Source organism: Populus nigra, chromosome 9, assembly GCF_951802175.1.
Source record: "Populus nigra chromosome 9, ddPopNigr1.1, whole genome shotgun sequence".
Taxonomy (NCBI): Eukaryota; Viridiplantae; Streptophyta; class Magnoliopsida; order Malpighiales; family Salicaceae; genus Populus; species Populus nigra.
Window position 1 is genome coordinate 1,113,699 of NC_084860.1, and position 114,650 is coordinate 1,228,348.

General features: G+C 34.9%; 5 protein-coding genes and 1 pseudogene across 8 annotated transcripts; 2 read left to right on the forward strand and 4 right to left on the reverse strand.

Annotated features, from left to right (window-relative positions):
* The first annotated feature begins 4,828 nt into the window (after positions 1-4,828).
* LOC133703707 (disease resistance protein RPV1-like) lies at positions 4,829-9,424 on the forward strand. Of its 3 annotated transcripts, none has more exons than XM_062128321.1 (6): positions 4,829-4,908; positions 5,251-5,781; positions 6,090-7,164; positions 7,271-7,678; positions 7,753-8,514; positions 8,604-9,424. In XM_062128321.1, the coding sequence occupies exons 2-6, from the start codon at positions 5,285-5,287 to the stop codon at positions 9,294-9,296; spliced, it is 3,435 nt and encodes a 1,144-aa protein (XP_061984305.1). In that variant the 5' UTR covers positions 4,829-4,908; positions 5,251-5,284; the 3' UTR covers positions 9,297-9,424. The 3 variants fall into 3 exon arrangements, with proteins under 3 accessions (XP_061984305.1, XP_061984306.1, XP_061984304.1); XM_062128322.1 differs by having other exon boundaries at positions 4,881-4,908; positions 5,278-5,781; XM_062128320.1 differs by lacking the exon at positions 4,829-4,908 and adding an exon at positions 4,928-5,155.
* A 16,204-nt stretch (positions 9,425-25,628) lies between these two features.
* LOC133703587 (disease resistance protein RPV1-like) lies at positions 25,629-57,773 on the forward strand (annotated as a pseudogene).
* Positions 57,774-58,599: 826 nt separating this feature from the next.
* Positions 58,600-59,990, reverse strand: LOC133702880 (uncharacterized). Its single transcript, XM_062127206.1, has one exon. The coding sequence runs from the start codon at positions 59,813-59,815 to the stop codon at positions 58,745-58,747; it is 1,071 nt and encodes a 356-aa protein (XP_061983190.1). The 5' UTR covers positions 59,816-59,990; the 3' UTR covers positions 58,600-58,744.
* A 12,569-nt stretch (positions 59,991-72,559) lies between these two features.
* Positions 72,560-84,060, reverse strand: LOC133703588 (pyrophosphate--fructose 6-phosphate 1-phosphotransferase subunit beta-like). The gene is made up of 13 exons (XM_062128203.1): positions 84,057-84,060; positions 82,040-82,161; positions 81,673-81,768; positions 75,945-76,008; positions 75,455-75,543; positions 74,926-75,057; positions 74,520-74,690; positions 74,316-74,431; positions 74,035-74,146; positions 73,803-73,887; positions 73,507-73,551; positions 73,211-73,279; positions 72,560-73,059 (listed from the first exon to the last, which is right to left on the reverse strand). Exons 1-13 carry the CDS (start codon positions 84,058-84,060, stop codon positions 72,983-72,985), a joined length of 1,182 nt encoding a protein of 393 aa, XP_061984187.1. The 3' UTR covers positions 72,560-72,982.
* A 1,633-nt stretch (positions 84,061-85,693) lies between these two features.
* LOC133703355 (ankyrin repeat-containing protein At5g02620-like) lies at positions 85,694-88,735 on the reverse strand. 2 transcript variants are annotated; one of them, XM_062127830.1, is made up of 4 exons: positions 88,143-88,735; positions 87,880-88,017; positions 86,957-87,651; positions 85,694-86,803 (listed from the first exon to the last, which is right to left on the reverse strand). In XM_062127830.1, the coding sequence occupies exons 1-4, from the start codon at positions 88,678-88,680 to the stop codon at positions 86,135-86,137; spliced, it is 2,040 nt and encodes a 679-aa protein (XP_061983814.1). In that variant the 5' UTR covers positions 88,681-88,735; the 3' UTR covers positions 85,694-86,134. The 2 variants fall into 2 exon arrangements, with proteins under 2 accessions (XP_061983814.1, XP_061983815.1); XM_062127831.1 differs by having other exon boundaries at positions 87,098-87,651; positions 88,143-88,734.
* A 1,330-nt stretch (positions 88,736-90,065) lies between these two features.
* Positions 90,066-93,029, reverse strand: LOC133703193 (ankyrin repeat-containing protein At5g02620-like). The gene is made up of 4 exons (XM_062127651.1): positions 92,266-93,029; positions 91,971-92,108; positions 91,089-91,633; positions 90,066-90,858 (listed from the first exon to the last, which is right to left on the reverse strand). The coding sequence occupies exons 1-4, from the start codon at positions 92,807-92,809 to the stop codon at positions 90,175-90,177; spliced, it is 1,911 nt and encodes a 636-aa protein (XP_061983635.1). The 5' UTR covers positions 92,810-93,029; the 3' UTR covers positions 90,066-90,174.
* Positions 93,030-114,650: the final 21,621 nt, after the last annotated feature.

Genomic DNA, 114,650 nt, shown 5'->3' on the forward strand with positions numbered 1-114,650 from the left:
AACGCACAGTTAAGAGGTTTAGATTGATTTTTTTTTTTTAAGTTGGTGCTGCTTCTTGCTTATCTTGAAGTACGACATCTATTTTTTAAGTATGTCACAATCAACATGGTCGAACTCTAGATTTTTTGTTTTTTTTTTAAAATCAAAATAATATATATATATATATATATATATATATATATATTATTTTTCATGGATGGATAAAACCGAGTTTAATAAATTTTCTTTTTATGAGATGAAATTAAGTTCATTTAGACTATTTGCATCAATTTTAAGAAATTAAGAAAAATCATAGCGTGATTGAGGTTAAGTTATAGTTTTAATGATAAAATTATTCCATTACTATAGTTTTCATATACCGATATTAATTCTTTCTTCAATCCGATCTTCAACAAACCATTTATATACATATATAGATTGATGTATATCATGTTTATTTACAAGATCAATTTTTGAAAGTTTCTTTCATGAAAGTTTTGAATTATTCCAATACTATAGCTCATGAAGTGGAAGACTACCTTGTTCTCCCTTTTTACTTGCTTGTCCTCGAATTATCCGTCGGTGATTCCACGAAAAAAATGGTTACCTTCGGTGCTCATGATCGCTCTGCTTGTTGACACACATTTGTAATATCTCTTCTAGACATGCTGAATACAGCAAGAGCAAACATGAGTGCCGAGGAAAAGGAAAGAACAAATGAAGACGCAACTTAACATAACGATCTCCTCGTATGGGCCAAAATCAGTTCAAATTAAAGAGACAGTACTACTGAGAGGATAATGGTGCTCATGGTAAGAGAAGCCAAAATCACCCAACTGATTAACAAATCAAGACGGTCATGAAATAATTTGCATTATTTCTCTGTTACTGTCTCCTGGTGGCATGATGCAGTCCCCTTAAAAAACTTTTTTTATTGGCTTAGCCATACAATTTACATGTTTTTAGAGATTCACATGACATTAACAAATGATACAAGTTTTGGATAAGAATCTACAACACGCTAAAACATCCTTGTTGACGATTCTTTACTCCGAAATCATCTAGGATTCCTCTAGCAATGAGATATTAAATCCTTAACTCTTTCCCCTCATTTTGTTAGGTGCTTAGCATACTGGGTAGCTATTTCCTGGTGATTCCTCCGATCAGGTAGGCAAAAAGCAATCATTGAAATGATCAACATGATACAGAGAACTTTCAACTGATATACCTGATTGTAGCAGGATCGAGGTCTTGTTTTCTACTTCAGTCTGCAATGACTGCCACTTTCTTATCCAGTTCAAATCCGTCATTCTGAATAACGAGAAAGCCCATTTTAAGGAGACCATACATTTGGTCAATACCACCCATAAAAGCTCAAGCCAGTTAGCTCAACATGTATGTCTTTTCTGTATTGACTCATGCAGAAATAAATTCTGAGTGATTTTTTTTCCACCGTTGGTAATCAATCAAATATATATTCTATGCAACTTTCCTCATCCAAAAGCGAGTAATACTTAAGCGGGTGATCTTATATATACATGTTCTGTAAACTCAACGTACAGTTGTTTGACTGGTCTTTGTGGCTCTATCAAGACATGCAATAGCGACTGAACTGCATGGCCTTTACTGGTTATTTGGCCTAAACCATGACCAAGAAGTTAGGCCATACAGATGACTGCATGACCCATTAATCAAGAATCTTTTATGTGGAAGGTAAGAGAAGCCAATTCTTGATTGGGAGTACCAATAGGAGGCAAGCATTGGCATGAAATCTCAAAAAAATTGTATCTCAAATAAAACAATCAGGAATCTGTATGGAGCCCAACATCAAGCCTCGGTCATTGAAAGAACAATTCACAGGAAAAAAAATATCCAGTGCATGTTTGAATGTCTTTACGTAAGCAATTTCATTGAAAGAACAATTTTGGCTTGAAACCTACTAATTGCGCTGTGTTTTTGTTATAGTTTCTTGACCACCTCTCGTTTACCTCCTCATCTAAAGAAAAAATCTCATTTTGTTATAGTTTCTTTAAAATCAGTTAAAATTAAAGGGACAGTACTACTGAGAGGACATTAGCCATACACTTAAAAAACTTTACATGTTTTTAGCGATTCACATGACATTAACAAATTATACAAGTTTTGGATAAGAATCTACAACACGCTAAAACATCCTTCTTGACGATCCTTTATTCCGACATCATCTAGGATTCCTCGAACAATGAGATAGTAAATCGTTAACTCTTTCCCCTCATTTTGTTAGGTGCTTAGCATACTGGGTAGCTATTTCCTGGTGATTCCTCCGATCAGGTAGGCAAAAAGTAATCATTGAATTAATCAAACAGACTAAGAACACATATAAAACGAGTTAGAAAACAATCCAATAGGCTCAGGCAATGATCAACATGATACAGAGAACTTTCAACTGATATACCTGGTTGCAGCAGGATCATGGTCTTGTTTTCTACTTGTGTCTGCAATGACTACCACTTTCTTATCCAGTTCATATCCATCATTCTGAATAATGAGAAAGCCCATTTTATCAGGACACCACACATTCGGTAAATACCACCCATAAAAGCTCATGCCAGTTAGCTCACGAATATGCAACAAGGATGTCTTTTCAGTATTGATTCATGCAGAAATAAATTCTGAGTGATTTTTTTTCCACCGTTGGTAATCAATCAAATCTATATTCTATGAAACTTTCCTCATCCAGAAGCGAGTAATCTTATACATGTTCTGTAAACTCATCGTACAGTTGATTGACTGATTTTTGTGGCTCTAGAACAAGATTTGCACCAAGTCTCAATTTTCTCACCAAGTCATACTCATCCATTCAGGATGATTTTGAAGCTATTGGGTTTATACCGAGCCAGACAAGATTTACACTTAGTACAATTTACATATTTCACCATTGTATAATATGTAAAAGTTTGGGTACATCAATTTTTTTAGTATCTTAAACCAAGATATTTTATTATGAATTTTGGAATATGTAAGTTCTTTTTAGGTAACGTATTTTTAGTCTTTTCAATAATACTATTATATTTTTAGGCACTAAAATTTTCCATGCATGATGCTGAAAAATTATGTGGCCTTACCCTGTATATGCATGAATCAGTACAGAAGTTGTCTGTACTGATTCAATGGTTCGCTTGCAACCGCTGCAGGCTTAACTTCTTTCAACAATGTCTTCTTCCTACATTCCTCTCTTAATAGTGGCTTTCTCAGTTTTTCTTGGGGGAACAAGTACAAATTGACCAAACAAGTTTGTTTCTTGTCCTCAGCACGGATGTGTTTAGAAAGATGCAAAATGTAAAATTTCTCCAGCTAAATTACACAAGTTCTACGGAAGTTATGACCACTTTCCCAAGAATTTGATGTAGTTATGTTGGCATGGATTCCCTTTGAGATCCAAACCAAAGCAGTTTTGCTTGGAGAAGCTTGTGGCTCCTTATCTAATCCAGAACTAGTCTAATTGTTGCTTGGAAAGGCAAACTGGTATGTATCTAGTCTCTCTATACAGCTATCTCTCTTATTTTCAATGGACAACAACTGATTTCAAGTGTTTTCACAGTCTCTTCCAAAATTTAAAATTCTTGATCTCCGTTGCTCATTTTATAAGTTCTGCTTTATTTCAACTCTTCATTTTTGTTCTAGAAAATCATCCCTTTGCTCATTTTATAAATTCTGCTTTGATGGAACAGATAGAACTTTAGGGCAACAGATTCAATGCTGTCCTTGAATATGATGAAAATGAGATGTTAAGGTGGTTTCACGAGGAGGAAGAACAGGAGCAGCTACTTTAGAAAGAGTATGTAGAGTACTTGTCATTCAAAATATCCTCACCAGCTGCGCACCGGATATGTGGCTTTGATCTATTCACATGGTTTTCTGCCATGCCAGTATGCAATCCTTATCGTCTTGTAGAGTCTGGGTTTCTTACCCCTTAATTTTTCGATAGAATTTTTGGCCGAAATGATGTCAATAGCCATCAACTTCTCTTCTTTTTCTAACTTGATTCTTACTTCAGGATGTCACCACTAGCCATCAACTTGTGGAATTTATTTTCTAACTTTTTTCTTACTTCACCAGGTCAATAGCCGTCAACTCCCGGCACCAAAACTTTCCATGCATAACTGGTCAAGCCTAGACATTCCGACTTTCTGCTTCCGGCATTAATTAGCCATGGAAAATTCCTCACGCGGAAACGTTCCATACCATAGAGAGAGTGGACTTGAAGGGATGACTTGTCTTAAAATTACAATCCACCCTTTCTCTCTCAATTTTAAAACCATTCGCCCATGTATTGGGCCCAGTTGTAGACTTGTTCTGATTACATAAGGGTGTGTTTAGTATTATGTTTTGAAAATGTTATTAAATTAGTATATCAAAAATAATTTCAGGTAATTGTGTTATTCAATTAACTTAAATATTTATTTGAAAATGTGTTTGTGGTTATTTTTTAAAGTATTCTTTACTTGAAAATATTTTAAAATAATTTTTTTTATTTTTAAAAAATTATTTTTGATATCAGCGCATCAAAATGATTTGAAAACACTAAAAAAAATTAATTTAAAATAAAAAAAATAAAAAAATTTAAATTTTTTTAGAAATGTTTTGGAAACACAGAAACAAATATAATCTAAGTCAATTATTTTATAAAAATAAATTATTTTATAAGAACCGTGTGAGTTGATGGGAGAGATTATGTGTTGTGTGTGTGTCTCATGTCCCTTTTGGTAATTATAGCAAGAATTACAGGCCCTAGTAAACGCGTGATAAATGATTTGAGCAAATTAAATAAAAAAAAGGGTCCTCACGCGGGAAATGGCCCATACCACAACGACTTGTAAGGCTCAGTTGAAAGCATAAAATTGATGACCTGATAAGAGAACATCAGCGAAGGGAAAGTGAAGATTTCAGGTACTCTCTCTCTCTCTCTCTCTCTCTCTCTTATCTCTTTTAGTATTATGTTATATTGTGGAATGCAACTCTGCTGTAACTGAGAATCACTTAGATTAATTCACTGTTAGAAACTAATTATTTATTATCTCATCAACCGATTTTGTTGGTTCAGCATAGAGATTTATCATGTATACAAATATTTTTCTGAAAGGGCATGGAGGAGTTGATTGCTGGGAAATAACTTGAAAATTGTTTTAAAGAAAAAGTAAGATAATAATATATGAATGCTTCAGCTTATTGGTGTGCTATCGATCTTGAACTATCGACTTGAATCCCGCAACTCCTTTTTTTTTTGTTCAGATCTTTGAAAAGTCTTATCTTTGCTAGACTCGAAATGGCTGCTGGGAAATATCAAGAATCCTACTCTTCACGGTTTTCTTATTGTAAATATCAAGTGTTCTTGAGTTTTAGAGGTGAAGACACCCGCAAGAACTTTACCGATCACCTCTACAAGGCCCTGGTTGATGCAGGGATTCACACATTTAGAGATGATGATGAAATTCGGAGAGGAAAGAATATAGAGCTGGAGCTCCAGGAGGCAATACAACAATCAAAAATAGCGATAATCGTGTTCTCCAAAAACTATGCTTGGTCGAGATGGTGCCTCGATGAACTCGTAAAGATCATGGAATGTAAGAGGAATGGTGACTGCATAGTTTTCCCAGTATTCTATCATGTGGATCCATCTGAAGTCAGAAATCAAACTGGGAGCTTCGCTGCAGCATTTGTGGAACATGAAAAGCACTACAAGGAGGAGATGGAGTGGGTGAATGGGTGGAGGATTGCTTTGAAGGAAGTTGCAAATTTAGCTGGAATGGATTTAGGAGATGGGTAAGTTATATCTGTTGATGAAACTATACGTAGCATAAGACAAAAAATGCTGGTCGTAAACTCTTAATTTCTTTCAGTTAAGTGTACTGATAAGAAAACATCCAAGAAAAAAAAAACTTATGATTTCTTCTTCTTCTTCTTTTTCGATCATGATTTGGTTTTAATAGGTGGTGATAACGCACCTACAAATTTAACTATCAATCATGGACACGCAACCCGATTTAATTTCTTAGCTAAATGTTGTTTAGTTCTATCCTTTATAGAGAGGCTACTAATTATCCCACGTTGTATTTTACTTTTTGATGTAGGTACGAGGCACAGTTTGTCCAATCTATTGTGGAGAATGTCTCAAAGAATTTGGATCCAAAAATATTTCATGTCCCCCTTCATTTCATTGGAAGAGGTCCTCTGGTACAATATATCAACTCATGGTTGCAAGATGGAACCCATGGTGCTGCCATTGCTTTACTCTATGGAATTGGTGGAGTTGGAAAGACAGCCATAGCTAAGAGTGTTTTTAACCATAACTATTATAAATTTGAAGGAAAGAGCTTTCTATCAAATTTTAGGTCAAAGGATATAGTTTGCCTACAGAGGCAACTTCTTTTCGACATCCTAAACAAGACTGTTGAGATAAATGATCCTGATGAAGGAATTCTGAAGATTAAGGATGCATTATGTTGCAGAAGAACTCTTATTGTTCTAGATGATGTGGACAAAAGGGATGAATTCAATAAAATCATTGTCATGCAAAATTGGCTTTGTAAAGGAAGTAAAATCATTGTAACAACCAGAAATAAGGGTCTGTTTTCAGCTAATGATATTCAGTGGATCCGGTACAAAGTTGAACTGCTAGATGATGAAAAATCACTTGAGCTTTTCAGTTGGAATGCCTTTGGACAAGCTAACCCTGTTGATGGTTTTGTGGAAGACTCTTGGAGAATAGTACATTATTGTAATGGACTTCCATTAGCTCTTGGAGTTATTGGCTCTTCATTGTCCGGAAAAGGAAGAGAAATATGGGAAAGCGCATTAAAACAAATGGAAATGATTCCTAATTTTAATGTTCAAAAGGTTCTTCAAATAAGTTACGACTTTCTTGATGGTGATTATCCGAAGAACTTATTCCTTGATGTCGCATGTTTCTTCAATGGAATGGATGTGGATGATGCAGTTAGGATACTGGATGGGCTCGATAAAGGTGCAAGATTTGGGATTGACAATCTCAACGATAGATGTCTTGTTGAAATCAACAGTGATCAAAGGTTGTGGATGCATCAACTAGTAAGAGATATGGGTAGGGAAATTGCTCGTCAAGAATCACCCAATTGTCAAAGAATATGGCATCATGGGGATGCTTTTACAGTATTGGAAGGAACTACTGTAAGTAGCTGAATTTTTTTAAATATCTACTTAAATGGTTTGTGGTGCCTTGACATATTCATTCATCTACTTTCCTTTCTCAAGTACTTTTAATATTATTATGCAGGATGCTGAAAAATTGCGTGGCCTTACCATTGATATGCATACATTAATGGAAGATCATTATGCAGAAGTTGTCTGTACTGATTCAATGGTTTGTCGCAAGCGCCGCAGGCTTAACTTCTTTCAACAATGGCTTTCCGATTTTTCTGATGGGGGAAAATTACAAACTGGCCAAACAAGTGTGTTTCCCATCCTCAGCACGGATGCTTTTAGAAAGATGCCAAATGTAAAATTTCTCCAACTAAACTACACTAATTTTCATGGAAGTTTTGAGCACTTTCCCAAGAATTTGATATGGTTATGTTGGCATGGATTGTCTTGGAGCTCCATACCAAATCACATATGCTTGGAGAAGCTGGTGGTTCTTGATCTATCCAGAAGTTGTCTAGTTGATGCTTGGAAAGGCAAACCGGTATGTATCAAGTCTCTCTATAGCTATCTCTCTCGTTTTCAATTGATAACAACTAAATTCATGTATTTTCACAGTTTCTTCCAAAGTTGAAAATTCTTGATTTCCGTCACTCTCGTGATCTCATTAGAACCCCAGACTTCTCGGGTCTCCGAGGCCTTGAAAAGCTAATACTTGAAGACTGCATCCGTTTGGTTCAAATTCACGAATCTATTGGTGATTTACAAAGATTGTTGATCTTAAATCTAAGAAATTGTACAAGTCTTATGGAGCTTCCAAAAAAAATGAGTAGATTGAATTCACTTCAAGAGCTGGTTTTAGATGGTTGCTCAAATCTTAACAGCCTGAATATGGAGTTAGAGCATCATCAGGGGCGCAAGTTGCTTCAAAGTGAAGGAATTGTTGCAAGTACATCATTCATTTCATCTCTTCCATTGAAGCTATTGTTTACCTCTAGGTTTTCAACGCGGAAAATGTTGAGATTTACCTTGTTTTCACTGCCACGCTTCTTGGAGAGTCTAGATTTAAGTGGAACTCCAATTCGTTTTCTTCCAGAAAGCATCAAGGATCTTGGTCTACTCAGACATCTATATTTAAGAAATTGCAAAATGCTTCAGGCACTCCCAAGGTTTCCATCCCATTTGGATTCGTTAGATGTGTCTTTTTGCTATTCACTGCCAAGATATAAAAATCTAAGCAGTTGGACTGAAAGAGATGGTTGTGCTCACTTAGTCGAGTTCCAAGATGGGATAAAGCAAGAATTAATCCAAAAGTTTGACTCTCACGTGTTCAGAATAATGGAAACGATTAGTGCTCAAATACAGACATCGAGTTTTCAGGTCCTCCCTCACCCATTTTATTGTTTTGGAAATCTACATTTGAATATTTTTCTTTTGCTCATTTTATAGACATTGTTTTGGTGGTACAGATAACATTTATGGATGGCATATTCAACGTTGCCGTATCTCTATTTGATGAAGATGAGATGTTAAGGAGGTTTTGTGCGGAGGAAGAAGAGGATAAATGGCTAATTCAGAATGAGTTTGTTGATAACTTTTCATTCAAAATATCCTCATCACCTCCTGCGCACCGGATATGTGGCTTTAATCTGTTCATAAGTTGTGTGACGTCAGCATACCGTGGCTTTAGTAATGTTTATATTGAAATCAGAAACAATACCAGTGGCCAGTCCTTGCGTCGTCAAGTCCTTGTCTTAGATATGCGTTTCGATGATGAGGTTCGTGCAAGCCAATCGCTAAGCCACTGGAAATTAGGGAGCGATGATCCTGCATTTGATAGTGGTGATGACGTGACAATTTCAATGGTTGTCACGTCAGCTAGTCAAATAAGGACCGTTGGTGTACAATGGTTGCATGGAGAGGAAGGAAAGGATGAAGTTATCAATGCCCACAACAGTAGCGATGATGATGATGATGCAGCACACGCAGCCAAAGTAGAAATAGCTTCTCGTATTTTTAGAAATTATTATTGTGGTTTCCATGGTAATAGAAATTATTATTGTGGTTTCCATGGTTACCATTTTAAATACAGTTCTCGCAATTTCACTTATTGGAATTTTGCAAAAAATTATTTCAACCGTAAGGGGGTTTTGTATCTCTAGTAATCTTCCTCCTTTCTTTCTCTAGCATGAGATATTTTATTTATAAATATTTGTAAGGGCTTTCATATTCAAAAATGTAATATGATATTATTTTATTAATTTGTATTTATAATAAGACACATTAAATATCTTATTTTATATGTTAACCTTTTATTGACCAAAATATATGTAAATGTTTATTTTTTTTCATGTTATTTTATCTATTTTATTTCATCTTTTTATGTAAAAAATAAAATAAAAATAACACATAATAAAATTTAATTAGAATTTTTTTTTGTTTCTATATATACCCTCTCGTAACACGTTTACTTGTAATAAAAAATAAATAAGCATGTTTGACTAAGAGGATTTTATAATTTAAATATATTTTATTTTAATTAAAAATTGAATTGATTTTATTGAATTTTCACAATAAATTAATATAGATATTTTTATTGTAAAAATAAAATATAATAATTGTTGCTACCTAATTTTTGACCTATATTTTTGATAAATTTTCAGAAAAAATCAAAAAAGGCAAAAAACAATGAAAAGCCCAAAATTTTGATTTTTGATATATTTGCATCATTTTTAGCATTTTCGAAGTCATCTCAGAAAAATTTAAATTTTCAAAGGTATTTGAAACGCGTTCAACTGTTAACGCGTCAATTTTACAATCACTGATTTTTTTTATTGAGTCGACTTTGATATTGCTCGTTTAAAAAAAAGTACAAAAAATATCAAAAATTGAAATTTACAAAAGGAAAAAGAAAGAAAGAAAAAGGAAAAGTTGAGGGACTAGTTTGAAAACCTAACAAACTTTATCCTATAAATACTAAGCTACAGTGAAAAACTGAGGGGAAGAAAATGGGTGGGGGAGAGACGGAGAAAATAAACTAGGGGGGGAAACAATAAAAAGCTATCACTCTTCTCTATTTTGGACAAAAAGCCGCCGCCCCCTCCCTTGATCAAAAACCAGAGAAAACCCTCGGGGGGGGGGGGGGGGGGGTCTTTTTGATTTTTTTGGTTTCTTCTCCTTTCAGCCGGGGAAGTCTTCTCTCCCTTCAAAAAAAAATGGAAACAAACCAAAGCCCCCATTTTTTTCCTCTTTCCCTGTTGAATCGGCTGGCCCCTCTCCCTTTGAAACCAAAAACTTGAGCCGCTCACACACAGAGCCTTCCCTTGACAAAGAGCAAAGGAGCCATTCCCCTCTCTTGGAGCAAAAACAGAGAGAACCAGGGGCGGCCGCAAGCCTCCCTGTCTCTGTTCACAAAGGCCAAACCGGGGCAGGCGCCCCCTCCTTCATCAAAATTTTTCTCTTATTCTCGCCAGCCAGGAGCAAGGCTCCCTCTTCCCCACAGACCGGTCCTTCCTTTTCCAGCAGCCGATCTTCCCTCTCCCTCCATTCCCCCCCGTTTCAGCCGATTGAAACCTCCCAGCTGGGAATGCCATCTATTCCCTCATCAACAGACTTTCAGACCCTCTCTCGGCCAACCACCATCAACCAGCCAACAGCAGCATCGTCCCTTCTCCAGCAGCTCATTACAGAGACAGCGAGGAAATGAGAAGGGAGGCCAGAGGATAGTGAAGAAGGGGCAGAAAACCGAAGCTTGGATGGGCGCCGATCTCACAACCATGGCAGCGGTGGACAACACCGCCGTGGCAGAAATGAAATGGGAGGAGGGAAGTTGCCGATCCAGCCATCCACACGCCTGGTCTGTTGGCGGCGCGTGCAACGCCCGGCTCCAGATTTGGCAGATCTGAAGGAAGAGAAGCCGGACTTAAAACAAAGAAAGAAAAGCTGCAACAGACTTGCTTGCTGTGTTTTTGTTGTTTTGCAGGTAACGGCGTTGTCACCGCCGGCAAGGAAAGTGAAGAGGGGAGGAAGCCGTTTTGGATCTCCCATGTAGCCGGTCTTTTCGCGGCGGCGCGTGGAAGTGTGTGTTTGTATTTTTTATTTATTTATGTTATTGAATTATAAAAATAAAAAAGGATAAAAATAATTAATTGTTTAATTTGAATATGATTAAATATCTCAAGGATAAATAAAATCATGTTATATTTTCCATGAAAATGTAAGAACATGTTTTTACATATATTCTGGGATTTAATGACTGATTTATTAAAATCTTAGAATTTGATTAATATTTCAAATTTTCAAATCACATCAAATCGCAAAGCAGCTTACCTCAGGTAGGGTGTGCTAGGGGTGCTAATACCTTTCCTAGCCACAATCAGTCCCTAACTTTTGAATCTTTGACAACGACCAGTAAATCCGGGTTTCCTAGTAACCCTCAATGAAATACTAGGTGGTGACTCCCAAAGAACCACTCAAGCAAACATAACGAAAAATCACTGAATCGCTGCGCGGGGGACGTGCGACATAATGGCGACTCCACTGGGGAAAGGTAATGTTTTCAACATTATTGGACTAAGCTTTGTGTTTTTGATGTGTTTAAATTCTTTTGCCTTTTGTCTTATTTTATTTCTGTTTTATTCATGCATTGTATAGAATTCTCTTATGCATCACAAGCTTTAATTTTTAAAAGCACACACAAGCTTTAGGTTAGGTGGGGGACTAACAGCTTACCTTACGACTATTAGTCAAGGTTTAAGTTTGTGTAAACCCCAACTCTTCGTTGAGTGCTTAAACTGTTAGTGATTGGTATATGTGTCATCCCATTATCTGCTGAGCCCCCATATTGCCTTCACGAGGGTGATCACTGGGACAACAAGAGACCCTTTTTAGAGACCAAGTAGTAAACCTACCTTTTGTCTCACATAAAAAGATTAGAACCTGCCTTTAGGATGTATGCTCCGTTTTGCATCTAAGCAAGCTCTTCTTGAAGCATCTTGAATTCAGGACTTATGGGGGATATAATGGTCATCACTCAAGAAATTTCTATTGTAGAGTTTGAGCAAGAATAAAAATTCTTGTCTCATCATGCAAGAGTTATGACTATATGTCACCCGTCGAGGGGCAAGCTCATCATATAGATTACATGTCATGCATTTGCACCAGGATGAAAATAGGTCCCCCAAATAAGCTTTGCTACCCCTGATTGAAAAACGATGATGACAAATGAAGAAAGGGGTCAGAGAGAGGGTCATTGTCAAAAGAAAGTTGAGAGCATCAAAGGTGCAGTGGCTAGACTCAAATCTGCTTGAACAAGTGTTGAGCATCAAATGGAAAGGGAATGTCTGCACAGTCTTCTGTGGGAACACTGCTTGTCCACATCCAATTGAAGTTGCTCCTCTCTTTTCAGTAATGAACAATAGCAGCAATGCCTCCAGTCATAAGCTAATGACAACCTTGGTTCTTGCATCGGATGTTGACCTGAAAAAATGGAAGCAGACATTGAACTTTAACGTGGCAGAGCTCTCTCTACAGAAATCTGTTTGTGGCTCTGCAAGTGGGGAATGCAAGAGGGGATATAGTAGTTTCAGACGATATGAAAATTTACCCCACCAGTTTCAGCATCGAAAAACTGTAGTAGGCAGAAAAGCCAGACCTGAGCTAGAAAACAAGAGCAAATATAGAACTTCACCGTGGTAGAGCTCTCTCTGCAGAAATCTATTTGTGGCTCTACAAGTGGAGAATCCAAGAAGGGATGCAGTAGTTTCAGATCATCTATAATTTTCTCCCATCAGTGTTAGCTTGAAAACACAAAAGTAGGGAAAAGAGACAGACTTGGAATGAAAAAACAGGAAGAAGACTAAAACTTCAATAGAGCAGAACTCCCTCTACAGGTGGTTGTTTCCTGCACCGTCAGTGGTGAATCAAAGAGGAAATAGAGGAATTTCAGACTCATCAGTTTCTCCTCCAATAAAGACAATGCGTCAATTCACACATCGGTAGTGGCAGTGCTGTATTTTTTGGGCGCTTCCAAGATTACCAAGCTGTTGAAAGGTTTCCAACAACCCTCAACCAACCACAACAACATTGGAATATTTACATGAAGTTGTGGATTGCCAAAAGAATTGAGCTAGCTATCAAGATGGGAAAGATTGAAGGCTCTACCGTGGATTCCAGAACTGTAAAGAGAGTTGAATCAGAAGATGACTCTCAATTGAGAAACCTCAGTCATTTTGCCTAGCCAAGTCTCGCTGTATCATCAGCCACTCCAATGTCTTTGCCAAAGATTGACATACCTCTGTCACTCAAGTTTGCCTAACAGCATCTGCCAGGTTCCAAACATGTTGCCCCGACTTCGACAAATAGCATGCAACCACCATGGTATAATTCAGACGAGATGTGAATACCTCGGTGGGTTCCTGGACCGTTTCAATTGAACAGATGCAAGAGTTTCAAGAATTGAGCCGAGGTTGTGAAAGACGATGTCATCGATCATATTGTCGCCAGCACATCCTCAGAATGACGAGTGATCGAAATTGCTTGGCAAAACATAGATATTGCCAGAGTAGCTGATCCAAGAAGGGGTTAAACTGTCAAGCATCTTTGTCATGGATTTTTGCCATTTTGCATTTTTGTTTTGGGATCACATCTCATCCTTCAACGAAACATGTTGTTTATTTGTCTTGTTGTTGTTTTGAAATCAAGAGATGCTTCTTTCAAAGTGTATTTTGATAAAATATTTTTGATCAAACTCCAACATGCAAAGTTTGATCCTGAAGACTAAAAGTGTTTTGATTACAGAAATGACTCGATGCTTAAAAATGATATGAGGTGACCAAACAATTTTGAACTCATACCTCCTAAAACTGAACCACACATTATATAGCTAAGTTTTAGCAGTATGCATAATGACATGTAGTGGATTCGGTAGCTATGGACTCGTGAATCATTGACTCTTACAAGTCCCAATCATTACACTGGATGAGATCAAAATTTATCGATTCTAACCGACCTTACTTGAAATGAGAAAAGGTCATCTTTGTTATCCTTTCACATTTCTTGAAATATTTTCCCTTGCAGTCCCATTTTGAGTCTGGTAAAATATTTTCTTTCAAAAAGAAACCCTGACTAGGATCACACCCTACACTGGGGGCAAATGAGAGATATTTTGAAGACACTGATAGGATTAATGGATAAAAGAAAGGCTTAGAACAAAAGTCCAATGATTAAGAAAGGGCTAGAAGAAAAAAGCCATAGATTGAGGGCCATCCAAGAAAACTTTGAGGAAGGCTATGTAAAAGCAACAAAAAAAAAGAGTGGAATGGAAAGAGAATGCCTATCAATTCTAAGAAGGGCAAAAGAGGTTTCAATTGAAGAAAGACACAGCAAATACCAAAAGTCAAAAAAAAAAATTCAAGCTTCATGTCTTTTGGTGTGTCTATGGTAAAGCCTCTAATGTCTTCAAAAAGATTAGATTGATTATTCATCAAAGAAAAAGTGGATTTGCATTATACCTTATGTTAAGAGAATTCTGATCTTTGAGATTAACAATGTCATATGTCACTTTCTCTACTATGACAACAAGAGAAAGAGAGTTGATGAATAGTTGATGTTGATCCTAGGTCTTTGAAACCCTCAAACACCTTTTGAGCCTGTAAATTTCCTTTTTTTCATAAGCCATGAACTATAGCCTGCATTACGTGCTTTAAAAAGCCCTTTTTAATCAAGTAAGCAATTTGAACCGATATATGGCGATCTCAAAACTTGAAGAGCTTTTCCATAAGAGTCGTGGCTTCATGAATTAAGCTACTGGTTATTATGCATGCTGATAAAATTGGTGCTAAAGAGAAAACAATCTTTCTTGATGAATCCTCAAGTTTTGACTTGAGCCTTTTGTTTTCCTTGAAATTCACAGAAGGTCACCTCATCAAAGACCACCAAAAGATATACCCATGATCAAAGTTTAAAATTGACACAAAGAACCATGAAAAAAGTCATTTTAATCTTAGAACGAGTCAATTTCTGTTTTCAAAATACAAGACAATCAAATGATTGCATATTTTGAATAGCGTGTGTTGGATCTTTGACCAAACAAGCTTGATTTCCAAAAACACTTTTCAAAATTGACATCTTTCTGATTTCATTTCAACAACTAGACTTGAATAGACATGATCTTTGAAATATGAGATTTGATTCCAGAACAAGAAAGATTGTCAAACAAAAACATCGATTGAGTTTGCAAAATCCCTGACAGAAATGACATCAACACTTCTCGAGACCCCTTGAAAAGTTGACCACTTGGGGGCAATACAGTGGACCCTGAGAAGAAAAACAAACAGTATTCAGATCAGCTGGGGGCAAAGAAAGAATCGAACGATGAGTTGGCAAGGTCCATCAAAGTCATTCCTGGTGATTACAAAAGCCATTTGGTTATAGACAGAAGAACAAGCATGTTCAGATCAACTTGAGGGCAATGGTGTTCAAAGAAAGATAATCAGATGAACAAGCAAACTCAAATCATATTAGGGGCAATGTTGGTCAAAGACAATCCCAGCAGCAATTGATGAGCAGCGTTGCACTTAAAGGATATCTTCATATCTTCATCTTGGTTTATCATCTCCAACATGGCTACGAATTTTGAACGATGTTATCGCATAGTCGCATTTGAATGAAGTTGGAAGGATGCACCCACTAAAACTGACCGTGGGATCATTTGTTTTGAAGCTCAAATGCGCACTTCATCGCATGAATATGGGTGATGAACATCATTGATGATGCCAATGCATTTCTTTTCATGATCTGATTTGACAAGCTGAGAGGAATCCATGGAGAAGAACATTGAGCTTACAACGATGAGCCTTTTACTGTAAGTTATGAGATGCATGTCTGGATGATTTGGCAGTCCCATGAAGGCTGATGATAACATACTTGAAGGGTATGTTTCAACTGGAGGCAGGTTCATGACTGGTTGACCACCTTGATGGGTGTTGGCATGATGCACACAATTAATCAGAGGATAATTCTCAGAAGAATCCAGGAGAGAAAATTCTTCATGATGAATCAAGCAGCACCACACTCGGGGGCATAGTCAAGCTTGATAAACAGCGAGAGCAGTAATTGTCGTGGACAGCCTAGGATGGACACTGCACTTACATCTGAGTGATGGCTATCACATGAATGAGCCAATGCATCGAAAGAACAAAGAAAGCTTTGGAATGCAAATAAAGACACCCTAGAACGATGAATCATCAAAGAGGGGGGGTCTTATTCACGGGGAGAAATTTTACAAGGGGAAAAGGGCAGCCAACAAAAGAAAAACCAAAAAACCTAAAAAAGATTTACCCCCTGCAGCCGCCTAAAAAAAAACGAGAGAAAAAGAGAACCGAGGCTTTCATCTTCCCCAAGGCAACCGCCACCCTCTGAAACCAAGAGGGTCGCCCCTCCCTTTGAAAAAACCAGCAAAAGCTCCTTTTCTCCTTAGCCGGCCACACTCCCAGCCAGCAAAAAGGCCGCTCATTTTCTCTTCTGAGCTCTGACCGAAACACAGAGGGAGCCCTGTTTGCTCTTGAACCACCGCCTAACCTTTCCTTCTCCTTTCAGCCCTTCCACTGACAGTAACAGTGAAGCAACACTGACAGACTGGACTACCCCGCCTAAAGACAGCCATCTGCCCTTCTTTTTGGCAAAGAAGAGAACCAGAGAGCAAAGGGGCGTCGCTGGAGTCTTCACTGTCATCGACCATTCCTTTCCCATTTCCAGCCTCAGCCTCCCTACCTCTGCCAAAAACAAAGCCGTTGTCCAGCAGCGACGCCCCCTGCTCCATTTCCCTCACAAACCAGCCACACCTAGAACCGGAGAGCCAAAGGGAGGCCGCCGCTCCTATTTATTTCGCTGTCTTCATCTCCACCAGCGACCGAAACAGGTTCCCCCCCCCCGTCATTCGGCCTCCAATAGCAGCGGCAAACAACAGCATCCAACAAGCCACGACCCTCCACCTCTCTGTAACGGACCTTGGCCTAGCATAGCAGCTTCAGCCCTCACCCTAGAGCCATCAGCCACCAGAAGAAGGAAGAAAGAAAGAAAAACAGATTCGAAAGAACCAGATCTTAAAAAGGAAGGAGGGAGAAGCAGATCTGAAAAAAAGAGAACCGGAAACTTTGGTTGTGTTTTTCTTGTTTTGCAGGTCACACCGGCGAGGACGGGGAGAGAGGAGGAAGCCGTTTCGGACATCCCTGTCGCCGGTCTTTTCTGCGGTGGTGCGTGAGCAGACGCGCCGCCAGTGACGGCCGCGCATGGAGGAGACGCGCCGCCACTGCTCCACAGTTCCTGAGGGCCTCCTCTACGGTTCCTGGACTCTTTAGGGACCTTTTTGTAATTTTCACATGCTTGAATATGTATTTAAATTTCTGTTAAATGTTTTTAGCTTATGTTATGTTGTAAAAATTGTAACAGAAAAACATAGTAAAAAAGTGATGTGGAAGTGTGTGTTTGTATTTTTATTTATTTATGTTATTGAATTATAAAAATAAAAAAAGGCAAAAAAGAATTAAGTATTTAATTTGAATATGGTTAAATATCTAAGGACAAATAAAATCATGTTATATTTTTCATGAAGATGTAAGAACATGTTTCTGTATATATTCTGGGATTTAATAACTAATTTATTAAAATCTTAGAATTTAATTAATATTTTAATTTTTAAATCACATCAAATCGTAAAGCAGCTTACCTCAGGTAGGGTGTGCTAGGGGTGCTAATATTTTCCCTAGCCACAACCAGTCCCTTGATTTTGAATCTATGACAATGACCAGAAAATCAGGGTTTCCTAGTAACCCTCAATGAAATACTAGGTGGCGACTTCAAAGAATCAATCCAGCAAAACATAACGAAAAATCGCTGAATCGCTGCGCGGGTGACGTGCGACAGAATGACGACTCCACTGAGGACCAATCAAGCAAACATAACGAAAAATCGCCGCGCGGGGGACGTGAGACAATAATCATGAAAATTAGAAATTTAAAAATTAATTTTGATTGAAAATTATCAAATTAAAAAAGAGAATTAAAATTCAATAACAAAAGTGGAAATCGTAAAATTTTCTATGAGACTCTTTCTTTTCATAAAAAAACAGTTACTTTGAGATCTTGGTTTGAAAGTCTTGTTATCCTGAATCAAAAGACGCAATCTGTTCATGATTTCGATTAATGATCGATGCAATTGAATCAGTTTTCATACACCAGCACTGCACTGTCACCTATGACCTCAAACATTATGACCCTTTTTTATCAACATTATGAGGATCTTGGAATGTGTTATCATTTCCCTGGTTTTTGACAGCAACAGTTGTTCTAGGAGGCGCGAGAGCCACAAAGTTCTAACCACTTGGACTTTTTAATGGTTGGCTGTTATAGCTATATCATGGCATGCTCTGTTGATTTTCCCAACCCATTCTCCTGATGCAAGATCAAGTGCTAAAATTATTCCAGGTTTAAATCTTCAAGAAATTGCCGAGTATGTCTGAGGAGAAATAGACCGCAACCTCATCTTGTAGAGCATGACCAACGCCACAGAGCTGTGGTTTTGTGTAGACCCTCACAAACCCATCTTTGCTTCTTTTTTAAGAACTGAGTGGAGGAGGCGGTGGGAGTGGCCCGATGGCAGTGATGGAGGTATTAAAAGCTCGACCTGTGTTGTTGCACATACACAACGTTACCTTCTGTAGAATTTCAAACTTCTGCAATAACAGTCCCATAAGCTCTTTATTATCTGGGTAACCGCATGGCATTCTCTTGCTATAGGGAGGGTTTTTTTGTACAAAAAAAGAATAAGGAGGAATGATGAGAAACGGAAGAGCAAGAAGGGACGAAGATAAAAACAGAGAACATGGGGGAACGAAGGAGAAGACTAAAAAATACAGGGGGTGAGAAGAAACGAATGATGAGAAACAGAACCAGGTAAGGCAAACGAGCCTAACACAGAGACGAAAACGAGAAACACAGAGGAGGGAGCTTCCATTCAACCAGCAGCACCTCACGCCTTCATCACCATCGTCTTCATCCTGAGCAGAAAAACCAGAGAGAAAGCATAAGGAAAGAAACAGTCAGAGTAAAGAAAGCGAAAGGAGGAACAGAGGAAGTGTTACATAAAGCATCAAAAAGTACAAAGTCAACAGATGTTCTGCAAGATGACACTACCTCAAGACTGTTAAGATATCAAAGGCTCTGCTGCTGCCACCTGTCAAGAGAATAGAGAATACAATGGTTAGAAAGCTTATTAATATTGTTAGACAGTTAACAAAGTTTATTACTGTTGATTATATTACATAAACAAGCTTCTCACTTTTAGTTCATATAAAATAAATGAATGTAACAATGCTGGCAAACATAATAATAAATGAATGTAACAATGCTGGCAAACATAATAAGTGAATATACACAGAAACATTTTCTTCTTCCTTTGCATTGCAGTATCTCCCTCTAATTCTATCCACTTCTCTGTTCATGTCTGTGATAATTCTTGCTAGCTTATCATGATATCAGAGCTGTAACTGGTCCGATGGGATGTCTTCTGATTGTCAAGAATTATACTGGCGATCGTCTAAATTTTGGTTTGGCTGCTGAGTAGGCAAAATCTGAAGGTTATAAAGTAGAGACTGTAATTGTTGGAGATGATTGTGCTTTACCTCCACCTCAAGGCATAGCTAGACGAAGAAGGTTGACGGGACTATTCTTGTTCATAAGATTGCTGGAGCTGCAGCTACTGCTGGCCTTTCTCTTGATGAAGTTGCTGCAGAAGCGAAACGTACTTCTGAAATGGTTCTAATATCTTCCTAATCTCTGTTTCTGGCATTATTATCTTCTTATCCAAACAATTCTTTCATAATAATCGATATGTCTATTATTTGTTTGATATATTGTCAAACTGAAAAAAAAAATTCTTCTTCAATTCTTCAACTTTCTGCAAGATTCTTCCTTCTCAATCGTCGATTCTCTTCTTTTCTATCTCTTGCACTCTAAAAATGGTGACTACTTCTCAACTTCAAAGCTTCTAATATCTTGCTAATCTCTGTTTCTGGCATTATTATCATCTTATTAAACCAATTCTTTCATAATAATCAATCTGCCTATCATCTGTTTGATATATTGTTAAACTGAAAAAATTCTTCTTCAACTCTCTTCTCAAATCTATGATTCTCTTCATCTCTGTCTCTTGAACTCTAAAAATGGTGACTACTTCTCAACTTCAAATTGTTCAATCTCCTATTACCTGTTTACTTCCTACGGTTTCAATAGTTGTAACAGTCAAGCTGGATGACACAAATTATCTCATATGGAATTTTCAAATGCAAATTCTACTGGAGAGTCATGGTATTTTAGGATTTGTTGATGGATCAAGAAAGTGTTCAAATCAGTTTGATGCAGATTCTAACCTTGAAGGTGTTGAAACTGATGATCATTAGAAGATCAAAGATGCTCGAGACCATCTTTCTGCAGCAGGGGTTTACTTTGAAGATGATGATATTGTAACTAAAGGTCTTTTCACTCCTTTATTTCGGCGTTTCACTATTCCAATCTTATGCTTGGTTCCTCCAAGCCTGCGATTGAGGAGGAATGTCAAGATATCAAAGGCTCTGCTGTTGCCACTTGTTAAGAGAATAGAGAATACAATGGTTAGAAAGTTTGTTAATATTGTTAGACAATTAACAAAGTCTATTACTGTTGATTAGATTACGTAAACAAGCTTCTCACCTTTAATTCATATAAAATGAATGTAACAGTGATGGCAAACATAATAAGTGAATATACATAGAAACATTTTCTTCTTCCTCTGCATTGCAGTATCTCCCTCTAATTCCATTCACTTCTCTCTGCATTGCAGTATCTCCCTCTAATTTTATTCACTTCTTTGTTCATCTCTGTGACGATTCTTGCTAGCTTATCAAAGACAACTAAAGTAACATCCAGAATCGGAGCTCTGAAAATTAATGAAAATTATCAATGACGACATTACCATCCTCATTTGCTGTTCTCTCCAGCTGATCATCATCCCCTTGTTGATGCTCACCATTTTCCAAGACTGTGAACTCCGCAAACCTATTTGCTGCTTTCTCTTAAACAACTAAAAAACGCTCGAGTTCTCTTCCAATTTTCCGATGAACCAAGTCAACGGGAAACCTCACATACTCTTTTGACAACAGAATCCTATTACTATAACACCATGGAACCTCCATTCTTATAGAACCCCCACTCAACAAACCTCTTGTCATCAGCACATGTAAGACACCAAACATTGTGTGTTATTGAATAACCATGGCTAAAAGAGATTGCAGAACAAGACGTAGTTGTGTAGGAGGGGATGATAAGGTTTCCCTTAGAAAAAATACATTAAGGAATTAATGTGATGTTTCTATATACTTTAGTTGTTGTTATTGGAAATCCTAGTGGTAGGATCAATGATGGGGTAACCCAAATAAAAGTTGTGTTCAAGATTTAGAAAGAGATAACTAAGATAAAAGTATTGTGTTACACAAAGGATATTCATGGAGGATGATTGTTGACTGAGGTTTGAACACAAAGATAAGTTTTTGCAACCCTGAAAGACTGATGCCTAAAAGGCTTTCAATTAAAGACTTCATAAAAATAAATACAAGGACTAGAACATTTTTTCTAAAACATCAGGGACCAAAATATACACCAAATGAAATATTATGTTATAGAAGCATATTGATTTTTAAAAGCTCTGATGAAGCTAGCCAATTAAAGGATGTGGTGACTACAAAGATGCAATATACATGGATGATATTAAAATAAAAATAGTAGAAATTCTTTTAAATACAAAACAACGATTAGATGAATGTTGAGAAACAGTAAACCCTAGCTAGACTGACTATTGTATTTATAATATTTTATTGCGGTCTCCATGGCTAGGATTATTTAGATTTTGAATAATAATAATAATAATAATAATACAAGGCACAAATCCACTTAAACTAAGTCTCATTGCTTCATCTTACAAGCATCGATCGATAGCACTTGATTGTGATTGAAGCAGCTCAATATTCGTTGAAAAAAAGGGTGAGAGAAGCATCTAATAATCAAAATCAAAGTAGAATTCATGTATTTTGTCATGCAATTGATCAAAGCAACCAACGAGCCAATAATTGTGTATTTTCTTAAGTTTTTTCATATCATATTTTCTTACTTGACATTACTAAATTATGATTATACATGACTTCTTATGTAAGCACTAATTAATAAAGCCAATGTTTCCACCTAAACTGGATTTTATACCGACCAAAGTGACTATAACTAGAAGTATTTTTTTTGTTTTAAATTAATATTTTTTGATAATTTTATTAGATCATTTTAATGAATTGATATCAAAAATAATTTTTAAAAAATAAAAAAATATATTATTTTAATACATTTCTGAGTGAAAGCACTTTGAAAAGCAATTGCAATCATATTTCCAAATAGGTTAATCTGAGTTATTTAAAAAAATAATATTTTATAGTAAAAAATTATTTTTCTTAAAAAATCAATATGCTAAGAGTCTGATTTTATTCCAGATAACAAGACTATGGGCAGATCTAGATTTTTTAGCAAGTTATTTATTACATTTTTCTTTGGCCTGGAGCTGTCCAAATCCTTAGTCTACTATATTAATACATCAAATCCGTCTGAATTTATAACCAATTGTAGAACTGGTCCCTAATTTTTTGAAAGGGAATGAAATTAAATGAGAAAAGAATTGTATCATCAAAATTAGAAATTTAAAAATTAATTTTTATTGAAAATTATCAAATTAAAAAATAGAATTAAAATTCAATAACAAAAGTGGAAATCGTAAAATTTTCTATGAGACTCTTTCTTTTCATAAAAAAACAGTTACTTTGAGATCTTGGTTTGAAAGTCTCGTTATCCTGAATCAAAAGACGCAATATGTTCATGATTTTGATTGATGATCGATGCAATTGAATCAGTTTTCATATACCAGCACTCCACTCCACTGTACTTTGAAAAACTATTACAATTATATTTCTAAATAGATTAATCTGAGTTATTTAAAAAAATAATATTTTATAGTAAAAAATTATTTTTCTTAAAAAATCAATATGCTAAGAGTCTGATTTTATTCCAGATAACAAGACTATGGGCAGATCTAGATTTTTTAGCAAGTTATTTATTACATTTTTCTTTGGCCTGGAGCTGTCCAAATCCTTAGTCTACTATATTAATACATCAAATCCGTCTGAATTTATAACTAATTGTAGAACTGGTCCCTAATTTTTTGAAAGGGAATGAAATTAAATGAGAAAAGAATTGTATCATCAAAATTAGAAATTTAAAAATTAATTTTTATTGAAAATTATCAAATTAAAAAATAGAATTAAAATTCAATAACAAAAGTGGAAATCGTAAAATTTTCTATGAGACTCTTTCTTTTCATAAAAAAACAGTTACTTTGAGATCTTGGTTTGAAAGTCTCGTTATCCTGAATCAAAAGACGCAATATGTTCATGATTTTGATTAATGATCGATGCAATTGAATCAGTTTTCATATACCAGCACTGCACTGTCACCCATGACCTCAAACATTATGACCCTTTTTTTATCAACATTATGAGGATCTTGGAATGTGTTTTCATTTCCCTGGTTTTTGACAGCAACAGTTGTTCTAGGAGACGTGAAAGCCACAAAGTTCTAACCACTTGGACTTTATAATGGTTGGCTGTTGGAGCTAAATCATGGCATGCTCTGTTGATTTTCCCAACCCATTCTCCTGATGCAAGATCAAGTGCTAAAAGTATTACAGGTTTAAATCTTCAAGAAATTGCCGAGTATGTCTGAGGAGAAATAGACCGCAACCTCATCTTGTAGAGCATGACCAACGCCACAGTGCTGTGGTTTTGTGTAGACCCTCACAAACCCCATCTTTGCTTCTTTTTTAAGAACTGAGTGGAGGAGGCGGTGGGAGTGGCCCGATGGCAGTGATGGAGGTATTAAAAGCTCGACCTGTGTTGTTGCACATACACAACGTTACCTTCTGTAGAATTTCAAACTTCTGCAATAACAGTCCCATAAGCTCTTTATAATCTGGGTAACCGCATGGCATTCTCTTGCTATAGGGAGGGTGGTTTTTTTTTTTAAAAAAAAAAAGAACAAAGCAAACACAGTACATGAAGGGAAGAAAGGCAGAAGGGACGAAGATAAAAACAGAGAACAGGGAAGAACGAAGAGAAAAAAAAAAAGAAACAGAGAACAGGGGGGAACGAAGGAGAAGACTAAAAAATACAGGGGGTGAGAAGGAACGAATGATGAGAAACAGAACCAGGGAAGTCAAACGAGCCTAACACAGAGACGAAAACGATAAAGCACAGCGGAGGGAGCTTCCATTCAACCAGCAGCATCTCACGCCTTCATCACCAACGTCTTCATCCTGAGCAGAAAAACCAGAGAGAAAGCAAAAGGAAAGAAGCAGTCAGAGTAAAGAAAGCGGAAGGAGGAACAGAGGAAGTATTACATAAAGCATCAAAAAGTACAAAGTCAACAGATGTTCTGCAAGATGACACTACCTCAGGACAACTAAAGTAACATCCAGAATCAGAGCTCTGCAAATTAATGAAAATTATCAATGAGGACATTACCATCCCCATTTGCTGTTCTCTCCAGCTAATCATCATCCCCTTGTTGCTGCTCACCATTTTCCTAGACTGTGAACTCCACAAACCCATTTGCTGTTTTCTCTTATTGGTGGAATATTATTGGTCAGAAATAAATGGCATAAATTTTCTATCTTATTGGTGGAATATTTTTCGTAGGTATTTTCATAGCTATTTGCTAGTTTTCTAGTAGTGAAACGACTAAAAAAGAAAAGTTGCATTAGTCGTAAATGTTAGGGGTAAATTGAAAGCAATCCCGATTTGTTTTTAGTATGATCAGATTTCTTTGCTCAACTACTTGAAAGACATTTGATACAATACGTTTTGGTCTAAACCGAAGACAATATTTTTTATAAAATTAATTAACCTGTTGTTGATTGGTCTACTAACAATGTTTTATGAAAAAAAAAAACATTTATAAAAGCATGTGAGGAGAAACTGATTGGAATATAGAGGAGATATTTTAGAAAAAGGCAAATAGACGTAATGGAAAACAGATATAAAATTTAGGGATTTAATATTATGTTATTGAAATATTTTCTAACTTCAGGATGGCAAACAGAAGCAAAAGATTTGAGAAAAGAGAGAGAAACAGAAATGATGTTAATAGCCGTCAAATCCTGGCACCAAAATTTTCCATGCATAACTGATCAAGCCTAGACATCCCGACTTTCTGCTTCCGGCATTAATTAGCCATGGAAAATTCCTCACGCGGAAACGTTCCATACCATAGAGAGAGAGTGGACTTGTAGGGTTGACTTGTCTTAAAATTACAATCCACCCTTTCTTTCTCAATTTTAAAACCATTCGCCCACGTCTTTAATTGAAAGAAAAAGCTACAATCAATACGGATAAATACAGGCCCTACTAAGCTTCCCAAGTCAGATATAAAGAGGCTTGATCCTCCACGTGCCTTTTTCATACTGGTGGGTGAAGTAAGAAGAACCGTGTGAGTTGATGAAAGGGATTGTGTTTGTGTGAGTGTCTCTAATGTCCCTTTTGGTAATTATACTCCACGAGTGATAAATGATTTGAGCAAATTACAAAAGAAAAAAAGAAAATGGTCCTAACGCGGAAATGGCCCATACCCCAGACTTGTAAGGTTGGCTTAAAAGCAGAAAATTGATGAACTGATAAGAGAACATCAGCGAAGGGAAAGTGAAGATTGCAGGTACTCTCTCTCTCTCTCTCTCTCTCTCTCTCTCTCTCTCTCTCTATCTCTCTCTTATCTCTTTAAGTATTATGTTATATTGCGGAATGTAACTCTGCTGAAACTGAGAATCACTTCGATTAATTCACTGTTAGAAACTAATTACGGATGATCTCATCAACCGATTTTGTTGGTTCAGCATAGAGATTTATCGTATGTACACATATTTTTCTGAAAGGGCATGGAGGAGTTGATTACAGGGAATTAACTTGAAAATTGTTTTAAAGAAAAAGTAAGATAATAAATATATGAATGCTTCAGCTTATTGGTGTGCTGTGTCGATCTTGAACTATCGACATCAATCCTGCAACTCTGTGTTTTTTGTTCTGATCTTAGAAAAGTTTTATCTTTGCTAGACTCGAAATGGCTGCTGGGAAGAATCAAGAATCCTACTCTTCACGGTTTCCTAATTGTAAATATCAAGTGTTCTTGAGTTTTAGAGGTGAAGACACCCGCAAGAACTTTACCGATCACCTCTACACGGCCCTGGTTCAAGCAGGGATTCACACATTTAGAGATTATAATGAAATTCGGAGAGGAGAGAATATAGATTTCGAGCTCCAGAGGCAATACAACAATCAAAAATATCGATAATCGTGTTCTCCAAAGACTATGCTTCGTCGAGATGGTGCCTCGATGAACTTGTAATGATCATGGAACGTAAGAGGAATGCTGAATGTATAGTTTTGCCAGTATTCTATGATGTGGATCCATCCCAAGTCGGACGTCAAACAGGGAGCTTCACTGCAACATCTATGGAACATGAAAAGAGCTTCAACGAGGAGATGGAGCGGGTGAATGGGTGGAGGATTGCTTTGAAGGAAGTTGCAGATTTAGCTGGAATGGTTTTAGGAGATGGGTAAGTTGTATTTCTTGATGAAACTACACATAACATAATAATAGAATGCTGGTTCTGAACTCTTAATTTTTTCAGGTTTGTAGTTAAGCATTGGGACGATAACTGATAATACCACTACAATTTTGTGAAACTATAACGCTCCCACCTCAGAGAACATACTAGGAAAATAAAAATAAATTTTTCTCATTTTTTTTTTCCTTGACTACCTGAAAAGGCAAAGATTTCTACATTATTCCATTTTTTGGTTTTAATATGTGGTGATAACACCACTACAAAAATAGCAATCAATCATTGACGCGCAGCCTGGTTTAATTTCTTTTTTCCAGGATACTAAGATTTTTAAACTTTACGAAGAGACTACTAATTATCATACATTGCATTTTTCTTTCTGATGCAGGTATGAGGCACAGCTTGTCCAATCATCTGGTAAAATATTAAAGAAACTGGATCGTTAATTATTTCATGTCCCTGTTCATTTCATTGGATCGAAGAGATCATCTGGTAAAATATATCAACTTTTTTTTTTATAGTAAACGAGTGGATTATATATTAAACAGCCCCATCAAGTAGGTGGAACTGAATGAAACATAAATACAATGGGAATATAAAAGAGAAGAGAAGACCAAAGCGATGAGGGACCTAATTAATTAGTCCAGTTCATAATATATTCTGGATTTCTAAAAAAATCTGAGCCTGTGTAGCTGAAATTTCTAACTGAAGACTTCAACCAAAATGTCAAACAGTGAAAGGTGAGATAAAAAATCATATCCCAATCCGGAGCCTTGGATTCGAAGATTAGGCGGTTGCGTGCTATCCAAATTGACCAGTACAGACCTTTGCAGAGGAGGTTAATAGCACGTCGCTGAAAATTTCGATTGATCAAACCAGACCATTCCTGAAGATTTTGATATGGGTCTTTGTGCAGACAACCTGAACATCCAAACCAGTTCAAGAAACGACCCCAAGGATACCATGTTATAGGACACCAATGGAAGAGATGATTAATTGTCTCAATTTCCTTGCATCAGAATGGGCAGTGAGATTCCTCATATTTAATGATTCTCCTATCAGCTAAAAAACTCCGTGTACTCAAACTGCCATGAAGAATAAGCCATATGAACACATATACTTTTGGAGGGGCATAACTATTTCATAGCAGAACAGGGGAGTGATTATTTTCGGTTGCCAATAGACTATAAAAAAATATGCAACTTGATTTAGCTGAGTACATGCCAGAGCTGTGAAATTTCCATAACTTGCGGTCTGCACCATCTGAGAAAATGAGATCACGCTGCACCTCTGCGATCAAGCTCTCCCTCATGCAGTTTTCATGAGGTCGGAGGGGTCTTCTCCAGGATAGGTTGAAAAATGTATCTGTCAAATCACATATATCTGCAAGGCTGGATTTTTGTTGTATGGAGAGGTTATACAGTCTGGGGAATAAGAGTTAGAGAGTGGTTGTAATAGTCTGACTGTACGACTCGATCAATGTTAAAAGATTCCAACATATCCTCTTTATTTGAGGGTAAATTTTTATTTTTTTTTTCTTTTTCCAAAAATTGGCAGAGTTTCATTTGCATTTTGAATATCCCAAGTTATCGACTACTATTAGTTTACTCAATCAACCCATTATCACAAGGTCCCTTAATTCTAGACCTTATATCAAACCTCATAATTCCACATCTCATACAATCTATACAATATATATATATATATATATATATATATATATATATATATATATATATATATAACGCACAAGTAAGTTCAATATGAACATAGTCCAACACATCATATCATAAATTTAAAGGAAAAGGAATACTAACATGCAAAGAAAGTATTTACAATATAAGAAGTGTTCTTAAATATTTCAAAATGGTTAATTACTGGATAACTAAAAATACTACATGCTAAGCTAAACCTTTATAAATACATCAAGGTTTGCACAAAAGTATACTACATAAACATGTTAAATATTTACATAATCTTCACAAAGTAGAGTCCTAAACTAATGATCTTCCTGAATGTTTGGTGGACCTGTTACATAAATAAACATATCATTATGTTGATAAAGAATATATGTATGCTCATGAAATGAATACGAATGAAGTATTAACTTTCTATCAAATCCATGAGAATTCTAACAAAGAACTTATATTTTGCTTGTAAATCTTTTAAACCCAATTAACACTCATTTGTATATTCTTAATTGAATATTCTTATTTACTTGCATAAACTGGGTGACCTTGTAAGGTTTAATCCTGTAATTCATTTCCCGACAATCCTATCACGGATGCCATTATCCGAAGCTAATCATGTAAATCATTTCTTGGTAATCCTATCACGGATGCCATTAGCTATAGCTAATCGTGTGAATCATATCCCGGCAATCCTATCACGGATGCCATTAGCCGAAGCTAATCGTGTGAATCATATCCCGGCAATCCTATCACGGATGCCATTAGCCGAAGTTAATCGTGTCAATTATATCCCGGCAATCCTATCACGGATGCCATTAGCCGAAGCTAATCCTATCACGGATGCCATTAGCCGAAGCTAATCGTGTCAATCATATCCCGGAAATCCTATCACGGATGCCATTAGCCGAAGCTAATCCTATCACGGATGCCATTAGCCGAAGCTAATCGTGTCAATCATATCCCGGCAATCCTATCACGGATGCCATTAGCCGAAGCTAATCATGTGAATCATTTCCCGGCAATCCTATCACGGATGCCATTAGCCAAAGCTAATCGTGTCAATCATATCCCGGTAATCCTATCACGGATGCCATTAGCCGAAGCTAATCATGTAAATTTTCCCGGCACCTATCACGGATGACATTAGCCGAAGCTAATCATGTAAATTTTCCCGGCAATCCTATCACGGATGCCATTAGCCGAAGCTAATCTTGTAATTACGCTAGGCTTTATTTACATTGAACACATTTATTATAATTGCATTCACCAGAAGGATTCTAAATTGTATAAGTGTAAATAGGAGGGGAAATCACGCACCTGCTTCGCCTGTCTCGCGACCTCCCCTAACAGAAGATCCAATCCTGGTTGCTCCTCCTGAATCACAAGGAAGTTTCTTATTTATAGTAACATACATACATACATACATACATATATCATGTATATCTTCAGAGTTAATATCTCAATATACAAGTGTTCGTATGACTCAATTCTTTTATATTCTTATTTATAGTATTCACATGAAAGTCTATTGTTACTGTCTAACTTTGAACTGTTACTGTCCAATTTCCAACTGTTATTGTCTAATTTCCAACTGTTATTGTCTAATTTTCAACTGTTACTGTCCACTTTCCAACTGTTACTGTGTGAATTTTCCAACAGTTACTGTCTGACTTTTCCTATTTTACTGTTTGACTTTGAACTGTTACTGTTTGACTTTGAACTGTTACTGTCCAATTTCCAACTGTTACTGTCTGAACACTCATCAAATTTTTAACTATATATAAAGTTCTAAAACTCCATTTTAACTGAGATTGATCTCGTTAGAAAGCTAAGACACGAAGCTACTAGTTCTCTGAGGGAGGAGAACCTAATTTTGCCTCCAAGATAGTCAAAATTGTTCATTTACTAATTAGTCCTACTGCCCTACATAATCAGTCACGACTCAGTCTCAGTTGGTAACCCATAACTGAAGTTCTATATTTCCAAATTGAGCAAGACCAGTTTCCTTGGTTAGCTAACATTCAAATTTATAATTTCTATAGGGAACCCGATCCTAATCCCCTCATCCTCCTACCCAAAATCTCATCGAAAGTTAGGAGACAAGTCTGTCCAGATTCGTCTCCCCCTCCCCTTCACACAATACTTTCATAAACTACATACCACACACATGAATTAACTTAATCTCAACAATAAGTACTTTTTCCCCAATTTATGTCTAAGAACCCTAACCTATGATCCAATATCAAGGCATCAATTCTTCATCAAATTTAAAAAATGAATTTCTTTAAGATCATGTTTAGAATACCTTACCTGGTACAAATTAAGATTTTGATCTTCAACTAGTTGAAGATTTTTAACTCCCTCCTTTCTTTTCTTCTTGTTCAATTTCCCTCCTGTCTTTTCTTCTTGTTTAATTTCTTAGTAATCCTTTGCTCTCAAGTGTTTATCCCATCTTTAAGCTCTTAATCTTGGATGGGTTCTTGAAATTTTAGTGTTTCTCTCTTAATTTCTCGAGAATGGGTATAAAACTCCCTATTTTCTCTCCTTATGGTTCCTACAGATTGTCTTGGTGAGGAGAGAGTATTTATACTCTATATTTTCCCTTATTTGCATTTAGACCCCCTTTTCCTTTAACTGCATTATTCTCTTCAATTAAATCTAACCCTCAACAGTACCGGGTTTATTATAATGTCTCGAATTATTTCGCCCGGAAATTTATATTCAAAAATTTCTGAATTTCTGTTTTTATTTAATCATATGCATGAATTCTTTCACTTTTATTTATTTATTATTTTTCCCGAGTTTTACAGTGGTTATAGAGCTAAGCCAAGAGTTAGTCCAAAACCGGATGTTCCTCCCATCACCCACCTTGAACCCGATATTTGCATGTAAAAGATTGGCTATGTTTTGTGTTGAGAAGATCGCCGAAACAATGTCATGCCAAGTTGGAGATAAAGAACCTGTAAACTCAGGGATACCGTTAATAAAATGAGGTCGGTATTTTAGAAGAATGTGTTCTTGCCAGCCTCCTACCACTCCATTATCCAGATTCCAAAGCCATTTAAATAGCAGAGCCAAAGTTTTGTTGTGGATGGATCCTAGCCTGAGACCACTAGAAGATTTACTCTTTATTACCTTGTGCTAGACCACCTTAAAAATGCCATGAGATGATGAGGTTCCTTTCTAGAGAAAAGACCGAGTTAGAGAAGAGATGACTTTAATAATACCCTTTGGCATAGCAAAAACTAACATGTAGAACAAAGGAAGAGAGTTTAAGATTAATTTAATTAGATATAACCTTCCCGCCATGCTCAAAAAATTCCCTTTCCATGTGCTTAGCTTTGCTCTGATAGTGGACAACATTGGTTTCCAAGTAGAGAGTCTGCTGGGATTGGCTCCAAGAGGTAGTCCAAGGTACCTGACCGGGAAAGTATCACTACGACAGAAAACTGAGTTCGCCAAGCTAGAGGTGTAGTTGTTGTCCAAGTTGATTCCTATTAGAGAGCTTTTATAGAAATTAACTTTCAGTCCGGAAATGATCTCAAACCAACGAAGTATCCTCTTAGCATGTAGAAGAGAGGGAAAATCATTTGGCAGGAAAATCAGAGAGTCATTGGAATATTGCAAATGAGTTATGTAATGTCCTGGAGCAGTCTGTAAGCCTTTGAAATAACCTGAAGCTGATGCCCTATTGAATAAAACTGTCAATCCCTGAACTGTGATGTCAAATAGGAAAGGAGAGAGAGGGTCCCCTTGCCTGAGACCCCTCTCCAGACTAAATTCTCTACTGGGTGAACCGTTTATCAAGATGGCTAATTTAGAAGTGGATAAGCATTCAAAGATCAACTTCCTCCAGTGTGGGCCAAAACCCATATATCCCATGCTTGTGTCAATATGTTCCCACAAAATTGAGTCAAAGGCTTTATGAAAATCTACCTTCAGTAAGAGGTCATGCTCCTTCTTGCTGCGCACACCATGGACAACCTCATTTGCTATCATGAAACCATCTAAAATCTGACGCCCAGCAATGAATGCAGACTGGTTAACACTGATTACATCTGTCAAGACACTTCTAAGCCTAGTGGACAATAGTTTTGCCACTATTTTATAACCCGTGAATCAAGCTTATCGGACGAAAATGTGAGAATCTACTCGGCCCCTTTGATTTTGGAATCAGAGTTACAAAAGAAAAGCTGATACCCTTTGGAAGTTTACCGGTTCTGAAAAAACTTTTAACCAACATAAAAACCTCTCAGCTGATGATATTCCATACCTTTTTATAGAAGGAGAAGGTGAAACCATCGGGGCCAGGGGCTTTAGAACCATCACAGTCTCACACAGCTTGCTTAACTTCTTCCATTGAAGGTGGTCTTTCTAGCCAAATAGACTTTGCTTTTGAAATTTTGGAGAACCCCGAGCCTCCCATTTCAATTCTTTTACACGTTGGTTTTCGAAACAAGGATGAGAAGAAATTGACAACGCCTTCTTTTATATCATTTGGGGAGACTAGGTGACTACCATTATGATCAATCTTACTAATGTAGTTGCGGCCTTTCCTTAGACTTGCTGATATGTGAAAAAAACGAGTGTTCTTATCCCCTATTTTACACCAGTTTTGACGAGATTTTTGTCTCCAGATATCTTCAACCCTTCTGTTAACCTCCCATAAATCTGAGTTCAACCCCTGGAGCTTTGTTTTTTCGGTCTCAGACAAGGGACACACTTCGCTTTTGTTTTCAAGTGTTGTAATGGAGTTCTGGATGTCTGCAAGTTTTAGATTCTGATAACCGAAAGTGGATTTATTCCATTGTCTCAGCTTTTTTCCCATGATCCCCAGCTTCTTAATCAGACTATACTCACCTGGAAACTCCTTACAGCTATCGGACCAGAGGGCCTCAAAATCTGTTAAGAAAGAAGGGTGCGATAGCCAGCAGTTTATAAAACAAAACGGCTTCCACCCCCAGTCTACCTCAGGGCTTTGAAGGAGCAACTGACAATGATCTGACATCCCTCTAGGGTAGCGGCAAAGAGATAGAGACGAGAACTGCAGTTGAAATTCTAGGGAAGAAAAAGCTATGTCAATACGATTCATAGACCCGCCCCTAAACCAAGTGAACCGGTGCCCCTGCATATTGTATTCAACCAGTTCACAGTCGGATATGAATCTGCGGAATGAAGTTGAACCTGATAGATTGAGGTTACCACTACTTCTCTCATTAGGGAGTAGAGTTTCGTTGAAATCGCCTATCACCACCAGTGGTAGTTCAAAAGCAAACTTAAGAGTGGTGATTTCTTCCCATAGATCAGCACGTTCTTTCACTGAAGATGCAACGTAGACACCAACTATCATACAATTAAAAGAAGAGGGAATATACGTCCCACAAAGGCTGATCCACTGCCCTCCAAATTCTAGAGATATCCCACATTGCTATAATCCCTCCTGATTTCCCTACAGATTCTAGAGAAGTCCATTTGACAGTTGTAATATTCCACAAATTTCTAATGAAGGAGTCACAACAATTATTTTTCTTGGTTTCTAAAAGGAAGCAGATACCAACATTATTTTTTATAAGCCTATTCCGGATGGAATTTCATTTGTGTGCCATACCTAAACCACAGCTGTTCCAAGCAAAGATATTCATAACGAGAACAAAAACCAAGGCAGACTATACTTAGTGGGGTAGAAAACTTACAACTGATTAACTGATGTCCACTCCTCTACTTCTCTGTCAATATTTCTCATTATTCCTTCTTCGTACCCTTTTAGTTCTTGCGAGTTTCCCAAACCTAGAGCTACAGCATCTTGTATCATTTGTTGAGTCTCCTTTTCACTGTCAAACCCATTATCTGGATGCTTCATACAGGTGATTTGAAACCGAATATTTCCTTGTTGGATTCCTGAGTTTAAGGAGTCTGAAGAATCCCTAAATCCAAATAAAGTATATATAAGTTAAACTGAAAGTACTATTCTACCCTTAATAAATAAGACTACGATATTCTGCTTCGGTGGATGATTGAAAAACAATAGATTGTTTCTTACTTGTCCAAGAAATAAGAGAATCACCTAAAAAGATACAGAACCCGGTAACAGACTTGCAACTGTGGGATCACTACAATGATCAGCATCAGAGTATGCACGCAACTCCAAGGAAGAGGTGGATGAAAGTAAAAGACTCTAAAAAACTGTACCCCGAAGATATCGGAAAATACGAAGAACAGCTGCCCAGTGAACAGTAGTAGGAGAAGCAACAAACTAACTAACAACATGAATAACATATGCAATATCTGGACGAGTAATGGTGAGATATATCAAACTCCCAACAATAGTACGGTATAAAGTAGGATCTATCAAAGGTAAACTATCAAAAGAAGAGTACCTTGCATTAACCTCAATGGAAGTATCTACAGTCTTAATATCAGTAAGTCTAGCCCGCTCAAGAATATCTGCAACATATTTCAACTGAGAAAAAAGATAACCTCTAGGTGAGTATGCTACCTCAATACCTAGGAAATATCAAAGATAACCCAAATCCTTCATTTCAAATCATCTAGCCAACTCTGTCTTCAAAACTGAAATACCATCAATGTCATCACCAGTAATAATCATGTCATCAACATATAAAGACAGATTGATACGACCTGCATCAGTGCACTTAATAAAAAGAGCAGAATCATGATTGTTAGAAACAAAGCCAAGAGATGAGATCACAATAGATAATTTCTCAAACTAAGCATGAGGTGCTTGTTTGAGACCATATAATACTTTCTTAAGCTTACAAACATATCCAGAGTCATGTGAAATACTAGGAGGGGGTGCCATATAAACTTCTTCTTGAAGATCTCCATTCAAGAAGGCATTTTTAACATCAAGCTGAGAAATATGCCACTGACGAATCGAAGCTACGACAATAAGAGTATGAATAGTAGTTATTTTTGCAACTGGGGCAAATGTCTCCTCATAGTCCATACCATACTGTTGAGAGTATCCTTTTGCAACCAGCCTAGCTTTGTATCGCTCAATAGACCCATCAGAATTAGTCTTGATCTTATACACCCAACGATAACCAACAACACTCTTACCAGGAGGTAGAGGAACCAGGTCCCAAGTATCTGTCTTATGCAAAGCAGAAAGTTCCTCATCCATAGCTTGCTGCCAAAGCGGATCAAAAATTGCATCTTTATAGGAAGATGGCTCATAGAGACAATGAATAGAAGCTAAAAAGGAAGTAAATGATGAAGAATAACAAGAATAAGCAAAATCTGGTAGTTTTGTGGACTTACGAATGCGAATGGACTGACGTGGAGGTGGATCCACAATCTTAGATGAAGCTTGAGGGGCTGTAGATGAGAATAGAGCTTCAGGTGTGCTAGAGAGTGAAGTACCAGTACCTACAGAGTTATGAGTACAAATTGATCGAACATGGGGAGAGGTATCATTACCAGAATCCTCAGAAAAGAGATCTATATGAATAATATCAAATTTAGTCAGGTTATGAGTAGTGGATGGAATAGAAAAGAAAGGTATATGCTCAAGGAAGACAACATGACGAGACATATAAAGTTTCTGAGTTATTGGATCAAAACAACGATACCCCTTTTTACCTTCACCATAACCCAAAAAGACACAAATAGCGGATCGAAAGGATAACTTACTGCGTTCTACATGAGGACGAAGAACAAAACAAGTACAACCAAAGACTCTAAATGAGGAATAATCAGGGACATACCTATATAACTTTTCAAAAGGAGATAGACCCGAACTCTGAGAAGATGAAATTGTATTAATAAACTTACTGCAATAAGAATAGCTTCTCCCCAAAACTCACTAGGAACAAAAACAGACAACAAAAGAGAACTAGCAGTTTCGACAATGTGCCTATGTTTTCTTTCAGCAACACCATTTTGCTAAGGAGTATCTATACATGAAGTTTGGTGGATGGTTTCATCTAAGGCAAGCAATTAGCAAAATTTATTAGAGGTGTATTCCTCACCCAAATCACACTTAAAACATTTGATCACAACAGAACATTGAGTTTTGATAAAAGCCCGAAAAACTGCATATATCTCAAAGAATTCTGAACAATGTTTCATTAAATAAACCCAACAATAACGAGTATGATCATCAATAAAAGAGACATAATATCGAGACCCTCCTTTTTGTGGCAACAAGAGAAGGTCCCCATACATTAGAATGAATCAAATCAAATGGTGAAGAAGAAACAGAAATACTTCGATCAAAAGGTAAAGCAGAAAATTTTACAAGTTTACATCCACTATAATCAGAAATGTCACAAGTTTTCAAATTTCCTAAAGCTCTTGTGGATGCCAAAAATCTCAAACGAGAAGACGAAACATGACCTAGACGGGAATGCCATAAATAAAAACTAGAAGATGAAAGACTCAAACGAAAGAAAGACAAATTAACAGTAGTAGGAGCAGCACCGGCAGCAGCAACTGGCACTTTTAACTCATCCAAAATATATAGTTCATTCTCCCTACGGCCTGTCCCAATCAGCTTCTGAGACTGCAGATCTTGTACACAACAAAAAGAACCAGAAAACATGACTAAATAATCATTAGAATGACATATTTGACCAACAGACGCAAGATTCAATTTGAGTTTTGGAATAAGATAAACATTAGGAAGAGACAAGTGAGGTGTGACAACAGAACCAACATCTGTTAAAGGCATAGGAGTTCCATCAGCAGTCATAACAGGAATGGAGGACAAAGGGGACACATAGGTAAAAGATGAGGAATCTGGAGACATATGATGGGAAGCACCAGAATCCAAGACCCATTCAGAGTGTGACATACTTGAGGAACTATGAGGCAACTAACCTATAGAAAAAGAAGCGGACATTGCTTGTGGCTGCTAGGAGAGAAACTTCTAAAATTGCTCAGCCAAAGTATTGGGATCGGTAATAGAGCCTAGGAAAGCTACTGCTGCAGTATTATGGTGTGGTGGTTTATAACCCTGATGTGGTCTATAAGCATTAGATTGTGAATGGCTGCCAAACTTCCAAGCTTGATTCTGCTGTCTCAACTTAGGACACTGAGCCTTCGAATGACCTTTCTGCTTACAGAAACTACACTCATCAAAGCCAACCCTTGTGTAAGGCTTGTTCTGATGATTAGAGAATGGCTTAGAAGGTATTGCTAGTACAGAAGGATTTGAAGCAGAAAGAATTTCCTTTTCAGAATAAGATTGAAGACGTATTTCTTCAGCCAATAACTCACTAACAACAGAGTTAACAGAAGGCAGTGGAGAACGATGCAGAATTGAACCTCTAAGTCCTTCGAAGTCACTGCGAATTGCTGTTAAAAACTGTACCAATCGGTGCTGCTCTCTACACTCAATATAGGCACCACATGCCTTTAATTCTGTCGATTCTATGAGAGTCAATTGATCCCAAAGATCTGTCATAGCAGAATAAAACTCTTGAATACTCATATTCTTCTGATGAAGAGGTCGTATGTCATTCTCTAATTGATACTATTTTGCAAAATTTGATTGCATGAATAACCTTTGCAGATGGTCCCAAACCTCTTTTGTTGTCTCATACTTCGCCAACTGCGTACTTATCGAATGCTCAACAGAATTGTTGATCCAAGTAATGATCTTTGCATTATTTGCTTCCCATATATCTATAAAAAAAGCATTCCCCTCCTCAATATTCTTAGGTATCATATAAGTTCCACTAGCATACTCCCACATCTTCTTACCCTTAAGAAAATTTCTCATTACATAGCTCCAATACGAATAGTTCTTCCCATCCAATAAGTTCCACTAACGTACTCCTACATCTTCTTACCCTTAAGAAAATTTCTCATTACATAGCTCCAATATGAATAGTTCTTCCCATCCAACCTCACACTCACAGACTAAAGCGAATCATCTCTTTTAGTAGCCATAATCAACAATCACAGAGAACCAGAATGCAAAAGCAGCAGAAAACAAAATACCAAATTGCAGAAACTGAACAGAGATTGCAGAAACTAAACAAATATCTTCTCAAAATTATACGATTACTCCAAAACACACAACAAATTTGCAGAAATTGAACGCAAATATCAAATTGCAAAGCTGAAGGGAAGACGAAATATCAAAATAATTGCAGAAACTGACAAAATACCAAATTTTGCAGAAGCGGAAGATAAAATCTCACTCTAAAAAATTTTTGGGGGCTGTGTTCGGGATTAAGCCTCATTTCATAAAATCAATTATGATACCATGTTAAAATAATTAAGATCAAACACAAAAAGGAAGCTAGAATTCTGAATAATCTGTATATTATGAATGCTAGGTTTTAACCTAAATCCAAATAAAGTATATATAGGTTAAACTGAAAGTATTATTCTACTCTTAATAAATAAAACTACATAAATATTATTTAACACCTTGTAAAGAATGAGAATATGACTGAGATTCGGCAGCTTCACTTCACAGCACCTGGATAAACAATTCACGTTATAGCATACTTGGCGAGCAATTATGCGACGAGTAGATCTGCCTACAATAGGCCTAAGCTCCTCCCCAATCGAGCATCTTGATCAAGGATGTTGCTGGAAACAAAACCATAACCCCCAAGTGGTGTAAATGTAGAGAAAAGTTAGTCAGGCTGCATAATTTAATTTTTTATTTGTTAATTAACTCATAACATGTCAAATTTTTTTTCTCAGATTAACCCACAACTAATATTTGTTTGAATTCTCCTATTTCTTCTCTAACTTTTGTGTGTTTTTATTTTTTCTAATGTTCTTAATTGTTTGAATTTTTTTCATATGAGAAAATTTTAATTGTTTTTTTTAATTTTTTTTCAATTAAATTAAAAATTCAAAAAGATCTAATTGAATTTTAAAAAGTTTAAGTGGCTTGATCATGAGCTAAAATGAAAGAAAAATAAAGTTTCAAAGTTAAGTTGTTTGAAATTAGAAGAATCAATAAGTTTAGAGACTTAATTAAAATTTAGTTTATGTTAATTCTCATAACTCAATTTTTAACTCTTTTATTATTTTTATTTATTTATTTATTTTTACTATATTTTCTGAAAAATAATGATGATGATGATGGAAAAAATAATCATAAAAATGGTGATAAAAATGAAATAATGAAATAAAAAAATAAAATCAATGAAGAATGAATTAAAACTGGGACAAGACTGCATAATTTGAAAGTTTGGGATTTAATTAAACTTTGAATTAGTTTAATTTATCAAATGAAGGGCTTAATTGAAGAGTTAAGAAGTTTTGAGACTTAATTGAACTTGAAATTAGTTTAATTAATGAAATTAAAAAAATATTAAAAAAATATTAAATTTTGGGGCTGATATGGATCATAAGTACACAAAATTAAAGCCCAAGGAATAGTTGTTTATAAATGACGTTGAAATGCAAGGTTCAATCGTATTCGAGGTTGTCAATTCTGTTTCGGTAGATGTTTTGTTTTTTCAATTGGAATGGAATGTTTCAGTTTCGGATAAATTCAAGATAAATTAATTATAAATTATACAATACAAACACAATGCCAAACAAATATAATTTTAAAATTTAAAATATTTCTAAATAGTCAAGATTAAATAAATCTTTAACTTAAAGTAATTCAACTTAAACAAAATATCAAAATATTATGAAAGTAAAATGTTTTAACACAAATATTTTAATTATAAAGTTAGGTTAATGTTATAAAGACTAATGAGATCTAAAGTATTCCTTATTTTGCTCAAATTCCTATAAAGTATAAACATGAAAAAAAAAATATGAATATAAACCATATATATTAGTGATAAATTTAATTTTAAAAATTTAATATCATTGTTAATGAAAATAGTAATAATAATTTTTAATATTATTATTAATATCATTGTTATTGAAAATAGTAATGAAAAAAAGCTTTTTATACTTGGGTGATTTAATTAATTAACTTGAATTAGGTTCAATTTGATTAAAAGACTTTTCAAGACTGGAACTAAATATATAGAATGAAATCGAAACATTCCAACTGAAATTTAGCCAAAAAATTTAAAACAAACCGAGATTTAAAATAATATCAATATTATTTTATTTTATTTTATTTTTTAAATTGATATAAAATATTTAATGAAATCGAAACATTTCAACTAAAATTTAGTCAAAACATTTAAAAGAAACTGAGATTTAAAATAATATCAATATTATTTTATTTTATTTTATTTTTTAAATTGATATAAAATATTTCATTCATTTCAAACGAAAAGGAATGAAATTGACAACCTTCTTCGTATTTGATCCGGAGACACCATTGCAAATAGCCATGTTAGTCAAGAAAACGGCTCCGTTTCTTAAGCTATTGTTCGTCTTTTTCATCTCGCCAGGCGGGGAAGAAAAAAAGGGACGCCCCACGAAGCGTCGCAGACCGTTACTCCTGCAATAACAGTCCCATAAGCTCTTTATTATCTGGGTAACCGCATGGCATTCTCTGGCTATAGGGAGGGATTTTTTAAAAAAATAAAACAAAAAAAAAAAGAATAAGAAGGGGGATCGAAGAGCAAGAACAGAGCAAACACAGTACAGGAAGGGAAGAGAGGCAGAAGGGACGAAGATAAAAACAGAGAACAGGGAGGAACAAAGAGTAAAAAAGAAACAGAGAACATGGGGGAACGAAGGAGAAGACTAAAAAAAATACAGGGGGTGAGAAGGAACGAATGATGAGAAACAGAACCAGGGAAGGCAAACGAGCCTAACACAGAGACGAAAACGAGCAAAAGGAAAGAAACAGTCAGAGTAAAGAAAGCGAAAGGAGGCACAGAAGAAGTATTACATAAAGCATCAAAAAGTACATAGTCAACAGATGTTCTACAAGATGACACTACCTCAAGACAACTAAAAGTAACATCCAGAATCAGAGCTCTGCAGATTAATGAAAATTATCAATGAGGACATTACCATCCCCATTTGCTGTTCTCTCCAGCTGATCATCATCCCCTTGTTGCTGCTCACCATTTTCCAAGACTGTGAACTCCACAAACCCATTTGCTGTTTTCTCTTAAACAATTAAAAAACGCTCGAGTTCTCTTCCAATTTTCCGATGAACCAAGTCAACGGGAAACCTCACATACTCTTTTGACAACAGAATCCTATTACTATCACACCATGGAACCTCCATTCTTATAGAACCCCAGCTCAATAAACCTCTTGCCATCAGCACTTGTAATCCCTGCTCCCTCAACCCACACTTTATAGCCAAAGACACAAAACATTGTGCAGCTTCAATGTCCCTCCACTCCACAGCAATACTCAATGGCTCGAAACGGAACACCAGTCGGTAGCCGACCCAGTAGCTGATTCAGAGTCATGATCCTCCACGTGCCTTTTTCTTATTGGTGGGTGGTGTTGATGCTGGTTTTGGATGCGAGAGGATGGAGATCCGGCCAGAGCAGGCGCACAGCGAGGGTGGATGAGTTGGATTATGCGGGTGTCTAATGTCCCTTTTGGTAACTATAATAAAATATTTTATTTATAATATTGTGCCACATAGACTTGAAGGGTTGTCTTAAAAGTTTAGAGCAGAACCACTTATTAGATTACTGATACAGAACAGCAGCCACAGCTTAAGAGAGAAGGGAAAGGGAAACTTGCAGGTACTCTCTCTTTCTTATCTCCTGTTTACTTTGGTTCCAGCTGCTGTCTTGTTTTCTTTGTTGATGATCACTTAGATTAAACCACTGTTAGTGACTACTTGTTCATCATCTCATCTTATCATGCCACTCAAAATTATAAACTAACAAATTCACCTCCGTGGGCTTTGTAAGGATTACAAGATGTGTGCTTTGTAAATAATTAAGGCTTACATAGCCAGATGGGGATCCTTAATGACTTTCCTTTCCTGCTCCATCTGTGCTTCTAAATGCGTGGTAGCAAGTGCGGATAACATATGTACAGATATTTCTCTGAAAGGGCTTGGGGGAGTGATTGCTGGGAAATAACTTGAAAGATGTTTTCAAGAAAAAGTAGGATAACCATATATAAATACTTCAGCTAATTGCTGTGCTATCGATCTTGAATTATCGACATTCATCCTGCAACCTTTTTTTTTTTTTTTTGCTAGTCTCGAAATGGCTTCTGGGAAATATCAAGAATCCTCATTTTCACTGTTCTCTAATTGTAAATATCAAGTGTTCTTGAAGAAATAAAAGGAAAGAAAAATATTTATTCATAATCTTCTGTTACAGCAGCATGGGTATATATACATTTTCTGTTACAGCAGAAGCTATGTTTATGATCAAATCAAAGTCTATCTCTATTAACTATTATCCTAACAATTGTATGCAGGGCAACGTAACATTGCAGTAGGAGGGAAGCTCTGCAACTTGTGTTGGAGTTAAACTAAAACTCTGGAAGCTGTGTTAAGGTCTGATTCTACAATCTGAATTGCAGGAGGATTTGCAATCCGTGTTGGAGTAGGAGTTTGTTGTCCTTCTTTCAATAGTTCTTGACTTTTAGAGGTGAAGACACCCGCAAGAACTTTACCGATCACCTCTACACAGCCCTGGTTCAAGCAGGGATTCACACATTTAGAGACGATGATGAAATTGGGAGAGGAGAAAATATCAAGTCAGAGCTCCAACAGGCAATACAACAATAAAAAAATATCGATAATCATGTTCTCCAAAGCATATGATTCGTCGCGGTGGTGCCTGGATGAACTTGTAATGATCATGGAACGTAAGAGCAATACTGACTGCATAATTTTGCCGGTCTTCTATGAAGTGGATCCGTCTGAAGTCAGAAATCAAACAGGGAGCTTTGCTGCAGCATTATGGATCATGAAAAGCGCTTCAAGAAGGAGATGGAGCAAGTGAATGGGTGGAGGATTGCTTTGTAGGAAGTTGCAGATTTAGGAGGAATGGTTCTAGGAGATGGGTAAGTTGTATTTCTTGATGAAACTACACTTAACATAATAATAGAATGCTGGTTCTGAACTCTTAATTTTTTCAGGTTTGTAGTTAAGCATTGAGACGATAACTGATAATACCAGTACAATTTAGTGAAACTATAACACTCCCAACTCAGAGAACATACTAGAAAAATAAAAATAAAAGATACTTTTTTCTCATTTTTTTTCCTTGACTACCTGAAAAGGCAAAGATTTCTACATTATTCCATTTTTTGGTTTTAATTTGTGGTGATAACATAGCTACAAAAATAGCAATCAATCATTGACGCGCAGCCTGGTTTAATTTCTTTTTTCCAGGGTACTAAGATTTTTAAACTTTACGGAGAGACTACTAATTATCATACATTACATTTTTTTTTTCTGATGCAGGTATGAGGCACAGCTTGTCCAATCTATCGTGGAGAAGGTAGGAGCAACAATAAGAGTTCTTCTGCAACATAATGCACCCTTAATCTTTATAAATTTGAAGGCAGGAGCTTTCTATCAAATGTTAGAGAAAGGTCAAAAGAATCCAATGGTGTAGTTTGTCTACAGAAGCAACTTCTTTCTGATATCCTAAAGAAGACTGCTGATGAGATACATGATGTCGATGAAGGGATTATAAAGATTAAGGGTGCATTATGTTGCAAAAGAACTCTTATTGTTCTCGATGATGTAGACAAATGGTACCCATTCAATGCAATTGTTGGCATGCAAAATTGGCTTTTCCAAGGAAGTAAAATCATTGTAACAACTAGAAATAAGGCTTCAATTGTAGCTGATGGTGAGTGTGTCAAGTGCAAAGTTGAACCTCTAGATAACAAAAAATCACTTGAGCTTTTCAGTTGGCATGCCTTTGGATGCCCAGTTGAAGATTTTTTAGAGGACTCTTGGAGAATAGTATGTCATTGTAATGGACTTCCATTGGCCCTACGTGTTATTGATTCCGAATTTTCAAGTTTAAAAGTTTCTTGCAACAAGTTACGACTCTCTTGATGATGATAATCAGTCGGCATGCCTTTGGACAAGCTTGCCCGGTTGAAGATTTTTTAGAGGACTCTTGGAGAATAGTACGTCATTGTAATGGACTTCCATTGGCCCTACGTGTTATTGGTTCCTCATTGTCCAGAAAAAAGTAGAGAAGTATGGGAAAGTGCATTGCATGAAATGGAGGTGATTCCGAATTTTCAAGTTCAAAAGGTTCTTGCAACAAGTTACGATACTAGATGGATCAACTCTCTTGATGATGATTATCAGAAGAATTTATTCCTTGATATTGCTTGTTTCTTCAATTGAATGGATTACAATTATGCAGTTAGGATACTAGATGGACTCGGTATAGGTGCAAGATTTAGAATTGACAATCTCATTAATAGATGTCTGGTAGAAATTGTCACAATAAAAAATGATAAAAAGTTATGGATGCATCCACTCATAAGAGATATGAGAAGTGAAATTGCTCGTCAAGAATCACCCAAAATATGGCATCACATGGAAGCCTTTACAGTATTGAAAGGAACAAGTGGAATAGCATCTCAAATAAAAATTGCTAAGCTAAATAGAGAAAATAGTTTTTTAAATAGTATAAATATAACTTTTTTTAATTATATATATTTCAATGATAAAAAGCTATTTAGAAAAGCTAATTATATTTTAATTTATTTCATGTTAAATTAATTTTAATATAATTATATAACTAATTTAGATATTTTATATATATTATAATTATGATGTTATTAATTATATAATTAATATGAGTAATTTATAAAAGTAATTATATAAAATTTTTAGAGTTAGTATCTCAATGTATAAGTGTTTGTATGACTCAATTCTTTTATATTCTTATTTATAGTATAGTTTTAAAACCTGACTCGGTGGTCGACCCGCTATGGTGATCAGGTCACGGGTTAAATGAGTTGACCCGAGTCAATCCAAAAAAAAAAACTAACGTTATCTCAAAGCAGACAGAGCGGAGCATCACGTGTTCCCATTATTCCAAGAAATAATAAAACTTGAACGCCACCCACTTGCAGATACTCACACCCTTCATTGTTTACCTCAAATTAAAAGAGAGTTAAAATCTTCCCCCCTGCACCTCCATCACATAGGCAGATTATCTACCAAATCATAAAGACTCTTTGCGCAATTAGCCTCCTAATTACTCTACTAATTGACAGGTAGCGTAGGTGATTGTTTGATTCCACAACAGATCAAACAAAGTATGCATGAACGTGGACGACGAAACGAGAGAGAAAAGTCTGTATGGCTGTCGACTGCTATGAAAAGACATGTGTGTACAAGTAACATTAGCTTCATCTATAGCAGATTTGAAGCTAATGTTTTGAAGATTTCTAAGTTTTTTCAATTCTCATTTCTGTCTTTATTGTTAATCGTTTTGGCATTTTACAATTAAAATGCCAAAACGACATCGTTACACACACACACACACACATATATATATATATATATATATATATTAAAAAAAAAAAGGTCGAGTCTCAACTGGGTTTACCTGGATCGACCGGGTTCCAGGTCGACCTACCGGGTCAACTGGGTTTTGCCGGGCCAACTCCCAAGCGGGTTTTTGCTTAGACCAGGACCGGTCCCATGCCCGGGTCGGTTGGGTCCCAGGTCGACCCGTCGGGCCGGTCCGGGTTTCAAAACTATAATTTATAGTATTCACATGAAAGTCTACTGTTACTGTCTGACTTTGAACTGTTACTGTTCAATTTCCAACTATTATTGTTCAATTTCCAAATGTTATTGTCTGAACACTCATCAGATTTTTAACTATATCTAAAGTTCTAAAACTCCATTTTAAGTGAGATTGATCTCGTTAGAAAGCTAACACACAAGGCTACCAGTTCCTTGAAGGAAAGAGAACCCAGTTCTATTTTCAAGATAGTCAAAATTGCTCATCAGCTAATCAATCCTACTGCCCTACATAATCAGTCACGACTCAATCTTAGTTGGTAACCCATAAGTGGATTTCTACATCTCCAAATTGAGCAAGACTAGTTTTCTTGGTTAGCTCATATTCAAATCTACAATTTCTATGAAGGATCCAATCCTAATTCCCTCATCCTCCTACCTGAAATCTCACCGAAAGTCAGGAGACAAGTCTGTCCAGATTTGTCTCCCCCTTCCCTTCACACAATAGTTTCATAAACTACATACCACACAAATGAATTAACTTAATCTCAGCTAATTAACACAACCGATGTTATTAATTAACCGGAGAAAAATTAAATCTTGTTTTTCTAAATTTAAGAGAAGGGTGAGGCACAATACAAAATTTTAAAATATACAAGTTCTTTACTCCTGCATTTAAAGAAAATTCCTCCTACATTTAAAGAAAAAAAAATTGTTTTGTTTTTGCCATTTCTACAGGGAAATGTAGAAATGGCTCGTCTTGAACAAATAACTAAAATATCTATATGTTTGGCTCATGCATTGGAGTGAAGAAATGGAAAAGTAAAAGCTAAAAGTATATTTTTTAACATTTAACTCTTCATTTGACTCTCCCGTTGGAGATGCTCTACGTATCTAGTTTTGTTTACAACTAAATGTAATTGTTTTTGCAGACTCTTCCAAATTTGAAAATTCTTGATCTGCGTGGCTCGCATGACCTCATCAGAACCCCAGACTTCTCAGGATCCCCAGGCCTGGAAAAGATAATACTTGAAAACTGCATCCATTTAGTCCTGAATCTATTGGTGACTCACATTGTCTCGTGATCTTAAATATGAAGAATTGTAAAAGTCTTGTGGAACTTCCAAAAGAAATGAGTAGATTGAATTCACTTGAGAGCTTGTTTTGTGTGGTTGCTCAAAACTTGAGAGCTTGAATATGGATTTAGAGCATCATCAGCGACGCAGGTTGCATCACATTGATAGAATTGTTGCAAGCACATCTTACATTACATCTCTTCCATTGAAGCTATTCTTTCCCTCCAGGTTTTCAGAAATGAAAAATTCCAGATTTACCTCGTTTACATTGCCATACTCTTTGACGACACTAAATTTTAGTAGAACTCCAATTTATTTTCTTCCACCAAGCATTAAGGACATTGGTACACTCAATTACCTTTCATTAGCGGAATGCAAAATGCTTCAAACGCTCCTAGAGCTTCCATCCAATTTGGTTGGGTTAGACGTGTCCTATTGTTATTCGCTGCAAAGAATTGCAAATCTGATCCCTTTTACCATAGCTCGTGATTGTGATCAATTAGTTCACATCCAAGATTTGATTAAGCTAGAATTAATCCAAAAGGTTGACTCACACTTGTTGAGAATAAAGGAAATGGTCAGTTTTCAAATGCAGACATGGAGATTTCAGGTCCTCCCTCGCCCATTTTACTGTATTTCAACTCTACATTTTTGTACTTCTTCGATATTTAGAAAATTTTCCCTTTGCTCATTTTGTAATTTCTGCTTTGATGGAACAGATAGAACTTCAGGGCAACAGATTCAATGTTGTCCTTGAATATGATGAAAATGAGATGTTGGCGTTTTATGAGGAGGAAGGGCTCATTCAGAAAGAGTTTGAAGAGCACGTGTCATTCAAAATATCCTTACCTGCTACACACCGGATATGTGGCTTTAATCTATTCACATGGTTTTCTGCTACGCCAGTATCCAATCCGTATCTTCATGTTTATCTTGAAATCAGGAACAATACCAAGGGTAGAGTCTGGGTTTTTTACCCCTCGATTTTTCCGATGGGCTTCACATGTCTAGCCTACCACACACCATCGAATGAATATTGGAGCAATCTTATGGAATATGAATCCCAGTGGGGCTTTGTGGCCACGTGATTAGCTGTAGCTAGATTATTTACATGAACTGTATTACTAGCAGGGCAAAGTTTTTTCAATGTAAAAAAGATGTTAAGGTGATGTTGGTGTTTTTTAAAAAAACAAATAATCAAAGACTCATTTTATTAACTTGATTTAGTTCAATATTTAATTTAATAATATAATTAAAAAAAATAGACAATTACAGTAAACAAATTAAACTACGAAAAAAATTTGCAATGATTAACTAAAATTTTTTTTGCCAATATTATAGAAATATATCATCCTAGTATTTGATAACGAGGTAAAAACATCAAATGAGAATGCAACAACCTTAAAAAAAATATATGAAACTCAATTCTAAACAATCAAATGTTAAAAGATAAAATTGAAAAAAAATCAAATTAAAAAAAAACAAAAAAAATGATCTAAATCCACCCAAGTCAGCTTGCTAAATACACAACCTGATCTTGAGATCAAGATAACCTTGTAGGGAAAAAAAACAACAACAAAGCTCAAATCTCTTATAATCCAATGTTGAAGGGCAAAACAACGGAAAAATAAAAAGACTTGTGTTAACTCACTAACACTACGACTCAAGACATGAGATTAAAATAAACCTAAAAAAAGAAAAAAAATCATGAAATTCAACCATCAACCAACCCAATGTTGAAAGATGATTTTTTTAGGAAAAAAAAATTCAGTTTTAAAAAAGAACCTAAAAATAAAATAAAGTCAACTCGAGCTAATCTTCAAAACTTGTGGTCCAAATTATGAAATTGTAACTAACATCATAAAAGATAAACCTATAAAAATAACGAAATTAAATCCCCAATCAATAAAATGTTGAGGGATAGAATTGAAAAATTAATTAACCAAAAAATAACGAGAAACAAAACAAATAGCAATCAGAAAAATAAGGACCAAATTGTACTAAAAAATAAAATAAAATGTTGATGGATAAAATTAAAAAAAATCAATTAAAAAATGATAAAAAAAATAACAATAAAAAAATAAAAAATAAATTTAATATAGATATGAAATTTACATTGACATTGCAAGATCTTATGGAATATAAATCCTAGTGGTGCTTTCCACGTTTGAAAAAAAATCAAATCTAAGAAAACAACAGAAAAACAAAAGACATGTGTTAACCAATTAACATTACGACTCAAGACATGAGGTTGAAATAACTTCAAAAATAAAATTATAAAATTCAACCCCTAACCAACTCAATGTCGAAAATGATTTTAAAAAAAAATATTAGATTTTAAAAATGATCTAAAAAATAAAGTCGAACTAATCTTCAGTACTTGTGACCCGGATCATGAGATTGTAACTAACTTCATTGAAAGTAAACCCACAAAAATAACGAAATCAAATCCTCAATCAATAAAATATTGAGGGATGGAATTGAATAAATAATCAATAAAAAATAGTGAGAAACAAAGCAAATAGTAATTAGAAAAATAATGATCAAATTTTACATAAAAATAAAATAAAATAAAATAAAATATTGATGGATAAAATTAAAAAATAAAATCAATTATAAAAATAAAAAAAATAACAATCAAATTTTCATTGACATTGCAAAATTTTTATATCAAGCAAAACAAACTACCAAATCAAATCATAAATAAAATCAATGCAAATGCGTCAAATTGAAAAAGAAAGTCGGGAGACCAAAATAAAAAAGGGTACATAAACTTTTTCAGTAACCATGCAAATCAGTCCTTGATTTTAAAAAAAGAGGGACTTAGCATTTGTTTAAGATTCATATTTGATCGTTAAGCTCTAATTATTGTAAATTAATTGAATTGAATTTGTTTTGCAAAACCAAGAATTAACCAAGAGATGCAACATTTTCTCAACACCACGAGATCCCCATACGCACGCATGAAAAGCAAAACACCAAGATCAATCACAAATTTTGTAGGACCAAATTAGAAGACAAAGAAATTGAGGGTCAAAGTGTAAAAAATTCCAAGGAGTAAAAAAAGAAGAAGAAGATGTTGGGTCATTCAAGCAATCAAACACACACAAATTTACGTGGTTCGGCAACTTGCCTACTCCACGGAGCTACTGGTTTGTATTAATCAAGCTTAGAAACAATACAAACAACAAAACAAGGAGGAGGAGAAAATTCTTCTCAACTCAACTCAACTCTCCCTAGCTCTCTCTCTGTGTTTCTCTCTTGTTCTCAATCTGTTCTCTCTTCTACGTCTCACATATCAGCTCTCAATAGCACCCTCTATTTATAGCTGATATGGGAGACAATCTTCTTTATGTAGTCAATTATGGTGGCCACCGTTTTCTTTGTTTAGGCACCCACCATTGACTCTTACCATGCAGCCATGTTTGACAGCAGTCATGCTTGACATGGCTGCCACCACCACCAGATTGTGTCCACACTTAACAATCTCCCACTTGGACACAAATGGTGCTAGATCTGTCTTTTAATTTCTGAGACCAACTGAAGCTTTACACAGCTTCAGTTTATCAAGAGTAACTCCTTTGGTTAACATGTCAGCTGGATTCTTGCTTCCGCAGATCTTTTCTAGCATTAGTTGCTCATCGTCTAGCAATTGTCGGATGAAGTGATATTTGATCTGAATATGCTTCGTCCTGGAGTGAAATGCTGGATTCTTGGCAAGGAAGATTGCACTCTGACTGTCGCTGTACAAAGTACCCTTTTCCTTCATCTTGCCCAATTCTTTCAGAAAACTCTGCAGCCATACGATCTCTTTTGCAGATTCTGAGACTGCAACATATTCAGCTTCTGTTGTTGAAAGAGCGACGATCTTTTGCAAGGTAGAACTCCAGGAAACAGCAGTCCCTCCTAGAGTATATACATATCCTATAGTGCTCTTTCTGCTATCAACATCTCCTGCTAGATCAGCGTCTACAAAACCTTCAAGTTTCAAACCACCAGCTGTGAAAGCAAGACATGTCTCTGATGAACCTTTTAAGTATCTCATGATCCATTTCACCGCCTCCCAATGTTGCTTTCCAGGATTGCTCATATATCGGCTTACAACTCCCACTGCATGGGCAATGTCTGGTCTGGTACAGACCATAGCATACATCAAAGAGCCGATAGCTGAGGCGTATGGAATCTTATCCATGTATCCACTTTCTAGCTCAGTTTTTGGTGACTGGTCTTTGCTGAGCTTGAAATGATTCCCCAGAGGTGTACTTACTGGTTTAGCATTATCCATACTAAACCTGCTGAGAACCTTCTTGACATACTCTGTTTGTGAAAGCTTTAGTATGCCTTTGTCTTGATCTCTGATGATTCTCATGCCAAGTATTTGTTTAGCAGCTCCCAGATCCTTCATTTCAAACTGTTTTGACAATTGTTGTTTCAGCTTGTCAATCTCCTCAATGTTGGATCCTGCAATCAACATATCATCCACATATAATAGTAGAATGATGTAGGAGTTGTCAAAATGTTTGACATAGCAACAGTGATCAGCCTGGCATCTTGTGTATCCCGAACTACACATGAAGTTGTCAAACTTCTTGTACCACTGTCTTGGAGCTTGCTTCAAACCGTATAGGCTTTTCTTTAGCTTGCAGACTTGGTTCTCCTTTCCTGGTATTTCAAACCCCTCTGGTTGTTGCATGTAAATGTCTTCCTCCAATTCTCCATGAAGAAAAGCTGTTTTTACATCTAATTGTTCAAGATGTAAATTCTCTGCCGCTACTATCCCCAGAACAACTCTGATTGTTGTGAGTTTCACAACTGGAGAAAATATCTCAGAGTAGTCAATCCCTTTCTTTTGTTGAAACCCTTTTACAACAAGTCTTGCCTTGAACCGTTTGCTTCCGTCATGCTCAGTCTTTACTCTGTAGACCCACTTGTTTTGCAAAGCCTTCTTTCCTTCAGGTAGTGTGGTCAGCTCCCAGGTCTTGTTCTTCAACAACGAACTCATCTCATCCTTCATGGCTAACTCCCACTTGCTTGAGTTTCCATCTTGTAAGGATTCTTCATAACTTAGCGGCTCACCACCATCTGTCAATAAAATATAATTCAGTAGAAGTGTGAACCGTTGTGGGGGCTTTATAGTCCTTGAAGACCTGCGAACATAAACAATTGGTTCACTTGGCTCTGCATCGTCTTGTGTAGTGGTGGATACAGATGTGCTTGAATCTTCTTGTAAAGACTCTTGAGTTTTATTCTGCTCAGTAACATCAGGAAGCCCTTCTAATCTGATGAATTCAGATTTTTGTGGACTTGTATCTGAATCAGTCATATCTGTTTCTGCACTTGATCTGTCTTTGTACAAAACTTTCTCATTGAAGATCACGTTCCTGCTTCTGATAATCTTTCTGTTCTGATCATCCCAGAACCGAAATCCAAATTCTTCATCTCCATAGCCAATGAAGAAACATTTCTTGGATTTGGCATCTAGCTTGTTGCGAGCATCAGAATCTATATGCACATAGGAAACACACCCAAAGACCTTTAAATGAGAGAGTTGTACCTCTTTTCCTCTCCATACTTCCTCGGGCAATCTGAACTCCAAAGGAACTGATGGTCCACGGTTGATCAAGTAAACTGCAGTATGAACTGCGTCAGCCCAGAATGTTTGAGGTAGCCCTGAATGCAACCTCATGCTTCTAGCTCGTTCATTGATGGTCCGGTTCATTCTTTCAGCAATGCCATTCTGTTGTGGTGTGCCTGGAATGGTCTTTTCCATTCTGATACCATTAACAGCACAATACTCCTTGAAACCTCCATCAATGTATTCTCCTCCATTATCATATCTTAAGCATTTCAACTTCAAACCTGATTCATTTTCAACCATAGCCTTCCACTTCTTGAATGTTTCGAACACATCAGATTTATTTTTCAGAAAGTAGACCCATACCTTTCTGCTGAAATCATCAATGAAAGTTACGTAATACCAAGAACCTCTAAGAGATGCCACTGGAGAAGGTCCCCATAAATCTGTGTGCACCAGTTCTAGCTTTCTTGGTCTTAAGGCCCTGCCAACCTTTAAGAAACTGAGCTTTTTCTGTTTTCCAAGAACACAGCTTTCACAAATGTCTAGATCAACATTTTTAAGCTCTGGCAGTTTTCCCTTCGACTGAAGTATCTTCATCCCCTTTTGACTCATATGGCCGAGTCTACAGTGCCATAGCTGCGCTTGATTTTCTACTTCAGTAGAGGCAATAATATCTTCAAATCTTGTGGTCATATACAGGGTGCCGGTTTTCTTTCCACGAGCCAAAACCATTGCTCCCTTTGATACCTTCCACATACCTCCAGAAAAGAGGATTGAATGACCACTCTCATCAAGTTGTCCGACTGAGATCAACTTCTTCTTTAGTCCAGGAACATGCCTTACATTTTGCAAGTTCCATGTAGATCCATTCATTGTCTTGATCTGCACTTCTCCTATACCCACAATCTTCATTGGTTGTCCATCGGCCAGATAGACTACACCGTGATCTCCAGCAACATAGTTTTGCATCATCTCATGTGTGGTGTACAGTGGAATGAAGCACCAGAATCAAGAATCCAATCATCAATCGGACTTTGTACAGCAAGAATCAAAGCGTCTTGCACCTCATCTGTGGTAGCGTTTGCAGAGTCAACTTCAGGTTTTTTCAGTTTTGTGCAATTCCTCATGAAATGACCAGGTTTGCCACAATTCCAACATTCAGCCTGCTTTCTGGGTCCGGACTTGCTTTTACTTCTGTATCTTGATTTGGATCTGCCTCTGGATAAGCCTCTATCCTGTCTCCTCCCTCGAGTGTTAATGTTGAGAGCTGATCCTGAACTTGAACTTTCACCTGAGTCTTTCCTTCGCACTTCTTCAGCTAAAATCAAGTCTCGGATGTCATCATATTTCAGTTTGGATTTTCCAGCTGAATTGCTCACGGCTGTCCTCATACCTTCCCAACTGCTTGGAAGTGAAGCTAGCAAAATGAGTGCACGGATCTCATCATCAAACTCAATCTCTACAGATGACAATTGATTTGTGATGGTATTAAAGTTGTTGAGATGTTGTGTGACGGAGGTGCCTTCTGTCATTTTCAAGTTGAACAACTTCTTCATCAAGTGCACTTTATTGTTTGCCGAGGGCTTTTCATACATCCCAGACAAGGCTTCCATTAGTCTTGCAGTGGATCTTTCTTTCGTAACATTTTGAGCAACTCTTCTTGATAAGGATAGCCGGATAATACCCAAAACTTGTCTATCAAGAAGCAACCAATCTTCTTCTGACATATTCTCCGGTTTGCTCCCCAAGAGAGGAAGATGAAGTTTCTTCCCATATAAATAGTCTTCAATTTGCATTTTCCAATATCCAAAATCTGATCCATCAAATTTTTCAATTCCCGCAGCCTTTATTTCATCTGCCATTTTGACTGTATCTCTGATTTGAATTTGTCAAATCTGACCTTTCAGATGTGTCCGGAACGGCCAAAAATATTGGAAACGACACTGAGATCACCCCAATCGGACTTCAGATGGCTCAGATCTTAACAGTCAAAGTTTTGGATCAACGGACGGTGCAGATGAAGCCGCGTGTCAGGCCAGAATAGTGTCTGCGAAGCACTGGATCAAAACCCACTTGTGATGACGTGGCAAGATGACGTGGCATCCACGTAGACCACCCGGGACCCACTTTGCTGACGTGGCAAATACACGCGCGCTTCTTTGCTGGCGTGGCGATGTCTGACGTGGCTACTAACTGGGTGGATGACGTGGCAGTTGACTGCTGAGGTGCCAGGTGACTGTACGGTTTGCTGGCGTGGCGGGTCAACCCGGTTCAGATGCAGGTATCCGGGTAGAGACGACGCGTGGAGAGCGTGCTACGCGTGGGAGCGCGTAGGCAGTGGCTTCGTCGGCGCGTGCGGGCATGCAGGAAGTCGGTTCTTCGCCGGGTTTTCACCAGTGAATTCGTCTCCTCTTGCTCTACACGATGGTATGTTCAAAAACACGTTTTGAGAACTTTGATTTTTGAGTTTGGATCAAACACCCTCTTTTTCAAGAACAAGCTCTGATACCAGTTGTTGGGTCATTCAAGCAATCAAACACACATAAATTTACGTGGTTCGGCAACTTGCCTACTCCACGGAGCTACTGGTTTGTATTAATCAAGCTTAGAAACAATACAAACAACAAAACAAGGAGGAAGAGAAAATTCTTCTCAACTCAACTCAACTCTCCCTAGCTCTCTCTCTGTGTTTCTCTCTTGTTCTCAATCTGTTCTCTCTTCTACGTCTCACATATCAGCTCTCAATAGTACCCTCTATTTATAGCTGATATGGGAGACAATCTTCTTTATGTAGTCAATTATGGTGGCCACCGTTTTCTTTGTTTAGGCACCCACCATTGACTCTTACCATGCAGCCATGTTTGACAGCAGTCATGCTTGACATGGCTGCCACCACCACCAGATTGTATCCACACTTAACAGAAGATGCATTGCTTTTAGAGTGTTTATAATTATAATTATAAAAGGTGTAGCAGCTGAAGGGCAATGACAAACTCATATGACAGAAACTTGAGGGCTTCGCTTCCAGTCTTACATTTCTTGCATTTATCAGTGAAGGCCACAAAACAATCAGAAAGCAACTGGTATTTAGTAGCTGGTTCTGAAGGTGAATCCACACGATCATTAATTTGAGCTTGGTGAGCCACACTCACGAAGAAGCATGGCCATGCTACTAAGAAATTGGCCAAGAAAGAATTTAAGGAAGAGAAATTATACGTGTATTCTTCGAATCCGACATGGCATCTGACCTAGGTGAAGGGCTCGGGTTATTAGGCCAACGGATTAGCCCGAGTCTATTATAATGGTTTGATCTAACTAGTTACTTGAACTTGGTTTGATCAATGTAAAAATCAAGGTTAGACTCTGAATAATTAATTTGTCAAGTTTCGAGCTAATTATAACTTTCATGTTTATTTGTCCCCTCCTACCTCCTACCTCCTAAAGAAGTTGACTCCCACCTTCATTATATAAAGAAAGGGATGGGAAGAAGAACCTTAAAGTAAAAATAAAAAAGACAAGAAGGCATGAAGCATCCATTACTTACAATTCAAAAGGCAATTAAAAAATTTATTGGGATGTAGTTCAATTAATCACCTTTTAGGTTTGTTTTTCAAGTTATCAGTCCCACAAATCTTAAAATCATTAGATATTTATATAATTATTAACTTTAAAATCTTGAATAATTAGTCGAAACATGTATAAATTAATCTAGATATTCACTAAAAATTTATATAATCTTTAACTTCAAGATAAACTACAAAAATTAGACTCTCATCTTTATTATATAAAGACAAGGACTGGAAGAAGAACCTTGAAGAAAAAAAGAAAAAAATAATGAAAACATGGCATGAAGCATCCACTACTTACAATTCAAAAGGCAATTAGGAAAAACAATGCTCAAAAAGCTAAATTCATATTACAATATGGGTCCATCGTTCGTTCATCTCTAGTTTACTTCTGATATTAATTTTTTGCAGCTCTCTCGACAATTTCTCCAGGACCAGTCCCCTCACAATATTGAAAGCTCACAAACTTATAATTAAACTAAAGTTAGTTTACAATTTTAATAATTGATCTTCTTTTAGTCTTAATGGTAAATGTCTAGCTGTTGCTCTTCAAAACTCATAAGCTCTCAACATTCAAACATGTTTATTTTCAAGAAATCATTTCTAACCGCCATTCTTTTTAGAACTCAAACCTTCAATAATAATAATTTAAGAAATAAACTCCCTTGTTAATCATATTAAAACTTCTTGGCAAAAAATATTTGGAATGGATATAGATTCATAGGTAATTAAGAGAAAATTTTACTACACTTAGCTTTTATTAGGGAAAAACATTTCTGATTCGGATCTAATTACTTATATTTTTTAATTTATATATAAATATATAATTGTTTAAGAATTTTTGAGCTGACAAACTTTTTCCCGGTTTAAAAGTAGTCGTTGAAATGTAGATCGTTCATGTTATACATAAAAATAAAAGGAGCTTTCACTAAAATTATTGTATCTATTATATAATAATAAAATATTAATATTTTTTTATTAATATTAATGTTTGGATTAATTTATATACATCTCGATTAATCTTATAAATTTTAAAATTAATAAATATATAAATCTTAATTGCTAATTATAAATATTTAATATGCAAGAGCATGGGCAATATTTATGAATGCTTATTGCAATATTCAAACAAATTGACAAAGATTTATTCCGAATAATTTTTTAGGCACAAGTGAGAATATGCTTGGGAAATATGTTTCTGTCTTGGTCCCAGCTCTTCTTTCACTCATCCCATCAGAACATGACACCTGTGCTGTTCTTCTCAATGAAGGCAGGCCCAATGTACAGAGCAGGCAGGAGATAATAATGAAAAGCACAGACTCATGCTATGATGTGGCCATGGCATGCATGCTAGCAAGAAGCAAAACGATGCATGCTTCCTCCTCCATACTGATAAGTGATAAGACAACAAAGGTTGGTTTTTGAACCACGAGATAGTAAAGCCTGTTGTTTTTGTAAAATTGTACTTGGATTTTAAAAAAAAAATCATACACTCAAATTTTTTTTAAATGATTTTGTGTTTTTTAATCATACACTTAAATTTAAAATTGTACTTGCATTTCTGAACACGTCCGAATGCATTCCTAAAGACATCCTAAGAGTATCTCTGATGTGCTAAATAAAAAACTAAAAATTAAAAAAAAATATATGAGTAATTTAACTTTTCAATGCTTGTTTTACATATTTCAAAAGGAATGTTAAATAAAAATCTTTTATAAAATTATTATTTCTATATATTTTCTAAAAAAATTACAACTTTACATTAACATTATTTATTGTAATAATATTTTTTTACCAGTTTTTTCTCTTTGATTTTTTTTAAATCTATGTTTTTTTAATTTATTTTTTTACAAGACTATCCTATCTTATAATTTATATCATATAATATATGTCATAGGTGTGACAAGTTTAAACAAAAATAAATTTTTTACTGGGTTAAAAGACAATTATCTACATTATTTCTAAACTGTAAAGTCAAAAGGTAGATTATAAAATAATTATTTATTAAATTTATTAAAATATTATTTACTTTTCTAAATAATTTTTTATTATGGGAGCTGCATATAAATAAATAAATAAATATTTTTATATCACAATTTAACTCTTCTAAGTAAAGTCTCGCCTTACAAATGCTCTAACAAGACAAACAATACCCACACACGAAAAGTGAACAAACTTTCAAAGTTAGTAACTTTTTAATTAACTAATTGCATCTGGTAACAAAACAAAAAAAACTAATTGTATATGTGAATTGGTGAGAAAAATAAATTCTTTGTTTATACAAGGAAAAATACAGAGATTACACTGAAAAGTACATCTAAATCAAACTTAATATTGCTATTAATTAATACTTTACAAAAAAAAAATATAATTAGAGGGTCAATTAATTACAAACTCTAATAAACTTTTTTTGTGAAGAGGCTACGTAAATTGAAAAGATTACCACCATTTCCAACATTAGTAGTGCTACTACCACCACAATCACCGCCAGCGTTTTTGGTTGCGCCACCGTCACTGCCGTCGGCACCGCGGACACCGCTCCTGCAACTCAAATGATTTCTATACCCGATACAAACGGGGACATTTATATTCAAAACCTTTGCTCTAGCACCATTAGTGCTGCCATTGACATTGGCCGTATTTTTACTGCGGCGAGGCTCGGTAACTTCTTTTTTACTGCTCGATTTCTCACCATTCCGAACCACAGGCTCAGGGAAGCTACTCTTCGTGCCCGAACCACCTCCACGTCGAACCTGCCACACTGGGCTGCTCCGACTCAAATGGACTCCGGGTCGACCCGGGCTACTTGGCCATGACTTTCTTGATTTGGATTCCCCTGCCGAATTACTCCTCGAACAAGGGGCACTACTTACCTTCCGGGTTCCGGGAGCCCCGGGAAACAACTTGGGTCGGGTCACACTGTTCCCTTCGGATCTACTACGTGAAAATGGCCATATGTTGATATTCAACTCAGCTGAACTCGCTCCATTTTGACTCCTTTTCTCTCTCTTTTTGTCCTTCTCCTTGTCCTTGTCTTTCTCTTCTTGTTTCTTGGCAGCTGTTGAAGTTTTCTTGTCACCTTTCTTGAATATTATATCTTTCCATCTCTTGGAACTGCTTGTTGGCTCCATGGTTATGCTTGCTGGCGAGATTTCGGGTTCAGGGTCAGGTTGGGAGCTGGGAGGTTCGGGTTCGGTTGAGTCAGGATCAGGATCAGGCGGGTGGTTGCTGTTGTTGTTGCTGTTGTTGTTGGGGTGGTGGAGGAGGTAGAGAGGGAGGAGGACACCATCAACAAAGAGTTCGTCAGCTGTAACAAGATTTGGTTGAGGGAAAGATGGGTTTTGGACCATCCAGAACTCGAATTCGGGTGGTGAGTTTGAATCACTGCTTGCTCTCCTTCTTCTACTGCTGCATGGAGAGAGGATTACTTGAGGTTCTTTAATGGATATTCTTTGTGGGCTATCCATATTGTTGGATAATGAAAGGGAGAGAGGGGAGGTTTGTTTTTGAGAGGAGAGGAAGTGTGGGGGAAGTTTCTCTGTTTTCTGGGGACTGAGCTTGGTTCAGAGTTCAGTTCAGCTTGACCCTACAAGAGCTATAAACAAAGGAGAAATGAGTTAATAAAAATGAAGAGATAGGAGGGCTTGGAGGTTGGGTCCATTATATATGCAACCATGTAATAAGAAATTATATATGCAACCTTTAGTTTCTGCAGGAACACCTGCATAGTATATTCTCAGTGTTATTAAACTTAGCTGGGAAGACTTGAGGTAATGTTTGTTTGTGTGTTTATAAAGTATTTTTGAAAAAAAATATTTTTTTTTATTTTTTTACTTTAATTTAATATTTTTTGATATTTTTATATTATTTTGATGTGTTGATGTTAAAAATAATTTTTAAAAAATAAAAAAATATATTACTTTGATATATTTCTGAACGAAAAACACTTTAAAAAGCAATCATTATTATATTTTTATTGAGGCTTAATCAAATTTAAATTTCAAATAGCTTAGATAGGAGTTGACATTGGTTAATTTTGAGAGACTTAGCAAATCAATCTATAATCTAATTATTTAGTAAAAATATAATAAAAATAAAGGTTAAATTTTTAAAAAAAATTAAAAAAATTATTTTAACTTTTAATTTTTTTTATTGAAACAATATTGCTTTTAATTAACTTGAATTTACCTGAGTTAATTCATTTAATCCATAACTTTAGCTTATTTACATCAGTTCTAAGAAATGAATAAAAACCATAGTACTATGATTGTGAGGTTCAAATTTTAGATTCAATGATAAGATAATTCCGGTACCATAGTTTTCATATACTTGCCTTCATATCTCCCAATCATATCTTCATCAAACCATTTATATACATGGATTGATGTATATCATGAAAATTTATTACAAGATCATTTTCTTAATTTGAATTCTGAGCATGTGGCTCAATCAAATCTACTTGCCTTCCTAGTAAGAGATTATTTAGTTAATAATTAAGGATATTGCTTATATCTAGCTAGCCATTTGTGTGTGCGTTGAGTTAGTTAACACTTTCTGTCTAAATCAAGACACTGTAGATGTCATGAGAGGTCATAATTATCATCATATGCTCCTTTTATTTTCTACTGTGTTTTTGGCTTGGTATTGTCATTTTCTCAAGAAATAGCACTTGCAAAGCTGTGCAGTAACGGGATGTTGTGCTCCATTTGAGAATTTTATTTTAGTATAAATATATTTGACAGAAATAATTAAATTTGTTAGGGAATAATATAAACTATATTTTAAAATTTTATCTAACAGTTTAAGCTATTAAATTAAAATAGTTCTTTGACATAGTATCAGAACCTTAATGACTAAGCTGTCATGAGTTCGAATCTCACTATCCCTATTTATTTGATAAAAATTAAACACAAGATAATATGAATTTTAAGTTTAAATGACTTTCATTTGAGGGGATGTGTTAGAAAATAATATAAATAATATCTTAGAACATTACCTAATAGTTTAAGGTATTGGGTTGAGATGGTTCTTTGAAAAAAATAAATAACATATATCTATCTTTTTAATAATAAAAATTTACTTAAAAATTATTATAAAAATAAATTTATTTTATACATGTATTTTTGTCTCTCTAATTAAATGTATATTTATCTCTTTTATATTTTTATTTTCTCTACCTTGAGACACCAACTACATAAAACTTTAGTATATATTAAACTATAAGCTCATTAGCGTTTCTTTATAAATATATGTTCTTGAATTAAATACACACGATGTCTTATTTTTTATGTTTTAAAACAATAAAAATTCACTAAATTTTTTTTTTGTATATAGTTTTTTTTTATCCTGAAAACTAACCAAAAACAGCATAAATATGGGTCGATAGCTCATTAAATACTTGAATCTTGAAACTTTTGATGATCATTATTATGATTATATGCTATGAAAAAAGAGATCAATTAGGGGAATAATAATTAAACTGATTATAATATGGAAGAGGGCCATTCTAATTTAAGAGTGATGTCAAGTCATTGTAAGTGGTAGGGATGTGAGACTAATCCATGGGGTCCTCATCAGATTCATGCCGCCTCTTCATTTTAGATCTAAACTAAGAGGGTTGACATCTTGCATTACCTCCTCTTCTATGTATACACATAATGTTACTTCTTGTTCATTTGATTGTATATTTGAACAAAAAAAAAACAATTTATATGTTTTTCTTTAACGGTTTTCAATGTTTCTAAAGTTTTTTTCTATATATTTAAAACCATCCAAAAAATCTTAAAAAATATATAAATTTGAAAGTGTTTTAATTCCAACTACAATAAAAATTTTAAAATGCTATAAATTCAGAAATCAATTAAAATAAAAGTCTTATAAATCACCAACCACCTCATGAATTCTTGAAAATAATGTACGAAACATGATTGAAGATAAGATTATAGATTAAGCAGGTAATCACATAATGACTCAAGTCAATAATTTAAAAAAAAAATATCTAAAACAACTTTGTTTTCGATAAAAAATTTTTTTAAAAAAACTGAAACAATTTTGTTTAAAATAAAAGTTAATAGAACCTCATCAAGATTTTAACTAGATCATTTAGATTGCATATTAACATAGATAATTAACTCAAATTGAGTTTCATAACAGAACTATAAGAATTTAAAAACATTTTAAAGTATATTATTACAAATATATTACTAAACAAATTTTTGTTAGGTTTTTTTTTTTATTTGTCGGAGGTGAGCTGAGGTGCATAAAAGAGATTTCATGTTCGTTTGAAAACACAATGCAAATTATATTTTTTTAAATTTAAATATTTTTTTTTTCCAAAGATGGCTTTCTATGGAGATTTGTAACGGTCCCTGTTTTGGAAGTAATTACGTGATGATCATCAAGTGCTCCGTAGAAAGACAATACAACGGACACCGTGGCAGTAATGGGAGTCAGAATGGGACCCACTTTGTTTCAGAAAAATCTTGACCATCCAATGGACTGAAGTCTAAAGGGGAAGTATAAGACCTACGGCTCGAAACACCCATGGGGTTTGAATTCAAATCCTAAAGACCTGGCAGCTGATGATTCGTACATCCATCTTAGTTAAAGTTCTAAATTAAATTTAGTGGCATTAACGTTAAAATATAATTTAACTTACAGAAAATAATATTATTTATTTTTTAAAAGAAAATTCTTAAAATAATATATATTTTTATCGATTCGAGTTAATTTATCTGTTTGGTGTATGGTTGCAGTTGCTTTTTAAAGTGTTTTTCATGTCGAAATACATTGAAATGATATTTTTTTATTTTAAAAAAATTATTTTTGAGATTAGGGTATCAAAACGATATAAAACATTAAAAAAATTAATTTTTAGTAAAAAATAAAAATTTAATCTTTTTAAAAATACAAGTATAATCATGTTTCCAAACACTCTCTCCAACATGTTGCACAATACTTGGATAAATCTTGATACTAACCCGACTCTTTTATCATTTTAGTGCCTATTGGAAAAAAAAATTGATAGTATTAATCCCTCAATCCATATGAACTAACCGATCATAATTTAATAACATGGGAAGGCTCATAAAGTTAGAAAAACATATAATATTTCTCATAAATATATCAATAAATTATCTTAAATTTTGTTCGATCAAAGATGAATTCATTCTTAATATAAAAGTTTGAGGAATGTTGTTCTTGATAGTTAAATAAATAACACTTGGATAATGATTAAATTTTTAAATTTTTTTATTCAATGAATAATGAATAGAATATTAAGACAATAGAAACTTGATGATATGTAAATACTCTCTGGGTACTGCAATATAACCCAATTGGCATGCAATGCATTATTTCCCTCTAAAGCAAAAATATAAATCAATTGTTTTTTTGATGGAGATTAAAATAATGTTTGGAAATCATAGTTACTTTTTAAAATATTTTTTACTTGAAAATATATTAAATAATTTTTTTTATTTTTAAAAAATTATTTTTTATATAATACATCAAAATAATCTAAAAACATTAAAAACTATTAATTTAAAAAATTAAATTAATTTTTTTCAAAAATATTTTTAAAATAAAAAAACAATCAGAATCTCGGTTCTTATTTCTAATAATCTTGGAGACGCCGTAGCCATACAAGTAGACACCACTCTCTCAACTTCACTTCTTCCCGAGAAAAAGAATCTAAAAGTTTTAGCTTCAAGATTACACATCAATTAAATATTTAGATAATTGCCACCCACCAACGTACAGTAGTCCTTCATGAAGTTCTCGATTGGTTTAGATAATTGCATGAGCCATTGTCTCATATTATTCATCTTTGTTCGCATAGAAACCTCCAGCATACTACATGTGATGCATTGCGAAATGGACAAATTCTTACAATCTTGATTTCTCCCACAAGAACATCAACTATATATGCATCAAGATAGTTTGGAAAGTGAGTGAAGCCTTCATGTCAAATGCTCAAGTGCACATATTATAGCTCATTATATCATACGATCTCTTATCTTTACAATAATGCACATCGATCTAGCTAACGACTAGTGAGCATGACAGCGATTCATGGCAAGATGGGTTCCACAAGATATCAACTAAGGATTTGAACCATGTGATGGAGATATATAAAATTAAGTCAAATGTATAAAAATATAATCCTTCACACGGTTGCCATCATGAAAATATTGCTAAAAATCGAAGAAAGAAAGAAAGAAAAGGGGTGTGCAAGGTGGCAACGTGAGTGGACCCCTAGGGATGATGGGCTAAGTGGTTGGCTTGTGAGCTTGTAGGAGTGACGGTGAGCTAGTGGGACACTTGGAATCTAACAAGCAAGGATGATCAGAGAAGAGAAGAGATGTTTGCATGGTAGATACGGGCTTAATTTTCATGTGTTGTTGATGAAATTTGTTTGTAGGGAAAATGATCAGTCATGTGCATGCAAAAACAAACATTATTTCATCAACCCTTTTGGGACGGGTCCCATTCACACTCGCACAGCATACCCCTTCACTCATTCTTCCATCTTGACAGCAACTGCCCCCTGGCTTTTTGAAGGTAGCTGTTGTTTTAGCCTGTAAACTGTAATGCCTTATTGGCCTAATCAATGATCATCCGCTCACTGGTTTCCATTCAAGTTTTAGTTATGACTACCAATCAATTAATTCCTGTTATCACCAATAGTTCCCGGTTTAAGTTTGGCAAGTTAATTCCAGTTAATAAATTAAAGGATGTTATTTTCAAAATCGAGTTTTCACCGAGTTTATCAGCAGCTACCGTCTGTTTTCTTGAAACACAACCTGGACGAGGTCCCAAATCAACTTGTCTAGTAAGATTATGTGACTGTTGGATCGGATGTGATCAAGATAAACAGTGCAGAAATCACTGTATCCGTTTCTGAACGGGCAGTGCCGGAAGCATTGAGGAAGATGCTGTGTGGAAAATGCCAAAGGGATGCGTAAGATCAAGAATGTACTTAATGTTGGAAAAACAAGAAAGGGTTATTGGAGATGACTTTCCAAGTATTGGCAGTGAGTGAGTCTGTCTTGGTCTTTGTATTATTGTATGTTTGATTATTGAGGAGGACGCAGTTAGTGCCTAATCACTGCCTCCTAAAAGTGCATTTCAAAAACCTACAAAAAGAGAGACTGCACCATGTGGCCATTTGGTACGAAATTTCTTGACACTCTGTTCAACCATCAAGAACTTGGAAAAGAAAAAAAGGATATTGTTTTTCTTTTTTATTTTAATGTCAAGTCTAATATCTGCCAGCTTTATAGCATCAATACCAGTCTCTTTTTCAAGGTGGGTTTACTTCGCATAAATATTTCTAAAACAAAATCACGTATATGAAGTTTTTTTTAGAACGTTTGGTTAGTAACAAAGTAAAAAAAATACAATAGATTAGGTTGGAAAAACCTTAAACTGAGTTAGGATTTTTCAAAGGTGGCCTTGTGTGTTTTCGAGAAATTTTTATTAAAATTTTGTTTAATATTGTGGTGTGATCTATGTTTTACCCCAACTATAAATTTAAAAATATTTGATCAATCAACACGCATATAGTTTTATATGAATTCCATTAAATTTTTTTTTTTGAAACCTTATACAATTTGTAGCTTTTCTAAAATTTATTTTTTGAAATCACAATGTAAAAACTACAACAATACTAAATACCCATTAATTTTGGTTGGGCTACTTCATAAACTTCTACAAAATAAGTTTTCTTTTAAAATAAAAGACCCTTCAATACTTAAATTAGTGAATCATAAATGAAAAATAATGTATAACAAAGGTGTATTGTGATTATTATATGAAGTTATGTTTGTTATGATTTTATGTGTTTTTACCTGATAACTTAAGATATTTATACATCTCGTCACATTAAATTTACCTCATAAAACATGAAGTTTTTGTTTGCGGTAGCCATAAGGGTGGCGGTAAAAGTTGTGATGAGGAAATAGTGTTTATTAAAATTGTTAAATGATATTATAAATAAATTATTATTTATAAAATTTTACTAGTTGAAAATATTTTTAATATATAAATTAAATTTAAAAAGTAATGATAAAACATTTAGGTTAATAAGTTTTCTAATAGAATATTTTTTTTTAAAAAAACAAACATATGAAAAATCAGAAAAATATTTGTCTATATAATATTTTATACAAATCAAATCTCTTATTAATTTGGTAACATGTCATCTTCATCGATGTACTCTGAAAAGCTTTCTTTGATTGTTGTGAAGTCATAGACTTAACGTGACAAGTTGATGAAAGATACAACACATACATACTTATATAGGTCATTAGGCAATAGGTAGGCCAAAAAAGCTTGTAGATGTTGAAATGGCCTCCAATCCCCCGTCTATGGTAAAAAGAAGAAGAAGCAGAAAAGTCGATAAGATAGAACCTTAAAAGGCTGGAATGGAAGGAAATATTTCGTATTTTATATAGCATCAGGAACAAAAAAAACTTTTACCTTATTTAGCACATTCTCAATCTAACTTTTCTTGATAACAATTTGTTCAATCACCTACTTTGTGTTGTGTAATTCTTGTCAAGAATCCTCTTGTTCATGGAGGTTTTTTTTTTAATCTTTTAAAAAAGTGGAATGTTATTAAACTTGTTTTAACTCATAATCTTGTTTATAGTCTAATTTACAAGTTAACTTTAATTAATTTAAAATGATATCATATTATGATTTTTTTAAAATAAATTAAAATATTATTATTTTAATTTTATTTTTTAAAAAAGTTAAATTGAGTTTTGATTCAATCTACTGGTTCATATTGATCTATTAAATCAACTAGTTTTAATTATGTTAACTTTTACTTAATTTAATTTTAAATTTGATCTAGATTAGATTCATATAGGTGTTTCCAATCATAATCTTGTTTATAGTCTACATTATAAGCTACACAAGTTAACTTTAATTAATTTAAAATGATATTATTTTAAATAGATTAAAATATTATTATTTTAATTTTTTAAAAAGTTAAATTGAGTTTTGATTGAATCTATTAATTTAGATTAATTTATTAAATTAATTAATTTTTATTATGTTAATTTTTATTTAATTTAATTTTAAATTCGATCTAGATTAAATTTAGGTAGGTGGTTCCCTCAACTAATTTAATAACAATGTTTTTTTTATGAAAAAAAAAATGTCGTTGATGATTGTTAATTAAAAATCAACAATTTACTGTGTTGTGAAGAAATACCTTGATTTCACTCAAATCAAGGGAGCTACTATTGTGAAGTCAACTAATAAACGAAAGAAACGACCGTATTTTTTGTTTATGCCGTCTCAAAACATGACCCAACTCAACGCAATAATGCAAGATGTACAAAAGGAAAAATAATAATAATAATAATAATAATAATAATAATAATAATAATAATAATTGTGGCATTGGAAAACCTCATGGCAGGCAGAGAGTCAGAGACAGCATGATCCTTGATTCTATAATGACAAAAAACACTTTGACATCTGAATAATGATGTACTAGAAAAGCATGAGAGGGTCTGTTTGCCTTGAATTATTGTATGTGGCCCTTTATAAATCCTCGAACATTTGTAATATAACCTTAACAAGTAGATCCCATGTTTCCTCCCTTCTCACCTTATATTCAAGTTCTAAGATCAATACTAAAAAAATATGTATATGTTTTTTAATTCACTAAACAGATATAAAAGTGTGTTATTGAGTTTATTTGAAAATACAATTAGCTTCATTGATAGACAAAATAGCCTCATTGATGGACAAAATGATATAGAAATTTAAGAAAATACATTTTTACTTTATAAATTTATTTATTTTTAAATAAGGTAAATAATAGTCAAGAAGTATACTTTCTTTGTAGTCTGTAGTTTGACTCTCTGCTCACCAATAATGATGAACACAGACTATTTTTAAATCATAAAATTTTATTTTGATTTTTTGATCTTTCCGAGAAGAAATCATTTCAAGCTATAATTTATGATATGCAATCTTTCATGATTTAATATAGATGTGCTTCTTTTCGTTGGCCACACCATATTTATAATTGATTTCATAGATTCAATCATAATTTCCAGGTGTTTAAACAATGCTAACAATACTTTAAATTTGTAATTACAAAAAAAAAAGAGGATGGTGAATTTTATATGTTTTTTTTAGATTAATATGGGCGTCCGAACTAGTTTGTGAGTATATTAACTAATTTTATAGGCCCTGAAGTTAACGATTATATAAGCCTTCAATAACTTCGAAGTTTGTGAAACTCAAACTAGTACTCTCTAGGAAGCAAATCCATAACCAAACCAGTCCAACTATACTCCTAAAAAGTTGTGAATTTCATATGTTGTTTTGCTTATCATGCCACTTTTGATTCTTTATATATATATCTTTGATAAAATAGCAATAGGGATCTTGAAGCCCTAAAATATTAAAATCTTCTTGAAGCCCTAAAATATTAAAATCTTTATAAAACTATGCCTGGACAATTTTGTTAATTAAATTTTGGTCTAATCTAATTATTAGATAAAACATTATAATTATTTTTGTCAGAATAATTATTTAATCCTCATTCTTAAATTTTTGAGTTTGAACTTTATGACAAGTATACAATATAATTTACTTTTTTAGGCCAATATCATTTATACAAAAACTAATCTGAATTAATACACAAACCCACTTAAATAATACATATACATACAATAAGAAAAACATTAGAGTCAATATTTAATGTTAAAGTGTGTTTATTATTGTGATAATTTTTGTAATTATAATTTAAAAAAAAACCAAGTCTAAAAAAATTACAAATTATAATTTTTTTTAACCAACATCTAAGAATTTTTAGTGGATCAATGCAAATAAGAGATTAAACTTGTTCTTGGTAAAAAACATAACCCTAATCACAATACAAAATAGAACCTTAATGACTTTTCCAAAAAAAAACAAAAAAAGTACTAAAAAAAATTCCATCATTTAAAGAGACAATAGTGGATATGTTTTGCATTTAAATGGTTACTACAACTGGAGAAATTATTGCTGTTACAGCCATAACTGAAACGCGTTTCCCAAAAACAATTGTTTTTTTTTCTTAATCTAATTTATGGAGGTTGGAAGAACAATAACTCAGGCAGGTAAGAAGGTGGTGTTGGAGAAGGTAAAATCATACCACCATTAATAACCTCTGGCTCCGATGCCCGGAGCATGGAGTCACCATCACGACTGGAATTTGGGTGGACCCATGCACCAGTGTCATGGCTTTATGCCTCGAGCTCACGGTGGCCATTGACGAAGGTGAAGCTAAAACAAAAGCCATGATTATTGGACATCGGTAATGGTGATGACTATGTGGTTGGACCATGTGGCTCATAGCACTAGACCTTGGGTTCCTCTTCACCACTTTTCTCTCTCTCTCTCGATTATCACACTCTTTGACTTTGGTTTTGCTTATGGTTCTTGTCATTGTTTAAAAAAGGAGTTCTTTTACTCCTATTATCACTATCCATGAATGTGTATATCAAAGTTGTCAATTTTATTTTTTAATTGGAATAGAATATTTTAGTTTTGGAGTGTTTTGGCATATCATTTTGGGGTTATACTATTCATATATATATATATATTCAACAAACATAATTCAAATTCAAGATAAATTAATTATAAATTATGCAATACAAACACAATGCCAAACAAATATAATTTCAAAATTTAAAATATTTCTAAATAGTCAAGATTAAATAGATCTTTAACTTAAAGTAATTCAACTTAAACAAATTATTAAAATATTATGAAAGTAAAATGTTTTAACATAAATATTTTAAATATAAAGTTAGGTCAATGTTATTAAGGCTAATGAAATCTAAAGCATCCCTTATTTTGCTCAAATTCCTACAAAGTATAAACATAAAAAAAAACAACATGAATATAAACCATATATATTAGTGATAAATCTAATTTTAAAAAATTAATATCATTGTTAATGAAAATAGTAATAATAATTTTCAATGTTATTATTAATATCATTGGTATAGAAAATAGTAATAAAAAAGAGCTTTTTATAATTGGGTGGTTTAATTAATTAAATTGAATAAGGTTCAATTTGATTCAATGGCTTTTCAAGAGCGGAACGGAACATGTGGAATGGAACCGGAACGTTTCGGGCGGAATTTAGCCGAAAAATCCGGAACGGACCGAGATTTAAAATGAGATGAAATTTGTTCCGTTTTGTTCCGTTTTTTGAATTGGTATGAAATGTTTCGGCCATTCCGGACGGAACGGAACAGAATTGACAACCTTGATGTATATTCTTCCCTGAACCCATGAGCTTATGTACTTCCTTTTTTATCGAGTATTTTTGTACTCCAGCCCAATAAAATAATTTAAAAATAATATAGTTTAGAAAATATTTTAAAAAGTAGCATATAAATAAGAAAAGTTGGAGGAAGGTATTATGAGTGACTTTCTCGTATTATAGAATGGTCTCACATAATTTATAATAAAAAAAGACGATAAAAAAGAAAGGAAAAAAAAATTAAAAACTAATCTTAGAAATATATTGAAACTCCAATGACGATACTACATGCTAAAAAAACTTTAATAAGATAAATTTAACAACACCAAAAATATTATCTACACTAATTGAAGTAGGTCACATAAATTGTTCAAAGATGGCGAGATTCACTTGCTTTTAAACAATTCATGTGATCCACTCTAATTATCTTTGATGAGATTTTTTGGTGTTATTAAATTTATCTTGTTGAAATATTCTTGATAATATTAGTATTGTTATCATTGAAGTTTTGATGTATTTTCAAAATCTTTCATTCTTTCTCTCTTTTTCTTCTCTTTTTGTTCTTTGTAAATTATGCCAACTCATTTTACAATTTGAAGCCTGCAATTCTTTAAATATTATTTTTAAAAATATTTTCTCTACAAGGTTATTTTTTAATATGCTTAATTAAAAGAAAAAAAGAACTCTCCTTTTTGGGTGGTTATGATGTGATGCTTGTCCAGCACTATTGATATTCTATTACTGTATGGCCTTTCACAATGATGCAAAGAAAACCGAAATGGTGACTATTCTCACATGCAAAAGAACGTTTCTTGCACCTTCTGAAGTGAATTCCCTCAATTATTGCTCGAGACAAGGCTGGTGGTATGTATGAGCTATGGTGCTTGACTGCTTGGTGTGTACGTACGTATTAGAACAGAGAAGAGATAGTGCTCTACTAAGATCATTTGCATCATATGTGTGCTATCAAGTACATCATTTTTTTTCTAAAGATCTTCATATTGATGCAAGTACCTTTTCTTCTCTTTTTTTTTCCCATACTACTGCCAGCAGCAAATCAATATTATTTTTTTAAAAAAAATATTAAAAATATCTGGTTGCTGTGTCATACCTGCATTTGGAATGACTCAAGTATCTAGGTTTAATAATCATATCAGACTTATATATTTTTTTTATATAAAAAAATATAAAAATTTACTTATAATTATTCTAAAAATATATTTATTTTATATTTTTATCTTTTTTTTAATTAAATATATTTTTATTCTAAAGACAACTTTTTTGTATTTTATGAGACTAAAAACATTATTTGCTTGTACTTGAAAATTTTAAAAAAAACTGAATACTTTTAAATTGCACCCTAGAAGATCATGTTATACAAAAATGAAGCCATAAAAAGGAAAGTTGATTTCTATAGAAGAATAAATAAAAAGGAAACGGCGGATAAAGAAGCAGGTCAAGATCCATAAAGGGAAGACATGTACATGAGATTTTCCAGTAACGTGTAAAGAGGAAATTGAAAAGCCAAACAAACAAAGCAACAATACATGGAGCTTTTAGACAAGAAATCATAAAAATAGTATATAATAATAATAATAATAATAATAATAATTAAAAAAAAGGCAAAGAAAATTTTCTGTTTGAAAGGAAAAGTTTCAAATCCTTTTTGGGATCCTTTCTTTTTGTTTGATAGACGAAAAAAAAAGTGCTTAAAATCCCTTTGGCTTGTATGAAAAAGATTCGCTTCCTATCTTTAAAGAACATACTTTTAAAATCATCCACAATACATACATGAATTGACTTCCACAGTAACCCTAACCATCTAATCCAAAAAGAAGAAAAGAAAAGTAAAAACCCTTTCTATGGACTCAAATTCATTACTATTGAAAAGAAAGAAACCAGCAGTTGGATACAAGTGGGACCAATATCATCTAAATAGAATTGCATTTCCTGTCAATTTCAGTTGATAAAGTACATCGAGTCATGGATGAAGATGAACATAACATTTGCATAAAATCAATCCTGCCACGATAAATGTTCTTGGAACATATGTTCATGTCAGCTTATCTTTTGCCACAATTGCAAGGACTTGATCTTAAATGTGCATGTATTTCTTCAATGACAACCGTGATCGTGAAGATGGGGGCCAAAAGATTCACTACTATTTTGGCGAAGCCAAAAAATTATTCACTTTTATGAAAGGAACCAGAAGGTTCAAACGTACAAGTTCAATTGATGGATGTAGAACTGAGTTTCCCAACCAAAAAAAAAAAGAAAAGAAGAGATCTCATGGCTGTCCCAAGAACTTTGCAGCTCTCTGAAGAGCATAAATTTGCACCTATCAATACACCTAAGCATCAGCTCCCAATTCCAATAGTAAAGTGTGGCTGATGGCATCTGATCCTGGGCCCATGAATTGGATGGGACCTGAGATTGAATCAATAGAGTCAAAACACAATGGATTAAAACACAATGGGTAATCTTGGAGTGCATGTTTTACAAAGAACTTGGTGTAATAGAACTGCTATCATATAAGCAAGCTAATTAAAGGCTACTGCTTGATAAATTTTTGACTTACCAGGACTGATGTACCGATTCTTAAGTGCCCACTCATCCCTCAGGGATGCAAATTTTTTGAAAGGTGCACCTGAAATTTCATCGAGATTGTCAAATTTGCTGAACATGCTTCTAGGTTATATCCAAATTAGTGATCAGTGCAAGCAACACATGCTATTACTTATTATACTTCTTCAGAACAAAGCAGAAGCTCTTTATAATGAATGAAACAGGGGCTACAGTTACTATCATTAGTGAGATGGAATTACACATTAAATAAAAAAGAGCAAAAGAGGATGCTTAAGAAAGAATTTATACCTTCAAGCTCTACCATTGCCTTCTTGATCACAGGCTTGAATTTACCTGGAAAAGAATAAAATACACTTGAATTTCAAAAACCTTTTTGTCGTGAGAGACAGGGAACTCAGGAAATGTCCCTAAACTGGTCCACAAAAAGTTCTCAGAACTTTTTGAAGCTTAAATTAGATCCATAATACAACATCCTGATGCAGCATGCTCTAACCCACAATATATTTTGTATCTTCAAACCAGGAAGTGAATGTATCTTGTCATCAATAAGGCTGTGCAAAACATGCTAAAGAAAGAGAGCATACCATGTCTCCTTTCCACATCCATCAAAGAAGTCAAAGCCGTCCCTCCAACTGTCCATTCTGCAACAGGAGCACCCAAATTCCCAACCTGGAGACATAACATTATCAAATTACGATACTAGATCAGTAGTGCCAAAACTTTGATGTTACAAGAAGTCAAGAATAGCACAACCTTTTAGTAGTCTTGTACCACTCAGAAAAAGGCAAATACAGCTAGAAGGATAGAATCACTCACTGATGATATCAACCCAGTTTTTCCGCTGTGAAGGAGAGCTCCTGCACCATAGCCCAAAGCATAGCAGTATGTAGAATCAAAGTTTGTAGGCAAACCACATCTTCCTTCATACCTGAGCAGTACAAACCATGTATCAGAAAACCTCAAATCATGCACTAATCTTTCCATTACACTCCAGGATAGGAACAATGTCAAATGTCTTTTCAAACAGATCATGTACTATTCAACAGAGGAAATAGTGACTCATAATAGACTGATTTTTAGTAAATAGTTATAATTACCCGAAGAAGTGGGACTGTCCTTTGAAATGGCCTTTGTATGAACCTTCTTGCTTCCTCTTCTCCAACTCAGTCTCAACCATTTGAATAAGCATTTTCTCAGTCTCAATTTTGGCAACCTGAAGGTAAAAGCAGAGTTATGAATAATGATGCCAGCTTAATTACAATGGTTGAAATCAGACATAAAATGGTATACATAATAAATACCTGGACATTTCCATGTGGATCTCTTTCAAGCATCAATTGTTCTTGAATTGCTGGTGGTAAAAATTCGAAAAGCTGCAGAGATTGATTTGTGAGTTTCTTTTTCCATTGCCCACCTTCATCTACGACATCATGGGCCAAAACCTCATTCAGTTCTGCTATAAGCTGCTGAACCTGAAAAGAAACATCCAATAAACATGATAAATTGAATGGGGATAGCTGTAGAATCAAAATGAACATTGCATTCAAATAAAGAGAAAAATTGACATTGCCACTATAGTGAGAAAAAGGTAAACATCCAATAAACATGATTAATTGAACGGGGATTGCAGTAGAATCAAAACGAACATTGCGTTCAAATAAAGGAAAAAATTGGCATTGCCACTAAAGTTACAGAAAGGTAACTTACCTCAGGAATGAAATCAATTAAACCTTCAGGAATAAGAATCACACCATAATTATATCCAAGACCAGAACGTTTACAGATTACATTTACTATGTAATCTGTAACATTTTTCAGCGTCAGTTTCTTAGCAGCAACCTGCAACAAGATGAAAGAGGGTAAGAGAACATATATGGGAAGCTTTTCTACAATGAACATAACTGAACAGTAGAAATTACAAAAATGATATGGCCCAAGAGCTTTCCTACACACAATGTCAACTTTCCCAGATCAGCTTGAGCATTAATTACAAAAGAGTTAAGCCAGGGAATTACTTTGGAAGAGTCAACTAACAAAAAATGGGGATCATAATTAGATGCAACAAAGGAGGAAAACAAGGTACTTCAAACTTGACAAAGTCCAAAGCAGTCACCAACAATGGAACCAAGTTTTTTTTCCACAGAGATGCACAACACATGATATACTGATAAATTACCAGTTAACAAACTCAACTGGTCAAATATTCAAAACTAAAGAAGCATATTACAAGAAGCACCTCTTCTCCAATGATGGTGATGTTTGGATGAGTTTGCAAGGCACACTCCAATGTAATGTGAGAAGCTGCACGTCCCATAAGCCGGACAACTGCAGGAAACACAGATTATGAGCAAGCATTGCTTGGATAATCAGTAATGTGTATAACATGCTTGAGCACATTTGAGCAAGTATAGAAAAAGCAAATTCCTGATAGCCCATTGCAATTAAGACAGGATCAGTTCTCAGTTGTGTAGTTGCAAAGAAAATAAAGATGTCTGGATAACAATTATAATGGAACTACAGGGAAAATAGAGAAGTTAGTGGCAGTTCATGTTCTAGTGCTTGTTGAGGGAAAATGATAGCATGATTTAAATAGCCATCTGCACAATTCAATATCTGAGGACACTCATCAAATGCAATTAGCTAATATTAGTATTTATCTTCACTATGGATTCATTAAACAGATAATAGGAATTTATTTGAAAAAGAAAATCAATGTACAAACTTACAGTGATAATATTTTCCAGTTGATCGAGCATCAACCATGACATTTCCAATCATTTCTGCATATATCTGCATGAACCACATATATTATTAACATTCTATTGTGTGAAGCTGGTAACAAAAAGGATATCAAACTATTAATGGAATTAGGATTAGTTGCAACCTCATCCCATTATAACAATATTGATAACACAGGCAAGATAAGGTGACAATACATGCTATAGAATCGTAAATGTCCAAAAATTGTTAAACAGAAATGCAAATTGCGTACAATGTTAAGAAAGAATCAATAAAATCTCATGTTTACGTAATGTATTAGGAAACATATGCTGTCAAAGATATGTATTCCTATTGTAACTCTTATTCCAGAATTAGCTTAGCACAATATAGGAAAATAATCTTGTATATAATGTAGCTGTGACAGACTCAATTGATAAGCAACAGGGTTGGCAATCTTTTTTTTTTCTCTGAAATTCACATGGTATCAGAGCTCGGTTTACCCTAGCTCTCCTTCTCTTTTTCTTTCTCTGCCTCTGCCTCAAACTTCTGCTTCAATTTTTTGCCGATTGTTCACTACCATGGAACGTGAGCAATTTTCTAAAGAAGGCAGGAATAATGCCTTTGATCCTTTTTTTCTCTACCATTCCGATCATCCGGGATTGGTGCTTGTTTCCAAACCTCTCAATGGTGATAACTACTCTACTTGGTGCAGATCTATGACAATCTCTTTAAATGCTAAAAATAAATTGGGATTTATAGATGGGACAGTACAAATACCATCAGCCACCAACCAACCGGACGATCATGCTTTATGGAAAAGATGCAATGACATGATTTTATCATGGATTCTCAACTCAATTACACCAGAACGTGTCGACAGTGTTATATATTCGACTACAGCACAAGAAGTTTGGGAGGATCTTCGAGATCGTTTTTCTCAAAGTAACGCTCCTCGTATTTTTCAGATTGAGAGAGACATAGCTTGTGTTTCTCAAGCTCAGATGACAGTTGCGACATACTATACAAAGCTGAAAGGATTGTGGGATGAATTGGGATCTTATAACGGAACTGTTTGCTCTTGTGGAGCAGATCATAAGCGACGACAATTGATGCAATTTCTCATGGGATTAAATGAATTTTACAAGGCAATTCGGGGGCAGATTCTACTGTTGAATCCTTTACCTGATGTTCGTCAGGCTTATGCTTCCATTGTTCAAGAAGAAAAGCAACGTAGCTTAGGTGATACACATGATGCAACAGAAACCGCAACCATGGTGGTTCAACGAAATGCACCCACAGCTCTGGCTTTTCGATCAGGTCAAGGGGTTTCCTCCCGCTCCAATTCTTTTAATCGTAAGCCACTACACTGCACATACTGTGACAATGATCATATGCGAGATACATGTTGGAAATTACATGGATATCCACCAGGTCACCCAAAGCACAAAGCCAGTAGATTCAACAAGTCTGGAAGTCGTCAACATTACAACAAACCTGCACAACCTTCAGCTAATTACATCAAGGAACGTCCCACGATGGAAGAGAAGCATTTAGTGATGAATGGACTCTCTGATTTACAGTTCCAGCAAATATTGTCTATCATGAACAATACCGGAAATGCTCAAACCACTGTTCCTCAAGCCAATGCTGCGGCCACCACTCCAGGTTTGTTACAAACACCAGTTATTATGCCAAGTCGATTGATTCTCGACAGTGGTGCCACTGACCATATCACTTCTTCTCCGAATCTGCTTGTCGATAATCGGCAGAACACTATTTTGCCACCAGTTATTATGCCGAGTGGAGAATAGGCTCCAATTACGTCTATTGGGACTTTACATTTGAATTCTGTTATTTCTCTAAAAAATGTGCTTGGTGTGCTATCTTTTAAGGTGGATTTGATGTCTATAAGTCGAATTACAAGAGGACTTAATTGTTCAGTAACCTTTTTTCCCTATTAGTGTGTTTTACAGGACTTGGCGACGAAGACGACGATTGGTTTGGGTAAACAACGAGGCAGACTTTATTACTTGGTTGCATTAGCATCAACACCACCAACACCACCAGCACCAAAATACCAACCCTCTGCATCTGCTGCCATTGCTACCCAATCATCTCGTTCTCATGTCATCTCCTCCACTGATTTGTGGCATCGCCGATTAGGGCATTTATCTTCCTCTAGATTACATTTTATGGCAAAAACTTTACTCAATTTTCCTTTTAAATTTCAAGATGCTTGTGATATTTGTGCAGTTTCAAAACAATGTCGTCTTCCTTTTTCTGCTAGTTCAATTTCCTCTATTCGACCATTTGAATTAATTCATTGCGATATTTGGGGGCCTTATAAAATTCCTTCTTTTTCTGGTGCTAAATATTTTTTGACAATTGTGGATGATTACTCTCGATTTACATGGGTATTTTTTATGCATCACAAATATGAAACACAAAATTTACTCATCAATTTCTTTTCCTTCGTCAAAACTCAATTTAATGCATCCATCGCAAATATTCGCGTCGATAATGGGGGGGAATTTTTTTCTATGCAGAATTTTTTCCGCCAACATGGCACAACTTATCAACACTCTTGCGTTTATACGCCCCAACAAAATGGGGTCGTCGAGCGTAAACATCGTCATATCCTTGAGTCTGCACGTGCTCTTCGTTTTCAAGCTCACCTCCCCTTGCATTTTTGGGCAGAATGCGTTCTTACTGCTGTCCATTTAATCAATCGTTTGCCCACACCACTTCTTTCCCATAAAACCCCTTTTGAAAAACTTTACAACAAGGTTCCAAATTACTCCCATCTCAAAGTTTTCGGTTGCCTTGCATATGCTATTGAAGTGCGCGCTACACATAAATTTGCTCCTCGAGCTGCACGTTGTGTTTTTCTCGAGTACCCAGTCGGCCAAAAATCTTATAAACTTTACAACCTTACCACCTATAAATTTCTCACCAGCCGTGACATTGTCTTTCATGAACACATTTTTCCCTATCAATTACCCTCTACCGTTCCTGCACCTCTCATACCATCAACTGAATCCACAACTGCCACACCAGTCATTCCCCTTTCCATCTCCGATCTTCCTTCAGCAGACTTCCCAGTCTCCTCTTCAGCGTCTTCCACTCCAGTCCCTTCGTCATCTCCCTCCAATGTGCCCCTGTCACCACCTATCCTTCCTGTGCAGCCTCTGCGTCGTTCCCAGCGGCATCATGGCCCTCCCCGTGCTCTGCGTGATTATGTTTGCAACCAAGTAACGTCTCCCAAACCAACGCTGCCTTCATCGTCCAGTCCCACCACAGGTACAAGGTATCCTCTTTGTAATTTTCTTTCTTATCACCGCTACTCACCGCAGCACAGGTCCTTTGTTGCCACCATTAGTCAGGACATTGAGCCTCGCTCATACACTGAAGCTGCCTCCCTTCCACAATGGCATAATGCCATGCAATCCGAGCTCACGGCATTGGAAGATAACCAGACTTGGTCCCTCACATCTCTCCCTCCTAGCAAGACTGCCATTGGATGTCGCTGGATATACAAAACCAAACGCCATTCAGATGGCACCATTGAGCGTCATAAAGCTCGGTTAGTGGCCAAGGGTTACACACAGCTGGAAGGTATTGATTTCCATGACACATTCTCTCCTACTGCCAAAATGATTACCGTCCGCTGTTTATTGGCTTTAGCAGCAGCACATAATTGGTCCCTCCATCAGCTAGATGTACACAATGCCTTCCTTCATGGTGATCTTTATGAAGAAATTTATATGTGTCTACCTCCTGGTCTTCAGCGACAGGGGGAGAACTTGGTATGTCGCCTCAACAAGTCGTTGTATGGATTAAAGCAAGCGTCTCGCCAATGGTTTGCTAAATTCTCTGCAGCTATTCAAGTTGCCGGATATGTTCAGTCTAAAGCAGATTATTCATTGTTCACATGTTGCAATGGTAAATCTTTTACCGCATTATTGATATATGTTGACGACATTCTCATCACAGGTAATGACCTTAAGGCTATATCCACTCTCAAGAACTTTTTGCATGGTCGTTTTCGCATTAAGGATTTGGGTGATTTGAAGTATTTTCTGGGCATTGAGGTCTCTCGATCAAAAAAGGTATTTCTATCTCACAATGGAAATACGCTTTGGAAATTCTGAAGGATAGTGGGGTTTTGAGTGCTAAACCCGTGAATTTTCCTATGGAACAAAACACAAAACTCTCTGATGCAGGTGACTTGCTTAAAGATCCATCTCAGTATAGAAGACTTGTGGGGCGCCTAATCTACTTGACTATTACACGACCGGATATCATGTATTCTGTACATGTGGTAAGTCGGTTTATGCATGCCCCACGCAAACCGCACATGGAGGCTGCCTTGCGTGTGTTGCGTTACCTAAAAGGTGCTCCAGGTCAGGGTTTGTTTTTCTCTTCTCAAAATGGTATGTCTCTGCGAGCTTTTTGTGATTCAGATTGGGCTGGTTGCCCAATGACTCGAAGATCAACTACAGGTTATTGTGTTTTTTTGGGTTCTTCGCTTGTTTCTTGGCCGACGAAAAGACAGAAAACAGTGTCACTCTCCTCAGCAGAAGCCGAATACAGAGCTATGACAGGTACATGCTGTGAGTTATCTTGGTTACGATCATTGTTGAAAGATCTACAGATATTGCACCCAAAACCAGCATTACTGCACTGCGATAACAAAGCAGCTTTACACATAGCAGCTAATCCAGTTTTCCATGAAAGAACCAGACATATAGAAATGGATTGTCACTTCATTCGGGAAAAAATACAGGATGGTTCGATCACGACTGAATTTGTTTCTTCAGCAGAACAACTTGCGGATGTCTTCACTAAACCATTGGGAAAAGAGAGCTTCTCCACCATGATTCGCAAGTTGGGAGTTCTTGACATCCACTCTCCAACTTGAGGGGGAGTGTTAAGAAAAAATCAATAAAATCTCATGTTTACGTAATGTATTAGGAAACATATGCTGTCAAAGATATGTATTCCTATTGTAACTCTTATTCTAGAATTAGCTTAGCACAATATAGAAAAATAATCTTGTATATAATGTAGCTGTGACAGACTCAATTGATAAGCAACAGAGTTGGCAATCCTTTTTTTTTCTCTGAAATTCACACGTACAAGCAATAATATGGCAACCAATTCAATAGGGTCCAGCATAATACTGTCAGTAGTATTGCCTGTCACAGTTAAATGTGCGGAAAAGATGTCAATGAAATGGGACAACTCAAGCATGGTGGGCAAGGCAGGTGTCAATGGAAAGTGCAAAGACACAGGCACATATTTGTGTGTAAATATGTATTGCACAAAAATGTGTGCATACTGTATGGTTACATACAATTTAAGACCATGAGTAGCAAAATTGAGATTCTACAAAATCCAGAATTAAAGGGTCAAGCTTTGGGAAATTTGCATTAGTTTAATGAAAGTTGTGATATATTAACATTTTTAAGAGAGTTAATTAAATGAAATAAATAAGGTTAAAAGTAACAAGTGTTGCTCAATCATATTCGTAATCTGTAAGGTTTTATATACAGAGATAAGATGCCATGCTTCGAACAAGGAATTTCCATCCAATCACATACAATTTTCAAGCAAATTTTAATGAAAGACTACAATCAAGTAATTCCAACAACTAGATTCGTAATGCACAACATAAGGAAAACGTGATATCGCAGCATTTTGATTCAAATAGGAAAGAATATTTATACTCACCTTGCAAGCAGTATCAAATCCAAAACTGGTAGGAACCTCCTTGCATTTCAAATCACCATCAAAAGAAGTAACAACCAAATCAGAAATCACGTTCCGCTTAAGAAACATATGCACATTCAATAACTAAAGAAAACAATGTTTAAGACAACTTTCACATAGTACACACCCTTCAAATTGCATTGATCATTTAATCTACCAAACATTACAACCTATTTAATAATTCAACATCTAAACCAACTACTCCTCTTCATAAAACAATTATCCATGCACACACCCAAAGAAATTCGACCACAAAAATCAACAACCTTACTTACTAACTCAAAACAATCCCACGTTCAAATAAAAACATAAAAAACCACAACTTTACCTGGTTTCTGTAAGGATAGATATAATCAGCATTCAATTCAACATATTTGCACTTCATGATCCCAGCCGGACCTCCCCTAAATCCATACAACACACTTCCTTTCGCCTGATCCTCCAAATAATCTACACCGCCACCACAACCAACCAATCACAAACCACAAACCATACACAACAATATCAACTCATAAAAACAACAATCAGAACCATCTAGGTGGTGGCTCAGTGGTAAGAGCTTGGGACCAAGAGATTTGCTCTCTCTGTGGTCTCAGGTTCGAGTCCTGTGGTTGCTCATATGATGGCCACTAGAGGCTTACATGATCGTTAACTTCAGGGCCCGTGGGATTAGTCGAGGTACGTGCAAGCTGGCCTGTACACCCAAGTTAAACTAAAAAAAAAACAATCAGACCCATTAACATGGCTTACCGTAGATTCCATAAATAACATTATAGCCACCAGGTATAGTATATATATTAGATAGATGACCCTTGCTATATCGTGGATGGCCTATTTTTTAAAAAAAGCTAAAAAAAAACCTTCATGCTAAACTTAGAATTTAAAAATTTTTAGAAAATTTGGTTATTCAGTCAACCGAGTTTAATAACTTTAGCTAATCTAATAATGCTTTTAAAAAAATGACAATAAATAAACTAAATTAATAAAAAATTAACATACATGATATAAAAAAAGTGATAATAGAAAAAGATTCGAATCAACTCCGGTTAACCTATTGAATCTGTAACTCTGGACATAAAATTGAGATAATCTCAAAGAAAGAAAAGTGAAAAAAATAATAGAGATTAATTCATAACCAACCAAATGTTAGAAAATGAAATTTAAAAAAAATACTCTAAAAAAATAAAAGTTTACTAAAGCTAACTTTCTAAATTCATGACCCCGGTTATGAGACTGACAACACATTATAGAAGACAAATCTATAATTAATTTGGAATCTGATGCAACAAGGATTCAACCCGTTGATCAAAACACGTTTCCCAATAATTAATTTGGGGGCTAAATTTGATAATTTAGGCTATTTGGTTTTGGACTGTATTTTTAGGTTTGGTTTAAGTATATATATATATAAAAACAATAACTAGGTTTATCAACATTTAAATTAATCTAAAAACTAAAATGCGTTGGTGAATATTGTGCAGCTGAAACTATTCACCCCTCATAAAAAACTGTGAATTTAGATTTTTTAAAATTCATTTTGGTCCTTAAAAATTTATTTTGGGAGATTTCATCTTGATTGAAGGCCAATTAATTTAGATTTCTTAGAAAATATTGGAATTGAAAGAATAGAAACCAAAATTAAAAACACACCAAACATGAGTAGTGTGCCAGAAGTTTCACGAAAGATATACTTTGGTTATCTAACTTTAAAAATAACATAAATTATATGATTTCGGTGCCTCAATTTTTTTTAAATTCAATTTTGATATAAAAAGTTTATTTTTATTATTTCTTAGTTCTTGGTTGAGAAAGGAGAGAGAAAAGTCATTATATTCCAGCAATAGTGAGAGAAAAATATCATTGACATAGATTTAGACCACTAAAATAATCGATGTTTGTGTCAAATGGTTTCATTTGATGAAAGAAGTTTATATTAGGTTTTTTTACCCTTAAAGTTCATGAAAAAAAAAACATCTAAGATTGGTTTGATTTTTGGTTTTGGGTTAATTTTGGTTTTTGGGATAAGTTTTTAGTTTTTTGAGGCCATAGATAAGTTTATCACGATTTCTAAGGTGTTTTGGGTTAAAAAACGAGTTTTGGGTCAAAAATATTTAAGCCTTGATTCTTTGGCCACTACAGTGTCTGAAATCTAGGAAAATTAGACGATGCATTGTTTGATTATTTTTCAAAAAAATTTGATGTTGTTTGCCCGGTTGCGCGGGCCCTGACGAAATGGGCCAGGCCCAACAATGCCTAACCTTTGTTTTTTTTTTCTAATTTTTTTAAATTAATGCTTTTTTATATGTTTTTTTTCCTCTATTTTTTATTTATATTTAGATTAATACCCATTATCTCATTCATTTTGTTTAAATAGCCTCTTTTAAATAATGATTATTTTTTTGTTATGCATTTAAATTTTAAAGAGTTTTTCTGATTCATATATAATTTTTAATCTATTGTATAGACAAAAATTATTTTTGAAGATGAAAAAAATTATTTTGAGATAATATTTATAATATGTGCAACATTACATAGTGTTTTTGTTTTCTATTTTATTTTATTCAATCAATTTAATTTGTGTCTCTATTTCTATTATCGTTTGCATGAATAAAAAATTATTTTAATAAATAAATTTAGCATACACAACTAGATAAATGTCTCGGCTTGCGAGATTAAATATTTTGATCCATATCTGTCTCTTAATTTTTCTATTTTTATTTTTAGTTATTGCTTTTTTTTTCAATTATTAACACACATAGTTCTTGATATATTTAATTACATGTATACATAAACTTTTTAATTTTCACTTAATTGTTTATAACTACAAAAATATGTTAAAAAAGGTTGTGTATATATATATTTTTTATTTGAAAAATAAATATCTAATCCATGACGAAGCACGAGTCAAATATCTAGAAATATCTAGTTATATGTAAAAACTTAAAAATAAGGATTTTGAACTTGATTTTTTTTAAAAAATATCTACATGTTAAAACCTATTCATCTAAATTTGGTTAGTGGTGGGTGTTTATCGGGTTCAAGTTGTAAGGCCCAAACTTTTGGCCCAAACCTAAACTCAAGTCAGCCCAAACCCAACCTAAGTTAACCTAGGTATTTAAGGAAGAGTTGCAAGAGAATTACTTTTCTCTCTTCTAATTCTTGTAACTGCCGTGACCCTCCTCTTCTCAAACCTAAGATTTTAGTTTTTGATCTTGAGTTTTCGGTTCATGAAAGGTGGAAGTAGCAAGTAAGTGGTTCTCTTTCATATTACTTTCGATTATAGTTTGTTTATGAAATGATTAAAGAAGAGATTAGGGTGTTCTGAGACTTAGCGTAGGTAGGGTGTCCTTTCGACACTACTCCTGTGTTGCCGGTCATAGACCCGGGATTCAGGTCGTGACACAAGTCAAGTCATCATCCTTGCTAGTATATAATTTAATTTATTTAGGTGGAATGATGAATTTTCGCTTTAGTTTTTTGATATTTATTTTTCACATAACATATCAAAATAATAAAAAAATACTAAAAAAATTTCATTCATAGCTAAAATTTCAAAATTGGAGGTTCAGTCTTACAAAGTAAGAGAATAGTGGTATGTTCATAAATTTATTGTAATGCTACAACCAACATTACTATCAAAATCTCAGTCAGAATAGTTAAAAAATAATTCAACATTGGAGGTTGAATTATTCAGTGCTAGGTGGTTTTTACAGATCCCACTCATGGAGTTGATGCTTGAACTATCATTACTATATATTTGAATAGAACTTGTAAACAAACTATTCACTTGGAAATGACTCTTGAAGTTTCAATGCACCAATGTTTTAGATGTTTAGGGTTCAGAATTGCTAGCCAAGTTTAGATAACTAGATTCATCATTTTGCATATTGAACGGACCAAGTTTCAAGAAAAATGTTCTGTCCCTCCTGAATAAGAGAAGAGGGGACCAGTGTCAAGAACTCTGTGGTTAAATTAACACCCATTTTACAAGAATTGCTGGCTTTCTTTGTTACTTATTGCACATATCAGAACATTGCATTATTTGGAATTCTTACAATGTACAAACCAAGAACTCATCACATCATTCTTATAGACATCATACTTTTTTTTTTTTTTTGATTATCGTGGGTGTCCGGGCCAGCTTGCACGCACCTCGACTAATCCCACGGGCCCTGAAGTTAACGACCATGTAAGCCTCCAGTGGCCATCATATGAGCAGCCACAGGGTTTGAACCTGAGACTTAAGAAGGAGCAAACGCCTTAGTCCCAAGCTCTTACCACTAGACTACCACCTAGATGGTGGTAGTTGCTTACAGATTGGACCAAATGACCAATACTTGTGCCCACCTTTACGTACACAGCCAGGCATCAGATTTCAGAAAATGGAAAGGATTTAGTGTAGGATAATTACGTGTCGGATATGTCATGGAAAGTGGGTATCAGTGGTTTCGACTCGACAACATTTGAAAGAGATCCAAGGTATAGCTGGAATATGTTTAATGAAGGGAATTTTCAGGAGCAAGTTGTAAGTTTTTGATAGTGATGGATAAAGAGGGAAATAAGATAGTGCAAAGATGCCAACTGGGATAAAAGAGACTGCATATAGAGTAATTTTTGTCCAGCTTTCCTTGCTGTAAATCATCAGAATGATTGTTGCTCCAAACGCTACCATCATCATTGCCACAGAGAGAAACAGAAATGTGAAGCCTACCATCAACTTATTAGGAAGTGTATGCTTGAAATCTTTAAATCGAAACGGGGATGTTAGGATAGAGAGGAAAGTAACAACTGATGTCAAAGCGAACGTAAGGGAGAGTACATCTGTCACGGTGAAAACCACAAAGAATGGTTTGTTGACGAGAACAGGAACACCAGTGCTCTGATTCGGACCTCCTGGAACCGTGTAGGCCGCAGCAAAGGCAACGGTGGCAATGAGAACTGCTACCACAGAACATCCTTCTGCTGTTGTCTTTAGCCATTCTTTGGCTAAATTGCGAAGTTCAGAATTTGCAGTAATGAAATACCCTTCTGCTGTGAGCTTCATATTGTTCTGGTGATTCAGGAAATGGGATGGAGTGACTTCTTTGACGCGCTGCGTTCTCACATGGATAACAAAGAGAACATGTCTATCAAGTTTTCTTAAAAGAAAAGAATTATAGAATTAGACCATTAATTTTTTTTATTTATTTCTTCTTATAAATCATACATAAATTACTTTTTAAGATGAATTATTATGTAAACTCACCCTGCCATATTCCTGTAATACGTCTACTCCAACCGCTTCAGGATTCAAGATTAGTATGACAATAAAAAAATATTGTGCTTCCCGTGAATTATGTGTATGATAGATATGCATAGCAGGAAGGTAAAAGTCTAAAAAGTGCACCTCAAACCAGAGTAATTCTTCCTGTAAGAGGAATGCAGGGCCTTCCATCTTCTCATCAGATATAAAATCCTTTCGTTTCCTTCCGACGGTGTGTAGAATGGAATTCCCATCACCATCAATCTTCCTTGTCAGCCTCTTCATAGGCACGTCCATTCCTTTCACAAGCTCGAAAATCTTCTTTTGGCGGTATTTGATTGCTACATGCAATACATTGCGCCCTTCGTCATCAATGTGTTCGACTGCCTGGGGATATAGCTTGAGTATTTCTTCAACAATCTCCACACAGCCTGCCTTTGTAGCCAAAATCAAAGGAGTTTCTCCAAGACTTTCCTCTTTGTCTAGAATTTTATTAAACAAATGTACTTCTTGCCGTTCTTGGCCGCCCTTTTCTCCGTACTTATGGATTTTAGGCTTGCTCTGGTCGATGCTAGAATACGTAAGCTCCCAGGAGGTATCTTTTCTGACTAAAAACTTGGCAAGCTCCACAGCTGATCTATGCAGTTGTTTTTGCTTTTGAACCTTTTCCCTCCATACTGAACTTCCATATGATTTTGCTTTCAAGGAAATAAGTTAGTCGCAAATGGTTAGTTGCATATAAATTCTGTGATGTAATGTAAGAATGAGTTTATTATGCAGAAACAAGGCAATTTACATCATGGTTGTTAAAAGGATTGACAGAAATATCTAAGAATGTTACATTTTTTTTATATGAGAAGTGCCATAATCACATTGGTTTCATTGATTCAGTGAAAACTGGAAGGGTAGTGATCATACTTCCATACCTAAATTAATGAATCCTTCTTCAGGCTCTAGTTTAAAAGCTGATGGGTTGCATGATAAAAGCTGAAGACCAGTCATACCATCGGCATCTTTTTGGCCCATTAAATGCGTGTAGTCCAACGCAATTCGGTATGCCAAATCTGTGGCCCAACGTAATTTGTATGAAAGAAAACATTTCAGCATCAGAATACCAACTTCATATGTTGAAACAAAATTGACTTGCAGATGGGGGGAAGAAATGAATTTATAATTGACAATGCTTTACCAAAATGCAGAGAAAGAATGGCCATGTGAAGGATAGTGGTTTTATCACTTCTCTGTACATAGAATTGCAAACCAGATTCATCATATCCAGAGACTTTAGCAGCTAGAAAGTTGAACATATCAGTTTTTCCATACCGGGCCGCACGAAAGAGAGCCGTCTCCCCATTGTGGTTGCGCATGCCTAACAATCCAGGGGCTCTCTTCAGAAGTTTATCTGCAATAGCAACAGTATGGTTGCTTGTGGCAGTCTCATGGAGGATTGTGTTTCCTACACCATTTTGGCGAGTCAACTTGTCGAGATTATGGCTAGGCAACTCATCTAGTAAATTTTCTACCAGAGATGCTTCTTTGGCATATGTAGCCATGTGAAGTACTGTATCGTCGTTTACTGTTATTACGTGCAATGCATGATCCTGAATTTTTTGGCAGAGTTCTGCAACTCTCTTCTTGTTTCCTTTCATGAGAGCATAGTACAAGTTTCCGTTTATTTTCTGTTTATGATCGATTTCAATGGTACCAGGAGACATCAAGGGTTCCATGTAGAAGGGAGGGGGTAATTTTTTCCTTGAAAAAAAATAAAATTAAAATCGCTATGCCAATCCTCAATAATAACCTTCTCCTTTATATCAGAATTCTACTATCATTCAACAGGATCCTGTTAATCTTGACGAGTACACTTACAAAGTATAATATTCTAGCTACCTCTCCTATTCTAAAGCTGTATCCAGAGCTTTTGACTTCATGACTGCATTTGGATTATCAATCATCTTTACTTGTGGTAGAGTTAGAATCTTGAACTTTTCCTTGATTTATTATTGCACAGTTATGATCACTAACTAGCTATATAGTTTTGCTTCATGTGCTAATTGGCACTTTATTGAAAATAAACCTTGCTTTATATATGCCTTTAGCTGGTGCTTCTCCATGTTTAGTGGAAGGAGGAATAACCTTTGTGTTGATTCATGGAATTAAATTCCTACTTTGTGTCATAAACATTCCCATGTTATGCACGCCAGGCTTACAACTCATAGTTAATTGGGAATAATCTTAGCTTTGCCTATAGTAGTATATTAGCATCTAATCCGAGGGACGAAGTCGAACTTTCTTCCCTCAGTGAAATGCTATCCCCAAGGCCCACATCCTGCAGTTTGATTGAATTGAGTGTAGATTTAAAGGAAACGTTTTGGAGAATTCGTTTTCTTAACGTTAGATGAATATTTCATAGTATGAATATTTTTGTAAATCTTGTCAAGTTAATTTAGAGAATTAAAGATAAAAAAAAATATTATTTTTTAAAATGAAACATCCTTTTAATATAAGTTATATCCCTCTATATATAAAATGATTATTTCTTTTAATAACTTCTCTAAATATTTAGATTAGGCCATTTTTAATGGGTGGACCAAATCTAACCCAATAATCAACATTAAGTATAATCTAATTAAACACATGTAGTCATGACACAAATTCAGTAGCAAGAGAGCCAAATGGTGCAGCAGATTGGCAACAGGTATAGCTGACTAAACATGATGATCAGGCATAAGTTGCTCACTGGAAATCAAAATTTTAGGCATAAGTCATCCTGTTTTAGTTTGCAAAAATAGAAAGAAGAACCAGATGCAGCACCAGGGCAGGATCAATTCAACTTAAAGGAGCGGCATTGATCAACAATATCACTCTGTTGGTTATTTAAATATTGGTGTTGATTTTTTTATATAATAATCGATTGATTTATTAATGAAATAACCATTCAGATAATAACAGAGAGAAACACAATGAATTTTAAGAAAACTAAAAAAAAAAAAAAAGATTGGAAACAAATCCAATTACAATATATTAGTAATAAATCTAAGCTTCATTCTTTGCAAGCGTGTTGCTTCCATCTACGTTTACCTGGATCACCAACAAGGATAGTCTTCACTCATCATAAATTAGTTTAAATATGATTATTGAAATCCTTACAATTATCAACAACTCAATAACGTGCTGCACAATGTTAACAATAATACATATTATCATCCATGTATGGTATTTCATGGAATGCGGGACTCTGAGGTTTGGACTTGACAACATTTTAAACATTTGGACATCATCATACAAGGTTTGGATAGAACAAGTTTAGTTAGAGGAAAGTTTTCGAGCAAATATTTGTAAGTTTTCGATAGTGAGGAATATAGAGGAAAATAAGATAGCGCGAAGATGCAAACTGGGATAAAAGAGACTGTGTATAGAGTAACTTTAGCCCAATTTTCCTTATTGTATATCGTCAGAAAGATTGTTGATCCAAATGCTACCATCATCATAGCCACGGAAAGGAACAGAAATGTGAAGCCTGCCATCAACTTATTGGGAAGGGTATGCTTGAAATCTTTAAATCGAAATGGCGATGAGAGGATGGAGAGAAATGTCACAACTGATGTCAAAGCAAAGGTAAGAGATAGTACGTCCGAGACAGTGAAAACCACAAAGAACGGTTTATTAACGAGGACAGGAACACCGGTGCTCTGATTTGGACCTCCTGGAACTGTGTAGGCTGCTGCAAAGGCGACTGTAGCAATCAGAACAGCCACAACCGAAGATCCTTCTGCGGTGCTCTTCATCCATTCTTTCGCTGAGCTGCGAAGTTCAGAGTTTGCAGTAATAAACAAACACTCTGCAGAGAGGTTCTGACTGTTATGGTGGCTTATGAAATGAGGTGGAGTGACCTTTTCGACTCGCTGTATTCTCGCACGCAATAAAAAACAGACATGTCAATCACTGAATTTTTCCAAAGAAAATAAGCATTAGACCATTAATATTTTCTTTCTTCTTTTCTACAGTATGTGGAAATGCAATGCAAATTCGTCAAGTTTGTTTCATTTGCTTAAAGATTCAAGAGTAGTGCAGCATTATAAAAAATATGTCTGTGTGTGAATCATATGTTGATGCTAAAAGTCTAAAAATGCACCTCAAACCATAGCAACTCTTCTTGTAATAGGAATGCAGGGCCTTCCATCTTCTCAGATACAAAATCCTTTCTCTTTATACCAACAGTGTGCAGAATAGAATTCCCCTCGTTATCAATCTTTCTTACCAGTCTCTTCATGGGCACTTCCATTTTCGTCACAAGCTCGAAAATCTTTAACTCTCTGTATTTGATTGCCACATGCAACACATTGCGACCTTCGTCGTCAACATGTTCAACTGCTTGAGGGTAAAGCCTGAGTATTTCTTCCACTATCTCCACAATGCCTGACTTGGTAGCCAAAATCAAAGGAGTTTCACCAACATCATCCATTCTCTCAGGAATTCTAGCAGCCAAAGACATCCCTTCTTGCCCACCTATCTCTCCATATCTGTGTATTTTAGGCTTGCTCTGGTCAATGCTAGAATAAGTAACTTCCCATGAGGTATCATTTCTAGATAAAAGCTTGGCAAGCTCTACAGCTGATTTATATTTATCCTTTTGATTTTGAACCTTCTCCTGCCAAGCTGTGCTGCAACAGGATTTAGCTATCCAAGGAATAAAGCAAGTCAGCAACATACATACCTAACTTTAGGCTCCTGAACACAATATAAATAAAAATTATCTAAAAGGATGAATTATTTTGCAGAGAGATGGAAAATACGTGACTGTAAGAAGATTAAGCTATGTACAACTGTACGATAATCTTATTATTTCAAGTGCGAAAAATTCAGAGAAAAAGAAGGAAATTTGCAGCACATTATTCCTATATGAAGATAAAGGAAGGATTGTTCAAGTGTCATAATCTTGACAAGAAAGAAGTGCACTATAGTATTAGCTGTTCTGAATGTGATTAGCAAAATGGAAGTGAGCTTGTATACATACCTAACTTAATGAATCCATCTTCAGGGTCTTGTTTAAAGGCTGACGGGTTGCATGAAAGAAGTTGAAGACTCGTCATCCCATCACCGTCTTTTTCGCTGATTAAATGTCTGTAGTCCAATGCAATTTGGTATGCCAAATCTGTTTTTTTCATTAAAATTGTACCAGAGAGAAGTTTTTGTTTTAGGGCAGCAAAATAAAAACTTCAGCATGCCTCAGAATTGAGATTTTATTTAATTCCACCAAACATAACATACAGAAGTGCCCAAGAAATGAACTTGTGATTTATAATGCTTACCGAAGTGTTCAGAAAGAATTGCAATGTGGAGGATAGTGGTTTTATCACTTCTCTGAACATAAAATTGCAGACCTGCTTCATCGTATCCAGAGACTTTAGCAGCTGGAAAGTTGAACATATCAGTTTTTCCGTACCGAGCTGCACGAAACAGAGCCGTCTCCCCATTGTGGTTGCGCATACCTAACAGTCCGGGGGCTCTCTTTAGCAGTTTATCTGCAACAGCAATCGCATGGTTGCTAGTGGCAGTCTCATGGAGAATTGTGTTTCCCACTCGATTTTGTCGGGTCAACTTGTCGACATGATGATCAGGCAACTCATCTAGTAATTTTTCCACCAAGGCTGCTTCTTTAGCATACGTAGCCATGTGGAGAACAGTATCATCATTCACTGTTATTACGTGCAATGCATGATCTGGAATTCTTTGGCAGAAATCTACAACATCCTTCTTGTTGCATGTCACTAGAGCCTTATACAGACGTCCATTGATTTTCTGTTTGGTATCAAGAACATCAGCATTGCAGGAACCCATCAGTGGCTGAAACATTCTGAATAGGGAGGTGGCTTCTCTCTTTTTTTGGCCTTATTATCCTTTGATTCTTTTGATTTTGAAGACAAAGTAATATTGTTGTTCTAGCCCTCAATAATGAATTGCTCTGCCCATTTTATGTCAAAATCCCGCTTTTTCTACGCCTAATCTTGTCCATATCGGCCAATACACAAAGTACCTAGCTTTTTATTACAATAAATGTAAATGCTGGGTCATACTTTTCAAAGAGTAATTGTCTTTGTGAAACATCACTTTGATGATAGAAATCTGCTTTATCCCTTAATCGAATACTTCTCTTTTCTTTTCTTTTTATATGGAAGTCTTTGATAGAATTTTAGCACTATCTTTGTCCATCCTTTTTTTCATTAGTGCAATCCCATCCAAAAGCAGCACGTTTTGCACGTCATGCTTTACAGCTAATTAGGAATAATATTTGCTTACATAGTACAAATTCTTTCTTTAATTTCATTACTGCAATGGCGCGTTCCACGCTTAGCTTTACATCTTGATTTAACTATATTCTATACTATATGCAACCCTTTTGTTCTTCAGAATAGGGCCAGCACGTATCAGGCTGCCAATGTAATTCCAGACGCATAGCACATAGCTGTGGTACCGCGGAGATATATGCATGCTCAAACGCAGAAAAATTCAACACCATTAGTAGTAACTGTTGAGCAGAAGTAAAAAGATTATTGACTTGATAATACGTGTACGGTTTGAATTTCATTCCACCTTTGATGGATTCTTTGCTCTTTTAAACAAATTCACACAGCATGCAACTTTATGCTCTGTGATGGATAACGCAGCCAAACTCAATCAGAATAAGAATTAAAGAATGAAGAAGATAGAGTTTCAGAAAAATGGTCCGCAACAAGAATCCTAACTATTCCTCATATCACTCAATAATTACAACATATCCACTTTTGACTATCCAAAACCCCTTACCTCTCCGCACACATATACTTCCCCCTTAGGCAATACTGATAATTAGGAATAATCTTTGCTTACACTGTACAAATTAGGAATAAGGGGTGTCTACAACATATCTTCTAAAGATAAAACTCAAAAACTAAAGCACTTACACAGCATGGTATAAATGGAAATCGAAACATGTACCAGTCAATAATAAGTTGCAAATTATTGCACTTTTTTTTTTTATTAATCATATATAGTTGTATAGTTGGCAATCCATAATGATTGGGCTAGTTATCATCTATAGTGTCAGCCAACAACGCTCACAGTGCTGGTCTTCAGGAATACTGATGCTGTATAGTTAGGACTCTATGCTGATCTTCAGGAATACTGATTCTGTTAGGACTCTAGTGTTTGAATTTGAATTAATCTTTTGTTATCATGTTGTTAGGAAAGCTTATCCTGTGTTCTTGTTCATTCTTCATGGCTGTGTGTGTGTGTATCCTCATTGAGTTAATAAGAAGACAACTTTACAAGGCATTCTATCGTTTATATGGTATCAGAGCATCTTTAATTTTTTTTTTTCCCATCATCTTTCTCATCATGACTAATCCCAACAACACCAGCCACTTTCACACCAGCCTGCCCAACCTAGTGACCATCAATGTCACGGCACAGGCTCCTCTCAAGCTCACCAGCTCAATTATTGGTCCTGGAAGCTGCAATTCTAAAATCTTTTTATAGGTTATGATCTCCAAGGGTTCGTTGATGGAACCAAACCTTGTCCACCATAATATCTCATCACTGACAACTCAAACACTCTTAATCCTGAATACCATGCATGGATACGTCAAGATCAACTAATATTAAATGCTCTCATTGGAGTTATTCACCACTCTATCATTTCATTTATTGCTGGTACGTGCTACTACATCTCAGCAAGCTTGGACAATTTTAGCATCAACATATGCCACCCCCTCCAGAGGCCGCATCAAGCAAGTCAAGGCTAGCTTCAAAGCCCTCACAAAGGGCTCTCTTTCCATCTCTGATTTCATTCATTCTGTTAAAGCACGGGCTGATGAATTAGCAATGTTAGGTGCCCTCATTGATGGTGAGGATGTCACATATAAAATTTTGGAAGAATTGGGCGATGAATACAAAGAACTTGTGCGTGTTGTACAAGCCAGAGACACGTCCATTGCCTTTGATGAACTTCATGAAAAACTACTCATGTTTGAAGCCTCTCTAAATACTTCACACAAAGCCTCCTTATAGTTCTCTCCTACGGCCAATGCAGCAGTTAATCATTATGGCTATCGATCTAAGACCTTTTTTGGTCGAATAAATTGGTATTTTTGATTAGGTCACCCATCGTTACCTATTCTCAATGTTATCCTTTCCAAAAATAAGCTAAACACTTGTTCAATAACAAAACAGTTTTCCTGCAATGCATGTCAATGTAATAAAAGTCACAAACTTCCATTCTTAGCTTCCACTTTAGAGTCTCATGCTCCTCTTGAAATAATTTTCTCTGATGAATGGACTGCTCCTATGTACTCCATTGATGGCTTTAAATATTATATTGTTTTTGTGGATCATTTTACACGTTATACATGGTTCTATCATTTGAAACGCAAATCTGATGTCAAGCCTACATTCATACGCTTTAAAGCCATTGTTGAAAATTATTTCAAGCATAAAATCATCACCTTCTATTCCGATAATAGAGGTGAATTTACAGCTCTCAAAGATTTTTTTTTCAAATAAATGGCATATCTCATCGTACTTCCCCACCACACACACCTGAACATAATGGTATCTCTGAACGCAAACACCAACACATAGTGGAAACTGGTATTTCACTTCTCCCTCATGCCTCATTACCTCAAAAATTTTGGTCATTTGTGTTTTTCACTGCCATTTATTTAATTAATCAGATGCCTTCACCTTCATTAAAATATTTTCTCCATTTGAACTTATCTTTAAAAAATATCCTAATTATGCTAAACTTTGCATTTTCGGGTGCTTGTCCATATTCGGCTCATAAACTAGATGTTTGGTTCAAATCGTGCATATTTCTTGGATACTCCAAAACTCAAAGTGCTTACAACTATTTTGATCCCCAATCCTCCAAATTGTTTTCTTCCCATCATGTTCAGTTTGTTGAGTTCACTTTTCCATATCCTAGTTTACTACAATCATAATCTGTATCAGACCCTTCCTCTCTACAAATATGGATACCTCATATTCTTTCTATAGTAACACCTGCGCTTGTGCCTCCCTCATTCACACCACCTGCAATTCCACCTTCTGTAGCACACCCTGTCAGCAACTCCATTACAACAGCCAACGACAGCTCTCCCACCATGCAACCCATACAACCTTCCTCTGTTCTGCCCACCTCACCGTCCCCCTTGATCATTCATCCTCCCCCTGCTCCACCTGTTGCACCTTCTCATTTCATGACCACCAGATTAAAAAATAATATTTACTCAACTAATATTCAGGAGCCCACATCTGTTACCAATGCTTTAAAGGAAGAAAAATAGCATCATGCCATGCAGGATGAGTTTAAAGCTCTCATCCAAAATGAAACCTGGGATTTGGTTTCTCCTTAATGTGCCTCTAACTTAGTCGGTTGTAAATGAATTTTCAGGGTAAAGCACAATTCTGATGGCAATGTTTCTCGCTATAAAGCACGCTTGGTGGCCAAAGGCTTTCACCAGTGACCGGGGCTTGACTATACTGAAACCTTTAGTCTGGTTGTCAAGCCAACCACAGTTCGTCTTGTTCTGTCCATTGCAGTAAGTAATGGGTGGAGGCTGCGACAATTGGATGTCAACAATACTTTTCTTCAGGGACATCTGCAGGAAGACGTATAGATGGTTCAGCCACCTGCCTTTGTAGACAAAGAACGACCACATTTCATCTGCAAATTGTGTAAAGCCATTTATGGGCTAAAGCAAGCACCACGTGCATGGTACCATGAACTCCGCTCCTTTCTGATTGATAATGGCTTCACAAATTTAGTGAATGATATGTCCTTGTTCATTCTTAAACATCATGGACATCTTCTATATTTATTGGTATATATGGATGACATTATCATCACCGGTGATGATGAGCATGCAGTCGACCTCCTTGTTCAAAACTTAGCCAAGCGGTTCTCACTAAAGGATCTGGGGTCTTTGACTTATTTCTTTGGTGTGGAAATTCAATCCCATCCTCACGGGTTGGTGCTTTCTCAGCACAGATATATTCAGGATCTCTTGCATCGTACCAACATGAGCAACTCACGGTCTGTGGCTACTCCACTACCACCAGGTCCTCCTCCCACTCTTGCAATGGGTGAGTTGCTCCTTGATCCATCTGCATATCATGCCACTGTTGGAAGTCTTCAATATCTGTCACTTACTCGACCGGATTTATCTTTTGTTACAGTTCATGCACAAAAAGACTGAAGAACATTGGAAACTTGTCAAACGACTACTGCGTTATCTCTCAGGCACCAGTAACGTAGGTCTTTTTCTGCATCATCAATCACATGCACACTAGTATGCTTTTTCAGATGCAGATGGGGGGAACAAGGATGACTTCTCCTCTATCAGTGCCTACATTCTATACCTTGGTCAGAATCCTGTCTCATGGTCATCCAAGAAACAACAAACCATTGCTCGATCATCAACGGAGGCTGAATATCGCTCTATGGCTGACATAGCCTCAGAAATCAGCTGGGTATGTTCATTATTGAATGAACTTCAATATTCAGTTAATCAAGTTCTTGTGATTTATTTGATAATATTGGTGCAACACAACTATGTTCAAATCCAATTTTTCATTCAAGGATGAAACATGTCTCCATTGATTTCCATTTTATTCGCGAAAGAGTTCAGTATGGAGTTCTTTGGGTTTGTCATGTCTCCTCTGATGATCAACTCGTTGATGCATTGACAAAATCTCTTCCCCGTTATCGGTTTGAATTACTCAAGGACAAGATTGGACTTACTCAAGGTCGTCCATCTTGAGGAGGGATGTCAGCTAGCAACGTTCACAGTGCTGGTCTTCAGGAATACTGATGCTGTATAGTTAGGACTTTATGTTGGTCTTTAGGAATACTGATGCTACTAGGACTCTAGTGTTTGAATTTGAATTAATCTTCTATTATCAGGTTGTTAGGAAAGCTTATCCTGTGTTCTTGTTCATTCTTCATGGTTTTATATATATCTTCATGGAGTTAATAAGAAGACAACTTTCCCAGGCATTTTAACGTTTATATATAGAGTCCACCAACAAATCATGTATAAGGTAAAAAAAAATAGTGCAAGGCATCACATTTTAATGGGCGAAAAATGGAAGCTTGTAAGGTAGCATTACATGTGGATTAATATTCTTGGAATGTTGGACTCGATGGCTTAGACCTGGCAACATTTGAAAACGATTTAGAGATCTTTAAGGGTATGGCTAGAAAACGTTTAGCAAGAGGAATATTCTCGAGCAAGCATTTGTAATTTTCTGTCAGTGATTAATAAAGAGTGAAATATTAAGAGAGTGCAAAGATGCCCAACTTTCCTAGTTATATATCATTATGAGTATTGTTGCTCCAAATGCTACTAACATGATGTAATAAGAAAATACAAAGCAAGAAAGAAAGAGATTGGACAAAATAGGGTTATCCCACTATAACTAAGTCATAGTTTTATTTATAAAAACAAAGGCTAATGAGTTATGCCTTACAAGTCTTTAAATAAACATGAGATCAACCTTAGTAAGAAAAGAAAATCATAATCCTTGAAAAAAAGAGAAAACCTATCAAAAAAAATTTTTAAAAAAACATAAAATCTAAAAAAATCTTAGAAAAATAATAAAATAGGCTCAACAACGTCTCCATGACCTAATTTTAAAGTCTTTTATAGTTCATCTAGTTATAACAAGTTAGGCTTCCTATAGAATCAACTCTCATAAATCTTTCAGAAATATTTAAACCGGATTTAATAGTTGGATAAAATATTATAGTTTTTTAATGTTATTTTTTTATCTAGTGTGATCAAACCTTTTCTTAAACCTAGCTATGTCCTACAGGTCCATATATATATATATATATATATATATATATATATATATATATATATATATATATATATATATATATATATATATATGCTAGACTATCTATATAATATGTTAGTCGTAGATCCCCATACAGTTATGGCAGATCTCCATTTGATTATTCAAAACCTTCACTTTTTTTAGTCCATGTTGAGGGATTTTAGATAAATATTGAGATTTTTTCAACAATATAAGCATTGCATATACAAGATTCAACATGCTTGTAATAACTCAATTTTGGATTCTCCAAATTTTCTTCAAATGTTATTTTATTTTTATTATTATTCATAAAAATCCAAAAAAAAGAAAAAACTTAAAATTCAAAAAAATATTTTTCTCAGGTAAACCACCCTTTTCCATGAAAAATGAGCCTATCGAGTGAAACCCGTCATTTTCAGTCAAAACCGAGTCAACTGGGTCAATACAGGTCAAACCATGTTGACCGGGGTGAAAATTGAGTTTCAGGTCGTTTCGGGTCAAATCCGTCATTTTCGATCAAAACCAAGTCCATATGGTCAATACGGGTCAAACCATGTTGACCACGGTAAAAATTGAGTTTCAAGCCATTCCAGGTCAAAACCATTATTTTCATCAAAACCGAGTACACCGGGTTTATAGAAGTCAAACTATGTTAACCGAGATAAAAATTGATTTTTAGACTATTTTAGGTCAAAACTATTATTTTCGATCAAAACCTGGTTCACCTTGTTGATTCCGGTCCAAATTTGTTTTGGTGTTTGAAATTAAATTTTTCATCATCAAATTTTTGAATTTTACCTATATATATATATATATATATATATATATATATATATATATATATATATAACAAATCAATAATGCATAAATACTTATTATAGTCGTTGGTGCAGTTGAGGCAGGTGAAATTTTTTTCTTCGGACAGAGCCATGTCTCCCGGTTATATATAAATGCCCTATGTCCCCTAGTGAATGGCTAATTGGCTATAGAAAAAGGAGAGAGAAGAAAGGAGAGAAAGTGATGCGAATGCTATTAATGGTTTTTTAGTTTTTGACTTTTTCCTTTGCTCGAGTAAGATATTGATTTCTTTTCAAAACAATTAAAAAAATATAAAAAATATTCTCACCATTAGATGTAATAGTATTTAGTTCTGGAATCTTGATTTGATAAAATCTAATAGGGCTTATCACACTATATTAAAACCCAAATCTATCTCAGCTCTTAAAATAATCTGCTCTTTGATCTTGTTGTGCCATGCAACACGATGTACCAAGCTACTGGTACATATCACCACACTACAACAAAGATCAGTCCATTAGAACCGTCTGATCAACTTTGAGATCAAGCCAACTGCAGCTGAAGGATTAGTTCATCAGTAATTAGCGGTTCCCAAGTTTTAGGTTCACTGACTTACCATGCGTGCATCCGCATCATAGTATATCCTAGAAATTCTCTCTCCTCTTGCCAGCGATTCCCTCTCTCTACACAGAACTCCCAACTTCGGCCACCGTAAGACGCTGGCACATCATAGAAAGGTTCATGTCCTCCTCGCGAGCAAACCCCAGGCGTTCTTAGTTGCCTTTGACAGATTATCTTATCAAAAAAGGTCGCGACTTTTTCAGCCACCTGAAGTTTCAAACTGTCGATTCTCTCTCATTAGCCATCAACGACCATCAAAAACACTGTCATCAGAATACTCTCCCCAGATATACCAGAATCTACCCTTTTTGGCTCGGAATCTCGTTGAAGAATTTCACCCCTCCAACAGTGGTCGCGCGTGAGCAATGCGCCACCAGGGGTATTTTTGTAATTTTTTAAGAAGTTCAAGGGTATTTCAGTCTTTTACCTAATAGTAGCACTTAGGTAATTTTGGGGATTTGTAGTGGTATTTTATTTATTTTTTATACAAGTATTTGTAAAATTTTCTTTGTATTTTGTAAAATACCCGAAATAAATATATAAAAAAATAACGACACGGGTCCAACACCCGTTTTATATCATCATGGTGCGCGAGTCCAAAGCTTAATTCTCAAGTATAGTTATGCTCATTTTTTAGCAATACCAACATAGTCTTTCTTTTTAGGAATGTCCATTGTTTGTCGACGTCTCTTTTTTACAAAAAAAGGACCGATGTCAAAAGTTTAAAAACAAAATATGGATTATGTCTATTGTTTCTTTTTGCAACTCAAACATAACTCTCCTTTTAAGAGTTAATCGTCAACATTTCATATGAGTCTTCTATTTTTAGAGACTAATGTTATTTTTTGATGTATCTCCTAATTTTAGGGACCGACGTTAACCATTTTTAAAAACAAATTGCAACTAAGTTCAAAATATTATAGCATTTGAATAAAATTGTCATAACTCATTTTTGGGTCACTCCCGAATTTGTTTTCATTTTCTTCAAAAAAAAAGAAAGAAAACAACCCGAAACAGTGTCATTTTAGCACTGTTCTCCTTCTTCCCTGCGCATGCAGAGGTAGGGAAGAAGAAGATTTTAAATCTTTGTTTCCCATTGTTCTCCTTTTTCCCTGCACATGCAGAGGTAGGGAAGAAGAAGATTTTAAATCTTTGTTTCCCACTATTCTCCTTCTCTCTCTCTCTCCACCCCACTTGCCCAAAAAACCCGCATGACTCATACCCACGCAACCATACCCTGCAAGCATTATGGAAGAAAAAGGAGACGGAGACCCATGCCCTGCACTTGAACAAGGTATGGCGAACCTCTCCCCCGACTGCCTATAAATACAGGCAAGGAAGAACAGAATAGGAGGGGGAAACCAACGACAGCTTTTAGGGGGGGCAAAATTTTGGAGAAAGAGAGAAGGGCAGTGATAGAGAGGGAAGAAACATAACCGAATAGAGAAGAAAAACAAACCGAGGGTGGGGAAGAAGATTTTGAAGACAGATAAGAGGATCAGAGAAGGCCAGAAACAGAGGACAACGCTGAGAAGGGAAGGAGAAGCACCAGCCAAGCAGCTCCCCCAGTTCCCCTATCTTTACCAGCACCGTGAGCTGTCAGCAGCACAGCCACGGTAGAAAGAGGAGGACGTTGTTGATAGAGGCAACACACATGGACAAGAAGAACAGCAGCACCACCACCAACGTCATTGCCAAGTCTTAGAAGTGAAAACAAAGAAGGAGAGAAAGGAGGAAGAACCACTGGCTTCTGTCTGCATAGCCGCCACCAGCGCCACCCCAGAGCCACCGCCAGCTACCACCATCCTCCCCGTCATTGATAACAGACCTGCACCTTGAGAAACAGAAGAAGAAACACTGAAAAAATAGAAACAGAGGAGAACAGAGTAGAAGAAAAAAATGCAGAGAAGAAGAAAAAAGGCCGACCACCGTCCATGCCGTTCTCCGGTCAGCAACCGCTAGTAGCACAACCTCGAAGCCACCGCAGGTCCACCTCTCTTCCTTCTTCTTCTTCTTCGTTGTACCATCTCCACTGTTTTGCGTGAACAGTGGAGAGTGCTCCACTGTTCATTGGGCCAGACTTGTCTAGCCCAGCCCAAAATGAGTGGGCCGGGTCTGACCCGCTCCAAACAAAAATTTCAAAAAAAAATATATTTTCAAAAATCCATGATTCTTCCACATATTTTTCTACTAAATTTTGCTTAATATTGGTTTGTATTTTTACATCGTAAAAATACACATCCGGTATTAAAATACCTGGTTTTCATCAAAACATTAAAAAAAACATGTTTTTGTTTTCATGCATACGGCCAAATCTCTCAAAGCTAAAAAAACTCATATTCTATTTTCATATAACAAAGAAAACTTCAAAAAAAAATTGTTTTAACATGCATTTTGGCTTTAATAACTAGTTTATTAAAGTCACGAGAACTTGGCCAATATTTCAAAAAAAATTCAAAAAAATTATTTTGTTTTCTGTTAATATCCAGGATTACAAATTTATACGTAAAACGTATTTTTGATATTAAAAAGGTAGTTTTTTTTTATTTGATGCTAGAACGGTTAGGTTTTACCTCATTAAGATAAGAACCTCCTTATTGAGGAGGGCTTTTCTTGAATCTTAGACAGACAAGACCAATAATTAGAAAACACGACCAAACCTTAGATTTTGATCAGACAAATAAAACAATGTAGCTTACCTTAGGTAGGGCGTATTTGAGGTTCTAATACCTTCCATTTACGCAACCAGTCTTCGTACCTGATCTCTAAGACCAGTTAGGGTTCCTAGTAACCAGAATACTAGATGGCGACTCCCATTCTTTTTTTTTCCAATGATAAAAAGACAAGAACTCCTTGTCTCCCCATATTTGCCAGATACACATACATTGAGTGTGGAGGATGATCGTCGTGACGCCACACACGTGCGACAGAATGGCGACTCCATTGGGGACCTTATGAACTAAGCTTTGTTTTTGTCTGATAATTATATTTTAATGTTTGGTTTGGGTGTTATTGTTAATATGCATTTCCTCAGTTTCTCATACACTTTAATTTTGTACATATTTGTTCATGCATTGTATAAAATTATTTCATGCATCATTTACATTTGAGGGGAATTATACTGAAAAAAAAAACTTTAGGTTAAGTGGGGGACTAGCAGCTTACCTTACAATTTTTAGTTAAGGTTTAAGTTTGTGTAAAACTCAACTCTTCGCTGAGAGCTTAGACTGGTAATGATTGGTGTATATGTCATCCAATTACCTACTGAACCCCTATATTGTCTTCACGAGGGTGATCACTAGGACAGTAAGAGATCCTTTTGAGACCAGGTAGAAAGCCACTCATCATGTAATGGCCCAAACCTATGCTTGCTGGCGAGATTTCAGGTTCAGGGTCAGGTTAGGAGCTGGGGGGTTCGAGTTCGGTTGAGTCAGGATTAGGATTAGACAGGTGGTTGTTGTTGTTGTTGTTGTTGTTGTTGTTGTTGTTGTTGGGGTGGTGGAGGAGGTAGAGAGGGAGGAGGACACCATCAACAAAGAGTTCATCAGCTGTAACAAGATTTATTTTTTTTAGGTTAACGTGGGTGTCCAGATCATCTTGCATGCACCTCGACTAATCCCACGAGCCCTGAAGTTAACGACTATGTAAGCTTCCAGTGACCATCATATGAGCAACCACAGGGCTCGAACTTGAGACCACAAAGGGAGCAGACCTCTTAGTCCCAAGCTCTTACCACTGGGCCACTACCTAGATGGTTAGCTGTAACAAGATTTGGTTGAGAGAAAGATGGGTTTTGACCATCTAGAACTTGAATTCGGGTGGTGAGTTTGAATCACTGCTTGCTCTCCTTCTTCTACTGCTGCATGGAGAGAGGATAACTTGAGGTTCTTTAATGGATATTCTTTGTAGGCTATCCATATTGTTGGATAATGAAAGGCAGAGAGGGGAGGTTTGTTTTTGAAAGGAAAGGAAGTGTGAGGGAAGTTTCTCTGGTTTCTTGGGATTGAGCTTGGTTCAGAGTTCAGTTCAGCTTGACCCTACAAGAGCTATAAACAAAGGAGAATGAGTTAATAAAAATGAAGATAGGAGGGCTTGGAGGTTAGGTCCATTATATATGCAACCATGTAATAAGAAATTATATATGCAACCTTTAGTTTCTACAGGAACACCTGCATAGTATATTCTCAGTGTTATTAAACTTAGTTGGGAAGACTTAGGTAATGTTTGTTAGAGTGTTTATAAAGTATTTTTGAAAAAAATATTTTTTATTTTTTTGCTATTTTTATATCATTTTAATGTGTTGATGTTAAAAATAATTTTTTAAAAATAAAATATGTATTATTTTGATATATTTTCAAGCGAAAAACATTTTGAAAAGCAATCACTATCACATTTTCAAATATTTAAAAAATAAAAAATATATATTATTTTGATATATTTTTAAACAAAAAACACTTTGAAAAGTAATTTCTATCATATTTTTAAATATCTTATTAGTTGACTTGGGATTTGACCAAATTTGGATTTTGAATAACTAGATAAGAGTCGACACTGGTTAAATTTGAGAGACTCAGCGAATCAACCTACAATCCGATTCATCTGATAAAAATATAATCAAAATAAAGGTTAATTTAAAAAAAAAGTTAAAAAAATTATCATTTCAAAGGTTTGTAGCAGCCAAACCTCCAAGCTGGCTTTCTATGGAGATTTGTAAGGGTCCCTGTTTTGGAAGTAATTACGTGATGATGATCATCAAGTGCTCTGTAGAAAGACAATTTAGCGGACACCGTGGCAGTAATGGGAGTCAGAATGGGACCCACTTTGTTTCAGAAAAATCTTGACCATCCAATCGACTGAAGTCTAAAGGGGAAGTATAAGACCTACGGCTCGAAACACCCATGGGGTTTGAATTCAAATCCTAAAGACCTGGCAGCTGATGATTCGGACATCCATCTTAGTTAAAGTTTTAAATTAAATTTAGTGGCATTAACGTTAAAATATAATTTAACTTACAGAAAATAATATTATTTATTAAAAAAAATTCTTCAAATAATATTTTTTTATCGATTCGAGTTAATTTAGCTGCTTGGAGTATGATTGTAGTTGCTTTTTAAAGTGTTTTTCATATCGAAATGTATTAAAATGATGTTTTTAATTTTTAAAAAATTATTTTTGAAATCAGCGAATCAAAACGATGCAAAATATTAAAAAAATTAATTTTTAATAAAAAACAAAAATTTAATTCTTTTAAAAACACGGTATAATCACATTTTCAAATGCTCTCTTATATTTTCTTATTCAATGAGTTGCGCAATACTTGAATAAACCTTGATACTAACCTGACTTTTTTATAATTTTAGTGCCTATTGGGGAAAAAAAATTGATACTATTAATCCCTCATCCATATGAACTAACCGATCATAATTTAATAACATGGGAAGGCTCTTAAAGTTAGAAAAACATATAATATTTCTCATAAATACATTGATAAATCATCTTAAATTTTGTGCGATCAAAGATGAATTCATTCTTAATATAAAAGTTTGAGGAATGTTGTTCTTGATAGTTAAATAAATAACACTTGGATAATGATTAAATATTTAAAAAATTTTATTCAATGAATAGAATATTAATACAATAGAAACTTGATGATATGTAAATACTCTCTGGGTACTACAATACAACCCAAGTGGCATGCAATGCATTATTTCCCAATAAAACAAAAATATAACTCCGTTGTTCTTTTGATGGATATTAAAATAATGCTGGGAAGTTTGGTTCGTTATTTTTTAAAATATTTTTAATTTATTTAGAAATGTTTTAAAATGATATTTGTTTCAATTTTTTTAATTATTTTTTATATTAGTGCATTAAAATAATTTAAAAACATAAAAAAATATTAATTTAAAATAAAATAAAAATAAAAAAAATTAAATTTTTTTAAAAATATTTTTAATACACAAAAATAAACGAGAACCGTACCTTATTTCTAATAATCTCGGATAGGCCTTGGCCATACAATTAAGTTGACACCACTCCCTCAACTTCACTTCTTCCCAGGAAAAAGAATCTAAAAGTCTTAGCTTCAAGATTACGCATCAATTAAATACACTACGTCAAGATGCTTGCCACCCACCAACGTACAGTAGTCCTTCATGAAGTTCTCTATTGGTTTAGATAATTGCATGAGCCATTGTCTCATATTATTCATCTTTGTTCGCATAGAAACCACCACCATACTACATGTGATGCATTGCGAAATGGACAAATTCTTACAATCTTGATTTCTCCCACAAGAACATCAACTATATATGCATCAAGATAGTTTTGAAAGTGAGTGAAGCCTTCATGTCAAATGCTCAAGTGCACATATTATAGCTGATTATATCATATGATCTCTTATCTTTACAATAATGCACATCGATCTAGCTAACGACTAGAGAGCATGACAGCGATTCATGGCAAGATGGGTTCCACAAGATATCAACTAAGGATTTGAACCATGTGATGGAGATATATAAAATTAAGTCAAATGTATAAAAATATAATCCTTCACACGGTTGCCATCATGAAAATATTGCTAAAAATCGAAGAAAGAAAGAAAGAAAGAAAAGGGGTGTGTAAGGTGACAACGTGAGTGGACCCCTAGGGATGATGGGCTAAGTGGTTGGCTTGTGAGCTTGTAGGAGTGACGGTGAGCTGGTGGGACACTTGGAATCTAACAAGCAAGGATGATCAGAGAAGAGAAGAGATGTTTGCATGGTAGATACGGGCTTAATTTTTATGTGTTGTTAATGAAGTTTGTTTGTAGGGAAAATGATCAGTCATGTGCATGCAAAAACAAACATTATTTCATCAACCCTTTTGGGTCCCATTCACACTCGCACAGCATACCCCTTCACTCATTCTTCCATCTTGACAGCAACTGCCCCCTGGCTTTTTGAAGGTAGCTGTTGTTTTAGCCTGTAAACTGTAATGCCTTATTGGCCTAATCAATGATCATCTGCTCACTGGTTTCCATTCAAGTTTTAGTTATGACTACCAATCAATTAATTACTGTTATCACCAATAGTTCCCGGTTTAAGTTTGGCAAGTTAATTCCAGTTAATAAATTAAAGGATGTTATTTTCAAAATCAAGTTTTCACCGAGTTTATCAGCAGCTACCGTCTGTTTTCTTGAAACACAACCTGGACTAGGTTCCAAATCAAATCAACTTGTCTAGTAAGATTAAGTTTGATAACAATGATGGTTAAATTATACTTATGTGACTGTTGGATCGGATGTGATCTAGATAAACAGTGCAGAAATCACTGTATCTGTTTCTGAACGGGCAGTGCCGGAAGCATTGAGGAAGATGCTGTGTGGAAAATGCCAAAGGGATGCGTAAGATCAAGAATGTACTTAATGTTGGAAAAACAAGAAAGGGTTATTGGAGATGACTTTCCAAATATTGGCAGTGAGTGAGTCTGTCTTGGTCTTTGTATTATTGTATGTTTATTATTGAGGAGGACGCAGTCAGTGCCTAATCACTGCCTCCCAAAAGTGGATTTCAAAAACCTACAAAAAGAGAGACTGCACCATGTGGGCTTGTGGCCTTTTGGTACGAAATTTCTTGACACTCTGTTCAACCATCAAGAACTTGGAAAAGAAAAAAAGGATATTGTTTCTCTTTTTTATTTTAATGTCAAGTCTAATATCTGCCAGCTTGATAGCATCAATACCAATCTCTTTTTCAGGGTGGGTTTATTTCGCATAAATATTTCTAAAACAAAATCACATATATGAAGTTTTTTTTAAAACGTTTGGTTAGTAACAAAGTAAAAAATACAATAGATTAGGTTGGAAAAACCTTAAACCGACTTAGGATTTTTCAAAGGTGGCCTTGTGTGTTTTCGAGAAGTTTTTATTAAAATTTTGTTTAGTATTGTGATGTGATACCCAACAATAAATTTAAAAATATTTAATTAATCAACACGCATATAATTTTGTATAGATCCATTAAAAACTTTCTTTTAAAACTTTGGTAGAGAAAAACTACAATTTTAATCAACACACACTTAGTTAGGTTGGGCTAGTTCTCGAACTACGGCAAAACAAGTTCTCTATCATAATATAAAATTATCTGATGCTTAAGTTAGTCAATCATAAAAGAAAGACAATGTATAGCAAAGGTATGTTGTGATTATTATGTAGAGTTATGTTTGATATGGCCTTATGTGTTGTTTCTTGTTAGCTCGAGATATTTATACACTTCGTCACATTAAATTACCTTGTAGAACATGGATTTTTCACTTGTGGTAGCCTTTGGTGAGACAAGTAGACGTGAGATAGCTATTGGTGAGAAAAATAGGTATCACACTAATAATTCCTACCTAAGAGGTTGCGGCACTGCATTGACAAGACATAGCTCTACGCGTTACGAGGTTGTAGTGCCATGCTGACACCTTGGAGGTCGTAACAGTGCAGGCATAAGCATTTGTTTAACGTGCCATCTATTCGGTCAGGCTCAGTTTGGCTTCCAAAAAGCTATCTTGTCTTGGTGTGGCCCACCTAGAAAGGGGTTGGGCCTGAATTCCAAACAACATGCTAAGCCATGGCCAACAACCAACAACTTAGTTGTCCACTATTTATTGTCCGACAACGACACAAACAATATAGTGAACAACAAAGTTGCTCGTTGTTTGGTATTGTGGTGCGGTTTGTGTTTTATTCAATTATAGATTTTAAAGTTTTTAGTTAATCAACACACATCATAGTTTTGTATGGATTCCACTAAAATCTCTTTTTTGAAACCTTGATATAATTTGTAGCTTTTCTAAAATTTATTTTTTGAAATCACAATCGTAAAAACTACAACAATGCTAAACACACACTAATTTGGGTTGGGCTACTTCATAAACTCCTACAAAACAAGTTTTCTATGAGAATAAAAGACCCTTCAATGTTTAGGTTAATCAATCATAAATGAAAAATAATTTATAACAAACGTATATTGTGATTATTGTGTGTAGTTATGTTTGTTATGACTTTATGTGTTTTTACCTGATAACTTAAGATATTTATACACCTCGTCATATTAAATTTTTTATTTGCGGTAACTATAAGGGTGGCGGTAAAAGTTGTGACGGGGAAATAGTGTTTATTAAAATTGTTAAATGATATTATAAATAAATTATTATTTATAAAATTTTACTAGTTGAAAATATTTTTAATATATAAATTAAATTTAAAAAGTAATGATAAAACATTTAGGTTAATAAGTTTTCTAATAGAATATTTTTTAAAAAAAAAACAAACATATGAAAAATCAGAAAAATACTTGTCTATATAATATTTTATACAAATCAAATCTCTTATTAATTTGGTAACATGTCATCTTCATCGATGTACTCTGAAAAGCTTTCTTTGATTGTTGTGAAGTCATAGACTTAACGTGACAAGTTGATGAAAGATACAACACATACATACTTATATAGGTCATTAGGCAATAGGTAGGCCAAAAAAGCTTGTAGATGTTGAAATGGCCTCCAATCCCCCGTCTATGGTAAAAAGAAGAAGAAGCAGAAAAGTCGATAAGATAGAACCTTAAAAGGCTGGAATGGAAGGAAATATTTCGTATTTTATATAGCATCAGGAACAAAAAAAACTTTTACCTTATTTAGCACATTCTCAATCTAACTTTTCTTGATAACAATTTGTTCAATCACCTACTTTGTGTTGTGTAATTCTTGTCAAGAATCCTCTTGTTCATGGAGGTTTTTTTTTTAATCTTTTAAAAAAGTGGAATGTTATTAAACTTGTTTTAACTCATAATCTTGTTTATAGTCTAATTTACAAGTTAACTTTAATTAATTTAAAATGATATCATATTATGATTTTTTTAAAATAAATTAAAATATTATTATTTTAATTTTATTTTTTAAAAAAGTTAAATTGAGTTTTGATTCAATCTACTGGTTCATATTGATCTATTAAATCAACTAGTTTTAATTATGTTAACTTTTACTTAATTTAATTTTAAATTTGATCTAGATTAGATTCATATAGGTGTTTCCAATCATAATCTTGTTTATAGTCTACATTATAAGCTACACAAGTTAACTTTAATTAATTTAAAATGATATTATTTTAAATAGATTAAAATATTATTATTTTAATTTTTTAAAAAGTTAAATTGAGTTTTGATTGAATCTATTAATTTAGATTAATTTATTAAATTAATTAATTTTTATTATGTTAATTTTTATTTAATTTAATTTTAAATTCGATCTAGATTAAATTTAGGTAGGTGGTTCCCTCAACTAATTTAATAACAATGTTTTTTTTATGAAAAAAAAAATGTCGTTGATGATTGTTAATTAAAAATCAACAATTTACTGTGTTGTGAAGAAATACCTTGATTTCACTCAAATCAAGGGAGCTACTATTGTGAAGTCAACTAATAAACGAAAGAAACGACCGTATTTTTTGTTTATGCCGTCTCAAAACATGACCCAACTCAACGCAATAATGCAAGATGTACAAAAGGAAAAATAATAATAATAATAATAATAATAATAATAATAATAATAATAATAATTGTGGCATTGGAAAACCTCATGGCAGGCAGAGAGTCAGAGACAGCATGATCCTTGATTCTATAATGACAAAAAACACTTTGACATCTGAATAATGATGTACTAGAAAAGCATGAGAGGGTCTGTTTGCCTTGAATTATTGTATGTGGCCCTTTATAAATCCTCGAACATTTGTAATATAACCTTAACAAGTAGATCCCATGTTTCCTCCCTTCTCACCTTATATTCAAGTTCTAAGATCAATACTAAAAAAATATGTATATGTTTTTTAATTCACTAAACAGATATAAAAGTGTGTTATTGAGTTTATTTGAAAATACAATTAGCTTCATTGATAGACAAAATAGCCTCATTGATGGACAAAATGATATAGAAATTTAAGAAAATACATTTTTACTTTATAAATTTATTTATTTTTAAATAAGGTAAATAATAGTCAAGAAGTATACTTTCTTTGTAGTCTGTAGTTTGACTCTCTGCTCACCAATAATGATGAACACAGACTATTTTTAAATCATAAAATTTTATTTTGATTTTTTGATCTTTCCGAGAAGAAATCATTTCAAGCTATAATTTATGATATGCAATCTTTCATGATTTAATATAGATGTGCTTCTTTTCGTTGGCCACACCATATTTATAATTGATTTCATAGATTCAATCATAATTTCCAGGTGTTTAAACAATGCTAACAATACTTTAAATTTGTAATTACAAAAAAAAAAGAGGATGGTGAATTTTATATGTTTTTTTTAGATTAATATGGGCGTCCGAACTAGTTTGTGAGTATATTAACTAATTTTATAGGCCCTGAAGTTAACGATTATATAAGCCTTCAATAACTTCGAAGTTTGTGAAACTCAAACTAGTACTCTCTAGGAAGCAAATCCATAACCAAACCAGTCCAACTATACTCCTAAAAAGTTGTGAATTTCATATGTTGTTTTGCTTATCATGCCACTTTTGATTCTTTATATATATATCTTTGATAAAATAGCAATAGGGATCTTGAAGCCCTAAAATATTAAAATCTTCTTGAAGCCCTAAAATATTAAAATCTTTATAAAACTATGCCTGGACAATTTTGTTAATTAAATTTTGGTCTAATCTAATTATTAGATAAAACATTATAATTATTTTTGTCAGAATAATTATTTAATCCTCATTCTTAAATTTTTGAGTTTGAACTTTATGACAAGTATACAATATAATTTACTTTTTTAGGCCAATATCATTTATACAAAAACTAATCTGAATTAATACACAAACCCACTTAAATAATACATATACATACAATAAGAAAAACATTAGAGTCAATATTTAATGTTAAAGTGTGTTTATTATTGTGATAATTTTTGTAATTATAATTTAAAAAAAAACCAAGTCTAAAAAAATTACAAATTATAATTTTTTTTAACCAACATCTAAGAATTTTTAGTGGATCAATGCAAATAAGAGATTAAACTTGTTCTTGGTAAAAAACATAACCCTAATCACAATACAAAATAGAACCTTAATGACTTTTCCAAAAAAAAACAAAAAAAGTACTAAAAAAAATTCCATCATTTAAAGAGACAATAGTGGATATGTTTTGCATTTAAATGGTTACTACAACTGGAGAAATTATTGCTGTTACAGCCATAACTGAAACGCGTTTCCCAAAAACAATTGTTTTTTTTTCTTAATCTAATTTATGGAGGTTGGAAGAACAATAACTCAGGCAGGTAAGAAGGTGGTGTTGGAGAAGGTAAAATCATACCACCATTAATAACCTCTGGCTCCGATGCCCGGAGCATGGAGTCACCATCACGACTGGAATTTGGGTGGACCCATGCACCAGTGTCATGGCTTTATGCCTCGAGCTCACGGTGGCCATTGACGAAGGTGAAGCTAAAACAAAAGCCATGATTATTGGACATCGGTAATGGTGATGACTATGTGGTTGGACCATGTGGCTCATAGCACTAGACCTTGGGTTCCTCTTCACCACTTTTCTCTCTCTCTCTCGATTATCACACTCTTTGACTTTGGTTTTGCTTATGGTTCTTGTCATTGTTTAAAAAAGGAGTTCTTTTACTCCTATTATCACTATCCATGAATGTGTATATCAAAGTTGTCAATTTTATTTTTTAATTGGAATAGAATATTTTAGTTTTGGAGTGTTTTGGCATATCATTTTGGGGTTATACTATTCATATATATATATATATATTCAACAAACATAATTCAAATTCAAGATAAATTAATTATAAATTATGCAATACAAACACAATGCCAAACAAATATAATTTCAAAATTTAAAATATTTCTAAATAGTCAAGATTAAATAGATCTTTAACTTAAAGTAATTCAACTTAAACAAATTATTAAAATATTATGAAAGTAAAATGTTTTAACATAAATATTTTAAATATAAAGTTAGGTCAATGTTATTAAGGCTAATGAAATCTAAAGCATCCCTTATTTTGCTCAAATTCCTACAAAGTATAAACATAAAAAAAAACAACATGAATATAAACCATATATATTAGTGATAAATCTAATTTTAAAAAATTAATATCATTGTTAATGAAAATAGTAATAATAATTTTCAATGTTATTATTAATATCATTGGTATAGAAAATAGTAATAAAAAAGAGCTTTTTATAATTGGGTGGTTTAATTAATTAAATTGAATAAGGTTCAATTTGATTCAATGGCTTTTCAAGAGCGGAACGGAACATGTGGAATGGAACCGGAACGTTTCGGGCGGAATTTAGCCGAAAAATCCGGAACGGACCGAGATTTAAAATGAGATGAAATTTGTTCCGTTTTGTTCCGTTTTTTGAATTGGTATGGAATGTTTCGGCCATTCCGGACGGAACGGAACAGAATTGACAACCTTGATGTATATTCTTCCCTGAACCCATGAGCTTATGTACTTCCTTTTTTATCGAGTATTTTTGTACTCCAGCCCAATAAAATAATTTAAAAATAATATAGTTTAGAAAATATTTTAAAAAGTAGCATATAAATAAGAAAAGTTGGAGGAAGGTATTATGAGTGACTTTCTCGTATTATAGAATGGTCTCACATAATTTATAATAAAAAAAGACGATAAAAAAGAAAGGAAAAAAAAATTAAAAACTAATCTTAGAAATATATTGAAACTCCAATGACGATACTACATGCTAAAAAAACTTTAATAAGATAAATTTAACAACACCAAAAATATTATCTACACTAATTGAAGTAGGTCACATAAATTGTTCAAAGATGGCGAGATTCACTTGCTTTTAAACAATTCATGTGATCCACTCTAATTATCTTTGATGAGATTTTTTGGTGTTATTAAATTTATCTTGTTGAAATATTCTTGATAATATTAGTATTGTTATCATTGAAGTTTTGATGTATTTTCAAAATCTTTCATTCTTTCTCTCTTTTTCTTCTCTTTTTGTTCTTTGTAAATTATGCCAACTCATTTTACAATTTGAAGCCTGCAATTCTTTAAATATTATTTTTAAAAATATTTTCTCTACAAGGTTATTTTTTAATATGCTTAATTAAAAGAAAAAAAGAACTCTCCTTTTTGGGTGGTTATGATGTGATGCTTGTCCAGCACTATTGATATTCTATTACTGTATGGCCTTTCACAATGATGCAAAGAAAACCGAAATGGTGACTATTCTCACATGCAAAAGAACGTTTCTTGCACCTTCTGAAGTGAATTCCCTCAATTATTGCTCGAGACAAGGCTGGTGGTATGTATGAGCTATGGTGCTTGACTGCTTGGTGTGTACGTACGTATTAGAACAGAGAAGAGATAGTGCTCTACTAAGATCATTTGCATCATATGTG

Coding starts and splice junctions, on each gene's coding strand:
- LOC133703707 (XM_062128321.1), top strand. CDS start 5,285: ATGGCTGCTGGGAAATATCAAGAATCCTACTCTTCACGGTTTTCTTAT. Junction 5,782..6,089: donor GGAATGGATTTAGGAGATGG/GTAAGTTATATC, acceptor TTTTTGATGTAG/GTACGAGGCACAGTTTGTCC. Junction 7,679..7,752: donor ATGCTTGGAAAGGCAAACCG/GTATGTATCAAG, acceptor GTATTTTCACAG/TTTCTTCCAAAGTTGAAAAT.
- LOC133703588 (XM_062128203.1), bottom strand. Junction 74,432..74,519: donor ATCCACATGGAAATGTCCAG/GTATTTATTATG, acceptor TTTTACCTTCAG/GTTGCCAAAATTGAGACTGA. Junction 73,060..73,210: donor GAATCGGTACATCAGTCCTG/GTAAGTCAAAAA, acceptor ATTCAATCTCAG/GTCCCATCCAATTCATGGGC.
- LOC133703355 (XM_062127830.1), bottom strand. CDS start 88,680: ATGGAACCCTTGATGTCTCCTGGTACCATTGAAATCGATCATAAACAG. Junction 88,018..88,142: donor CATTCTTTCTCTGCATTTTG/GTAAAGCATTGT, acceptor GTTGGGCCACAG/ATTTGGCATACCGAATTGCG. Junction 86,804..86,956: donor TATTACAGGAATATGGCAGG/GTGAGTTTACAT, acceptor GTGAGAACGCAG/CGCGTCAAAGAAGTCACTCC.
- LOC133703193 (XM_062127651.1), bottom strand. CDS start 92,809: ATGTTTCAGCCACTGATGGGTTCCTGCAATGCTGATGTTCTTGATACC. Junction 92,109..92,265: donor AATTCTTTCTGAACACTTCG/GTAAGCATTATA, acceptor TGAAAAAAACAG/ATTTGGCATACCAAATTGCA. Junction 91,634..91,970: donor AGATGGATTCATTAAGTTAG/GTATGTATACAA, acceptor TTCCTTGGATAG/CTAAATCCTGTTGCAGCACA.
- LOC133702880 (XM_062127206.1), bottom strand. CDS start 59,815: ATGGATAGCCCACAAAGAATATCCATTAAAGAACCTCAAGTAATCCTC.